This window comes from Triplophysa rosa, linkage group LG17, assembly GCF_024868665.1.
Source record: "Triplophysa rosa linkage group LG17, Trosa_1v2, whole genome shotgun sequence".
Classification (NCBI taxonomy): domain Eukaryota; kingdom Metazoa; phylum Chordata; class Actinopteri; order Cypriniformes; family Nemacheilidae; genus Triplophysa; species Triplophysa rosa.
Genome location: NC_079906.1, coordinates 9,012,387 through 9,134,282, shown reverse-complemented (window position 1 = coordinate 9,134,282; position 121,896 = coordinate 9,012,387). Strand labels below are relative to the sequence as shown.

At 38.5% G+C, this 121,896-nt stretch overlaps 3 protein-coding genes across 8 annotated transcripts; 1 reads left to right on the top strand and 2 right to left on the bottom strand.

Moving 5' to 3' along the window:
• Window positions 1-321: 321 nt before the first annotated feature.
• Window positions 322-5,960, bottom strand: zgc:152830 (uncharacterized protein LOC767682 homolog). Its single transcript, XM_057355879.1, has 16 exons — window positions 5,835-5,960; window positions 5,210-5,251; window positions 4,731-4,821; window positions 4,493-4,641; window positions 4,198-4,306; window positions 3,961-4,082; window positions 3,332-3,431; window positions 3,174-3,249; window positions 2,205-2,290; window positions 2,007-2,111; window positions 1,853-1,928; window positions 1,652-1,770; window positions 1,445-1,528; window positions 1,138-1,195; window positions 884-1,065; window positions 322-599 (listed from the first exon to the last, which is right to left on the bottom strand). The coding sequence occupies exons 1-16, from the start codon at window positions 5,843-5,845 to the stop codon at window positions 471-473; spliced, it is 1,539 nt and encodes a 512-aa protein (XP_057211862.1). The 5' UTR covers window positions 5,846-5,960; the 3' UTR covers window positions 322-470.
• Window positions 5,961-6,096: 136 nt separating this feature from the next.
• fahd2a (fumarylacetoacetate hydrolase domain containing 2A) lies at window positions 6,097-43,938 on the top strand. Of its 4 annotated transcripts, none has more exons than XM_057355881.1 (8): window positions 6,097-6,223; window positions 6,662-6,863; window positions 7,296-7,512; window positions 7,810-7,869; window positions 8,871-9,033; window positions 9,112-9,220; window positions 9,812-9,899; window positions 15,444-16,297. In XM_057355881.1, exons 2-8 carry the CDS (start codon window positions 6,694-6,696, stop codon window positions 15,678-15,680), a joined length of 1,044 nt encoding a protein of 347 aa, XP_057211864.1. In that variant the 5' UTR covers window positions 6,097-6,223; window positions 6,662-6,693; the 3' UTR covers window positions 15,681-16,297. The 4 variants fall into 4 exon arrangements, with proteins under 4 accessions (XP_057211864.1, XP_057211863.1, XP_057211866.1 ...); XM_057355880.1 differs by having other exon boundaries at window positions 6,125-6,223; window positions 6,601-6,863; XM_057355883.1 differs by lacking the exon at window positions 15,444-16,297 and adding an exon at window positions 43,920-43,938 and having other exon boundaries at window positions 6,126-6,223; window positions 6,601-6,863.
• On the bottom strand, window positions 13,395-63,697 carry gpat2 (glycerol-3-phosphate acyltransferase 2, mitochondrial). Of its 3 annotated transcripts, XM_057355876.1 has the most exons (23): window positions 63,654-63,697; window positions 61,759-61,882; window positions 54,897-54,959; window positions 51,974-52,084; window positions 47,116-47,189; window positions 43,933-44,043; window positions 40,481-40,615; window positions 38,711-38,810; window positions 33,957-34,090; window positions 32,054-32,153; window positions 29,984-30,169; window positions 28,638-28,736; window positions 27,281-27,363; window positions 26,272-26,390; window positions 26,105-26,175; window positions 22,930-23,194; window positions 22,430-22,572; window positions 21,664-21,741; window positions 19,463-19,588; window positions 16,588-16,708; window positions 16,378-16,446; window positions 13,885-13,940; window positions 13,395-13,670 (listed from the first exon to the last, which is right to left on the bottom strand). In XM_057355876.1, exons 2-23 carry the CDS (start codon window positions 61,822-61,824, stop codon window positions 13,557-13,559), a joined length of 2,424 nt encoding a protein of 807 aa, XP_057211859.1. In that variant the 5' UTR covers window positions 61,825-61,882; window positions 63,654-63,697; the 3' UTR covers window positions 13,395-13,556. The 3 variants fall into 3 exon arrangements, with proteins under 3 accessions (XP_057211859.1, XP_057211860.1, XP_057211861.1); XM_057355877.1 differs by lacking the exon at window positions 54,897-54,959; XM_057355878.1 differs by lacking the exon at window positions 54,897-54,959 and having other exon boundaries at window positions 61,791-61,882.
• Window positions 63,698-121,896: the final 58,199 nt, after the last annotated feature.

The window sequence follows — 121,896 nt, the reverse complement described above, 5'->3', positions numbered from 1 at the left end:
TTATTTTTTGTTTATTTTAATTTTTTAGTGCTTTAAACTGAGTTCTGTTTATTTTTGAGGCAACATTTTAATTTTTCATTTAGTTTAAGCTTTTCCAATAATAGTAACGGTCAATATTTAATTTAATTTCAATGAACAGAAACATTTTCAAAATTTTATTTTAGTAAACTAAATACCCTTATATTTAAATAACCTTGATTTGGAACAACCAATGATGATCTATTTATAAGAAGTTTGGAGTGAAAATTGTGATTAAATGACTTTGGGTGCCTTTAAAAGCATAAATACATTTGTTACTTAAAGGATGCAAAAATGAGCATGTTCACAGGGAAGACACAAATGTCTTTATTTACCTTACATCAATACACTGTGTCAAATGTAGTAGGCAAGACTAGAAAAATGACAAGAAATGGACTAAATAACTGAAATGATGACGTTGATCTAGAAAAATCATTGGACAGATACTGTTTTTAAAGCTGTAGGTACTTTGTCGCCATGGCCAGGATAGGCGCACCTGTTGGCACGCCAGGGAATGGGCCGCTGGATCCAGCAATGTCAATATGGGAATATGGCAGAGGTTTATCTGAGTCCACTCCATGCTGTAAGACAAAGATAAGAGATAATAAAACAATTTTAAATAACATAACATGTACCTCAACACCTCAATAGAATGAACATCAACAAAGCATCCTGAATGCATTTTTTATTCGTTACTATGTGTACGGTGGTGTGCGTATTGCCCGTTTAATTTTTCATTTAAAGGCAAGCGTAAAGCACAGCAGACAGCTTGCACAAAACCTTAAAAATATATATTTTTTGTAGGGAGGAGCTCAATACTCAATACTCAATAAAAAACTCAATACATGAGTTTGTATTTGTCTACCTTATCCAGTCCAGAGGCCATGATGAGGAAGGCAGCAGGTGTCTGATGTCCACGTGGTGTTGCAGAAGAGGGCAGATTGTTTGCCTGCAGGATTTCTTCATACTCAGACTTCCCTTTGTGAAACTCGTAGTCCTCCCGGCGAATTGTGGACACCTCAAACAAGTCTCCAAGAACCTCTCCCGCTGTCACACACACAGAGATGACTAAAACTGAAGGTGCGTTTTTGGAAGCAAGGAAAAAAAAAAAAAACATACCTTTCTGCCACTCCCGAGCATTTTCAGACCGGTGAGCAGCACCATTATCCATAATAATCTACACAGAGAAAGTAGAACAGATGTGAGATCATGTCTGTTTTCTACTTTAAGAAGATACAGCACATACACCTTATCCTTTAACCTTTATGTGCTGTGTTGAAAAACAAAAACGACAACATGGATTTAAGCGATCTTTACACGGATCTTTCATTTATCCATTTCATCAATTGAACAGATTTTTATTGAAAATCTCTTTTTTTTATGTGCTACCCCAAGTAGATATCCTGAAGTGTGTTTATGTACTCACCGAGTAGTTAGGGCCCATGGCTCTGATAGCGTGTCCTGTCAGAGTGGCAATGGTGAAGAGATGAGGAGACACTTCCCGCACAGCCTAGATGCATTTCAAAGAGAAATTCGATTTCTTATAACAGAAACCTTTTCATTCTTGAAACATTGATGCATAATTTACTATAGTAATAAGAGTTAATTTACTGGTGTAAATGTATTTGTGTACCTGCTCTTTCATCTCACAAAGCAGGTCCACCATGACCATCCTTCCTTCAGCATCCGTGTTTCCAACACGGATTCTACGACCGGCACGAGACACTACCAACTCATCCGCTACATAACAATCTGCCAAAAGTCATAAAAAAGTTAGCCAGAGTGAATGCTTTAATCCAAAGCAATGCTACACACAAAAGCACAAGTTGCTTACCAGACCCGACACTGTTCCGCACCATGGCCATCGCACCCACAACCTTCAGGTGTTTTGGCTTCAGTTTGGCTAAGATCTGCAAAACGTGCATAAAACAAAACCCATGATTCATCAGCAATGTGAGCAGGCACCTGATAAGAGTATAGAGCAGTACCTGAAAGAATCCAGCAACAGCAGCAGAGCCACATTTATCTCTGTGCATCCCAGCCATGATGCCACCGGCTTTGATGTCAGCTCCACCAGTGTCATACGTAATGCCCTGCAACATGTAACAACACACCATGGGTCTCACTTGCAAATCCAGCTTTTCGCTCTATGCCATGCGTATAGATAGAGTTAATCTTGAACTCACCTTGCCAACCACCATAAGAGTCTGTTGAATGGGTCCTTCGCCAGAGTACAGCAGTTTGATGACTCTGGCCTGATGACGTGGCACAGCTGAGGCAGAGAGATTGAACGTTGATGTACGACATAGTAGTAATCTGAACAATTTGGATTTTTTATGCTTAAAATTGTACATGCCGCTTTACAAATACAGGTTATCAACTCTTTCCCCGCCGTTTACAAGTTTTCCCCATCATTTATGACAAGACTTCATGAGTTCTTCCAGCAGCCCGTGATTTCACAGTTACACAGTAGGGGGTGCTGTTATACATCTTCTAAAAGAGTACAGCATTTACAGATCCAAACACAAGCCAATGCTCTATGTTTTGATAATCGTTCTAAATCGGATCTTTTCACAAAACACATTTTTTGTTCAGAATTTTGTATTTTTTAAGAAACCTACCCAGATTCGGGAAAAGATAAAAAACAAAAAAACAAATGTAGAGTAATGTTTTGGGTGTGTTTAAAAACTGAAGCGATGTTCTGTCATTAAGGCCACAGCTTGCAGCAGCGCAAACGCCACTTTTGCGTAAAAAATTAATGTCGGCATTTACTAAAGACATGCTGAAAAGCCATTTTTGTGACTGACCTTATTGCATATGCATTTTCTCTTCGGACGCAAACTTTATGGGAGGAGAATATTTAAATGAATTACGCAACGCGATTTGTGCTTGTCATTGCATGTCTTAAATCTGGCCCTTAATATATTGTATGTTCATATATTCATAGAAGACAATATTTGGGGGTAAATGAAAGTTTTGTGAAAATTGCTTGCAGTAGATGGCAATTTGATTAAAAAACACTGGCAGGGAAGGAGTTAAAAGGGACATTCTGGTTCTTGGCACTGATCAAGGGGCTTAGTCTTGCGGGGTCTGCTCTTGATTCTAATCTTTTGTAATATCAGCCTAAAAATTCTCTGTGATTAACATTCTCTTACTGTTAGCACATCGGTTGACCGCTGCCAAACAGGGATATTCTTTCTCCAGAGTGTTCAAATCACTTAAGACTGTCACCTGAGAAAGAGATCAAGACGAAATACAGCCTTTAAATTCTTACTGAGGTGAGATACGGTGGCATGTAGCTTCAGAGACTCACCTTTACAGGACTGTCCTTAAAGACGGCTTGAACATACTCAGCTACACGAGGAGCTGCCATACGCTCAGGGTCAGAGCCGCCAATATCCCGATAAACGTATCTACACAATAAACAAAGACTAGGGATGTAACGATTCACCGCGAGCCGGTTGAAAATCGGTTATAATGTGTGACGATTCAAATCGGTTGAGGTGTGAACTGAATCGCAATACATTTTTTGAACAGCAGGGGCCGCTATTTTCACTGCAAACCTAAACGTGGATGCTGATATTTCTTAAATGCAAAAAAATCCAAGAAAAGCACAGACAGTATTAGTTTGTTTATATTAAAGAGACTTTTTCTATTATTAATTTGTTATAAAATTGCAGTTTAGTTTTGTTATTTGAAATAAAACATTATTTTATCATACAAAGAAACGTGAAGCATTTAAGAAATAATGCAAGGGACGTTGTTCATTTCTAATTTGTTTCAACTCATTTTTTCAAAATAAATCGTGAATAAATCGCATCGTGAGATCAGAATCGTGAATCGCATCGCATCGTGAGCTGAGTGAATCGTTACATCCCTAACAAAGACAGATGAATTCTGAGGTCAATTTTCATTTAAATGCTCAACAAACTCCTCCAGTACCTTCCGCTCTCCAGGGCAGTGGCCAGCTCCACCATTTCTTTTCCCTGCGGCTGATTCTTCACCCAGATGCCCAGCGTAGAGACTTTGTGAAGGGTCGACTTCAGTTCTCTTACCTCCAGTGGCTGAGGAGACAAAATATAACTTTACACAAATGAAACATAAATAAAAGCGCACGATGAGACCAGTCAATTTGATGTTGACTCTGGGTGTAACAAACTAAAATGAAATGCTGCTCACCACATAGAGAGCTTGCAGGGCTCCCAGCACAGCCGCCAGGGTGTTTCTTGCATAGCTGTTATGTGGAGGACACACCAGCAGAGGGCGCTGAACGCCAGCTTTCATAGCCCTATGGCAAAAAACAACATAGATTAAAGAAGTGAAACCGAGCTGCTCTTCTTCAAAGAGGGGAAATGGGTTTTAAAAGCACAGCACACCAAGGAGAAAAAGGAACACCATGTTCTTTTCGCAGGGTGTAAAATTGATCATTACAAATGACAGCGTCCCACCATATGCATTATGTTTGCATAGACACCTTTTAATGCCATTACTGGCAGCATCGCTGAACCGCCTGACGTCATCGTAATCCCGGTTCACTGGACCAGTGGAGGCAAATACCAATCTGTTTCCAGGGAGACCAGGAACCTTGACGACCACGACTTCTTCCCCCAAACCGCCGTCCACCTGAATGTTAAAAAGTGATAATAGTATGCAATAAATCAATACACATAGGAACCAAGGTTGTTTAAGTGTGTTTGTGGATGTGAACTCACTGCACTGTAGTCCTGCAAGGGCGCTTTTAAACACTCGAGTTCATTAGGGAGCTGGTCAAAAGTATGGCCTATCACGATAATGCCATCAAAACTGAGAAAAAAAGGAAGCATTAAAATCAGTCAGCAATCTTTTTTACACGTATACACAAAGTATAGCTGGACTAATCCTATTCAAACAGTGCCGTGATCATGTGTCATCACCAATGTATAGACACATAAAAAGGCCTGGTTTCACAGACAGCCTTAGTTAAATTACTCTATTTAAGTTGCTTTCATAAGCATGCCTACAAGTACAGTACATAATAAAAACAACAACCAAAGCAAATGTGGCAAAAAGGTCATGCTCTTAAGACAATAAACTGTACACATCAGTATAACAGATAACACGGTGTAAAGTCCAAATTTGAGAGAGAGAGAGAGAGAGAGAGAGAGAGAGAGAGGGTGAAGTTCTTTTGGGACAGGGTCTTAGATTTACTCACTTCTGATCCTTGCAGTCAGTCGTGGACTCGATGGGCTGGATACTAGATAAAAGAAACAATGGGAGAGAGCAAGAGAGAAATGTTGCATTTTTGTAAATATTCTGACAAAATTTGCCTGTATGCAATCTGCATCTGAAAACGCGTCGGTTTTGCATTTTTCGCTTTTGCAAAAAAATGAGAACGCAAAAGAAAAAAATGATGACAAATTACACTATGAACATAACATTGAATGAAAAGTTATACAAAAATGTAAATGATCTGGTATATCTATTTCGCTTTAATAATGTACTCGAGCTGATATGAACCTGCTGATTCTTCTCAGCATGATGTGAATGTTTCATACAGAATCATATAACTTACAGTACATATTGTGCTTGTTTTTATAAGCGATCTAGAAATAGAGCACAACCTTAAATCATGTCTATATTATATATAGCCTTCCAGACTTGATTCGATTAGCAATGGACAAGGCATTTTTTATTTAAAAGCAATGCATTTGCACCAAATAAACCACATATCGCGCTGTTGGTAACAATACAACCATCAAAAGGCGCAGCGATCATACGCTTGTTTAACAATAACGATATGACAAATATAATATAACAAGTAACCCACTTAACGTTACCTTACAGACATCCTCACTTGCGCTTCCCCGTGAAAAGAAATCCCACTGTCAGCTGACAGATTTCAAAAGACTACAAGTCATATGACCTTTTTTATCACGTGCTCTCTGCAGTTGTAGTTTTTTTTAAACATAGTCATGCAATTAAACGTGTACAAACTGCGCAACAATCAGATGAGTTCACTCTTTTTGCGAACAACGTAATCGCTACATCTGAGAATTGCCTTTTTAAAAGATAAATCCGTAAAATGAGGCGCACGAGCACTTTCTTCAACTAACGTTACGCAAGCAAAACAGGAAGTGAAGTGATAGTGAGTGGTGACGAGAGCGCGTGAACGGATCAAAGTCCAAAGATTGTGTCATTTTAGTTGGATTATATTGGCATCGTTGCAGTGAGTGGCAGTTTCTATTTCAGACATATACTGTTTGTGTATGCGAGTTTTTTTGTTGTTGATCGAAATCGTGTTTTTGCACCGATAACATGTAGGGTTGAGTTTGTGCGGAGACTCCATACGTGATTTCTTATCTACATTGCCTTGCAAGCGTGATATCGTAGTTTCAACCGATAAGGTTTTCTTAAGCAATCGGCGATTTACTGCTGACCCATTGAAAAAGAAGATAAAAACTGCTGATGCTCTTTGATGTGTTCATTCTCGTCCAATCTTCTTTTCTGTTTAACTGCTGCACCTGTTACCATGCTTGACTTCTGAACTCTTTCACTGCTTATGTCCGTCCGCCTCTTTTTCCTTTTCTCCTTGTCTCTTAATAGATGAGATTGCTGTGTGGCTCACTGCTCAGTTTGAGGAGATTCAATGCTGTGTTCTCTACAGGGACGATAAGAAGAGCCACAAGCTCAGCCACCATGCGACTAGTCCAGTTCTGCCATGTAGGAGACGAGGGGCGTGTCAGGGTCGGGGTGGAGCAAGCAGAAGGTCAGGGGGTCATTGATCTGAAAGCTTTTGACCCCTCCATGCCTTCCACAATGAGAGAGTTTCTAGAGATGGGGAAAAGTGGAATGGACTGCGCTGAGAGGTATGAGAATGAATTGTGACACAAACCACGAAACCTCAAACAGTCACGAACACTACAGTCACATGAAAGAAAAACACATTATGGGGAAATACATATAAAAAATTGCCACTACTTCTGGTCTACTTAAGGTTCTCAAAATGAACACTGGACAGTGTTACTCCAAATTACATTGATATTTATCCGCCTTATCAGCATTGAATTATTCAGAACGATCCCATTCATGTACTACATAATTCACCTAAATAGCAATGAGACCCCATACACTATCTGTGACGGCCTAAGCACGACTGGGGAAAATTGATCTGACCCTGAATAATAGGAATGATTTTTGAGAATGCATGTGCGTCAATGCCTGCTGTAAATTGCAAACATCTGAGAATAACTCATTATTGTAAAAGACACATCTCTAATTCATCTTTGTATTTCTCTTAGGGCTTTGTCCAGCGGTCAGTGTGTCGTGCCACGGTCAGATGTCAGGTTGCTCTCGCCAGTCACTGGCCCAGAGAAGGTGGTGTGTGTGGGTATGAACTACAGAGACCACTGTCTGGAGCAGAACGCCCCGATTCCTAAAGAGCCCATTATTTTCAGCAAGTTCCCCTCCACCATCACTGGTCCTTATGATGACATAATACTACCAGAGGAGAGTACGGTGAGCACTGAAACTTAATACAGTTTCATACAGATTGATGGACTCGCATTAACCAATAACTGACACCAGGTACTATAGAATAACATTTATTTACTCAGCTGAGAGATTTCTTGCACTTAAATGATTCACAATTTTTGCACATTTATATGACTTAAAAATAAGTGATTTCACTTAAGTGTAAAACATGTAAACTCTAGCGACAGCAATATGATGGGTTGGATTCCTTGGGAATGCATGAATTGATATTGTGTTTACCTTGAATTTAATACAAGTTGCTCAAAATGACTACATTCACAGGAAGTGGACTGGGAGGTGGAGTTGGCCTTTGTGATTGGACGAAAAGGAAAGCATATTAAGGTACATGAATAAATACACACTATACTACCATTAAAAATTTGGGTAACATTTTAGTATAGGGACCAATTCTCACTATTAACTAGTTGCTTATTAGATGCCTATTTTTAGCATATTGGCTGTTTATTAGTACTTATAAAGCACATATTCAACATGACCATATTCTACTTCCCTAATCCTACCCAATACCTAAACCTAACAACTACCTTACTAACTATCAATAAGCAACAAATTAGTAGTTTACTGAGGCAAATATCATAGTTAATGGTTTATTAATACCGAGAATTGGACCTTAAAATAAAGTGTGACCAAAATTTGTATTGGTAGTTTTGATGAGTTCTCTATTTTTTTGAATTGTGGGGAAAATATGGAATAACACAATTGTAACTATGGGAATTATGGTGTGACTGAAAGCATCCAAAATAAATTACTTTTTTCCTAGACAATTTTAACAATTAAAAAAAGAATGTGTAAAATCGTACTTTTGCCATTAACTCACCCCGGAAAGCTTTTTTATTTTAACTTATTTATTTATCTACTATTATCTTTATTGTATGTCTCTCATTATGTTGTATATTATTGACCATGCATTTCTAATCAAAGTGCATGAAATAATCAATCAAAATATTTTTTATTTTGTAAATTAGACAACATTTTTGTTTTCCAAGAAGAAATTACTATGTTGTCACAATTATATTTTTGTCTGCAAAAGTAATTTGAAACATTTAAACATGCAACTTCAGATTAAAAGATTTTACACATTCAGTTGATGAGAAACATTGCAGTCAAGTGTTTTAAAACTTTTGTATTGTGAATATATTAATATAAGCTTTGTTATGCATTAAGAAATATTTAATAATAAGTCAATATATCAATAAGCAATATAACAGCTCAAAAGCTAATGAGCATAATAAAACAACAATGAAATGTTACTATTCAGTCACTTTGAAAGTTTGATAATAATATTTGATAACTCCATTAGCAACTAATGTCTTTTCTCTCAGGAGGAAGACGCCCTGTCCTATGTTGCAGGTTTTACAGTAGCTAATGATGTCAGCGCTCGGGATTGGCAGATGAAACGGAACGGGAAGCAGTGGCTGCTGGGTAAAACATTCGACACATTTTGTCCCCTCGGGCCAGCGATCGTCACCACTTCAGCACTGAAAGGTATTTTAAGAGTGGATCACACTCAAGAAACAAGTGGTGTTTGGAAAATAGTGATTAATGTGGCACTTGTTCATACAGATGTTCATCATCTGGGTATCCGCTGTCTGGTGAATGGAGCTGTAGTTCAGGACAGTAACACCAGTCAATTGATCTTTCAGACACAGAAGCTGGTGGCGTGGGTCTCACGGTAAGCAAACCCACTGTGGTTTTAATCTTTTGGGGTCAGAGTAAGCAGAATGTCTGGTTGAAATTTCTCAGAGACAGGAGGTAAAAAAAAAGTTTTAGTTTTGTTGGTTTGTGCTTATTACAGGTAAACAAAAGTTTTATTAAATTAGGGTTGTCAAACGCTTAATCGCATCCAGAATAAACGTTGTGTTTACATAATATATGTCTGTGTACTGTGCATATTATTTTATATTTATAAACACACACATGCATATATTTAAGAAAAATATAAAAATTAATAAACATTTATATATAATTTAAATAATTGGTAAATATTTCCTAAATATACATGTATGTGTTTATAATACAAAATTAAAATATGCACAGTACACATTTCTTTTATTCTGGATGCCATTAATTGTGATTATTCGTTTGACAGCCATATATTAACTCTATATTGTTAAGTATAATATTTTGTTTGCAACATGTTTTTTTTTAGCTGTTTAATCATAAATGTATTATAAATAATTTGTAATGAATTCATTCAGACCATCATTACGATACTCCAATCTTGAAGGTTACTTTCATTTCGTTTCTGCTGTCTTTCCGGCAGGTTTGTGACTCTCTGTCCAGGTGATGTGTTTTTGAGCGGAACACCTCCAGGTGTGGGGGTCTTTAGAAATCCACCTGTCTTTTTAAAGGTGAGCTCTTCTATAGGAAAATGGGATGTATATTTCAACACGGCTGGGTTAACGTCATACCGTACAATCACTGCACCTGGCAATCTGTTGACACCTTTTACAGTCGGGCCAGATTGATGAAAACACAATGAGAGTAGATCTAATCTAGAACCACAGGTTACATGTGACCACCTGTAATGGCTGTGGTGATGTTGTCGTCATAATTTCGGTATTTACACTAAATACAGAAATGAAGGTTTTTGATGGTCAGCAAATTGACACGAGTGCAAACACAGGGACATGTGGCAAACCAAACAGAAGAGTACAGAGATGTAATCAAACCTTTATTGTTCTTCATCTCTACTTCAACCTTACCATTTTTAGCCTCAGAGCTCAATCCAGCTGCTTTGTAGATTTGATCATTCTTTGTGAAAAAATCCTCGTAGTGCTACAGTATCTAACCACATATTTTTGCTGTAGTCATTTTATATTATACGGCTTACAGGTTCTGCAGCAGCTAACTCTCATTTTCAAAACCCACCTTGAGAATTTAGATCCAGGGTTTTGTACATAAAACCCAGAGATATTAAAAAGCGTATTTTTAGAGGACATTTCTTAACAATTCAAGTACAAGTGAGGGATCTATGGTTTATGACATATTAAAGGGACAGTTCACCCCAAAATAAAAATTCTGTCATCATTTACTCACCCTCGAGTTGTTCCAAATCTGTGTAAATTTATTTCTTCCGATGAACCGAGTTCTTGGCCATCACTGACTACATAGTAGGAACAATTACAATGGTAGTCAGTGGTGCCCCAGAACTGTTTGCTTTCCTAAATTATTCAAAATATCTTCTTTTGTGTTCAACAGAACAAAGAAATTTACAAAGTAATTTCTCCTACAATGGTAGTCAATGGTGACCAAGGATTGTTTGGTTACAAGCATTCTTCCAAATATCTTTCTCTGTGTTCATCCAAACAAAGACATTTATACAGCTTTGGAACAACTTTTGAGCAAACGATGAAGTTTTTTTCTTATTAACATCTGGTACCACACGTCATGTACACTGAACACTAGCTTGTTAACTTGACTTTGACATTAATCTTGTGTGATTTTAAATGCAATTTACACAACAGGCAGGTGTTAGATCCTTATGAAAACTGTTGTGTTTTTAGACACAGTTAAATGTGTTTGTTCCACTGAGGTTTGCAAGCAAACGTGTCCCACCGGGTATAGTCACTCGCTATCATTTTCATTGTGTGAGAAGCTAAAATATCGTCACTGTCCTTCCAAAACCGCTTTTTTTAGGAAATGGAAAAACACTGTAGTTTTTAAATGATTAAATGTTGTGTTGTCAAAGTTGACAAGCACTTATTTAATACTTTTAACTTTTATATTTGCAAAACCCAGAGACGAACATAAAGGGTGACTAATAAAAATGATTCATGGCAAAAAATAAATATCACGAAATATGGAGATACGAGGTTTCAGAAGGACAGCAGCGCTATATGTTCTTAACCAAATGATCTAAATGTATTTAAGTCAGTGTACTGTACTAAATATTCTTTAATGATCTGTTACAGAAGGGAGATGTTGTGGAGTGTCAGATTGATGAGATCGGCTCTATAAAGAACAATGTGGTATAACTGGAAGATCTCAAAGTTCCTTGATGAACATCAACCTAAGTGCCTTAATATCTGTAATCATTTTAATAAGCAATCTGTAAAAAAAGTAGCTCTTTTAATTCAAAACTGCACCCTTTTATCAACTACTGCAATATATTTTTTTCTGTGTTCTTTTACATCTATGATTAATCTGTGAATTTGTGAATATAATGTGTTCACCAATTGGCCTTAAAGGGACAGTTCACCCAAAAATGAAAATTCTGTCATCATTTACTCAACCCTAAGTTATTCCAAATCTATATGAATGTCTTTGTTCTGATGGACACCGAGAAAGATATTTGGAAAAATGCTTATAACCAAACAGTTCTTCGACCCCATTGACCACCATAGTAGAAAAAACAAAAAAAACAATTTGTTCTATTGAACACAAAATGAGACATTTTGAAGCTTGTAAGAGTTCTGGGGCACTTTTGACTACCATTGTCATTTTTCCTACTATGGTAGTCAATGGGGTCCAAGAACTGTTTGGTTATAAGCATTCATCCAAATATCTTTGTGTTCAACCAAACAAAGAAATTCATACAGATCTGAAACAGAGTAATTCATGACAGAATTGTCATTTTGGGGTGAACTATCCCTTTAAAAACAGTATACAGAATTCAATCCTATTCTCCAGCAGATGGCATTATTTACCTACAATCCTTATAACCAAACCGTTCTTGGACCCTATTGACTACCAAAGTAGAAAAATTACTATTTTTTGTTCTGTTGAACACAAAATGAGACATTTTGAAGAATGAAAGAGTTCTGGCGCACTTTTAACTACCATTGCCATTGTTCCTACTATGGTAGTCAATGGGGTCCAAGAACTGTTTGGTTACAAGCATTTGTCCAAATATCTTTGTGTTCAACCAAACAAAGACATTTTTACAGATTTACCAGAGAGTAATTCATGATAGAATTGTCATTTTGGGGTGAACTATCCCTTTAAAAACAGTATACAGAATGCAATCCTATTCTCCAGCAGATGGCATTATTTACCTAAATTGTTTACGATAGCCATCCTCATTTCTGTGTAGCTTGAAATAAGCTCGTTTCCCAGAATCGAAATTCAAGTCTTTCAAAATTCTTGTGATGAAAGACTACGTTTCACATATTTCCCATGTGTCTTAGCATGTTCACAAACATAGCAATGAAACCGCTTACTCACTGGAGTCAACCGATGCCCATCGCTTATTTTCAAGGGGAAAAGTGTTGAATATCAAGTGAGATCCCTGACTGCGGTAGATAGCGCTGTTATTTCCCCACCCATCCTGTCTCTTGTTAATCACCCCATTATTTTTCCATTCCTCCGTCCCGTTCATCTCAAGGCACCTCTGTGTTCTCTGAGTTATTGATAGCCGCGTGTGGCGGGTCTATGGGTCGATTCTGTCTCCGGAGAGCTTGTTCAGCACTTCTGCGCTACAGCCGTCTGTTAGTCTTTCTGTTCGAAATGAACATGCCCTCGCTAACAGTATATGTTACCCTGTATAAAGATACTACAAAACGATCTTTCAGCGTGTGAGTCCATTAGAACTGTGATCATGTTGCATGAATGGACACTTTTGCATTATTGTGTCAAGAAATGGGCATAGAGCCGAATTATTCATTTCTAGTGAATAATTCTAATGTATGTTTATGGGAAATGTGCATCATACATCAAGCCATGACACTACAACAGAGTCATTATGAGAAACTTAGTTTAGTTTAACAAAAGAATAAACAATTTCAATAAACAAGAATATACTTTTGGCCTAACACAACTGCTTTCATTTGACCGGCTCTTTATTAACAGAACATTTTCAATCTATTATTCAAAGTCAAATAGTCATTCTCTAAACATTACTTAACCAAAGCTATGCCTTAAAGTCCAATGAACGTAAAACAACATCACAGGCAGAAACTGCTTAAAACCATAGAGGTTTAAACTGGGATTTGGAATTTAAACAGAAGAGCATGCTCAGAAAAGCCTCTGGTTGTATCCCAGTTGAGACCGCCGTCTCTTTTACTCTTCTATTTATACAGAAACTGTGAGAAAAACTGCAAGAGCTTTTCTTTGTTCTCACGCTGAGCGAACAGAGGACCGATGTCTAGATACACATCTTCTCGTGTGTCTTCGATCAACACCTGTAGAAAAGACGTTGTTTATTACCGAGAGGGCAAATTAAGCGTCTTTTATTACAACACCTGCTACATGCTACACTTCACTCTGGCCCATTTATCTGGGTTGCAGTGTTATGTATGGCTTCTGTAGAGGTGCGATACGCACTGGCAGGAAGGTGTGTGTACAGTATATATACAGTAAATCAGGAAGTATAGATGCAGCAGAGAATCAACTTACCCCGAGATCAATAAAGGTACGAAGAGCCATTCTCACCAAGTCAATAGATGAGCTTTCTATAGAACATTCACACAGACATGTTAAATACACACCTCGGGAGTGATCACATGACACAAGTACTTTTGTCTTGAAGTGTTATTTAATAATGCTAAAACAGTTTGATCTCCGGGTTATTAAATATTAAACATGAAGCTATATCACAAGTAACATAATTTGAAAGCCTGTTGAAACCAACTGCTAGATTGAAGGGATATTCCACCCAATAATGAAAATTCTGTCATCATTACTCACCCTCGAGTTGTTCCAAATCTCTATCAATTTCATTGTTCTGATGAACACAGAGAAAGATATTTGGACGAATACATTTAACCAAAAAGTTCTTGGCAACCATTGACTACCACAGTAGGAAAAATGACAAGTGCCCCAGAACTATTTGCTTTCCTACATTCTTCAAAATATCTTCAACAGAACAATGAAATGTATAATGCAAACTTTCCTACTATTGTAGTCAATGGGAAAAAAATGTACACAGATACAGATTGAGAGAGTAAATGATGACAGAACTTTCATTTTTGGGTAACCTGTTCCTTTAATGCTGTGAACTTGAACACAAATAATGTCAATGGTAAGGTTAATAAATACAAACTGATTGTAAAGTGTTACCAAGTTTTTTAAAATAAAAATATTAATCTAGGTCCCAAGACACATCCATCATTAAAGTAATCCAAATAACTAGAGGGTTAATAAATGTCTTCTGAAGCACAGCAATAAACGTATGAGAGAAAACTATTCATATTTTGAGCGAAACTAAAAGCAAAACAAACCTATAAGAGCCAAAGTTCAAATATGGCAACACGTCAATAACTTACAATCTCATTGGTTCAAAATATCAGCTAGTCACGAAACATGCAAGAACCAATGAGATTTTGAGCTATTGCCATGTTGCCATATTTAAATTAACTGAGCCAATAAACCCAAATACCTATCATTTTCTCGTAGATTTTCTTGTTTCGCTTCAGAAGACATTTATTGACCCAGTGGTTCTCAAACTTTTTTTGTTGCAAGGCCACCTTTGTATAAAGTTCATCTCTGTGCGTTCCCCCAAATAATGACTTAAAAAATCTTAAACTTAGAATTTGAATTAAACCAAAAACATATTCAAGTTATACAATGCTGAAACACCAATTCTTTTGGTTGGTGGTCTTATTTTTCTGATGTTTGATTGCACAAAATGTATGATAAATTTCAATATTTCATAAAATGCAACAAAATCTGTGACCCCCAGTTTGAGAATCAGTTTGTTCTTCTTCGAGCTTTAACAAGTTGGAGGCTATTTATATAAAACATCTTGTTGTGTTTATCTGAGGAAAGGGTCATCTGGGATTCCTCTGAAGCCAGTTCATTTACACTGTTAAATAACTGTTAAAGAGGCTTAAATGTTGTTATATAACCAATTTCATAAAATAATCTCTTGTGCTTGCTAACAGCAACATTTTTGCATGCTGTCTCCAATAAGTGCCTGATTTACTACATACAAATCAGATTTCTATATTTTAAAGGTTGGACATGCGGCATCTGTTCAGCATTACACCATCATTGCAATCCAGGCACCTGAAAGGGCTCTTGGATCGACTGCAGGGCTTGTCTGGATATTACATCAATACCCTTTATCATTTTATGAACTACTGCTGCTATGGTCAATAGAAAAAAAACCACCTCTAAAACAACTTTGGTTACACTTTACCGTGAGGTTGTATTTGTTAACATTAGTAAATGCATTAGCTAACATGAACTAACAATGAGCAATATAGTTTTCAGCTTGTATTACTCTTTGTTCATTTTTAGTTTATGTCAATGCAATTATTCATGTTAGATTAACTTAAGTTAACCGTTACAACTTTTGATTGTGAAAATGTATTCGTAAATGATGAAATTAACATGGACTAAGATTAATAAATGCTTTCGAAGTATTGTTCATTGTTAGTTCATGTTAGCTAACGCATTAACTCATACAAACTTATTGTGTTACTATAACTTCTTATTAAATCACAGACAGAAATAGCACTAAATTAATTGTGCCAGACAAAAGATGCAGAATATTGTGAATAAGACACAATCTGAAAAAGCCGATAGCAAGGAAATGAATCATCTGATATACAGCACAGCACTATTTCGGCACCTTTGAACTATAATGTGAGCAGGTTAGTGAATAAAGTCTGTAAATATGGCGACATTGAAGTGAACTCGCTGCCGAGGCGATGGCACATCCTTTAGCCTCGTGATTTACATTTACGCATTTGGCAGACGCTTTTATCCAAAGCGACTTACATTGCATTGTATTATACATTTGTATCAGAGTATGCGCAATCCCCTGGGATCGAACCCATGACCTTGGCATTGCTAGCGCCGTGCTCTAACCACTGAGCCACAGGAAAGCTGTTGGTGGTGATGATGGTGAGTGGAAATGGAGATCGGTGTGTGCGTGCCTCTTACCGTAGTGCACTTTGTCCAGCTGAGCTCTGTTCTTCAAGTGCATGTGTAGTTGGCTCACACAAGCTGTTTCTATGGTAAACAGTTTTTAGATTATAAACACCTTATGAACTCTGCGTGAATAGTAACACGCATACCACGGTGGACACATACGGTAACAGCACTGTTTGGACAGAGGTCAGAGTTTATGTGTGTGTGAGGTCGTGTACTGACCTGTAGTAGGTAAGGGGAGGTAATGAAGGCTTTCTAAAGTCCAGCACAAAGCTCTCAGCTGGACGCTCAGCAAACTACAGAGAAAAAACAGCATTTCTGGGCACTGAGACGGCTGACTCAACTAGAAAGAAGAGAGCGAACGGAGAGAACAGAAGGATGGAGGACAGTTAGACAAGCTGCAAAGAATGCTGTTTTTATTAATTAGACAGTAAACTGGATATTTTTGGTTGTTTTACAGCAGGGTTGTACAAAATTCAGAATTGAACTGAGAATGACCACTAAATTCCAATTCAATTCTTGAATTTGAATTGAGATTGCAAACAGGAAGCTGAATTGCAATTCAAATAGCAGGAAGTAGAATTGGAATTCCATAAAATTCAAAGAATGACACATAATTAAGGTGTATTTAACAATGAAGCTTTACAGTATATATTACATATGATTACAACATGAATTTCATACAGATATTGTTGTATGGACTTCATGTACACAATACTTTATTATTGTACATAGGCCTATTTTGTTTACCACAAATGACCATTAAAAACATACTCTATAAAACAGATCATTAAAATTGTAATAACTTTCAAATTGTGGAAAATGATAGGATAGCACTTCATTTCCCAGATGCCATCCTTTATTGTTCTGGAAAGAAAACCAAAACAGTTTCCCAAACCTAGCTGTACTTGCATGTAAACATCTGGCCATACCTGCTTCCTCTGCACCTGTTGAGAGGATATTTAGTGTTGCAGGCAAGACATTCAGACCAGAACGATGCCGCCTCAATGACAAAACATTTGAGGAACTGTTGACCATTAGATGCAACAACGTTACCCTGTAAAGTACTTTAATAAATGATAATTGCATTTACCAAAACATTGTTTCATTTGGTTACTTTGAAATGAAGATATTGCTAATTATTCAACATTAAGGGAATGTATGCTTAATGTTAGTGTCTGTACTACCATTAGGAAGAAAATTGTATGTTAAACGTATCACATTCTCACTGATATGAATTGCAATGAATTCAATTCCACTTCCTGTAATTCCAATTCAATTCAACATCCTGAAGGGTGGAGTCAATTCAAATTCATTCATTTAATTGAAATTCTGAATTTTGCACAGCCCTGATTTACAGATCAGAATTGAATTCTGTATTATTTTCCCTTAAAAATATGTGCTTTTTTAAATAATTCCTACAATGATATTTACCAGATGGGGAACCCTCTAAGCCCTCAAAGACGGCCAAAACGAAATATTCTAATATATTCTATCTAAATATTTTTTTTAATGAAGTCATCCGTTATAACTTTATTTTAGTAATTCATATATTCAATCTAGATTCAAATTAAGTTTTTGAGAGAAAACCCAAAGTAAAACAAAGGAATAGTTCTGTTCCTGTAATTCTGTCATAATTGTCTCACCTTGCTGTCATTTTAAACCTGTGTGTTTTTCTTCTGCAAAACACAAAATGTTGGTAACCAAAAACCGTTGCTCCCCATTGACTTCTATTGTATGGACACGAAACCAATGCAAGTCAACGAGGACCAACACTTTTCTGTTACCAACATTTTCAAAATATCTTCTTTTGTGTTCTGCAGAAGAAAGAAAGTCATACAGGTTTCTAATGACATGAGGGTGAGTAAATGATGAAAGACTTCATTTTTGGGCATACTATCCCTTTAATAAATCAATAGTAATACTGATGCTTTGTGAAGTACCGCTAACAACATCTAAACAACAGAAAAAAAAACATTCAAAGCTCCCGAACGTATGGTAAAAAGCCCAACAGTTCAATAAAGAAAAACAACAAACCAAAAACAAGCTCTTAAAGCAGTGCTCTAAACCATCACTCCCAGCTGCCGACATGTTCCGTTGAGGCTCTGATCCACCTCAGAATCACACACGACAGCCTCTCTCTCCTCAAAACACACAATATTGACTTTCCCTGCCACTGATTCTTCTCTTTGTGTTGTATTCAGTGCACAGATACTGAGAAATGCCACACCGCAGACAGAGCCTTGCTTCAAGAACAACTGTCGGTCTCAATTTTTTTGCGTTTTTTTTTGGTCCGTCTGTGTGTGTAAATGATAAATGAGGTGTGGTTGTGTGTTTTAGTCTGCGAGTGTTTCATCTTGCTGGAACTTTAGATCTTATAATTGCGTTTCCAGGGATTACGGGAGTACATTGAATCTAGACATATAATATTGATATGAAACAAGAACTAAATGTAATACTTTTGAGACTTCAGTTCATTCTGTACACCGTATATTCATTCCCAGGGATTCGAACCCTCGACTCGTTGTCGTTGCTAATGTCATGTTCTACCGGCTGAACTACAGGAAAGCTACAATAAATATATACAGAATATCCATTTTAAAATTATTTTCAGTTTTTCTGAATTTACTATTTATAGGTATGCGTTTAGGTAAAATGATCATTTTTATTTTATTCTGTGAACTACTAGCAATATTTCTCCCAAATTTCAAATATATTGTTTCTATATCAGAAAATGAAAACTGCATAAACAGGTCAAAATAATGCTCTAAGCATGCTAAAGATGCTCTGGATTTTTTCAGACCTCAAATACTGCAAAGAAAACAAGTTCATATTCACTTTTAAGCAATACAACAGTCATATTTCTACATGTATTTAGGAAAAGTTTACAAATTATTTTCGGATTTGATAACCTTATTTTGAGTCAAAGTCATCCAACAGCAATGTGAAAGACTGACTTTGTCACTCCTGAGGTTTGATTTTGTTGAAATTCAACAGACACTGACGTGAAATGGCCACAATACATCTAGAAATGCGGATTAAACGAACATTTAAATGGGTCTCTTAACTATTTTATGTGTGTTTATGACATTTGTACCTTATACGATTGTGTACCTGGTTCCTCACAGTCTGAATCACTGCTCTGGTTAGGGTTGTCTGAAGCTCTCCATGATAACACACCCTGTCTCTTCATGAAGTCACACATTGGTGTCTCACTCTGAACCTATACACACGCACACACGCACGCACGCACACACACACGCACACGCAAACACAAGTTCACATCTCTAAAGACAAGCACAAACAAACGGCAAATAATCCGTCTGTGGTTGAAATGACCCTTAGACAAACAAAAAACACCAGCTTTGCTCTAAACACCATCAAAGGAAACGCTGAAACTAATCAGTCAACTTTCACCTCTCTGGCTGTTTGCTTCCAAAATCAGTGAGCTGGAAACTACGGAGGCACTTGAAGAGAAATGCACAGAGACGGAGCGGTCAGAGTGCCGGTGAGCACCCCATTTTCCGCTATTAGATTTAGTCTAAAAGGGCTGCTGCATTCTGGGCAATTGAGCAAAAACAGCATTTTGGCCACGTCTCAGTGAATTCAGTTTTTTTTCTTGTGATCTTGATACAGAATTTGCCACTTGGAATTGATTATATGAGGGATTTGAAGACAAAATGGCTTATGGCTGGAATACACTACAAGACTTTTAAAATCTGAACAGAATTTTTTAAAACTAGACATCATACACTTGCAGACTTTTTGAAAGTTTCAGATAGAAACACACTGACTGATCAAATCTGCAGACGGCACAGACTGAAAATCTGGGCAAAAGTCTTGTAGTGTATTTTAGCCTTTAGTGACAAAAGTCCAAAAGCAAGGTCATTTCAGAGATGGAGCAAGTTATTTTAATAAAAACATTACATGCAGAAAACAAGCATGTTATATGTAACAAATAATGTAGATCCAGCCGGTTGTTACCACAGAATAAACCCTGACAGGATGATCAGAACTCGGTATGAATTTACACGGACATAAAAAAACTGATTCATAATATTTTATTTCTTCTTTTATAACAAATGCAAGCTAAACAAGATTGGTTTAATCATTTGTAATTATAATATCGTCTATGTTATTCATTTGGCATATTTATATTTAATTTGTGTCACATTAAACTGCACCGGTCAAGATGACCCAGACCTACTTTTAAACTGGGAATAACAGACATTATGATGTCATGACTAGCCAATCAGAACCAAGTATTCCACAGCCGCTTGTAATAGTAAATCAAAAAAATGACCTGATGTATTCTGCACCATATGGTGAGGAATGTGTTAAAAAGGGAAATAGGTTGAAGTAAATTTGTTCAGTTTTGCTTGAAAATTGAGGCTGCACCTTTGCTCTGGATATTGCCATCGGCCAAAACACATTTCAATGGACCACAAATGAGGTGAAACGCCGGGCAGCAACCGGTCTCTATGATGTAAATGCAGTGACATCCGTCATGAGATTTTTTAAACCTGGTGCTACTAGAAATGTACTGCTTAAAAATATAAATATAATGATACGTAACAGTGACAGTTTACTTTACAATAAGGTGCTATCAGTTAACATTAGTAAATGCATTAGCTAACAATGAACAATTTAGTCTTTCAGCATTTCAGCAATCCTTGTTAATGTTAGTTCATGACAATACAGTTATTCATGTTAGTTCATTGTGCATTAACTAATGTTAACAGTGACACGTTTGATTTTAATAATGTATTAGTAAATGCTGAAATTAACATGAATTAATATTAATAAATGCTGTTTTAGTATTGTTAATTGTTAGTTCATGTTAGCTAATGCATTAACGAATTGTTAACAAATAGCACCTTATTGTAAAGTGTTTCCTACATTTTTCCAAACTATATTATGCATATTTTGCAAACAGATTTGCTGCACACTGATTATGTTTGTTTTCATTTTTGGGTGAACTGTTCCTTTAAAGTGATAGTTCCCCCAAAAACAAAAATTCTGTCATCATTTACTCAGCCTCTTGTCATTTCAAACCTTTATGACTTTCTTTTTTCTGCAGAACACAAAAGAAGATATTCTGAAGAATGTTGTTAACCGGCCCCCATTCACTTGCGTTGGTTTTGCATCCATACAATAGAAGTGAACAGGGGCCAGTGCTGTTCGGTTACCAACTTTCTTCAAAATATCTTCTGAAGTTTGAAATGGCAAGAGGGCGAGTAAATGATGACAGAATTTTCATTTTTCATAATCTACCAAGTTTGTGTATGTGTGTCTTACCTCCTCCATAACAAGAACCCCACATTGCACCAGACAATCCACCGCATCAAGAGCAAACCCGTGAGCTGTCTGACACGGCTGAGAGACAGACAGAGAGACAGAGGAAAGTGAGTAAACACAGACAGACAGGAGGAGAGATAATTAGTTCTACTCGGCTGTTGTGTAGTGTTTTTGTTCTTGTTGACATTTCACAGCCTTTACAAGTGTTTATTTGCTGAGGTAAGTGTAAAATGTGCCGGCAATAATTACACATGCTATTCCTGCCGCTGAAGAACCCTCGAACGGGAAATTCGATTTAAGAGCCATCGAGAGAGAAAAATAAATGGAACAGATGGAGAGCCTCCCATCGATTGGACGGGAGAGAAATGGGGAGAATGTATGAAAAAATAAATGAATTTCGGACTGATTGAAGTGCAAGGAGGCCGTATGAATCACCGCTGTGTGATTGCGAATGTCGTAGTGAGGGCAGTGTCACGTAATGGGACCTTTGACTGTAGCAAAAATAACCAAGAGTTTAAGCTGTTTGACTGACAGACAAAGCGATCAATCGCTGGTTACCAAACGTTCTTCAAAATATCTTCTTTTGTGTTCTGAAGAAGAAAGAAAGTCATACAGGTTTGAAATCACACGAGAGCGAGTAAACGATGAAAGACTTTTCATTTTTGGGTGAACTATCCCTTTAATGGACTGCGGGGGTCTGTGGGTGTACCATCTGAGACCAAAACAACAGCGAGAACATCTGTGGGTGTGTTTGTGTGAGACTCACTGGTATGTATCCAGGTGAAAGTAAATGTGTGAGTTGGAGGATTTTCTCCACCAGCTCGTCTTGGCCGAGAACCACATCAAACTCCTGGTCTCCACCCCCTCCACAGCCTACAACCTCCCTCAGCATGGCTGAAACGGCACATGCTTGACACAAACACACACAGCTTCAGGATTAACACTGTCAACAAACCCTGCTGTGATGCAAACGTGACTCAACCCAAACACAACGGTACCCAGAAGCATCACGCCCATTCAAACCGAGGTGGATTTTCAATGCAGCTTGAATGATTAGTTTATGCAAAAATGTTACATTTTATATATATATATATATAAAAATACAAAAAAGGAGTTCCGTACATTAAGACCACTGGCTGTCCTTTTCAGCTTCAATTTGCCTGGTTTATTTAAAAAAAAAACGAAGTGAGGTAAAACTGTTCCCTCTCAATTATAAAGGTGCATGATGCCCCTTCCAATACCAACTAAACACACACACACACACACCTCCCACAGCCGCGTGTATGAAGATGTGAGTGAGCAGATTGCAGTGTTGGCTCAGTGTGAGCAGGGACTCTGGGTCGGGCCGCAGCACAATGACGGGCTCTCTGGTGGGCGGAGCTGCGGCAATGAGCAGATGTGGGCGGAGCATAGAGAGTGCGTGATGCACGAGTCCCACCAAAGAACCGCCGTAACCCACATCAGTGTTTCTGAATAACACCTCCTCCAACAGCCAACAGATGTCCCTACACAGCGCTGATAAACGTACACCCTGACTGAAAAGGGTGAGAGAGAAAGATGGATTAATAGTTATATCCCATAATAAATCTGAAAGTTCCAGGCCTAAATAATAAATGGTGTGAGGGTGCTTACATCAACAAAGTAACAAACACTTGTTGATCTAAATACGTTTTACAGTGACTATGTCTTCTAGCAGAATGGCACTTATTGAATTTTAAAGGAATAGGTCACTGGAAAATGGAAATGAATCCATAATTTATTTACCCTCAGGCCATCATAGGTGTATATTACTTGGTTTCTTCAGCCAAACACAATCTGAGTGATAATAAATAATGCTCTTGGCTCTGGCTCGTGGTATCTTTGGAATGCCATTTAATAGGGTCTACAATTTTTAAGTGTCAAAAAGCCCACCATCCATCATAAAAGTATGAAAAGAGCCAAAAAAGAACGTCTTTCTCACTCAGGCATAGCATACACAGATCTATGGCATGGACGACTGTTACCTGATGCCAATGTTTACAGTTTGAAAAGTTTGAAAGAAAAATATTTTTAAGCAAAATGAATTACTTTTATGACAGATCAATGCACTTTTTGGAGCATCAAAAATGTGTACCCCATGAAATGGCATTACAAAATAATATTTCGTTATTTCATATAACTGCGTGTTTGGCTTAAGAAAGTCATATACACCTGTGATGGCATGAGGGCAAGTACATTTTGAGAGAATTTTCATTTTTCTGTGAACTATAACTTTAAGAGCCACAATGGTTACTCTATCTGCCTTCACACACTAGTATTTTTAGTCTGATTCAGTGGCCAAAAGAGCAAAAAACTAAAACATATAAACCTGACTGACAAAATTTATTTCAATAGATTTTGCGATAATATAATTTTTATGTGTATTCTTTTGGCCATGATTCAAGATTTTTATGTCACACACAAAGTTATATAGTGTAATAAATGCATAAAACTACATGTCAGAATAAATAGAAACACAAATATTATAGGAATATATAAAAAAACTAATCATTTTATTGTCATTTATTAATAACTGAAACAACTAAATAGTCTTTACTTAGACACAATAACCAAATAACCAAAACAGTAAATCATTTTGATGTCCTCCTTTGGCCTTGACAACATCTTGCATTTTCGTTGGCTTTGTTTTTATATACTTTTCCCACAGTCCCTGTTATTACTGACTGTAATTGGGCATCCAAATAAAAAATGTATCAAAGTAGGCTACTTTACTATTTTTTCAGCCTTTCGGGTAAAACAGTAAATTATCAAATTCATGGACAACAACAATGGACTCAGAAGTCGGGATATCCGTTTCCGGTATACTTGCGTGTCGCCCATTTGGGTATTTCTAAAACGACTTAACATTACCTAAACAACGACCAGGGAAAACCACAATTCTGTCAAAATGTACTTGTAATGAACACTAACGTTAGCCGCTGTAAAACAAACTTTTATTCTACCAATTAAATGAATAATCTCACGTTAAACATTTTCTCTCGCATAGTCCATTATAAGAAATAGCCTAAGGCAACAACGACCAGGGAAAACCAAATTATTAAATAATTTTATCATCCCCAATATCGAACATCAGCATGATATCAGAAACGTTTGATGTTCTTAGTTTGCGCTGCCTTGAGCTGAGCAGTTTCCTTATAATGGATTTCTATGGAGGAGAAAATGCTTAACATGAGATTATTCATCTGTGGAATGAGAGCTCGGTCTTTTGACAACATCTAGTGTTTATTACAGTAAAATCTGACAGAAATGTGGTTTTCCTCGGTTGTTGTTTAGGTATGTTAAGTAAGGGATAATCCACAGATAGCCGTGCGTTAAAGGGTTTTAATTCACGACATGGAGGCCAAGAACCACCCGACGCGAAGCGCATTAAAATCCTTTAACGCACGGCTAGCTGTGGATTATCCCGCTTATACCATGGTCATTTGCCAAGTTAAATCTTTTATTGATGTTTACAGTGAAATTTTTGATCAAACAGGTGAAAATTACAGTGATTTTGTCAGTTAAATTTCAAATGTAATCAAACTTACTGGAGCTACCTGTGCGTTAAAGGGTTTTAATGCACACCTTCCAGCCAATCAGAATCGAGTATTCAAAAATACCATGGTATAACTGGTTTTATTACACTGCTCGTTGAAATGCTTGATTCTGATTGGCCAGGCGCGACATTTGCAGGTTCGTTATTCCCAGATAACAACCGCTCAAAACTAATAACACACGGTAACCCGCATGCAGCAAATCATTTTGACAGGTTTTTTTTGACAAATTAAATATAAACATGACTTTTAATAACATATATGACATTATATTTACAAATTATTAAACCAAATTACCTGTTCGTGACATTTGGACGTTGTTTCTGTTATTGCTTATTTCTGCGATAACAACCGGCTGCCTGTACATTATCCCTTACATAGAAATACCCACATGGGCGATGCAAAAATTAACCGTAAACTGATATCCTGACTTCTGACAACATCAGACGACATCGGAAGTTCGTTACTACGCTTGAGCACAGACTCCATTACATTTTAGCATTAAAGTTCAATTTACTGCCAACTGACACAATGATAATCACGTAGTGACGTGTAGTGTAGTACATACTTAGAAACAAATGTATAGCATAATGCAATGTAAATCGCTTTGGATTAAAGCGTCTGCCAAATGCATATATGTAAATGTAGTGAAAATCTGATATTGTGACAGTATTACAGTATCTGATATTGTAACTATTTTAGACATTTTGTCTTGCATTTGCTATCGCAAAACTGTATTATGTACATGTCATCGTCAATGACAATGTTCTTTATATGGGCATCAGCATACTGTAACCAACATAAAACTAGTACTACTAATAATGTTGTGAAGCGACACCCCAGATAATTTATGTTTTATTTGAACACACCTTGCGATGCTTGTGGAGCAACAAACAGGACACGAGGCTGGTGGACATGACGGCCATACTCTTAGTTGATGCTTAATAAAGAGAAAAGAAAAAGTCGAGCCTCATATATGAAAAGGTGAAAGCCAGCGAGTGATCTGTGAGATTGTGTGCGTGTCAGTCAGACTTACAGTACATCAGATGAAGAGTTAGAGCAATGGTCTGCTGCCTCTCTGCAGGGGTCAGTTCGGGCATGACCGACGGTGGGAGGATCCAGGAAACGTCCTTCTGGCCAAAGATGGAGTCCGTCCTGATATAATAAATCACATTTCAGCATGCCTTCGCCTGTGCAATAAATACACGGAGGGGGGGGGGGGTGTTGCACGCAGAGATATTCGTTCTGCAACAAGCACGGCATTGATCTCAGCATTAAATTTACATTACAGGCTTCAGCAAACCTCCAGCGACTGGCTAACCCTTCGGTTCATTGTTCTCGTTCCCTAACGCGTACAAAAGAAGGCTTTACAACGTTACATTATTGCCAACTGTCAAAATGCAAATGCCAGCTGAGCCCCGCAGGGTTGGGCTTTCATGACGGTGCCTTCCCGCTGCGGATGCTCAGCTTTAAGAACATATAACAATCCCTGAGGCTTGCAGAGCTGCTCTTTGTAGATCTTCCGTCATATTCCAGCTCATTACGAGCTCCGGTCTCAATGACTAACTTCTCCTGAGAACTTCCAGCTATTCTAAAGCTGCCAAGCCTGCCGTGCTTTAGCAGGAATGAGCGCTGTGGCTCTTGAGGTCTGATTCGGCAAACCGGAACCTCGGCGCTGGAGTTGCAAAGGAAGTTCAGATAATGCAATATGTTAAACTGACTGAGGTGAACTGAGAGGCATCATCTATTATCTCCATCCCAGCACCCTTCCTTTATTTCATGGTTATTAGTCCTGTATTTTTCTTGCATTTTACTACACAATACAGCAACTATGAAGCCAGACGACAGGGAAACGTGACAGAAAATGAGGAAATCTACAACGAAGGCTGAACGAGGGAGGAGAGGATGAATGAACGGATCGAAGCAAAGCGCACAAGCTTTTGCGTCTCTGACCATATTGGCCGACGGACGCTGATGTGGGCAGATAAGAAGAGATGGATGAAGAAGAGGATGGATGGGAGTCTGAAGAGAGCCAAACAAGAGACCTTTCATGCAGTACAGCGGACAACAGCAGCTCCTGTAGGGGGTGCCCTCCATCCACACGACACTTTCCACTTTCGCACATCTCCTGTGAGGAAGGAGACAGAGTCTTGAAACTTTGGTAGTGCTCATTTTTAATGGGATAGTTCACCCAAAAATGAAAACTCAACCTCATGGCATTCCAAACCTGTGAAGATAGTTCGAAAAATGTAATCAAAAAACATGGGACCGACTTCTCAAAATATCTTCTTTTGTGTTTCACAGAAGAGTCATGAGCAGGTTTTGAATGACATGAATGTGAATAAATGATGACAGAATTTTTATTTTGGGGTGAACTATCCCTTTAAGCTAAAAACTTAATTTTGCTATTATCAATGTCTTCTCCCTTTATTTGTTAGGTGTCCAAACTAAGTCAAGCCATAATTAATGATCTGATAATATTCATTAAGCAAACTCAAACTAAACCCCAAACCGAAAATTCTGTCATCATTTACTGACCCTCTTGTCATTTCAAAACACAAAAGAAGCTATTTTGAAGAACATTGGTAACCGAAAACAGTTGGTACCCATTCACTTCTATTGTATGGACACAAAACCAATGCAAATCAATGGGGACCAACCGTTTTCTGTTACCAACATTCTGCCAAATATCTTCTTTTGTGTTCTGCAAAAAAAGTCATACAGGTTTAAAATGACAAGAAGGTGAGTAAATGATGAAAGAATTTTCATTCTGAGGTGAACTCTCAGATTTCTGCCATGGTTACCTCCTCATGTGTTTAACCATCCTATGGTGTTTTTCTTGCCACTGTTGCTCTTGGCTTGCTCACTGGGGGTTTTAAGTCCAAACTTTCCCCTTTCCATTTATTTTCTGTAAAGCTGATTTGGAACAATGTGTATTGTAAAAAGCTCTACACAAATAAATGGAACGGAATTGAATTGTTGAAAGCAGGTAAGTGGCGCAAGCCATATTAAAAGCACTGTGTGTTGTTGGCAGTGGTCTTAAAGACAACATTTAATATAATATAATAGCCAAATACTGTTTTTTTTAAAAGCTCATAAAATAATTGTTTCTCAAAAATGTGCATTGGAGGGAAGGGGGTAGAAATAATAGATCTTAACACAAAAATACTGTATTATGTATATGGCTAGTTTATTTTATTTGTTGCACTCAGCATTGTTTACATAATGTCCTTATCCAAACAGACCCCCATTTTCTAATCGTGATCCGCAGGGTTGACAACCACTGCATTAAGGTACTACATTTGTGCGGAATGTTTTTATTTGTTAGTCTATATGTGTGTGTGTTTATGGGTGAACAAGAGAAATGATGCATGTATTGTATTTTTTGTGTGTGAGTCATACCTTCAGAGAGAAAGCCTGTGCAAAATGGATCCTAACACTTCCTCTCTGATCACCCTTTAGCAGCAAGACCACAAACCTCAGAGCAGACATCAGGCCAGTCTGGAGATCACACAAACACATACAAAAATAAAATAAAGTGCTCGCAAATATTGTCCATGCATCCAAACACTCGCGAGCAGATGAAATGACTCAGATCTAATTCGAGAAAACTATTCTCCTCTTCACAACGCTCTAATGGTGAAGACCCATTAGCGCAGAAATTAGTGTCTGTAATCGCTGTAATAACTGGCAACTATTTGAGATGGATGCACACAATAATATGGATTTCTCGTCTCTTTCCTTTTACAAAATGCCGAATGTCTTCCAACTCAGAGCATCGACGTCTGCATTTAAAAAGCGACCAAATCCAAATATCAACAAAAAATAAATCCAGTGTCTGAATTTAATAATGTGATTTGTGCTGCTCATTACCATGTAACGAATCCGTTACACTTCAGAAATAAGACACAAAATCAGATAACAACAATTACTGCGATAAATGTGGGGGTTCCCCCTCGAGCAAAACCCAGCACCGGCCCAGCTAACTAAAATATGTTCAATTTGCTAACATTGCCATTAAGTTATGAAAACATTATTTCTAAATGTTTTAAATGTTCCACTGGCAATGTAAGAATAACATTTTTAGAACGTTTAGCAATAACATACTATAATGTTGAAAAAATGCTCTTTTAAAGTTACTGCAAAAACAACTTTGAAATACTTTTAGAGAACGTTTACCAATGTTCTGAGACCGTTCCCTTATACCTAGGAGGTGCTATGATACGAACGGTTATCAGGGAATTGCTAAGCTGTTGCTAAGGTGTTCAGTGTGCGTTGCTATGTGGTTGCTAGGGTGCTCTGGATAATTGCTTACTGGTCTTAGCTCAAAAAGCCCACCCCCTAGTCTTTATAATAATCTGGTCTATAGATATGCCTCAAGTATCCACTTCAACGCAACTCTATTGGATTATATTGCATGTTTTATCATCACACAAAAGCACACTTATCTTGTGTTTTTAATAGGTCAGCACTAGTTCAATACTTGAGGTTAGGGGTCTGTTCAAAAACCTAATCTTAAGTATAAGCAATAGTAATAGACAGGCTTGCTTTATTAAAAGCCATTGAGCACAAGGCTATGATCATTGTGCTTATGAGTGTTATGATCATTGTGCTTATGAGAGCTGTTATCGGGACATAATCCATTATTGGTTTATTTAATAGCTGTGTGTACAGATGGTGACTCAGGCTTGATGGAGGTCATTATGAGATCCCGCTGAAGTGTGTCTTGTTTGTATTAGGGTCATCACCTGTGGACGTATAAAGTGGCGTGGCAGGCAGTCGTAGGAAACGGCCACTGGCACGATGCTAACGTTGGGCACCAGACCGTCGACGATGGCCTGGCGTACACGAGCGAGCCACTGCCCGCCCTGACCTCCGCCCGCAGAGATGCCCACGCTGAGCCCGGCCCCCTCTCGTAAAAGCTCGCCAATGAACTGTGCAAGACAAAACAGAAACGAAATGACAGATAAAAACGTCAGTGGAAAAACAGAGGGGCTGACAGATGAGGAAGAGATATGGAGCAGAGAGAAAAAATGAAGCGCAATATCTGTAAAATCAGTCCTATAAAAATTGAATTGTAAGCGCGCTGTTAAAGCAGGATGTGTGTTTGAGAGCGAGGAGAGACAGATTAAATGTGCTATAGCAAGAGAGAGAGTGGGAAGTCGACACTTCTGTAGATACAAATGGTACTTTTTTGCAAAGCTTGGATGGAATCTTTTACATGAAGAGGACGAAAATTCAATTCTTATTGAGCTGAGCCTCTAGAAAGCAGTAAAAGGAAAGTGATTACAGACAGGTGCTGTGGAAGCCGAATATCATCAAATGCTAAATCACAGAAACTTAAACATACTCTAAAATCGTTATCCGAGCAGAGGCGGAAGATTATGAAACAATAAAAGCCAACCAAAACCAGTTTTCAGTCAGAAAGGGCAAGTGTGAATTAGGACTTAGGCGATATACCTAAAATTTGATCTTAATATCTTTGCAAATTTTGTTTTCGCTTTCACTCTTATAAAGGAGTCTTTTGCCCCAGTTACATTTACTTTACATTTATGCATTTGACCGATGCTTTTAATGCGACTTGCAGCGCATTTAGTCAATATTTGTCTTTAATGTGTTCCCTGGGATTAAATCCACAGTGACCTACCGAGAGTCAGAAACACATAAAAAACATTTGGATAGAACATTCATAACGTTTAGTGTATAAACACAATAAAAATTGTACACCTAGTGACCACTTACCACTACGTTTATATTAAATGAACACATGAGGTGACGTAAGAATTTGGTTTTCTTTTGTGAAAATCGAACCATTCCCATATCGTATTTTTGGGGGTCTCTTTCGATTGGCTGTTGCCATCTCGATGACTATAAGTTATGTTTTGCACTATTTGGGGGATGTGAAACTGCTTATTTATTAGTGCAGTCTTTGGCACAACCATCTCGATAATATCTAAAATTCAACATTTCGCCCAGCCCTAGTCTGAATACATAAAAGTGTGAATTTGAGAGCTACTACTGTATATGACAGAACGTTCATTTTTGGTTGAACTATTGCTTTAACTCTCTCTCTCTCTCTCTCTCTCACACACACACACAGAACTCTTCCAAATCCATCCAGAGAAGTGTGATAAACCAGGCTTGACAGATTATCTCCTCTGTTACATTTAGAGGCTGCACATATGCACATATCTAATCAGAGCTTTTAATATTAACACATCAGACATTTTTGCAATCAAGATGATGCAGATTTACACCAAATCCTGCGAGAATCATTTACAGGACTGAAAGTCCCACTCGTAGCATCTCAAAGTCGACCTCCTAATAAGACGCTCCTCCAAGACATTCTGATAATGGTATAAATGTGACAGTAAATCTGGAGGCCTGAGGCGTTTATTCTCCTCCTCCGGGCATCGGTGAGGCAGAGTAATGGGTTTGGAGGTGCACGGCTGCACGCTACCTCCCCCAGAAACATCTGCAGTCCGCAGGTGCCCCATCGTCATGGGAACCACAGTGTCCATCAGGAGCGGGTTACTAATGCGGCTCTGAAAACACAGGTGACTCATTCGAATGATGGCCCATTTAAAACCAGTTCCACCACAGATTCTTGAGTAAACGGGTGGTTAAGGAGATTTCCCCCTACCATGTAAAGCACTATATAAATATAACAAATTATTATAACTCTATGCCTACATCATAACGGCTCACGAACGAGGATACAGCAGCAGAGCGCCTGAACTGTTTTTTTTTCTTGTCTTATGGTGTGTGTTGCACTGGAAAGATTCAAGCAGAATAGCACACTCTCTGTGGGGGCTTACAGAGGTCATGACTGGCGAATAGAGGCTGTCCATCTCAGCGTCCCGCTCTGAGCCTGTATCTTTAGGGAGCAGAATGACGCCCAGCCTCTTAAGAATGGACCTGAGAAAAAGTCAAAACATTCTTTTTAAACAGTGAATAACAACAGATTTTTCTAGATGATTTATTCAACAACTGAAATATGAGACTTAATAGTTACGCAAAAGTAAAATTCTGTCATTTATTAACCCTCATGTGGTTTAAAACCTGTATGACTCTTTCTTCAGTGGAACACAAAAGAAGATATTTTGAGAAATGTTTTAGTGGTTTGGTACCAACATTTATCAAAACATCTGAATTTTAATTTTGGGTGACCTATCCCTTTAAGAGGACATTTTTGCAAGCAGATTATTTTAGCTCCTAAACTAAATTATTGTACAATGTTAAGCATTTTTACTTAAAGGTCCAGTGTGTAATTTGTGTAAGGATCTATCGACAGAAATGCAATATAATATACATAACTGTGTCTTTAGAGGTGAATAAAGACCTTACATAATGAAGCGTTATGTTTTTATTACCTTAGAATGAGCTATTTCTATCTACATACACCACAGATCCCCTTACATGGAATTCACCATGTTGTTTCTACAGTAGCCCTAAACGGACAAACTGCTACAGAATGTGTTTTGTAAATACATTATTTCCTTTGGCAAAGAAGCGAAAACGTTCTCAGCTGCCGTAGTGCTTCAAAAGGGAGGGGTGGAGTGAGCCGTTGGTTGCAATTTGCAATCTCACCACTAGATACCGCTAAATTTCATGCACTAGACCTTTAAACAAAAAACTACTGAATTTTGCATGAACATTTTCATTATACCTTAAAATCAAACACTTTGTATGTTAATGACATCTTATACGTCTGCCTAACCTCTTAATCAGCTTTTTCACAATATCATTTATAAAGTTAATGATATGGATGTTAAAGTGATAGTTCACCCAAAAATAAAAATTCTGTCATCATTTACTCAGCCTCTTGTCACTTTAAACCTGAAGGACTTTCTTCTGCAGAACACAAAAGAAGATATTTTGAAGAAGATATTTTGAAGAAAGAAAGTCATGAAGGTTTGAAATGACTGATAAAAATGAGTAAATGATGACAGAATTTTCATTTTTGGGGGAACTATCACTTTAATCTGTTCAATGTAATGCTACAACCATTAATTTATATTTAAAAAAGAAAATATGTGGTCTTTAAATAACTAAAATAACAGAGTCGTTTGTTTCAACAAAAATAAATAGAATATTAATTATCCAAAAAAGCCGTTCTAGATTCCGCTCACATTTGAATTCATGTGCGTGTGATTTGTTTGTAACTGGATGCTAACACCATAAGCTTGATGCATCTCATTAATACATTAACAATTACTGCCGGAGCAATTTGTATAAACAGCTATTAAGTAATTATTGGCGTAACCTTGCAAACTAATCACAAGCTTCCCCTTGCGTAATGCCCAATCCAAGTCTTCCGTTACATGCTGGAGTAAACTAAACTCCCCCTCACGCACACAGCCCCCCCGGGGGGGTCGACTGCTGTTTCCAGCATGGGTACCATGATTCTTTAAGAACTGTATGTCTTATTACCTACCAAACCATTTATCTCTCTCTTCTTTATGTGTAAAGCTCTTGGCTGAGTAAAAGACGGAGCAGTGATGCATACTATTGCTTCAAAAACTGCTGTGTTTGCACGTGAAGAATGAATTTAATGACCGAACGTGTTCTTTTTAATGCCAACGGTATGGCTGACACAGAGCTACGTTGTTAAATTAAGCTTGTGGGGAATGAACTGTAACTGAAGGGTATAAAGTAACTATACATTTTAAGGGCACTACAGAGTGTGTGGTTTTGTGTTTTGAGTCCATGCGTGTTTACCTTAGCCAGGTTTGTTGGACCGGCGCCGGGTAGAGGGTATAGGGGACCCTCAAGTTGTGGCAGAAAAGCGTCAGACAAATCAAAGCATGATCGACTGGGCTCTGCCGGACGCACACGTAGATGAGAGGAGTTTTCTAGAAAACAAACAAAATTAGAGGACACTTCATTGCAGGAATACAGAGGCGTTTTCAAGTGAGTGCTTAGCGCTGGACTGTAAATAAATGGTTTGTTTTTTGTACCTAGAGAATGGCTCTTACTCTAGACCTTTTGTTCTAACTGTGTTAACATCCCTGAGGTCAATTTCAGTGTCTCCCTTTTCAACATTCAGACCCAGAAACACTACTGTAGGTAGAGGTCATGATCGCCCCCATTATAGCAAAATACAATTTCCACCTTAACTCAGAGCGCAAAATCTACTGATCTTATATCTCCTCCAATTTTGCTCATCAGATAAATGTATCTTTTTTTATAAGGATGTTTTGATCGTTTTTGCAGTATATGTATTGAATCATTTTCTTTTTGAGGTATTACTCTATGGAGTGATTCAAGAGGAGAGCTGCTCAGGTGGGCGGTGAGAATCTGATCTACAGGTAATCTCGGTATTTTCACCAGTGATGCACATGGATTAAGGCCATACAGAAGCTGTTTAGTTCACATGGTTTTAAACCAGATGAGATCAGATGTACTTATAAAGAGAGAAAATCTGTGTTCTGGTGTTTTGTTTCATATTCCACTTGCCCTAAATGGAGGAATGACACACACAAACAAAAACATCAAGTGCTACAAAAAGCGTATCAAAGTGTTCTTATATAGCCATATAAAGGGTTATGTGTGACCAAAAGCCTGGGGTGGAAAAACTGACTGCAATAAAACCAAATGTGAAAACGCAGACTGGAAAAAGTAAGGGATGGAGAGATCAGAGGCAGAAAAAGACTGTTTTGAAACTGAGAGGAGCCACAGAGCAAAACATCAGAGCAAAATCATCAATAATTGAGTTTGTGTCAAATAAAACCCCCGCAAATTTCCAGAGAAAAAAAAAACATTTAATGGAAAACAGTGGTGAAAGAAGAAACACAGCAAAGGCTAATGAGATATCAATGATAGCAAGAAAAGACATAAAATAGCTAAAGGGAAATAACAGGGTGGGGAAAGTGATAAATGAAAGTGGTAGATCATATAAGCAGCAAGAAGGGTGATACGGGGTGAGAGTGAATGTGAGACGTACAGTATGATATACCTTGGGTCAGAGAAAGGGGGTGATAAAAGAGGGTAAGATACAACGGGTGAGAGACGGTGAATAAAAGACTGGGACTGAGAGACAGCAGGTGAAAAAACCAAGTGAGAGACAGAAGGCGATGAGAGACATAAGGAGAGACAGCGGATGAGAGAAAGTGGGCAAGAGAAATTGGGTGAAAGAGAGTGGATGAGAGACAGCGGGTGAGAGAAATTGGGTGAGAGAAATCGGTTAGGGCAGCAGGTGAGAGAAATCGGGTGAGAGAAATCCTTTTAGGGCAGCGGGTGAGAGAAATCGGTTAGGGCAGCAGGTGAGAGAAATTGGGTGAGAGAAATCCTTTTAGGGCAGCGGGTGAGAGAAATCGGTTAGGGCAGCAGGTGAGAGAAATCGGGTGAGAGAAATCCTTTTAGGGCAGCGGGTGAGAGAAATCGGTTAGGGCAGCAGGTGAGAGAAATCGGGTGAGAGAAATCCTTTTAGGGCAGCGGGTGAGAGAAATCGGTTAGGGCAGCAGGTGAGAGAAATCGGGTGAGAGAAATCCTTTTAGGGCAGCGGGTGAGAGAAATCGGTTAGGGCAGCAGGTGAGAGAAATCGGGTGAGAGAAATCCTTTTAGGGCAGCGGGTGAGAGAAATCGGTTAGGGCAGCAGGTGAGAGAAATCGGGTGAGAGAAATCCTTTTAGGGCAGCGGGTGAGAGAAATCGGTTAGGGCAGCAGGTGAGAGAAATCGGGTGAGAGAAATCCTTTTAGGGCAGCGGGTGAGAGAAATCGGTTAGGGCAGCAGGTGAGAGAAATCGGGTGAGAGAAATCCTTTTAGGGCAGCGGGTGAGAGAAATCGGTTAGGGCAGCAGGTGAGAGAAATCGGGTGAGAGAAATCCTTTTAGGGCAGCGGGTGAGAGAAATCGGTTAGGGCAGCAGGTGAGAGAAATCGGGTGAGAGAAATCCTTTTAGGGCAGCGGGTGAGAGAAATCGGTTAGGGCAGCAGGTGAGAGAAATCGGGTGAGAGAAATCCTTTTAGGGCAGCGGGTGAGAGAAATCGGTTAGGGCAGCAGGTGAGAGAAATCGGGTGAGAGAAATCCTTTTAGGGCAGCGGGTGAGAGAAATCGGTTAGGGCAGCAGGTGAGAGAAATCGGGTGAGAGAAATCCTTTTAGGGCAGCGGGTGAGAGAAATCGGTTAGGGCAGCAGGTGAGAGAAATCGGGTGAGAGAAATCCTTTTAGGGCAGCGGGTGAGAGAAATCGGTTAGGGCAGCAGGTGAGAGAAATCGGGTGAAGGACTGCGGGTGAGAGAAATTGGGTGAGAGAAATCGCTTAGGGCAGCAGGTGAGAGAAATTGGGTGAGAGAAATCGGTTAGGGCAGCGGGTGGAAGGAATCAGGTGAGAGAAATCGGTTAGGGCAGCGGGTGAGAGAAATCAGTTAGGGCAGCGGGTGAGAGAAATCAGTTAGGGCAGCGGGTGAGAGAAATCGGGTGAGAGAAATCAGTTAGGGCAGTGGGTGAGAGAAATGTGCATGTCTGTGTGTACTTTGTTTCAGGTGAGCATTTCGATTAGACGATCCGCCTGTCAGTCTGCTGGCTTAAGGGACTGACTTCAGAGATCGCGCCACCAATTGCCGGTCACAGAGCGGCTTATGAACGCCTCAAACATCAATGGCGTCAGTCGGAAAACCGACTCGGGGTTGGGGAGAGAATGCACGCTCTTTGAGGATGGTTTTCTCATCTGAGAGACTGATCCTGACCAAATACAGACTCAGTGATCACAATCTGGCCATAGTGAAAGGCAGACACAGACAAACATGACTTCCAAAGGAAGAACGAGTTTGTGCCCACTGTGACACTGGTGAGGTCGAGACAGAGACACACTTTCCTTCATTGTGATCAATTTAAAGAGGTGAGAGAAACACTTTCACAAACTGTCAAAGCTCATGCCAGAGTTTGATAGCTTTTCAGAAACATGACATGTACATTTGATATATTTTTTTTATTTTCATTTGTTTATTTACATATACTTTATTTTATATTTCATTCTATATTTTATCTCTTAGCACCTTATTTTACTCTAATGTTTTTTACTCATACTTATTGTATGTCTTTTGTTATATGTTCAATGCTTTGGCAATATTGTAAGAACACGCAATCATGCCAATAAAGTACCTTGAAATTGAAAATTAACAGCGGGTGAGAGATCGGGTGAGAAAAAGCAGGCGAGAGACAGCGGGTGAGAGAAATTGGGTGAAGGACAGCTGGTGAGAGACAGCGGGTGAGAGACAGCGGATGAGAGAAAATGGGTGAGAGACAGCGGATGAGAGAAAATGGGTGAGAGACAGCGGATGAGAGAAAATGGGTGAGAGACAGCGGATGAGAGAAAATGGGTGAGAGACAGCGGATGAGAGAAAATGGGTGAGAGACAGCGGATGAGAGAAAATGGGTGAGAGACAGCGGATGAGAGAAAATGGGTGAGAGACAGCGGATGAGAGAAAATGGGTGAGAGACAGCGGATGAGAGAAAATGGGTGAGAGACAGCGGATGAGAGAAAATGGGTGAGAGACAGCGGATGAGAGAAAATGGGTGAGAGACAGCGGATGAGAGAAAATGGGTGAGAGACAGCGGATGAGAGAAAATGGGTGAGAGACAGCGGATGAGAGAAAATGGGTGAGAGACAGCGGATGAGAGAAAATGGGTGAGAGACAGCGGATGAGAGAAAATGGGTGAGAGACAGCGGATGAGAGAAAATGGGTGAGAGACAGCGGATGAGAGAAAATGGGTGAGAGACAGCGGATGAGAGAAAATGGGTGAGAGACAGCGGATGAGAGAAAATGGGTGAGAGACAGCGGATGAGAGAAAATGGGTGAGAGACAGCGGATGAGAGAAAATGGGTGAGAGACAGCGGATGAGAGAAAATGGGTGAGAGACAGCGGATGAGAGAAAATGGGTGAGAGACAGCGGATGAGAGAAAATGGGTGAGAGACAGCGGATGAGAGAAAATGGGTGAGAGACAGCGGATGAGAGAAAATGGGTGAGAGACAGCGGATGAGAGAAAATGGGTGAGAGACAGCGGATGAGAGAAAATGGGTGAGAGACAGCGGATGAGAGAAAATGGGTGAGAGACAGCGGATGAGAGAAAATGGGTGAGAGACAGCGGATGAGAGAAAATGGGTGAGAGACAGCGGATGAGAGAAAATGGGTGAGAGACAGCGGATGAGAGAAAATGGGTGAGAGACAGCGGATGAGAGAAAATGGGTGAGAGACAGCGGATGAGAGAAAATGGGTGAGAGACAGCGGATGAGAGAAAATGGGTGAGAGACAGCGGATGAGAGAAAAAGGGTGAGAGACAGCGGATGAGAGAAAAAGGGTGAGAGACAGCGGATGAGAGAAAATGGGTGAGAGACAGCGGATGAGAGACAGCGGGTGAGAGAAAATGGGTGAGAGACAGCGGATGAGAGACAGAAAGTGAGACACAGCGGGTGAAAGACAGAAAATGAGAGAGCATATGAGGGAAAAGTTAGTTAACAGCTGGTTGTGTGTTACCTGTCTGGTGGCGTGGTGTAAAGCAGCCAGCTGGTTGAGGTTCAGCTGCACGCTACAAAACATTAAACTGAAAAACTTCAGCATCACCCAGCTCACCAGCCTAAGAGAGGGAGAGTTTGGTGAGAATTGCAAAACTGTCAAGACATCAATCTGACATAAACAAGTTTTATAAACAGTGTAAAGCAACAACATAAACAAACGTTACTGCATGCTTTTGTGACCCAAACTTATCTGCTAGTACACATCTGCAAAGAATAGTGTCACTGCAGATTATTTCTGATAACAAGCAAAAGAAAAAACAAGTAAATGACATTAGCTAGCAAGTTTAAAAATATGTCTAGCCAGCATTATTTTGGATTACCAGTAGATGAACCGTTACTTGGCTAAACTTAAATGCGACAAACGACCCATTCAACAAACTGTTTATTTAATCAAATTAATACATGATAAAATTAAACAATTTGTTTCTTAATACAATTATTATATAATATAATATTAATATTAATGACTATTAATATAAATGAAATAAAATATAAATAGTTATATTATTAGCCACTAGCCAGACCGATCAGCAAACACAGAGCAGAAGTTAACTTCAGGCCAGGCGTGTGCGTCCAATGAAACTGTCTATACATACAGAAAAAAATTATGTAGTATAGGTTTAGATTAGTTTTTATTATTATACATGCTATTTTGTGAACACATTAAATGACCACAAGAAACTCCTTTACGGATTTTAGTGGTTTTCCTTGTCAAGCACTTATATAAGCTTTTGAAAATCAAAATTTTGCTAGTAAAATTAAGAGCAAAATGAACTAGTAGAAAACTAGAATACATTCGAATAATGATATGAAAAATCAAAAAGGTTTAGATTAAGATTTAAATTAAGAATTAAGGATAACATTTTTAATATGTGATTATTGAGTTGTATGTGATATATACAGCTGTGTCCTCCTTTTCTTTTATTGACAGCATGAAGTCAATCAGGCATGAACATGAAGTTTATGCAAAAAACGATGTTGTTGAACATTACAAACAGAACTATTGCGCTTCAATTTAGGCATTTGCGTTGCTAGCGCAATTGTTAAATTTTTCTGACCTTTTGAACAAAACGTTTCAACACTGTCAATGTCACATATTTCCTTAATTGATTAGTGACAGAAAGAATCATATGTATTTCTTATTCATATACTAATACAACCTCCATTGTGTCACGCTTTTCAAAACCTTAAAATCCCGATTTAATTCCAGGTAAAATTTCCTGAAGAAAATGTCAGTGATTACAAGTTTTACGTTCAAGACAGGATGCCGTATAAAAGCTGTTTAGATATTGTCATAAAACTTTGTGTGCGTCTTGTTAAGCAATTCAGACTGAATCAATTGCAAAAGTTTATTTAGGATTAAGGGCTTAGAACAAACCAGAATCCGAGGAATATCAATGCAGGGCTGACTGGCATATACTTCAAATCACGTCTGAGGTTTTTGCAGTTCACTTAAATTAACGTGTAGCGATTTATTTTTTCAGAAGTTCATATAATACATGTGGTCAATTAATACATGTTCATAAAACAGCATGTGTGGTTTTATATACTGTATATATATATATTTTTTAAGTAGAGGACGTATGGCATGCCATACAGCAAGACGTGATATGTTACCTACCCACATATATTACAAAATGTAACTAAAAATCAGCTGGCCAAATACAAAAGCCCAGTTTAACAAATTACAAATTTCCAGAAGAATGACAAGGGATGAAAGAGTTCAGACCGGAGCAGGGTTGGGGAGATGAAGGTCTCTGTGAGATCCAGGAGTCTTCCAAAATAACCTGTGACCTCAGGCATCACCGGTTCTGTCGGCCTGGTCTCTCCTGAGCCGCGTGTTGTTAAAAGAGCCTGCTTCACTCTGAACAAAACACACACAAGAGTCACAGGACAAGAGACCGCAGCTGAACAAAGGAGATATTGAGCCTGATTACATGACAGGCTCTAAACTGACTTGGGCGACTAGACGAACTTGGGTGGGAGTGGCAGAGTTGAACCAAGGCTACGACCAAAATGTGCAACAGGTGAACCTTTTATGTCAAGACATGCATCTTGGGATGTATTTATTTTAGGTTTTGAAAATAAGTCACAACCTAATCTGATCAACTAGATCAGTGTTTCTCAAATTGTGGTACGTGTATGACTAGTGGTACTTGAAGAGACCCCTGGTGGTACGTGACACGACAGAAAATTAAAAACTCTATTTATTCATTTACATTTCGTGTTTTTAAATACAATTTTAAATGTTTAATACATGATAGATAAATACGGAATACATCTCAGCCTATGTCCAATTTGAATATAGTTGTATGAATGATTGTTTATTTATCATTGGTCGATGTTACTCAGGCGTGACAGACAGCACAAACACAGAGCGGGAGCAGACAGATGCTTGCAAGTCTCTCACTCTCTCTCTCTTCCGATGAGCTGCGTTTAAAGGAGCCATTCTTTTGCTGTTTTTGAAGCTTTGATTATGTTTTTTGGGTGTTTAACAGTGGATGTTTACGTTTCAAAAAATGCTTTATATTTCACATATTTCAAGTTTATTGTTCACCGCTGTCCCTCTTCTCACAAAACGACTGGATTTTTTCCGGTTTATATAAAGTCATACCATATCAGCGAGCGTCCGTTTCTCAGGCTGTTGTGATTGGTCGGTCCCCCTCTCAGTGCACGTGTATTCATAAGCTTTGGCTTTAATAATAAACAGTAACAATGGCGTCAACTTCACTTCATCAGTTAAACACATGCGGAATCGGATCGATCCAAGTGTAACGGAGGTCTGCTAGTGCATGTGCAAACGTCAATCTTTGTTAGAGAACGCGATTCTATTCCTACTATGGCGAGGGAAATGATACCGGACCGATTGGGTCAGACCAGTTAATTAACACTAATAACAACAGAAGAGTTAGTTTTGCCTTTTTATATTGAACCTAAGTTGGATAATAAAACAAGCAGATTGACCAGGAGACATTTGCAAGCAGGACTTCAAAGGACGTTTCATAGAAGTGTTTTAGAGGTATGCGCACACACACACACAATATCAGTGTGTTACACAGAACAGCTTTCACAGCCGATGTTAAAGTCATGGAAGCTGTTATTTGACTGTTGGTTATCTTAGAATGTGTGTAGCTATTACCAGCTGTAGGACTGTGATGAAAGTAATTAATTGCGCAGCTCAGTCAAATGTTTACAATCTCTGATAACCAAACACTACTCCAGCGGCTCCTCCTCTTCTCTAAGGAAGGCCTCACCCATTTTTTGGCGTATTCCTTTGGGCGGAGGTTTTTCAAAAACTCGGAATAGTGACATCATGTACCCGGGAAGTATAGGGCTGTAGTCCGATTCCAGCCGTTCTCTGTAGTCCTTGAAAAGCGAATTCTGTTAAAGACAATATCTCGCTTGGCATTGAGCTTTATCATTTTGCAGATATTGTTTATTCTCTAACAGCAACATTACACACTAACTAAAGTTTGAAAATTGGCATCACGGGGAATGGCCGCTTTAAATATTCTTCCCACATTGTCTTTAATATAGGTTTGCAGTCTTTCTGCAAGTCCCCACAAAGTTAATAAATCCCCCATAAGAGTAATTTACAGAGCCCTGCTTACAGTGCACTACAGAAAAGTGTTTTGTGTCCACCATTACTGCTGACTAACTTGAAAAACATGGAAAAAAACATGTTCTTTAGTTTGAAAACAGCTGGTGTTTGTATTATTAATAATACATTAGAATTGAAGGACAGGGTGTACTGTATCCAATCACAAGGCAAGTAAAGATTCACAGCTCTACTATTAATTTGAGATTTTCTGGTCATTAGGTGGTACTTGGGACAACTAATTTTATTAAAGGTTGTACTTGATCTGAAAAGTTTGAGAACCACTGAAGATGACCATTCATATTCCTGATAAAACACCAGATAAAGTAACTACCAAACTTCTAAATCAGCCATCGTCAACTGGCCGGATCCAGACCTTTGCTTCGTTTCATCCGGACCGCGAGACATTTAAAATTTTGACTCTTTCAGTTGTTTAAATTGAGCCGTGCATCTACACAACGGAGAATCACATCACGCGTACTCTCAGGGACATTTATGCAATTGATCTTTTGTCGCTATATCATGTGATCTCTTTTAGCTATAAACTCGCTTCATTTGAACCCTTTCCGCTCCGCGTGCGCTGCTTTTCTCCCGCCAAAGACGTGCCGCATGAAGAGCAGCAGACACGTGCTTATTTTAACAACACTAGTGCAGACACGCAGAGCAGATAAATGGAGACACAACAGTAAACAAAATGCATCAATATTAAAGTATTTGTTTCTGTCTGTTTACCTTTTGCTATATGTATCCAACCTTTCAACCAGATTTGCGATATTTTATGAACGTTTTTATCTAGCCTACATTTAATCATTAGCATTATTGATCAGCACGTAAACATTTGTGTCCCTGTGAAAACCCAGGCTAAAGTCTCATAAACTAATTAATTATTAAATAACAAGCATCAAAGATTAATTTGAAGCATTAACTAAAACTTTAATCTTTGAAATGGCATTATTCAGTCAATATTGATATTGTTGTTATATTTTCACAGAATATTCTGTAGGATGATTTTATGTAGAAAACAGTAAAACGACTCGCTGGGTTTTCACAAGCAGGATCACATTTTGTTCTAACTGGGAATTTAAAGATAGAAGTAGTTCTGGTATGAAAGGCATGGAAAGGCTAATTTAGTAAGTAATGTTTTCTGTTTATGATGAAAGCAATTTAATTCTTACATTAAATTTGTTGTTTGTAGCTTTTTTATTTACAAATATTAATGATCAGACTTCTATTAAGAGGGCATTCCCCTAAAGCCACAGAGCCTACAATACATACATACTGTGTATATCAAAATATAAAATAAATGGCCTGATAAAAGATCATAACTTTTATATATATATCCAAGTGGGCTAAATTGATTAAATATTTATTTTGTTATTTAAAAAAAACATATTGTCCGGACCTCCGTTTGGAAGAAAGTATAAAGACTGGACCTCTTGGAACTTTAATTGAATACCCCTTCTCTAATTGAACAGAGGTGAAAGAAATCTGAATAAAATCTCAATGGGAGCCTCATGTGACAAATGTCAAGCCCCGAATTAATCTCTCTCTTCTTCTGTCATTTAATCAGTAAAGAGCTGCACCTCTCGCTGGCGAGGACATTGTGCCGTCTGTCTCCAGCATGGCTCAGGTGAACTTCACGACCCCACACAAACAGCAAACAACACACCCTCCTCACTAACCAGCCACGGTACCTGAAACACACAAAGACAGATAAGTACATGCGTGCATACCCTCTTACTCACCCAATGAGGAAAATAAAAAAGAACCCTTGTGTACAGATATTGTTTTATTCACTCGGGCAATGAAAACAATCAAGTGACCAATCAAGATGCAAAATGTTAATCAGCTCAGCCAATGAAAGCGCAGGAAGTGACAGTTCACCCAAAAATGAAAATTCTGTCTTCATTTACTCACCCTCAGATTTACTCACCCTCAGACACCCTCAGATCTTTGTGGGGTTTCAAACCTGTATAAATTTCTTTGTTCCGTTGAACACAAATGGAGATATTTTGAATAAATCTGGAAAACAAACAGTTCTGGGGCACTTTTGACTACCATTTGATTTTTCCAACTATAGAGACAAGAGAAAAACCGCAATGAGTCATAATCTGAAAACCACGCCCACCGGGGGAAAAACAATCCAATCCTCTCCATTGACTTTGTATTGGGCTAAGCTCCCTCCTTGTGATTTCTGACTTATTACAAAAATCAGAACAATGTTTAAAAACTGCTGTTTTTTTCTATACTGATCGATAACGATATTTATTTCGATATATATTTAATTAAAAAACTATTTAAAATAATCTATTTTAAATACAGTTTATTAACAAAGTTAACCTTTAACCAGTTAAAATTCAATTAAATGAATGCACTGTTGCAACACAGAGGATATTAGGCCATAAACAACATGTACCAGTTCATTCAGTCTCATTTTGACTCAATTGACTCGTTAAGTAAAGGGAGTGTTCCTTCAGTACATTCAACCAATGAAAGGGCTCCGTTACTGTGTACATTCGAACGCTATTGGCTCAGCACCTGCGCACATACATAACGCTGCAATAATGTCTTGCTCGAGTAGTGGGATTCATTCAATGCATTCAGTGACCCTTAGTCTTTCAAAAAGACATCTCACATAAACTGTAGTACATTTCTTTAATCATGCGAGCATCTTACATACAAGGTTCAATATTTTAATGTGCACACAAACTCGCTTCATTACATCTCTAATCTGTACAGGGCAACGCTGGTTTGTTTCATAAGCACCAGCTCATGTTAGCAGATATGTTAACGATGGATATAAAAACGTTTGTGCTTGAGTTTCGAAGTAACTCGCTTGCAATTGCGCCTCAAGTTTGTTTTGTTTAACCTGCGATTGCGAAAAAAAATAAGACACTTGATAAACCGCGTGATGACAACTCGAGGTTAGTTTCACCATTGTTTCCGCTTCCAGTCATGTTTTCCTCCTCATGTTGAGTTTTCTTTGCCAAGTGCAGTATGAAATGGACTTTGTACATTGACGCGCATGATAAAAGCTGCACGCTGACTGACTGTTGTTGCGTTTATTTCTGCGTTCTGTTAGACTGTAAGATTAATCCATATCGAGTCAAAATGCCAATAGCTTATCATCGTTTTTGAAATACATTCTATCGCGATTCGATATGATATCGTTTATCGGCACAGCCCTACTTTCGACCCCAACAAACAAGCGTTTTAGGACACAAAAGTGTAGCGCAACATGTCATATTGTCATTTATTTAACTTACACGATGGTGGGACAAGCTGTTCGAATGCTGTTAGCTAATATTAGCACTCGCAAACATAACGTTACTGCAGTTTTCTGCTTTATCCACATTTGAACAAGTTGCATACTGTCAAAATGCTACAGCTTAGAGCTCATGTTACAGAAATATAATATATAAAACTGACATTTGGATATTTGACATAGTTACCAGTGACAAAATGTTTACTGCACACGTATCGTGTCAGGATCCCACAATACCACTCTTCCTGCTGATGCTTCACGTCTTATTGCCTGTGTCAACTTTTGTCTCCTTAAAGTCTCGCTTTTACAGTTCGGTAGCTTATAAAAACTTACTTCTGGGTTTTTAGGCTTGTTTACTGTACACCTTGTCACACAGCAGCTTTTAGACATTGTTCTGTTTTTGTTATAAGTCAGAAATGACAAGGAGCTTCCAGCAATAGAAAGTCAATGGAGAGGGTTGCATTGTTTTCCCCTCCGGTGTGGGTGTGGCCTTAATGCGCTCCATCTCTATGTTAGTCAATGATGTTCCAGAACTGAAAATTGCTACCATTGTTCCCAATATCCCAATATCAATTTATACAGGTATGAAATTACATGAGGGTTTTTGGGTGAAGTGCCCCTTTAATTCAGGACAAATCAAATGCCGGTAAACTGAGATAATAAGAAACTAGCCACTCGGTAAGTTCGCCACTTGTGCGTTTCGATATGGGAAAGCCAAATCCCATTTATTTGATTTAATAAAGTGTTTCCAGAAAATTAAGAACCATTTATACGACAGCATTCCCATACCCTTACACCAATCAATTTGAATAACTCTTCTAATAATTGCAAAAGCATTTTTATCAAATCTTTTTAGTGAGACAAGCACCACAAACACAAGTGGTCCCAAAAGGTAATTTGAACTACTATTTTGAATTACTTTTGAACTCAAACTTAAAATGAATTCCACTTTGAGTCACTTTTGCAAATTTTTTTTTTAAATAGATGGTCCCCCAAGGTCACTTTCCCTCAAGTTCCCTTAAAAGTAACCACAAGTGAAGTTCATAGCATTAACTATCAATGTTACAGCCATAAATGCACTGTGGTTTGATTTTATTAAAAATGCATGAATGTCTTTGTATTATCTAAGTATTTGAATACTTTTTGGCACCACAGTTTTTGAGCTGAGCATAACAAAACATTCAGAAATTTTCATTAAAAACTGGAAATGTTCATTTTATTCCTAGGGACCCAACTAGGAGTGCGTAGGCACAATCTATGTACAGTCTTGTGAGTCAAAAAGAAGCGATGAATTGCACTCGACTTTGAATCTGCTTTGAAAAACAGCTCGAAACACTTGAAAGGTTATTCTAGAGTTTATTCTCCGTCTGACGTGTTTGTAACAGGCCTGTGAGTCAGAAATACAAACAGTAATTACCCTCGAACACTTTGAAGCTCTAGTTGAGAAATGCATTATTTTAACAGCTCGAAGGAGGGCTTGATTTGTAGGATGTGCGCTTACCTGGTGTGCGTCTCGTTCACACATGTCAGGTTCTGAAAGCCCAGAGGAGGAGAGTTACACCGAAACTTCAGATCCTGAAAGCGACGAAAGGATATATGATCAGACCTGATGGAGAGCTCTCTAACCAGACTCCATCACACAGTTCAGACAAGTCTGCTCTGATGTCCCATATAGACTGAGATTATGACACACTTCAGTGAAGTTCCGTCTTCAAAATAGCACTCTATTAGTTTCACTATAAATCAAAGTCTGTCTGAAAATCATGCCGTACTAAATAAATAGACTTGGAAATGAAATGCTTTTCAGGTTATATTGACATGCACTTCAGCTGCTAACTGGCAAAACACGTCACCTAAAACTATTTTTAGACAAAAATAGGAAAAACATAACAGACTTCTTTGTATTTTACAGACATAATGGAGAGGGAGTTATTGGAAGGAGTGGCTCTGGCATGAGACAGATTCAAACCTACATCACCCATATGAGCAGCACCAAGGCTCAACGCATCAAAAACAAATTTAGATGTCATGTGACACTTGCAAAATAGTTGTAAAACACCTCACAATAAGGTTGTGTTTGTTAACATTAGTAAATGCATGACTTAACATGAACTAACAATGAGCAATATAGTTTTTCAGCATGTATTAATCTTTGTTAATGTTAGTTATTGTCAATACAATTATTCATGTTAGTTCATGGTGCATTAACTTACAACTTTTGATTTAAAAAATATATTAGTAAATGCTGAAATTAACATATAGAATATCAAATAAGATTAATAAATGCTGTAGAGGTATTGTTCATTGTAAGTTCATGTTAAGTCATGCATTAACTAATGTTAACAAATGCCAACCTTATTGTAAAGTGCTACCAAAGAATCTTTAATCTTCGTGACGGGGTTAGTTTAAGTCAGCCACCATACAATTACTCTTTTAAAGCGACTACACGAGCACACCACAATTTATCACCAAAATGTGGCTGGAACAGATGTACTTGAAAGGATGTGGATATATAGGTTGCAGGGAGCAATGGTGTGGATTTCTAAACTGCCATTTTCATCCTTACCTATTATATAACATCACACCCTCAAATAAGTTACCGTTGGAATAAATATTATAAAATTATGGTAACACTTACAATAAGGTTGTATTTAAGGTAACAATAAGGTTGTATTTGAAGAATTAAAATGTTCTTTTAAAATGAGAGAGAGACTTTATTGTCATTGTAATTAGGGTTGGGCGATGTCTACCAAATTGGCATCGGGCGATGTCAACCAAATTGCGACCAGTTTTCAAGACAGCGTAAGCATTTTTACAATTACTTGCGCATGTACGACCTGCAAATTTGTAGATCTTGAGCCCACCAGTGTAGGCTGTGTGATTAGTCAACTGCACGGGTCACGCGTCACTGATATTTCCCGCTTCCATCGCAGACGTGCACAGTTCAGGTCGTCATTGACAAGTTTACACACACACAAAGCGTGAGCGCATTACTACGATTCACTGTTTGCTTTCACTTTCTACATCTGTTTAAAGCCAGAAGTATAGTTTCCTTTTTACACGTACGCGAGGGACAGAGTACAGTGCACGTGAGGCAAATTAGAATAGTAAGTGCATACTGTACGCACACCGCCAGAATTTTGTTACCTCTCATACAAAGTATGCGCGCAAGCGCACTCCATTTCTTGCAGTAACCACCAGGTGGCAACCGTGTCCTGGGAGCATCGATTCAAGGTGGTAGAAGAAAACCTGACCCCTGTAGGCCCAGAGAGGTATTGCGATATGTTGCAATGCGCATGCATATGAGTCAAAAGCAGTATACTTTGCAAGGCTGTACGCATACGCTCGTGTACACGTAAAAAAAGTATTCCACAGGCTTAAGTCTCGAGCTCACACGTTCCAAATCATACTCAACCGCAGAAAAGCGCGAATGGACAAGCTCAACACATGCGCAGAATATCATACTGTCAAAATTAGTCGTGCTGTACGCGTACGTGATGCGCGGACGACCGCGGACCAGCTCAACGGAATCACGATGCCAGCCCGACATTGTGATGGCTGTCAGCCATCGGCAATGGACAATGTCATCGTTTATTGGCCCAACCCTAATTGTAATACAACGAAATTTGTTTGGTAGCTCACAGCGACCAGCAGCAGAAAGAAATACAGAATATTCAAATCATATAAATAAATAATTCCCATAACCGTGTGTATTAAATTGTGTAAACAAGTGTTGTCCAGAAGACAATATAGAAGTTCAGTTCTCAAAATAGAAATTCAGCTCTGGATGTACAGTAACATGTTCAGTGCATTAACAGCAAAATTAGGAAAAAGGGAATATACTACAAAAAACAAAAACGCTGCTTTATGTCTGAGAGCTCCGAGCCACTGCGTACTTACACGCTGCCATCCAACAGAGCGTTTATTAGCGTTTTATCAGAACACTATGTTTAGGTTCATTGATTTTAGCTACTTGAATGGCAATGAATACACATCTTTGCCGTTAAAGTGAATTTTTAAATAATATAAACATGGGAGCCTGATAAAAATAATAATTTTAAAGGTGATAGTTCACCCAAAAATGAAAATTCTGTCATCATTTATTCACCCTCTAGTCACTTCGAACCTTTATGACTTTCTTTCTTCTGCAGAACACAAAAGAAGATATTTTGAAGAATGTTGTTAACTGGCATCCATTTACTTTGCATTGGTTTTGTGTCCATACAATAGAAGTAAATGGTTGCCGGTACTTTTAGGTTACCGACATTAAATATCTTCTTTTGTGTTCAGCAAAAGAAAGAAAATCATACAGATTTGAAATAAGAAGAGGGTGAGTAAATGATGACAGAGTTTCATTTTTGGGTGAACTATCACTTTAAAAGAAAAATGTCAGACGGCACTTATGAGGCTTAGCATGAACTAGCAATGAGCAATATAGTTTTCCTGCATGTACAGTATTAAACCTTGGTAATGTTAGTTCATGTCAATACAATTATTCATGTTAGTTCGTGATGCATTAACTAATGTTAACGGTGACATTTAAAAAAAATATATATATATATATTAGTAAATGCTGAAATTAACATGAAAAAAGGTTAATAAATGCTGTAGAAGTATTGTTCATTGTTAGTTCATGATTAGTGATGTATTAACTAATTGTTAACAAATACAACCATATTGTTAAAGCCACGATATGTAATATTTGGACCGCTAGATGGCGCACTTTCAAAACAACAACAAAAGTCGAAGCTAAATGACGTTATGTAGGAGAGTGGAATCATGGGACATGTCGTTTTCACCATCCAGAGGTGTATGGAGATCGCCCATCATGTTCACGGACGAGGTAATGAATTAATTTTATTTTATGTCATCGTAATGATTAGCTTGCAAGAAACGTGGAATGTAATGCTACGTTAGCCCGCAAGTGATATTGGACTTTGTCAATTGATTTGGTAGCATAATGCTACACAGTTTTACGTGTTTAAAACAGTCATACAATCGTCGTTTATAAAGTAAATTGGAACGAACCCACAGTATTTACAAGTAACGTTACTGGCTACATATTTTTGTGCAACATATACTGTATTTCATAGGGTAACTGCATTCATAACTATTCAAATAATCTGTGTATGAGTATTTCGTGTACAATAGAAAAAATGTGCTTACCTGTCTATTAAAACACATGCGAGAGTCTCTGTCGTGTCCAAGTTGGTCGCGAAGCTCTCTCCATTTAGAAAACGCCACGCCGATATTAATCCTTGTTTTATTTCTTTGTTTGTGCATAAGCCTGCTTGCCTCGTTTGGCGTACGTTTACGCTTTTTGGGGTTTCGTTTACTCGCCAAAGAGTAATCGTGATCCATAATAACAGAACAACAGATGCTGCGTCCCAGATGCTGTATAACCACTTCCGCATTTGCGTGTTGCTGTAGTTTCTACAACCGGAATCTGAGGGTAGTGCGGAGCACCGGATATTAAGTCTCTGATGTGCGACAAATACAAGGGACGGGCCATTATTTTAAATAGGAATTTCTCTGGATTTGCACATTCTTGGGAACATTTGGCATAATGTAAGTACACAACTGCATGAAATATATCACACTGTGCAAGTGATTTTGGGATATTTCATAACAAAATTCTTCCATATTGTGGCTTTAAGTGTTAACAGTCATAAAGCTATACCAATGAATAACCTGTTCAAATGATAGTGCAGTGAAACGTATTATGACAGTAAAACATTTTTCAACAATGTTGCAGTAAGGCATGAGTCTTAAAAAGTAAGGATTGCCTCCCACCAAACTAAAGGGACAACATTAAAAGTTTCTAAAAACTTGCTATACCCCAGGTATAGATTTATTTGTTGCAATTCGCCCCTGCAAACTGACTTTTACTTGAAACGCAAACACCGGATTCAAATATGATTCACCTTAAGTGTCTGTTCTGAGGTGATTGACATTAATAGATTCATTCAGGAGGGGGTTCGATCCAATAACTCTCTTATTACTGCTCCATTAGTCCCGCATCCCAGCTCTCAGCGCTATGTGCCCACTGGGACCAGATCTGCTGGAAACAAGCTTATCCATCTGCAGTTTTCAGAAAAGCTCTTTATAGCAAAGGGGGAAACCATGCTATTGTGTTCATTATTTTTCTCTCCTAACCCCTTTTCCCTTGCCATCCCTACCATAAGTAACATGTTGGCTTGCGGTCTAAGATCTCTTTGATCGTCCTTACGATATGGGTTTGTAAAAGCATCGTCTGGTGTTCTTAGGTGATCCTAAACCTGTGTACTGCTCCCTCTGGCTCTCACTGTTTGTCCTTTCATTATCTTCAAATAATCCTTTCATCCCTCTCGTTTCCTCACCATACTCTGTGGAGTGCACTGGTGACAGCACTGTCCGACCATCGGCCTGAACCTGCCCTGGAACGGAGCCACGCTTTTCAACTTCCTCCTGATTTTCACACCCCAGGACAGCTAGCAAAGGAAACAGACACAAACACACAGTGAAAACAAATAAAAGGGTTTTGAGGGACACAGGAATCAACTGTGGATTTGGAGCCCATGCCGAGTGTTAAAAGCGCATTTTTCAAGTGGAGATAAGAAACGGTACCCTTGTTCGTAGGGCACAGTTTTCAATTTTATCTCTTCTATCATCCCTCTATTTGTTTCGCATTTTTCTGACATCAAAAGGTGTTCGGATACAAACGTGCGAGGAGGTGATATGAAATCTATTCATGAGCGGATGCTACAACGGCATTGCAATTGAATGGCGAGCAATTTGGGCCTTTGTGACAGAGCGGCGTCGCATTGAACCGAATGTCAGTTGATAGATTTCCAGAGAAGATGGCATCAATTTAAATTGATAGCAATCATAACATTTTAGCACAGACAGATAAGAGACAAAGTTGGAGACAGCGGGACTGATTGATCATAATTTAAAGCCGTCTCTACAACGGACGCAATTACAAAGTCTCTAATCATCTGTGTGGGAAATATCACTTACAGTTATCAATTATTAAATAAGACTGCATAATGGATAGGGCCCTGGCACCCAGGTTAATTCTTTTAATCTTCTTTTTAAAGGAAAATCATGTTTTCTGGTAATGTTTCATTAGCTTGGGCTCACAGGCACCCCGTGCCTTTGGTCAAGTGTAATAAAAGCACAAGATTATAGTCTGACAAGCAGAGGAATTGCATTAGGGCATAATGTTTTCATTTAAATTCAGCTGTAGTCCAATTTTTAGACCAGATGGGAATCGAATGCTGAGAGTACAAAAGAAATAAAAAAAAGAAGAAATTAAATAATTCACACTAACTCTGTCTAAACCTTTAAATGATTCAAAAACATCGTGAGGAGTTAGACAAAAAAACTTCAACCACTAAAAACATGCATAAAGAATAGTTGACTCAAAAATGAATCACGGATGTATGACTTTCTTATATCGGCTAAACATAATTAATATATAATTTTATATTAAGATCCTCATTTCATGTACTTATATAATACTTATAAGGTCCAAAAAAGCACATACATCCTTCGTAATCCTAACGACTCCCGTGGGTTAATAAATGTCTTCAAAAGCAAAGCGATATATTCATGAGAGAAAGCAACTCAAAGTTTATTTTGCGTAATTGAGTACCGCAGAGATGACGTATTTTTGTAGGCCAACCTGGAAGTTTGCTCCGCACTGGTTCCCTCAACCGAAAGCCTATGAATCTTTCTGTTTGTTCAGACATCAGACATTCTTCTATTGATTTACAGTAAGTGACAGCACAATGTCAAGACATACTGTACATCCCTAAAATCCTTTAGAAAAATCAGATTTTAAAGGTGCTGTGTGTCATTTTTTACATATTTTTGTAAACCAACCCGGAAGTTGGCACAGCACTGGTTCCCTCGACTGAAAGCCTTTGCATTTTTCACACTTTTGGAAGATCGCAAAAAATAAGCTCTGTATTAACAAAGGTTTATGATGTTTACAAGTTTTGTATATCAAGATTATATTTACAAATTAACACAACATTTGTTACGTTTGAAGCCTTAATACAATCACCAGAAGTAAAAAGCTAACATGACGCTATAAACATACTACACTACGGTCGCTCGATATCAATGTCACCATAATTTATTAAAAAACGTGTTTCCTGGTAATTAATTAATCCGTGAATGAATCTCCATCCAAATTCTTTGAGATTTTTATGCGTTATGCGTCTAAAGTCCCTGCCAAAAGATGTAGTTGCTTTTAGCAACTAAAAAAATTATGAACAGGTTATAAATGGTGTGTTTTATGTCATAGATTAAAACTTTTAAAGGCTTTGTTAACCACTGATCCTATTTCAGGGAAATTACCAAAAACCCAATCAAAAAAGCCATAGACTTTGGGGCGATGGAACCGGAAGTGCCAAACTCGCTTCTGAGGTTTGCAAACAAAAATGTGTCATCTCTGTGGTACTCCATTGAAATGCAAACAAGTAGATCTGAGAAATTCTAAATTCCAATATGGTGGCATGCTGATACAGTATGTCTTGTGACTAGATGGCATGTGTTTAGTCACTAGATTAACAATAAAACCAACAACTAAAATGATTACATTCTTGTATGGTGTTCATGTTTTTGATACTCAGCACCCAATGTTTTATGAAAAAATCCCATTTATGTAAAAAATTACAAAAACAGGAAATATTAATGAAATGAATAAAACTTATTTTGAAAAAAATCTTGAAGAAATGAAAATGCTTGAGGTTGAAAACAATAAAATTCACATTTTTTGGACAGTGAAAACAGGCCTGACCACCACACAAAGGTTAGTTACTGATGTGCCGCCATATTGCAATCATTTGGTTGAACTATTTAAAAAGTTTCTAAATAATATAGTTTGAGCTAAAACGCTCAGCACGGTTAGCAATCCACTTGCATAAACAAGAGTTTTTCATGGCACTGTGCAGAAAATGTTCTACTCAACCTAATAACAGACCGGGATAAAGAGGGAAAAATTGCTAGTTGAACTCTTGCTCACAAAAAGTATGTGAATTTACGAGTAATTCAATAATTTGGTAGATCCACCATCCACGGTTATTACCTCATGGAAAAAGCAACAACTCCATCTAATCCGAGCATTTTAAAGCTCACTCCTGACCAGGTGAGTACATCTGTCTTGAACCAATTATCCAAACCAAATCATTTTGAGCTCACAATGGTTCCACATGATTGACTGTGCGTGTGTTTTGGCTGAGAAAGTCGTGTATGTGCATTCGTTAATGGAGGCACGAGTTACCTTATGCCTACCTGGTGCTGTGCTTTGAATCTTATTACGATAATCTTCATCATAAACACAGAAGAATTTTCAACCTGATATGGAGAAGCAAATGAATCAATCAAAAATGGATTATATTCAAGGTAATTCTCATCAGCGTTTGAGGGATATGAGCTTCTGCGGGAATTTTATAAAAAAAACTTGTTTGGCTTTGTTTGAACTCCAAACGATTCCAAACAAATCTACATGTGATAAAGAGATGGAACTGTTTGTTCAGACATCAGACATTCTTCTATTGAGTAGTGACAGTAGGTGACAGCACAATGTCAAGACAAACTGTATATCCCTTTGAAAAATCTGATTTTAAAGGTGTTGTGTGTAATTTTTTGGAGGACTTATTGACAGAAATTCAATATAATACATAACGATGTCTTCAGAGGTGTATAAAGACTCTAAATAATGATGTTTTATGTTTTTATTACCTTAGAATGAGCTACTTCTATCTACATACACCACAAGTCCTCTTGCATGGAATTCACCATGTTGTTTCTACAGTAGCCCTAAATGGACAAACTTCTCCACAGAGCGCGTTCATAACTACGGTATCTCATTCAGCATAGAAACAAAAACGTGACGACATCTTTGTTCTGTGTCAGCCGCCGTAGTGCTTCGCAACTTCACCACTAGACACCACTAGATGATAAATTTCATACAATGGACCTTTCATGTAAATACAAATTTTGGTCACACTTCAGTATATCCATTAAACTATGACTTTTTCCCCAATTAACTCTTAATTTGTTGCTTTTTAATAGTTAGTAGGGTAGTTATTAGGTTTAGGTATTGGGTAGGATTAGGGATGTAGAGTATGGTCATGCAGAATATGTGCTTTAAAAGTACTAATAAACCAATATGCCAATAATACGCATGCTAATAACAACTAGTGAGAATTGCCCTAGGGTTGGGCGATCTGACGATCTTAAATCGAGATCGATCTTGAAGGCGTTCTCAATCCACTTTTCAACGGAATCACGAGGATCGTGATCTTGTTTGTTGTCTAAAACAAGGTGTGCTCGACATCATTCAGCGCTGCACAGACCCATTGGTGTATGACAGGGGTCACTAACTAGCGGACTCCGGTCCGAATGCGGACTGCGAGATGCGTCCATCCGGACCTCAAAGACTTTTGACATAATAAAAAAATGAACGCCTAACATTATATTCTAATGTAATCAAATTTATACCAGGCACATCAAGGTCCACTCTGTAGCAGTTAACATAATATGCGTGTAGCCACAATGCGCACTGTCTCTAGTTCAGACATGAGTGAAGAGAGCCGAGACAGACTCGCTGCACAGTGCGCAGACAGATGTAACTGTCAGTGACTGAAAAACAACGTCCTTTTCAAAAGTTAGAAAAGTTGATGCCGAAAACCATGTTTTCCGAGATTAATGGGTCGAGAGATTTGCATTTATTCTTCCTGCATCGACATGCACGAGACCGGTTTGTCTCATTTGCTCGGAGTCTGTTGCGGTTGTCAAAAGTGGAAACCTTAAACGGCATTATGAAATTAGACGTGGACACTTTGAAGAAACTTACCCGCAGCAGTCCGAGGTAAGGACACGGAAATATATGAGCTCAATATTAGCTCAAAGCCCAGTAGGAGCGATCTACACGGGTCCTCCCTCACTCACCGCCCAACAACCAGCATATGAATGTTCCCGAAGAATACAGTGGATCTTAGGAAAACATAAAAGCCCTTTACTGATGGGAAAAAAGTAAAAGAGTGCATGGAGGCTTCTGTGAAACACTTTTAAAAGTAAAATAAAGACATTAACTAAAATAAAATATGAAACAAACCCCCCTTTCAGCTGCAACAGCCACAAGAAGAGCTGAAATGTTATCAGAGGATGTTCAGTCACAACTTGATGCTGCTATTTATTAATCTCAGTTCAGCAGAAAACAACACTTTAGTTTTCTTTTAAAGTTGTCAATGTTGAAATGAATGAATGTTCAGTGCAGGTTTAGAGATTAGGGCATTTTGCACATTTTCCTTCATTATATTGTTGTCAGACATTGTTATGCCATCGTATAGATATAAAAAAAACATCTATTCATATTTTTAGGTATTTAATTGTCTGGACCTCGGCTGGTAAGGAGGGTTCGTTTACTGGACCTCAAGCAATTTTAGTTGAAGACTCCTGGTGTATGACATTGAAGCACTGCGAGAGCAGAGATCTCTGTATGCTTTTGATTCACTCTTGCCGTGCTGCGAGGTCTCACGCGTGCGATACAGTTTTGCAAGTGCATTAGACAGAGCGGCTTGTTTGTGTGAAGTGTGTTTGTCCTTCTTGTTTGTGTGTGAAGTTAATCGATAATTTACTTAGTTTTAGTCTATTTTGCGATTGAAACTCGTTTCCCGGCTGCATTGAGTTCATATAGCCTATATCTAGAGCCCTATGATTTCTGTGATGTGGACGCGGAATCCTGCTTTTTATATCTGTCATCTGCCGGTTCTGCATGTATGAGTGAATATGTTGCACAGTTTAACGATTTGTATGTGGACACAAACACATGAACATCATGTCCAGACTTGCCCTCAGAGTTTATTTCAGGTGCATTTCACTGTTTGAGAAAAACTATCGTCACTGAACTACACACCCTGAAACTCAAGTGGGAGTGTCTTCACAATGACACATAATAGAACACAGGTTAACATAAACGCTCAAATGAAAAAATACTGTAGTTTTCTAGTATTTGATCAAGCAAACTGTGGTATTCTTGTTGTAAATTGATCAACTATACTTTAATATTTACTAAAGTAAGGTTCAAACACACTATATTATCTAGGAATTTTACTGCAGTTTCCTATAGGCCTAGTAAATACTATAGTATAGGCTACTACAGTATTTTTATGTGGACAAATATATTACTATTGTAGAGTAAAAACTGGACAACACAGAAGCTGTTCAAATGTTCCGCTTCTCTAAGCTCCTCCCTACCGCGAGTCCAGTGTGCTCCGATTGGCCAACTGGCCCAATCAGTTGTGATTGGTCTTTCTTCATACACTGCGTGTCAGAAACGAAACGCCCATTACCACAGTTCTTATCTCAGGAAGGTTTTTGTAAACAAAGACGCTGTGTGTAAAAATGGCATCAGTATTACCATATCACAAGTTTTTATCTTCATAAACCTATCTTCATAAACCATTCAGACTATTGATTTCTGTTGATCTTTTTTCGTCATAGCTGTGGGAGAACAACAACAGCTCTATCCAAAAGATCATTACTTTGATTATACAGAGAGGAGTAAATGAGCAAGTTAGCGAGAGCTTCCAAAGATAATGCACAAACCTTTACATAATAAAATGATATAGTGCTGTAGTCCGTTTTTAAAATAATGACAAGCAAACCGTTTTGTTTGAAGGGGATCGTGACCACAGCTAAACTTTGCACACTTGACAAAACCATAATGTGAGACACGTTAGCAAAGTGCTACCGTGACTAAACGATAAAGGGATACAGTTCGTACAATACTACGACATGTAGAATGACAACAGTCTACAATAACCGCCACATTATTAGGTAAGAGTTGGATTATTAAAACTGTAACACTGTTAACTTATACGTTGTTTACCTGGAAACCTACAGCTGTACTAAATATACAACACGGATTAGCACAATTACTTTATCGTATATTGTAAGCACTCAATTTAACATGTACACATAACGTATTTATCATACTTACAGCTTGTGGTTCTGAGACGCTTGTTAGTCCAAATAAAGTTGGTATTGACTTATCTTTAAGGGTCTAGCAGCTGGCAAATCCCGCGTTGAACTCGCCAAAATTTGAGAAGCAGTCGTCGGTAAAATGACGAGCACATTACACAAGGTTGGATTTGTACTGCAGTGGTATCGTGGAAAAAAAATGTAACCACTGATCCTTCACATCGTCATCCTTTGGCAGCGAAAACAAAGTACATTTGCGTTCACAGCACAAAACACAGCGTCCCCTCGACATGTTGTATACGCAACACTACCTGAAGTGCTAGTGGGCAGGTCAGAGTGTTCCTGTTTCGCGGGAAGGCGGGGATTGTGCTGATGCATTACACTGTGACGTATCGATGTTACACTCAAAAGATTCGAAAGCCTAACGATTTGTTTGGGCGGTTCGGAGTCGACTCCTTACTTTGGAAGCCAATATCTTAATTTATCATGGACTTTTTGGAATTACAACTTTTCAGATCGTCAAAATTGAAGGAAAGCTACGTTACACACTGAAATGCCGGTAATTTTATGAGATTCATGATACCTGCTCTTTAAGATTTAAGATGTCATCGCATCACGTTTGAGCTCTGAGTCAGACTAGTGTTGGTACTTGGTACTGGGTTGGCTTCTACTCTTAGAACTAGTGATGTTCATGTTGACCGTTTAACAGTTAACCGATAGTACAATTTTTGACCGACTATCATACATGTTTTTAGTTTTCTGTATGGTTAAAAAAAATATGCTAAACATGTGTTAACTCATGGAGCATGCAGACGCGTGTGACCAGGTGTAAATGCCCTCCGAAACGTTTTCGAGACAGATTAAAATCTGATCACGCAAACCACTTGTAACAAGTGTAATTCATCGGGTTGTTGAGGCCACATTTGTGAGGGCTTTACTCCTCAAAACGGAGTGCTTCATTGGCAGCCTTGCTCAAGCTCAAGTTTGTTGTTTCAAATGTAGACACGCGACAATCGCGCTGTTAAATTCTCTGTCTTCCCGGCATGTCTACACCGCAGCGAAATGAAGCTCAGCAAAGCAAAGCTAAAGGGGAGCGAATTTCGGTGCTTGCAATCAATTTATCCTTTACATAAACTCATATCATGGATGCTTAGCATCGGCAGCCTCCTGTGTGCTTTGGAAAGGAGGAGAAAACAGCACAACCCGTGGTTTCCCTGCCTTCTTTTAGACGTGACGTAAAAATACCAATGTGAAATATGAATAAGTAATAAATAAAATTTGTATTTTGTGTGGGTATAGCAGATCGGATTTATGTCTGTTTAGCTAAGACACATTTATGCCCTCTTTGGATCTTAATCCTGGCTGGTGGAAAGCAAATGAAATGCGCTTCCCGAGGTGTTATCTCTGCATTCCCGTGACACCCGTGCCATCTGAAAGGGTGTTTTTTGCCACGGGTCTAATTGTCAGCAGGCTCCAGACTGTCCCCACAACACGTAAACATGTTTATTAAATAAAAACTAGCCAAGCTTTGGATTGAGGTAGGCCTACTATTTTTATTTGATGAAAAAACTTTCTGACGGAAATAAACTTTGCCGGTTCTTCTGTGTTTTCGTTTTGTCATAATTTGTCAAGTTATTTTCTTGCCTGTTTATTTTATGCTTTGGATTTATATTATTTTCGTTTTTCTCCATTGTCCAAAATGCTGCAGGTTCGTGAAAATGTGATAATATGTGAATGCAGGTGCTATTGTTGACCTTTTTGTTATGCTACTGTTTGCATGTTAAAATAAATTTGTGAAAGAAATGTTTGTGTCACAGCTCATCAACTGTAGCTGTGTCTCATTCGAAGTCCTCCGGATGTCACATGCGAAGGCTTGCTGTGCGTTCACACCACCGCCGTCGAGAGCGTCAAAGTGGCAGGAAGTCATTCATTTTCAATGTGAGCCGGCAGCGAGCAGTGAGCAGCGGCAAGAAGCTGCGCATCTTAGCCGTTGACGGCGTTGAGAAGAGTTGAAATCAGGTCAACTTTATGGTAATGAGCTATGACGCGGTTCGGCGGCAATCAATCGGAACATAGAAGTCCACCGCTTGACAGGATTCCAGAGCACGCAGCCCTGTAAACTTTGGTCTATGGCAGAGCGCCAGAGCATTCACGAATCTTTCTACAGCGTTGTTTGCAGGGCGGCCAGAGCAATTTCTGACGTGCTCGACGGCGGCTGAGTAAACATACAGTTATGTGGCGGACAAACTCGCCTCCGGAGGATGCCTTCAAAGTGAGACGCAGGCGACGCGAGTGTGGCGAGTCGGCCAATGGCAAATCAGCATCGCCAAAGAAACGGCGCAATCAAGCCGCCGCACCTGCCGATCTTTGGCACCTGCTCCCCATCAAGCTCACCCCATATAAACAGAAGAGGAATAAGGAAGAGGGAGCTTGTTCTCCACTAGTTGCCTGATGACTAACGTGTTGATCTTTCTCCATTTTCAGAGACCAGTGGCTAACGATCGGCAGGTACACCCCACTACTCACCAAGAGCACTTCTACTCACACCCCCGGAGGATTCATGACGAGATCTCACCACCTAAACGGACAGAGTTAATGCCCCACGATACTCTCACTGTTCACTGTACAAAGCCTTGTAATAAATCACCCTCCGGGGCCTTATATCGAAGTTCTCTGCCCGTCTCGTTTCTCTGCCCGTCACAATATAAATAATGTTCTCACGTACTCTCTTAAATGTAATGTTTGCAGATATTATGAAACTGACAGCATCTGGTGTTCATTTAACCAATAGGTGTATCATGAAAAATAAAAGCGAATGCATCTACGATTATAAATTATCCCAAAATAAAGGGATCTGATTTTATGGCAGTGGGAAACTGATGGAATTGATGAAGACAGAAACGGCAATGGTCTTCAATGGAAGCAAACTGAAAAGCATGCATACCGTACATACATTTCATCCATCAGTACACCAGTGAACAAAACCTGACTTTGAATATTCTGAACAGATCTGCGCTTAAGTGCATTTATAAAGTAATTTTAAAGAATAATGAGAGATCATTGTTACTCTTGAACACTAGCAAACATAATACATATGCTTAAATCCACCATAAATATGCATAAAAGCACTATAAAAGTCTTATTTTTAGGATGTGTAAGCTTTTACCGCAGGGTGTCTGGGCTGGAGCATAGTAGCACCTTCACTGGAAGCATCTACTCTGGCCACATCCATCTTTCTTAGGACCAGTTACTCCTACCATCTGAAGAAATGCTGAATAAACAGATGAGCCCTAGATTACAAAGAACAAAAGGGATTTAAGGTCAATGACAATCAGTATAATGACAAGATGCATGAACTTCTAGCATAGGGCTTTTTGTACTTTAATCCCTTGGCAACCATAAAATGTCCATATGTGGAAAATTTCTCCATTTGAGTCCCATGGATAGATAAATGCAAATATTGGGGGACTATGCCTTTTTGGGGAAGTTGGAGAACTATTTACCAATATAAGGCTATAACTGATCACACTGTACTATTACTGATAACATTTATAGCTGACCAAAACTAAAAAAGAGAAACTATAATATTAAAATACCGACAATAAACTTCTCTTCCCAATATCAACAATGCAAGCATAAACAAGACCAGGCCTAAAAATCTCATTCTCTGCTTCATCCTATAAATATTCATTATCCTCCTCTCTTGATGCCTGAAAGTGTCCTGGCAGAATATTTTGGAACCCTCACTATTCATCAAACCTCGCCCCTGTAGCTACAATTACTGCTGGGCCAGTCATCCCCATATCTCTTGTTAAATCCATTTCCATTTTTTACTCCTATTCTCCACTGCAAATTATTCTCTGGTTTACAGAAATGATACAAAGACGAAAAAATCCCAGTCAGCTAGAAACTGTCTTTCAAAACCAAGAGCACTGCCTATCCAGACAACATTTCTGGGACACATAGGCACACTTGCAGTATGTTATTTGAAGTTTGATTGTACATCTTTTGTCCAGATGTGTTTTACATTGAGTGTAAAGCCTCACATATACTGTAGATAAAGAATTTAATGCTCAAGTTTAGTTCTTCTGCATCACTCTCGCTGTTCAATTTGCATTGAAATTTAAGCCCAAAGAATAGGAGTGCTGCCAAAAGCTGAAAACAATTTACAGGTACTTCACGTTCAACTGACAGGACTAAAAGTGGATGGGTCATTTTATTTATGCACTAAATAATTTTTGTAAATTAAAAAAGTCCAGTGTTTATAAAAGAGTATGCCAGAATTGAATGCCATGGTTAGGCTCAGCTATTGTTTATAACTTAATTATGTACATAGTGATTTAAAGAAACATGATTAAAGAAACTGCCATTTTTACTGAGGGAATGAGGGTTAACGTTACTGTCCCACAGTTACTGTGAATTAAATGTTGACATTGTAAAACGTAAATTTTGAAATATAATTTGACACCATTTCTTTTACATTTTATCAGACAGAATGTAGAGATAAAAACATCACAGTTTTTTGACTTTATGCAGTGTTGGGCAGATCGACCGATCGGCGTGTGACATCATCAGCGAGTAACCGCGTGAGCAAAAATGTATGGTGCAAACAAAATGTACGTTTCTGATGCTGCCTAGAAGTTTATGGTAGGCTAGTTAATTCAATGCACGTTTGAAGTTTTTTCTTTGACGGAGGGCAAAACAAGAACAGAGCAAGACCTTTGTTAAAGTGCTGTTATCCATTATGGAGATTTAGAACTGAGAAAGAATAATCATTTCCCAAAAATATCGACTCGGGCATTCTCAATAATATTAAGAGGCTCCCGAAAAGAGGGGATGATACTGCATTTTAACTAGTTTAAGTTATATGAAAAGAAATCTTGCCGAGAAGGCCAACTACAAAGCACTTTGTGCTCGCTAAAGTCAGCAAAATCGACCAACATTCACAATTGTACATAAAAATGAGGTTCGATTTAAGCCACAGACAAAGACAAAAATTTTCGTATATGTTTTAAAACCAACGTTTAACAGAGAAATCACGATGGACAGACCACCACTCACCTGCTGCGAATAAAGTTAACGTTGTTTGTTTGGGTCATTCCTGCAACATCGCCCCCTATGGGTCGTGACATTAACATGCATCCTTCAACAGACGAAACAAACATGATTTATATAAGAATGTGCAGCGCTTCCTCCACAGTCTTTGCATTAACTAAACTAAATAACTGCTACATTATAGGCCTACAATAAATCATTCCAGTATAATATTAACGAGCTTTAAAGTGTCAGTCTCACATGCACCGGCTGCCACAATTCCACTTAAAGCCACAATATTGAATATTTGGACCGCTAGATGGCGCACTTTCGAAACAACAACAAAAGGCGAAGCTAAATGACGTTATGTAGGAGAGTGGAATCATGGGACATGTCGTTTTCACCATCCAGAGGCGTATGGAGATCGCCCATCATGTTCACGGACGAGGTAATGAATTAATTTTATTTTATGTCATCGTAATGATTAGCTTGCAAGAAACGTGGAATGTAATGCTACGTTAGCCCGCGACTGATATTGGACTTTGTCAATTGATTTGGTAGCATAATGCTACACAGTTTTACATGTTTAAAACAGTCATACAGTCGTTGTTTAAAAAGTAAATTTGAACGAACCCACAGCATTTACAAGTAACGTTACTGGCTACATATTTTTGCGCGACATATACTGTATTTTATAGGGTAACTGCATTCATAACTATTCAAATAATCTGTATATTATAGAAAAAATGTGCTTACCTGTCTATTGAAACACATGCAGAGCGGAGTCTCTGTCCAGTCCAAGTTGGTCGCGAAGCTCTCTCCATTACGTTAGAAAACGTCACGCCGATATTAATCCTTGTTTTATTTCTTTGTTTGTCCATAAGCCTGCTTGCCTCATTTGGCGTACGTTTACGCTTTTTGGGGTTTCGTTTACTCGCCAAAGAGTAATCGTGATCCATAATAACAGAACAACAGATGCTGCGTCCCAGATGCTGTATAACCACTTCCGCATTTGCGTGTTGCTGTAGTTTCTACAACCGGAAACTGAGGGTAGTGCGTAGCACCGGATATTAAGTCTCTGATGTGCGACAAATACAAGGGACGGGCCATTATTTTAAATAGGAATTTCTCTGGATTTGCACATTCTTGGGAACATTTGGGATAATGTAAGTACACAACTGCATGAACTATATCACACTGTGCAAGTGATTTTGGGATATTTCATAACAAAATTATTCCATATTGTGGCTTTAACTATCATCCCTCAGTATTTTTAGACAGGCAATATGCATCAAAAATAAAGTATATTCAGTATATATGGACAGGGTTTGGGTGGTTCTGTCCCAATGTTAAATAAGTCATCATGTTTTCCTACCTTTCCAGCAAAGTTTTAAAGCCCATGCACTATAACATTTGGTCAGACTGGAAATGTTTACTGTCCTCTTGTCTCACAACCAGTCAACTGATGAATTCAGGAGTCTCGGTAGTTTTAAACCAACAACAAAAGGGCTTCTAGAACACATTAGTAAAAACTATTTAAAAGTTCCTGAGAATATGAAAAAGTAAAGAAAAAAGTTATTCAGTATGGACATGATTCTTTCCCAGTGTTAAATAAGTCATCATGTTCTCTCACCTCTCCAGCAAGGTTAAAGCCCAGAGCACTCATAACCCGGCCAGACTGGAAAATCTTTGTTACCATCATCCTGTCTCACAACAAGCAAACTGAAAATTAATTTGTATTGTTTTCACAAATATTAAGCTTTAATTCAAGTTCATTATGAGCTATGCATTTTACTTTTTTCATAGAAGTGCCATTAATTTGGCATAATGTCACCTGATACATAAAATTTGTCTAGGTTTGCAAACACTGCACTACATTAGCACATTACATAACATGATTTCATTTCAAAACAAAAACCTCAAACTCGGAAGCTTGAGACAGTTGTGGATACATTTTTGGGCAAAATGTGATTAAGTTATTATGAATCTTCGGACATAATTAAAATAGGATTTACATGAATATTTGCAGATTTTAGGAGAATCTTAGGAGAAACAACAGAGCGTCAACAACACATTAGTCACAAAAATAAGAGTTCAAGAGAAAATATGAAAAAATATGTTACTTGTTATGTGTCTTTGATATTCGTATATTTGCCTTCCCGAATGTGACAAGCTTTTTCTTGAATGGTCCTTATCAGATGAAAACATTTGTGGTTCAGAAGACAACAGCACTACATTGTACTATTTGTTTGTTTAATGCAGTGTTGTGTTTGTGTATGTAGGTGTAAAAGTGGGTGCTTACAAATGAGACGCCTCCTCTTTTCTATTTCCCATTTTTCTCTCCTCACCCCTGGCGATTTTTGCTTTATTTATGTATAGAAAAGCCCTTTGTACTCTGCAGTTTTTTTTGCTCTCCAAAAACACCATCATCGCCCACATTCACATACCCATTCAGTACTGAATTCTTACAATATGGAAACACAGATACATTTTTTTACATGTTCATTAGGGCTGCTCGATTATGACCCAAATCATAATCACGATTATTTTGGCCAATATTGAGATCCCGATTATTTAACATGATTACTCACTAAGTTTTAAAACAACATAGAAAAATAAAAAAACTTTGCTTTTAAACTGTGAATTCAACTGAAAAATAAATGTAAAGAAATAGCACAGCTGAACAACTGTAAAGGAAAGGGGTGCGCTGTGGATTTATACCACAAGAAAAGAGATGATCCTTGCAAAATGGAATGCGGCACAATAATCGTTTTACGTCGATTATTTTGTTTTTGTAATTGTTGAAGGCAAAAATTGACGATTACAATTATTTTCGATTAATTGCACAGCCCTACTCTCCCCATCATTATCCAGTCAACGGGCATGATAAGCCACAATTCTTGTGGGCTCGGATGAAGCATCAAGAATTGGAAATAGATTGGAATTGGGAATCACTGGCATGGAAGGAAGGTTACTAATTGTATAGCCGTGGTAATTAATGAGGGAAAGAGAGGTTTATAAAAGCCCCTGTAACCGAGGGGTTGCCAAAGGGAGAAAGTAAGAGGGTTCTTATTACAGATAATGTGAGAGGATAATGACCACTAGGTTACTGATTTTAGTTTCTGTGTGCGTCAGAATGTAATGAATGGCTTTATAGTAGTGTTTTTTTAACATGCTCCGGGAGTCTCAAGTTGTATATAATCATGTTGTTAAACAAACTTGCTCTCGGGGTCCAAAAACAGCAGCTCTGTTTTGATACTTGGAGAGGGTTAAATAATGGTTTAAGCTCAGGCGTTCATAAAAAAACACTGTGTTGGCCAAAGGGGCGAAGTCAAAATCAATAAAAATATTGTTGTACATGCAGTGGTAAACTTAATATGTGTTTTATTAAGCTTTTTATATAAAGTTTTGAAAAAAAAATATTGACAGTGTTGATTCTTCAAATAACTTTGTTTTGCTTTACAAGTCATTGCAACTATTGTAATTTTTTTAAATGTATTTACATTGCTTCAACTCATTGAAATAAGTAAAAAAATTCAACTTAATTTTATAAATTACATCAACCCAAGCACTTAAAAAATATTAAGTTGAAATGACTTGTAAAGCCAATTTGATTGTACTCCAAAAAATGTTTTACCATGTACACTGTACACATAAAACTGTAATTTTACAGAATTTGGACCTATTTTTGAAATGTGAGAAAAAATGTCAAATTACAGAAATAGACTGCAAATTTACAAGTTGGGTGTAAAAGAAAAAAAAATTACTTTACAAAAAATGTTAATTTAAAAAAAAAATCTGGAGCCCCTGCTACCAGAATATTACCATTTTTACAGGCATTTTTTTACAGTGTATGCAAAAAAAATGTACCGTGATTTTACGTAAAACAATTTACACATTTGTGTAAACTTTGAAGATAGAAATCAATTAAATATACTGTTTAAATTGAGTAAATGTAAGTAGAAAAAATAAGGTAACTCAAATATTTCTATTAGAACTTGCCAAAAATATTAAATGCATATTAAAAATATAATTTGTTAATTCATTAAATAAACTGTTGGATTTTTAATCAATTTTTTAATATGTCCCACTGAATTTTTTTTAATGATTTTAAAAGATTTTATTAATTAATATAACTAATTAATTAATATAATTAATTATATTTACGAAAACACATGGATTATTTTTATCCTGAGCTGAAACAGCAACCATTGAGCATTAAAATGTTCTTCTGTGTCTTCACCATGTACTGTAAAAACACACACACATACTGGGCTTCATTCGTGAAACTCAAGCAGAACAAATTTCTGGGTAAATCGTTCATAAAACCATTCATACATAAATGTAACATTCATAAAAGAACGGTTTATAAAGGATTTACACAGAAATGTATTCAGCTTGTGCTTCATGAATAAAGGGTATTCTATTCTTTTCAATCCCTGAACCAGAGAAATTGTATTATTTCAGTCACCTACATACTGTATATAGGTTATTTCTTTGACGACTGTCCTTGCACAGAGATTTTCACATCAGCAAAAGGAGTTTAGATGCCACAAGGCTACGCTGATGTCATAGAATGTCATTAGAAATGGGAGAAATCTTCTCTTTTTACATTGGAATTGATACTGCCTCCACGGTCATAATTTGTAAAACCCCAATAAGCCTATTTGACGAATTCCTTCCACAGAAACACTGTCACTTATTGACAGCATCACAAACCGTGGACAAGATGGGATTTGGGAGGTAAAATTGCAAGTAGACCAAGTGAGCTTTACATAAGCATGAAAAGAATAGATTTTCCTTGGATGATTTGAAAGGCTAAGCACATGGACATGGGAGACTGTCACGAACTCGGGTGAGGTGAGAGACAAAGGACCCAAGTGCAGACAGGGACGTAAGGGGTTAACAAGACTTAATAAATAATTAACAAAACTCAAAACAAAGACCCACGTGGGGGTAAACATAACAAAACAAGAACAAGATTAACTAAACTGACAAGACTACAGTAAACTAATAACACAACGAATAGGAACACTACAAACTAGACCAACTAACAAGACAAGAACTCACCCACACAACACAGTGCAACATAACAGAACAATGATCCGACACCAGACAGAGAACACAGGGGCATTAAATAGAGGGACAAATCAAAGGGGAACAGGTGTGGGGCATGGACTAATAAACAACCAATAACGAGAGATACAAAAGGGCGGGAACACAGACAAGGACCGGAGAGAGTATCGAAGGCCGACAGGGTCAAAATGACTCTCTCCACACATAACAAGGGATCCTGCCGTGATTCTACCACAAGATCAAGAAAGACATGACACGACGAGCCAGAATCACGACAGAACCCCCGCCTTAAGGAGCGATATCCTGACGCTCCAAAAGGCACAAACAAGACAAGACAATGACAAAAACCATAATACAAGACATGACAAAAACATGATACATAAAAAACCAAACACTGACATGGTGCCGGCTGGAATGCCGGCTGGACAGTACATAGCGCCGGCTGGATGGCAGGCTGGACAGTACATGGTGCCGGCTGGATGGCCGGCTGACAGTACATGGCGCTGGCTGGATGGCCGGCTGGACAACATGGTGCCGGCTGGAAGGCCGGCTGGACAGGACATGGCACCGGCTCGACGGCCGGCTCGACTGTACATGGCGCCGGCTGGATGGCCGGCTGGACAGGACATGGCGCCGGCTCGACGGCGCTCGACTGGACAGGCGCCGATGCCGGCTGGACAACACTGGCCCGGCTGGATGGCCGGCTGGGAGGCCGGCTATCACCGGCTGGGCAGCCTGGATGTCGACAGACAGGACAGGATGTCGCGGCTGGGCAGCGCTCTCTGGCAGCTGGGCAGCATCTCCGACGGCTGGGCAGCGCTCTCTGGCAGCTGGGCAGCAAACAAGACAAACACACACAAACAGTCACTCGACAGGCCTGGGCACCAGCTGGGAGGCCGGCAGGGATCTGCAGCGGGAACAGGACACCGGCGGCCTCAACCCTGGAGGGGAATCCGACGACCTCAACCCTGGAAGGGAGCCCGGCGGTCTCGATCCTGGACGGGGTTCCGGCAGTCTCGACCCCGGAAGGGAGTCCGGCGGTCCCGACTCTGGACTGGAGCCCGGCAGCCTCTACCCTCCAAGGGAGTCCGGCGGATTCAACCCTGGAAGGGAGTCCGGCGGCATCAACCCCTCCCGCTGAGATCCCTCTGTCTGCTGGGTCCAAAATGGTCGGATCATTCTGTCACGAACTCGGGTGAGGTGAGAGACAAAGGACCCAAGTGCAGACAGTGACGTAAGGGGTTAACAAGACTTTTAATAAATAATTAACAAAACTCAAAACAAAGACCCACGTGGGGGTAAACATAACAAAACAAGAACAAGATTAACTAAACTGACAAGACTAAACTAATAACACAACGAATAGGAACACTACAAACTAGACCAACTAACCAACTAACTAACTAACTAACTAACTAACTAACTAACTAACAAGACAAGAACTCACCCACACAACACAGTGCAACATAACAGAACAACGATCCGACACCAGACAGAGAACACAGGGGCATTAAATAGAGGGACATATCAAAGGGGAACAGGTGTGGGGCATGAACTAATAAACAACCAATAACGAGAGATACAAAAGGGCGGGAACACAGACAAGGACCGGAGAGAGTATCGAAGGCCGACAGGGTCAAAATGACTCTCTCCACACATAACAAGGGATCCTGCCGTGATTCTACCACAAGATCAAGAAAGACATGACACGACGAGCCAGAATCACGACAGGAGACCTTTTATTTTTTCATTTTAATTACCTTGGCCCTTTCCTGTCAAACTATTTTCATGGCCGCTTCTATTAATCCATCCACTTTCCAGCATTCCTTTTTGAAGGATTAATGGTTGTAGTTTTGGAAAAAACTGCCCGAGTGAAAGAGCATTCCAGGGTTTATTTAGTATGAATCTGTCTTTTCAATGTGCACTTTATGCTCAGTCCAAAGCTATTTTTAAGGACATCTACCCACATACTGTAGGACAACATGACATTGGCAAGATAAGCCTTTGGGAAGCAAACAAGCAAGAAGGAAATGCATGCGTTGCAAAGCTGTTTGACTAATACAATATTAAATTCACAAATCTTGCTGCTTTGTCAAACCAAATCTTAAAAAATTGATTTCATTTTTTACTTCTCTGATATATCTCTCCTGCTTATCTTTTTAACCACAGATTATACGACACTAAAGTGATCATATGATTTCAGAGGTCACTCTCGGCTGTATAGGATAGCTGGCCAACACTTGGCAATCAGACAAACACGAGAGAGCCTTTCTGTCATGCTGTCACACTGATTGCTAATATATGGGTGATATATCACATGCAAAAGATAAAGTCCCTTTAACTGAAGTACTTTTAAGAAGCTTCCTTTTACTTGGACATTTTTGGGCAGCACACCTTGAGTCAATCCAGTGTGTGGGCAAATTACTTTTTATTGTAATATAGAAGACTGTGTAGGCTTCTGCCTGAATACGTCTGTGATACGTTTTTCTTTCTTGAAAATCAATTTGTCTTTGCCTTGATAAACAACTTTGAATAACAAAGAAACAGCTCAAACTTTATAAGCAAGAAAATTGAAAAGGATTGAAAAATATTTAGGTTTCAAAAAGATGTCTTTATTTAAGTTTTATGAACAACAAACCGCTTAAATCTTTAAAAACTGAAATAACGGTGATAAATAGTCATGCATGGCTTAACAAACCATTTGTGCTCATAGATGACGAATCTATAGCACATTTAAAATAAGTATTATTGCAAAATGATTCCTCCTAATCTTAATGATGTATAATTATTATGATCATAAACGCTCAAATGACAAGTCTGCTGTGCATCATAACAATAACATGTGTTGTGCACAACTCTCCATTTGTAAATAAACGCCTTTCCATTACAAATATGATTGCAAAGCTGTGTTTATCACATTTAATCGTATTTTTTTCCCAAATTCAATGCAGAAAATGTAGAGGAGTGGGCCGATTCTGTATTGGAAATCTTGCGTTTTCCATTATGTTTGTAATGTATTCCAACCTACTGACAAAACAACCCCATCATTTACATATGACAGTTGCCCTGTGGGGTTTTACAATACAGTCTTTTTTAGACTTTTTTTAACCACAATAAATAACTGCCTTGCCACACTGAGCTGTGCATATTAAAAAGTCTCCAACAACACTGAGAGATCATTAATTACTTATAAAAACAATGTTTATCCATAAACATACACTTTGTTGAAGACCTAGAAATATTTCCCCTCTTCTCTGCATTTTACAAACACATGTTTTATACCTTCAATCATATGAGCACACTATCTTATATGAAAGTGAAAAAGTGACCTATTTGTCAGATATGGTGACCCATCCCCAAAATAACCCATTTAACCCATCCAGTGAGCAGTGAACACACGCACTGCAAGTCGTGAACACTCTGAGAACCGAACCGGCAACCACTAGCCACGACTGACCACGACTTACATCTTGTGTCCTGAAAGTATCTGAGATCAAGCACCAGAAGTCTCAGATGTGCATTAACTCATGCAGGGTGAACACCGCTTTGGCGTCACTTTCTGATCAACCCTGGAGTCCGAGTTCGAGAGTTCACGAGTTTCAGCGGAGCATATGGAGGACTGATCATTCGGACAGAAATCTTGACCTCTGACCATTCAAAGGCATGACAGAAATAATGCAGCAGTGAGAGAGAGAAAGACATAAAACAAATCAAGGGAATAACAGTCGGGAAGACAGCTGGGGGAGTGCAGACAGCACATGCTGAACCTAAAGCGAGAGCCTCTTCAGTCTGCATAAATATCACGATATTTACACGGAGAGAAAGAAGGTGAGAGAGGAGGCAGAAGATGTTTTTGTGATTGACAGCATATTATTTGCCATCAACTCTTCAAGACCAAGCGGAGGTGCTGATGGAAACAGATCTCAGATTGTAAGCATTATAAGAAAATATTGAAGTAACACACAGCATTTTTTACAATCAGGGCTTTGTGGATGCGTATTTAACATACACATACACTAAGTGACCAGCAGGCAAGCTTCAGTACAGATAGGGGAACATTTCCTTGATCCAGGTCTTATGATGGGCTTCATAAAACAAGGAGGGGTTGATAATCCTCTAATACAATCAGCCCGGTGGCAGACATGTGAGTCTAATCTACTGCGGGCACAAACATTAAACACAGCAAAACAAGGGATAAAAATATTCTTCATTCCTTCAGAGAGAAGGAGCGTGATATCAGAAGTTCAAGAAGGGCAGCTTTAAAGCTTTGTGCTTTGATATTAATTATCTGAGGGAAAAAAAGCAAGCAAGCACGAGCAAGCAAAAATCAAAAAGATAAAGCCCAGCATGGGGGAAGGGGGATAGGTGTGTACATTTGTGGTTGTGTGACATGAATTTTGTGTGCAGATAACAACTTAACATTTTGTGAAATATACTTGGATTTAGATTCAACTTTATCGTCATTGCACCAGAAAACAAGGCAACGAAATGCAGTAAGCATCTAACCAGAAGTGCAATGTAGTAGTGCAGTATATGCAGATATACAAAAATAAATATATATATATATATAATGTACAGAATATATGAATATACATATGGGTATAAAGAATATGAATATACAAATGTATATACATTTAAATAAACAGAGAATATATAAAGACTATGCATAATGTAAATGGATATACAGGATATGTGTGACTGTACAACTATATATACTTTGTATAATATAATAATGGAGTAAATTCAGCACTGAATAACAACAACAACAAAGAAAAGATGAGTCAGTGTCTCACATTTATTCAAACCCTAAAGGCTTATTTTGGTCTTAACTGCTGATTAGAAAATCGTTTTCTGGTTGATGTAAAACTCTCATCGCTCTCTCATCTTCAACCGCTTATCTGGGATTGGGTTTTGGGAGCAGCAGCTCCAGCAGGGGACCCCAAACTTCCCTTTCCTGAGCCACATTAACTAGCTCTGACTGGGGGATCCCGAGGCGTTCCCAGGCCAATGTGTCTCTCCACCTAGTCCTGGGTCTTTCCCGAGGCCTCCTCCCAGCTGGACGTGCCTGCCCTGGAACACCTCCCCTCGCCCAGGGGGCATCCTTACCAGATGCCTGAACCACCTCAACTGGCTCCTTTCAACGTAAAGGAGCAGCGGCTCTACTCCGAGTTCCTCACGGATCTCTAAAGGAGAGGCCCACCACCCTCCTGAGGAAACCCATTTCGGCCGCTTGTACCCGCAATCTAGTTCTTTCGGACATGACCCATCCTTCATGGCCATATGTAAGGGTAGGAATGAAAATTGATTGATAAGAATCAGAATCAGAAAGAGCTTTATTGTCAAGTATGTTTGCACATACAAGGAATTTGTTTTGGTGACAGGAGCATCCAGAACACAGAAACAGCAACAACAGTACACAGAGACCATAACGCAATAGAATACAGTACACAATGATTTAAATAAGTGCCTATGGGTATAAAAAATTAAGAAATACAATACAATAAACATAAGATAAAGATAGAGAGAGTGTAAAGCTATGTATGTATGTAAATATGTACAAGTAAAAAATAAGAATAGACTATTGTAGTACAAGGTATGTGCTATATACAGCAGAATGAATGAAATATAATTTACAGAAAAAGTTGTATAATAAAAAATAGATAGTGTATTATCTGGAGGATATAATTAATATTGCACTTAATTATTATTGCACAGAGTTATTAATTGCACGGTGTGAAAAAACATTTAACTGTTCAAGAGGTAGATGTTTTTGTGTCTGGTTGTTTTGGTGCTCAGTGCTCTGTAGCGCCGACCAGACAGCAGCTTTGTGAAGAGATGATGGCTTGGATGTGAGAGGTCCAGGGTGATTTTCTGAGCCCTTTTCCTCACTCTGGATGTATACAGTTCTTGGAGGGTGGGCAGGGGAGCACTAATGATCTTCTCAGCAGTCCGAACCGTCCTCTGTAGTCTTCTGATGTCTGACTTTGTGGCTGAGCCAAACCAGACAGTGATGGATGTGCAGAGGACAGACTCTATGACAGCTGAGTAAAACTGTTTTAATAGAGTTTGTGGTAGGTTGAACTTCTTCAGCTGATGTAAGAAGTACAACCTTTGCTGGGCTTTTTTAGCAATGGAGCCAATGTGATTGTCCCACTTCAGGTTCTGAGAGATGGTGGTGCCCAGGAACCTGAATGACTCCACTGCTGCCACAGTGCTGTTCATGATGGTGAGAGGGGGGAGTGCAGGGGGGTTTCTCCTGAAGTCCACAATCGTCTCCACTGTTTTAAGTGTGTTCAGCTCCAAGTTGTTATGACTGCACCAGACAGCCAGCTGCTCAGCCTCCTGTCTGTACGCAGACTCATCACCATCCTGGATGAGGCCAATGAGTGTGGTGTCGTCTGCGAACTTCAGAAGTCTGACAGAAGGGTCCTGGGCAGTGCAGTCATTTGTGTACAGGGAGAAGAGCAGTGGGGAGAGAACGCACCCCTGGGGGGCGCCAGTGCTGATTGTGCGGGTGCTGGATGAGAGTTTCCCCATTCTCACTAACTGCTGCCTGTCTGTCAGAAAGCTGGTGATCCACTGACAGATAGAGCCAGGAACAGATAGCTGGGTTAACTTTGTCTGGAGCAGTGATGGGATGATGGTGTTGAAAGCGGAGCTGAAGTCCACAAACAGGATCCTCACATAGGTCCCTGGTCTATCCAGATGTTTCAGGACAAAATGCAGCCCCATGTTAACTGCATCCTCAACAGACCTGTTTGCTCTGTAGGCAAACTGCAGGGGGTCCAGTACGGGTTCTGTGATGTCCTTCAGATAAGCCAGTACCAGTCTCTCGAATGACTTCATGACCACAGATGTGAGAGCGACGGGTCTGTAGTCATTCAGTCCTGTGATTTTGGGTTTCTTTGGGATGGGGATTATGGTGGAGCGCTTGAAACAGGAAGGAACTGTGCACAGCTCCAGTGATCTGTTGAAGATCTGTGAGAAGATGAAGGCCAGTTGAATAGCACAGCTTTTAAGACAGGCTGGGGAGATACCATCTGGGCCTGGTGCTTTTCTTGTCTTTTGTTTCCTAAAGACTCGGCACACATCCTCTTCAATGATCTGAAGTGCAGGAGGTGGGGTGACTGAAGGTGATAGGTGTTGTGTAGAGAGAATGTCAGAGTTGGTGTGAGGTGTAAAGTTAGCATTTTCAAATCTGCAGTAAAGTCATTCAGATCATTGACCAGGTGTTGATTGCCTGCAAAATTGGGGGATGGTGGCTTGTAGTTGGTGATGTCTTTAAGGCCTTTCCACACAGACGCAGGGTTGTTGGCTGAAAACCGGTTTTCCAACTTTTTAGAGTAGTTTCTCTTAGCCACTCTGATCTCCTTTGTCAATGTGTTCCTAGCCTGCTTGTACAAGACTTTGTCCCTTTTTCTGTAGGCATCCTGTAGGCATCCATAAATCGAGAGCTTTGCCTTACGACTCTCTCTTCATCAAAACGGAGGGGTAAAGCGACTGCAGTACCACCCTGCACCGATTCTCTGGCCAATCTCCCGCTCCATTAGCCCCTCACTCGTGAACAAGACCCCAGGTACTTAAACTCCTTCACTTGGGGCAAGGACTCAGACTTTACCAGGGATGTAAAACTGATGTTCTTTATCTACTTTATTAAATACTCTCCTATATCCCATCTTAAAATGCAGATTACAACATTAAGCAGGCGATTAACAGGCAGTAAAAAGTAAGCCCTGCTGTTCAGAAAAACTTGATCAGTACAGTAATTATTTCTGAAATTCTATTTATCGACACTAGAGGTGCAGAAATTATACACTTCACTTTTAAAGATTATAGTATACGGTGGAATTCTGTCATTACAGTTTATTTGGAGTCTAATCAGGGCTTTACCCCAGGCAGACATTAATCATGCACTGCTCTTGTGGGAGCAATAACAATTCTTTATAAACTACATCTTAGAATATAAAATTCATGAGTTCTGAACTTATGAAATTACCTAAAGGCTGAAGTCACAGTCAGCAGAATGGTTTCGTGGGAGACCAATTCACTTCTCTCTCTCTTTACGAAGGCTTTCAGGTGTAAAATGGATCAAATTCTCCAGAAAGCCGCATATTGATGACGAGCAAAACAGAGAAAGAGAGAGAGAGAGAGAGAGAGAGGGTTGAGGCTGGGTGAGAAAATCACTGTTGCGTTTTCATCTGCTCATTAAAGACGCTGTTCAATGGTGGTCAAATGTCTGCTTAATTGATCACGATAGCGGATATCTCTATTAATTGACTCATCTCTCAGAATCAAACACGTGATCCGTAAATATGTAAACAACTGACCCACACAATTGTGTTTCTTGGTCCCAAACTCTGTACAGTTTTATTCATTTTAAAACATGAGTGTCCACATATAAAACTCGTCACTGTCATTCCGAAACCTTGTATGTCCAAATTAGCTGTTTTTCAAGAAATACTTTAAAAAAATCTCTGTAAATTTACAGTTTTACTGTTTTTTTTATAGATTTTTCAAGTATAATGTCCGAAATGTAATTTTGTATTTGTATGAAAAAGTATTTTTTACGGGATTTTTTGCAGTCTACTTTTGAAATATGGTCAAAAACTGTCAAATTACAGAAAAAGACAGCAAATTTACAAGAAAAACAGAGCAAACCAGGTAATATTACAGGGGGGGAAAAAATTCCTCGGATGATTTGAAATATTTCTGGCGCCCTAGCTGTCAAAAAAATAAATTGTTTTACAGGATTTTTTTTTTAAAAACTGTATTTTTTATTAAATTTGTAAAATTTTATTTTACTTTATTTTTTATTAAATACAGTGTTGTAACGGACTCCATGCCTACGTCGACCACGCCCCCTGCACCAGCATCCCTCTTGATTCATCCGTTCACGATCCCGGACTTTTGAACTACACTTCCCATAATCCCTTGCACATGATTTATGGCAAAAACACAAAATATGAAGATACAGTGCAAGGTTTCAGAAGGACAGCAGCGATGCACTGTATCTTGACTATACAGTACATCTTAGAAAGTTGAAACAATACCATCTTTCACTGTTTCTTGTAACATTATTGGCTTGAACAACAAATCACCATGTTTGATAAAAGCTGAAAAAGAAAACCACTGTATGTAGTGTGATGTATCATTCCTTTTTGGTGTCATTTGTTTCAAGCATTTTGCATGTTGATTGACTAATGACAGTGGATTCTGCATGTTTATGCAAAGCTGTATTATATTATTAAAAATCATTTCAATACCATTACAAACAACGCAAACCTCTATAATATCACATTTGTCCTCAGTGGAGTTTTAATGCCATAAACTTTGACAAACCAACACAATTGAAGTCAAACATCAGATCCTCAAGACCACATTTTCAGAGCTGTTATCCTCAATCTCTTTACTGTTTCTGTATAGATATAGCTAAGATAAATAGAGATATTGATATAGGTATTGATATAACCAAATTACCAGAGCTGTATCCTCTATAATGTACTGTATATCTCTATACTGTTTCTGCTATAGCTGCAGATGTAGATAGTTATGGATTTAGATATTGATATAGAATAGAGCAGTATAGGTGTAGTGTCTGATATACAAGAACTGTCTCAGACTATTTGTTGTTCAGTGAATACACTGTAAGGAATATACATTGACAGGAACATATTTCATTATCGATCCAATATTAGTATTCAATACTAGTAGTTTAATTCCACCAGAAATCTTGTCGCCTCATGCGAATTCAGTCCAGTTAGATGGAAACATTTTCATACATGACTGAAACGCTATGACAACTAACACACTGAGATAATGAGTGAAATTTTTGCAGGCACTTTCCTGCCTCCGTATGATTTCCACTAAAAGAGCCGCAGCGCTCATTCAATCAGCTGGTAATATATTATCCTTAACAGGTGATGATTTGCACCCCCACGGCTCCTTTAGAGCCTGCAGCAGATAATTCAGTGTTGTTGTGGGATAAAACAGTTTTGTCCGCATTGTTTTTAAATAGTGCTGACCGGACGTGCAGGAATTGAGCCGTGTTTCACCCTCAAAGATCCTAAACATGCAATAAAACTCATCTAGAGAAAAACTGTGGGGCTTGCACTTCCATTCCTGGGGGAGAGCAGCATCTCCACAACTTCTCAACACAGCACTTCTGAACGTTCAGCTGTTATTATCATTATACCGTTAACCGATATACAGTACCTAGGCTACTGTAATATAGTGGATGACTGCACCTGAGAGAATTTGTTTTTAAAACAAATTTTGTTTAAAACTAATTACTCTCTTTAGTGTCTTTAGTGCATTAAAGTAGTGGGGAGTTACTTTAGAATAATAAGAAGACTGGACGATAAAACGATAAAATAATTTTGAAGATTAGAAGAATAGTAGTAATAGAGTCCAATCCACAACTAAATGGATAACTTTAGAGAGGAAAGATGTTGTCAGAATTGTGTGTAAGCTATTTTTGTCCTTATTTGGTTATAATAGTGTCATAACTTCGGTCTGATCGGACCGGTCCTGTTGTCTGTGTGTTCGTGTGTCTGCATGTTTTGTTTTAATTCAGTGTTTGTTTTGACAGCTGGCCACGCTCTCCTTTCATTAGTTTTAGCACCCCCGCCCTCTCGTTATCCCGTAATTATCCCTCTCACCTGTTACTTGTTTATACCCTCGTTAGCCTGCTATTTATTCCCCGTGTTTTCCTCAGTTTAGTGCGGGACTGTTTAGTTGCATACGTTAATATAACACTCTTGTAGCCTGTCTCGTCGTCGTCGTCGTCGTCGTCGTCGTCGTCGTCGTCGTCGTCGTCGTCAGAGCTGCACCCGAGGATTCTTTTTGGTTTGGGACTATTACTCACTCGGGGTTCGACTTTCCCCGTGTCTCCAGAATTGTTCCTGAGGATTTCGCATGTAACTGGATTGCTACCAGCTGCTGCCCAGTGCTGGATTTGCACTTAAATTGAACCGGATTTTGAGTTTTTGTGCTGTGCTTTAAGTTTGTTCTCAATAAAATCCTCGTGCCTGCAACTGATTCCGTGACTCCTCCCTGTCAAATAGGATAGAAAACAAAAACCTCCTTTAACTTTCTATGCCTTATTTTTTTATTTTATTTGTGGGATGGAGATTTGTGGTGTGTAATAGGGTGATGTGGGGAAAATCTCTTCTGACTAATTTGTATTTTGTCTTATACTTTTGTCTTTGTAACTTATTATAATTTTCATAAAATGTGAAACTGAAGTGTGCGAGCTTAGAATAAGCATAGCGTTGTCTTTAAATTCAGTGGCATGTTTTGACTTTTAATATAGAGAAGCAAAGTCTCATCTGCTTTTAAAAATTGTTAGGTTATAGAAACACATTTGCATGCATTTGTTGTGGCCACGGTATCTTGGTGAAGTTTGTGTTGAGCATTGTTTAAAGAGTGTACTTAAGCTTTACAAAGTAAATACTGAATAAAATTAAATCAAGACCCTCCCCTTTAAATATGCTGAAATTCTACACTGTAAAAAAACACAATTTTACAGAATTTTCCTCTTATTTTTGACAGTTTTTCCATGTGTAATGTCAAAAAATTTTTTATGGAATTTTACAGTTTTTTTACAGATTTCTTTTTTTATAAATACGGTAAAAAACGTAAAATTACAGAGAAAGACTTCAAATTTAAATGAAAAATGGGGGAAACGTGTTATTTTACAGGGAAAATTATTTTACGGTTTATTTCTGGCAGCTGCAATCTTTTGTTTTTTTACGGGATTTGTACAGTGTAGATTTTAAAGGAATGGCAAATTCACAAACAAAATGCCGTTTATGATCGCAAAAAATATATATATAAGACAATGCAAAATTACTATTTTCCAAGACTGTAAATAACATTAAAACAGAAACAACATTTTTTAGTGAAACACAATAGATTTGGAGTAAGGTGGAGTAATGTTAAGGCTAAACAAGTCACAGTTTATAAAGGCACTTAAAATACCACTGTGGCACCACAGCTAAGACATCAATGGTTCCTGACGTGCAATTCACTATTAAGCACTCACAAATCTTCATCCTAATCTAACGGAGATACTAATCTTTTCACCTCAAGATAACTCTTAGATCCTAATAACTTCACGAGCAGTAACCTACACAGCCTTGACATCTCACCCCTCAACCATTAATCTTTATTTCCTTCAAGTGTTCTTACTATAATCTGACATGTCAGAGTTGTCAGCCAAAACACCAGATCCCATGACTACATTCTGCCCTTTGCTGATAAATGTTTGTTAATGGTCTGTTCATTGGATCTGGACAATATCCAGTCTGGCTTTGAACTGCTGTGAGTGACATCAGAGCAATACGCAAGAGAACAGACCTCCCTGATCGATGTTATGCAACTGATAAACATCATTCATTTTGTTACAGCATTGGTTTTGATACTGATAAGTACAAAGATATCATGAATGGCCCGATAAATTTAAAATGCATTAAGCACAGCACTTCTTGTGGAAGGAGATTCTGAGAGGCTGAAGGTATCTGAGGAAAAATGATGATGGAGCTTAGCTTGTAGTTTTCCATTATACGTTTGAATGGCAGGTAATATATAGGAGCAGCTGGAAATGTGGACATCCCACTGTGATTGTTAAACAACAAGATCAAACCTAAATGTATTATGTCAAGACAGCTTTAAATATTTTACCTATATTGAATTGTGTTCTCCTATAGCTCAGTGGTATCCAGGGATTGCACATACTGAGGTACAAATGTATAATATAATGCAATGTAAGTCACATTGGATAAAAGTGTCTGCCAAATGCGTATGTGTGCAGTATAGATGAAACTGAATTTATAGGCAAGACTGCTGATTGTAACATTTTATATTTTACTTCACATTTCACATAGGCCTACTACAAATTGAACTTACACTATCCTGTGTAATATGAACCGTACATGAATGGCAACAATATAATATGGTACATTTTTTTTTACAGATTTTACAAAAAAATGACTGTTTTTACAGTATTTTCATTTATTTTTAAAAACACAAATGTAAAATTACAGAAAAGACCACAAATTTACAAGAAAAACAGGGAAAACGTAATTTTACAGGAAAATGTTTTTTTTCTGGCGCCCTGCTTTTTTTACGGGATTTTTTTTACAGTGTACTAGGCTAATAATATAATATAAATACCATAGAAATAATAGCTATTCAATGCATGACATCTTTATGACATTGTACAAGAGAATACTTTGATAAAATTGTACATTTTTAAGAAGTACATTTTTATTTTATGATAAATGTCAGGGTAGCAGGACCAGAAAAGGACCATAAATCCGGGTAAAGAAAAGAATGAGATAGTGAAGGTGACAAAAATGATTGTAGACAACCATAAGAGACCTTGACTGCTGGGAAAGGAGAGCAGAAATCACTTTAGATGCATTTAAACATCACAATCTCAAAGACACGCAAAGACAGGAAAGAAATAGGAAAGGAGCATCAGAAAGTGGCACGCCGTGAGAGATCCTGAAAACCTCTTCTGGTTTAATCCAGGAGGAATCATGCGAGCTGTAGTGGAGTGAGCGCTCTTTAAATTGGTGCTCAGCGATGGGGATCTGTCAGTCATAACACACAACAAGCCTCCGGTGGCACACACAACTGTCAGATCACATTTCAAGAGCGCTGCTGATAAATGCTGCATAACTCACCTGTAGATTTCTAGCTTGGATGGGGCATAATGTCGGCTCTGTGTTTATAGCAATGCTAAAACTTTTTAGTGAAGTTTCAGTGTGATTTACTGTTTTGCTGATATACTGTATAGGAGTTTGAAGAAGTCCTTTAATGAAATGGGAGTTCGGTGAGTATTGATTTCTGAGAGGAGCCATCGATTGGATAGAAGGTGACATCAAGGGTTCACAAGGAAAACTTTTATTTACTTTTTTTATTTACTCTGCATATATGAGTAGGCCCTTGTTTAATTTAGTATTATTCATAATTTATCCTATGTTTCCAGCACCATAATTTACGGAAAGATGCTAAATATTATTTGGGTTCCAAAAAACTTCCACCATCTTAAATTCTTGGGACCTTTTATTGAAGTCATTTTTAAATTAAAGGTCAGATCAGAAAGTGCAAGAATGGTAAAATATTACCTCTCAGAAGCTTTAAAGAAATATATTACTGCTATCCTTCTGAAACCTTGTATCTCCATATTTTGTGATTTTATTTTTTGCCATAAATCATTATTATAAGTCACCCTTTATGTTTGTCACTGGGTTCTGCAAATATCTAACCAATAAAACCAACCAACTAGTATTTAATTATTCGAAAAATAATCAAACCTGCCGATTTTTTTCCATTTCCTGAATTTGGACATCTAAGGTTTCGGAATAGTGACAATACTGTATATTTTATTTATATAATTATACATACAAAAATATATGTAATATTTTTATATATTTACAAATTTTAAACAATATATTTATTTTTAACAGGTTTATTGCAAACTGGTTTAACAGGTTGCAATCATTAATGATGAGACAATGTAATTATAATTTATGTATGAGATAAATATTTCATATATTTGTAAATACATTTTTAACATTATATTATCAGTCAAACTCAAATCAAATTTCACTCAAACTAGATCTTCAATCAATATTTTAATAATTTCTTTCATATTAATCTCTCGTTTGGTACATAAAGCAGTAGCGACTATACTGGCCTCTCTCTCTCTCTCTCTCTCTCTCACTCTCTATCTCTCTCTCAGCCAACATTGTGCATCTGTCCCGTATGTTTTCCCAGCATCTCATCCCTCTCTCTTTCTTCTTCAGGGACAGATGATGGCATAGCACCTTCTCTCTTCCTCTGCCAGCTGCAGCTAACAGAGTGTCATGCTGACACCCAAAATGGGCACTGGCCTTGGAATAAACACACTTAATTATTGTACAAACCATCAGTTGCCAGTCTTCAATCACACACAAACACACACACACACACACACACGGGTGGTTGTTTGTCATTATTCACGGTAAGATGGCTGCTCAGTTCTGGGTCCTAAATTTCGATCATTTTGCAGAAGAGTAACCCCGCCTATGTGCCATACTGAATCATAAATGTCAGTCCCAATTTACAGTGTCTGCCAGGGCAAAACTGACTCGACGCCGCAGCATTTCATCCAATCCACTTTACTGTTAAAATAACTTATGTTCAAACTAACATCATGTTAGGACACTGTACAAATACACTAGTCATTTGAAATAGTCTGTGTTGACTCAAACTTTTCTTAGATATTTGCTTACCTCACATGACAGTATGTGAATTACTGGTGCTGTTAGAGGGATAGTTCACACAAAAATGAAAATTCTGTCATCATTTATTTACCCTCATATCATTCCAAACCTGCATGACTTTCCTTCTTTTGCAGAACACAAGAAAAGATATTTTGAAGAATGTTGGTAACAACAGCATTGGACCCCACTGACTTCCATTATATAGACACAAAACCACTGACATTTCTCAAAATATCTTCTTTTGTGTTTCACAGAAGAAAGAGTCATATACCGGTTTTAAATTGATATACCGGTTTTAAACAATGACAAAATTGTTATTTCGTTTCATGTTAACAAGAAACAAGGATACCAAGCAGACAAGCTCACCCAGCAAGTCTATAAATCTGTAATATGCTAAAGACTGTAGCTACGGTGCGATAGTAAATAAAAGCCTCCAGTAGCAATGAAAATGAAGCTGATCAGAGGCAAAAAGACCATTAACAGCCACAGACATCAGCACACACTTTCAAGCCTGAGAATGTGAGCTCGTGTCTTACATAAGGAGTCGGTGAGGAGTCTATTACCTCCTAATGGGTTGCTGTTAACCTTTCAGGCCTCTCACACTACAGAGAGGGAAAAAGAGCGAGAGAGCAAGAGAGAGAAAAAGAAAGAGAGAAAGAGATAACACACTCAAGGGTAACCTTTCAGAATTTAGAGTATGAATAAGAGGGGAGAGAGAGAGAGACAGAGAGAGGACCTAGAAAGGAATGATGAGAGACACGTGGGAAGAAAAGAAGAATGCAAGAGGAAAGGAGCGAACGCTCTGTCAAGATGAACAGCAGAGAGCCGCTCTCAGGAAAAATAACCTTTTTAGTATGGAGGATGGAGAGCTGTGAAAAAAACAGAACCGGATGGAGAGTGTGACTGTACCGGCTGGGATATAATACTTCTGAAGAGTTATAGAAGACAGAACAGAACATTTTACGACCTCTCTCCAATCATAACACAATAGCCTAATCAGTCTCATGGTAGAGCTTCCTCACAAAGCTCCCACACACATGTGCTTCTCAGGGAAGTCACTTGACAACGCTCGTCAAAACGAAATATTCCAATTCACTCGGCGTAGATTGAACCGTCGGATCCTTCAAAAGCAATCACAGAGGAGATGAGCTTTAACGTTCGTGAAATATTATGTCATATTCCACTTTATAAAGTTAATTGTGTGCTTTAACCATGTAATTTCCAACGCCGCAACTGGATATTTACACTTTCTAAAGCAGCGAAGGAGTAGGAGTGCCAAATCTATAGAAACCTCACAACTTGAGGTACAATTTAAATGCAATTCAACTGAGGTATGTGATGAACTACATATTGAAGTTCTTTAAAGGGATAGTTCACCCCGCCAAAAAAAAAGATGTTATTATTTGTTCACCCTCATGCCATTCAAAATCTGTACTGTATATGACTCTTTGGAACATTTTGAGAAATGTCTTCGTGGTTTTGTGTCCATACAATGGAAGTCGATGGAGGCCAATGTTGTTTGGTTACCAACATTCTTCAAAATATCTTATTTTGTGTTCCGCAGAAGAAAGAAACTCATACAGGTTTGGAAAGACGTGAGGGTGGGTAAACAATGACAGAATTTTCATTTTGAAAAACTAGGGGTGAACTAGCCCTTTAAGTGTATGTCCGGGTTATGCTTCATTTTCAGGATGCCGGTATGCATTATGCTCATGCGTGTGACACAGACAACCTGAACACTGTTTCATCTATCGGAGTTTGTTCCAATTCTTGACGCTTAGCATGAATAGAATAGAATAGAATAGAATAGAATTTAGGTTTTCTTTAGCAAGCTTATTGTGTTCATTGTCTTGCGATATAATAGGAACTGTGTGGTAGAGAACAGAGAGCATTTGTTTTGTTGATTAGTTATAGTTTATGTGAACATGTCAAGGTTTTTTGTGTGTGCAGGCCCCTGGCTGCAATGAACAGATTTGGTTTTCATTTGTAACGCGTGTCTCCAGAGCAGAGGAGTTTTGTATGTAATGGCCTGTGTGTTGCGAAAGCACCTTTTGTTTGGCTGACATCAAACAAACGTGATAGCATTCATCTGACTATGATCAATGTATTAAACTCAGTGCTGTTTTTTCCTCGCTTTGCTATTTTCTGTCTTCTTCCGTCACTCTTTTGTGTGCTCCATACAACACAAGCTCTTTTCAGTTTTGCACCCCGAATGTGCAAAAAACTTTCTTTTTCTGTATTTTCTTTAGTCTTTCACTTCCTTGATTTTCCTCAGTTCTCTCTTTCTCACACAAGCACACTTACATCAAATTACCCTTTGCCCCAAACCCAACATTTTGCCCCTCGTCTGTTGTTTTTGTCACTCAATTTCAATTTCGTTCCATTTCCTTCAGCCTGCCCATTCGTCTACTCGATTATCTTTTTATTTGTCTGTTTATTTATTTCGCCCTTCATTTGTTTGCTTTATTTGAAGTCCTTCCATTTTCTCCGCAGGGGGCTAATCTGTCTTTGATTGATGATCTCATTTCTTTTGCATTTGCGCTAGCACTACTTGAGTCACAGATCATAACATATAATAACAACATAACAATCCCCTCTCCCAATCGCACTAATTACGGTCATAAGAAAGTGCCACATAATTATCTTCATGCAGGCAGCTAAAAGAGAATCACACATTTATTTTTCTTACCTGCCAAGAAGAAAGGGACCAATAAACATTTATACAAATGAGACCTTGAGGCTGAATGGGGTTGGGAAACTGATAAGCTTGGAAATCGACTGTTTGTACTATGCTCATCATAATACCTTTGTCTTTTTATTTGGATGACTTAGGGCATTTTAAACTACTTAAAAACCGCTTCTAAGGGGTAATCCAGGGGTATTAAGATCATGATGCATGCTCACTGTCAATAGTAATCCAGTCTGACAAATCCCGCCTACTCATCTGTCAATCAAACTTTCCCAGCCATGTCAATCTCACGTGAAGTTCAGTTCAGGTAACTTTGTGTTTTCTTGAACACAAAAGAAGATATTTTGAGAAATTTCTCAGTGGTATTGTGTCCATACAATGTCCAATACAAAGTCAATGGGGTCCAATGTTGTTTGGTTACCAAAATTCTTCAAAATATCTTCTTTTGTGTTCTGCAGAAGAATGACATGAGGGACATGAGTAAATGATGAAAGATGTTTTATTTTTAGATTAAATAATTCCTTTTCCACTCTGATGTGGTCATGCATTTATTCTATTCAGAAAACCAAAGACAATTTGAAATCCAAATGGTCACAAGAGTTGTATCTAACAACTTAGTGTGTAAACAGTCGGTGTGTCGGCCTGAATGGAAAAAAGCAAAAGTGATCAAAGTTGATGTGGGGACACTGACTTTACGTTTTCACGCCCTTAACGTTTTTCGGCGTTCATACGAATGATACCCAAACGATTTTCACTGGCGATGAGCCGATTGAACGTGCAAATTCACTTCCTGACATAGATGGCGCTTAATGAAAAACAGAAACACCCCTGTATACAAGGTGGCGCTGCGCAACTTTATGCTTCTGACACTCGCTTGTCACACAGAAGAAGAATTCATCTTGCTTCCTCTTCGTCAATGGCTAGCTGTGTCCCAATTCGGGGGCCACAACCTTCTGAGGTCGCGGACTTAAAAACGAGGACTTGTTTTTCAAAGCACGCAGCCTGAAAAGTCCAAGAACCGAACTGAAATGAGAATGTCCATCCTCGCGGAGGATTTCCTAATTGCGTCACCTGCTGCTCATGTTGCGTGGCGACAGCAGCAGGACACAGCAGTGACGTTTCTGACTTTTTTAAACAAATACGTAGCCAGAAAAAAATATATTTTATTTTAGAGAATATGACACGTTTATGTAGATTAGAACAGCCCAACAGTATATTAAATTAACCAACCTTAGAAGTTTAAAACACAATAATGCACCAATAATGTTAATGAACATCATCACATATAATATTAAAACACTGAAATGGACCGTTTTTGTGAATTACCTACTTTTATTTAACTAAAGTTTTGAATGATTATTTAAAATTTTCAAGCCGTTACAGGCGGTTACAAGGCTGTGAAGAATACATTCGTTCTATCCTTAAAAACCTGCGGAAATAAGGTCGCATTTTGGGGCTGCATTTGAAGCAACCTTTGAATCGGGACAGACTTACCAGCCTTCAGTCGCGCTGCTGTGACGTAATCAGTCTTAAAATGCAGCCTTCAAAGCACGCAGCACCCGAATTGGGACACAGCTGCTGTGTCTCGTTTGGGAAGGCTGCGTCCTCCGGAGGTCTCATTTGAAGCCTGTTACGTCATCGAGGCTGTCACGGTCCCACCGTCTTGTTTATGAAATTCTAGTCGTGTGGTGGGATCGGGGCAGAGTCCTTGGGTTTTATGTGGGAAGGCCATGAGATGTTTGTTTTTACCTCTCATGTGTTTTTCCAGTGTCTCGTCTCTGTTCCCGCCATCTCGTTTCCTCGTTATCTTTCCCTGAGTGTTTAATGTCCCATACCTGCCCCATGTAATTATCCCTCGTTTGTCTTCCCTATATATACCCTCTTGTTTCTTTGTCCTGTGCTCTTGTATTACGTTTATGTATGTGGCGTGCGTTGTGTATACGCTCATGTTCCTGTTGTATGCCTTGTTCGTGAACTGTGAGTTTTGTGTTTTTGCTTTAGTTGTCCTGCCTTGTTTTATTTTAAGACGTTGTGTCGAGTTTCTGAGTTAGGTTTTTGCTTCTCTTTGATTTTACGTTTTGCCCCCACGTGGGAAGTCGTTTGTTTTGTGTGTGTATATATATATATATATATATATCAGTTTCGTTTTCCCCATTGTGGGTGTTTTTGTTTGTGTTTTTGTAAAATAAATATATCTGTTAACCCCTTCACTGCCGTTGCCTGCGCTTGGGTTCTTCTTTCACCACCAGTCGTGACAGAATACAAGAGCCCTCATTGAACCCAGCAGGCAAGATGGAGGCTAGGCGATCCAGGCAGGCCCATCTCCTCTGCGGTCTGCGACAGGGCTACTCCGATGTCCTGGAGTTCGCAGATCGATTCTTCGAGACCGCAGGGGAGATGGTCTATGACGAGACTGAGCAGATGGCCCTGTTCAACGGCGGACTGAATGAGCCGCTGTCTCGGGAGGAGATGAGGATGCTGAGACCGCTGGGCTTCACGGACATGATTCGGTATGCCATGAATCGGCCGGAGCCCAGGGTCTCAGCCCAACCCAATCCATCTCCCCTACCCGTGATCCCGGAGGGTCGCGTCATGGAGATCGGGGTCATCGGCATGGCCGCACCGTCCGCCTCTTCCCCGGCAGCTCTTACTCCGCCCATCAGCATCCGTGGCCGGCGCAGACGAAGGGAGTCGTGGGACTCCCCATCCGACTCTTCCGGTACGGAGCTAACCGGGCTCCCCATCGCTTCTCAGCAACCGGCCACACGTTCTGTGGGCCGGTCGAAGAAGAAGCCGAGGAGGGGGGCACCACCCAGGCCGGTGGTCCAGCCGGCATCCAGTCCGGTCCAGTCTTGTGTCCAGTCTTGTGTCCAGTCTTGTGTCCAGTCTTGTGTCCAGTCTTGTGATCCAGCCGGCGTCCAGTCTTGTGTCCAGTCTTGTGATCCAGCCGGCGTCCAGTCTTGTGTCCAGTCTTGTGATCCAGCCGGCGTCCAGTCCGGTGATCCAGCCGGCGTCCAGTCCGGTGATCCAGCCGGCGTCAAGCCCTGTCCAGCCGGCCTTCCAGCCGGCGTCAGCCCTGTCCAGCCGGCCTTCCAGCCGGCGTCAAGCCTGTCCAGCCGGCCTTCCAGCCGGCGTCAAGCCCTGTCCAGCCGGCCTTCCAGCCGGCGTCAAGCCCTGTCCAGCCGGCCTTCCAGCCGGCGTCAAGCCCTGTCCAGCCGGCCTTCCAGCCGGCGTCAAGCCCTGTCCAGCCGGCCTTCCAGCCGGCGTCAAGCCCTGTCCAGCCGGCCTTCCAGCCGGCGTCAAGCCCTGTCCAGCCGGCCTTCCAGCCGGCGTCAAGCCCTGTCCAGCCGGCCTTCCAGCCGGCGTCAAGCCCTGTCCAGCCGGCCTTCCAGCCGGCGTCAAGCCCTGTCCAGCCGGCCTTCCAGCCGGCGTCAAGCCCTGTCCAGCCGGCCTTCCAGCCGGTCGCTCCAGCGCTAGCCCATGTCCAGCCGCCTTCACCGCTCAAGCCGTCAGCTCCCTGGGAACTCCCAGGGCCAAAGACTGTCCCCCCAGGACTCCTCCTAAGTCCCCTAGGACTCAGCGCCCTCGAGCGCAGCCGGGGACTGGGACTTTCCCCACCCCCATGGACTGCCCCCTATGGGCCCTTGTTTTGCCCCACCCCCCCTCCCATGTTTGTTGTTTTTGTTGTCCCACCCCATCCTATGTCGTTACTTGTGTCCCATGTGTCTGACTCGTCTTAGTCTTGTTAGTCACCCCTTGGTGAACACCTGGAGGTGTTCATTAAGGGGGGGGCTCTGTCACGGTCCCACCGTCTTGTTTATGAAATTCTAGTCGTGTGGTGGGATCGGGGCAGAGTCCTTGGGTTTTATGTGGGAAGGCCATGAGATGTTTATGCCTCTCATGTGTTTTTCCAGTGTCTCGTCTCTGGCCCTGCCTCTCGTTTCCTCGTTATCTTTCCCTGAGTGTTTAATGTCCCACACCTGCCCCATGTTTATCCCTCGTTTGTCTTCCCTATATATACCCTCTGTTTCTTTGTCTGTGCTCTGTATTACTATGTATGTGGTCGTGTTGTCAGTGTTCCTTCATGTTCCTGTGTCATCCTGGTCTTTCTGTTTCACCTGTCCTGTCATTGTGCCTTGTTTAAGATGTTGGTCTGTCTAGTTTAGTTTATGTCAAGTGTTGTTTCTAGTTTAGTGTTTAGTTAGTTTTCGTCCCTGTTTACCCTTATTATTATCTTGTCATGTTTACACCCCCTCGTGGGTTTTTGTTTTGTGTTGTGTATATATATATATATATATATCAGTTTCGTTTTCCCCATTGTGGGTGTTTTTGTTTGTGTTTTTGTAAAATAAATATATCTGTTAACCCCTTCACTGCCGTTGCCTGCGCTTGGGTTCTTCTTTCACCACCAGTCGTGACACGAGGCTGTCTCGTTCCATAAAAGCAGGTAGGACACTCTGTATGCACCCTTCTAATGCGACATATTTTCACGAGAATTCGGAGGACACATGATGTGTATCCTTCAATGCTAGAGATAACCCACAATTCTTTGCGTCGGCCAACATCTGTTATTTGAATAAACTGCAGCAGCTGCACATTCAATCAAATATGTGGTGTTTAAATGTTAACAGTTTACAATTTGTGTCACTTTTTTAATTTTAGCAGGCATATGTAGTAAATAGGTTTACAAGCCTTTAGTGATTTTGAAACGTTTTGAAACAGTAAGGCAAAATAAGCTACATTTGTTAAACTCTTTTGGCATTGTTTAGGGTAGAAAGCAACCAACTTTTTACCTCTTAAATCATGTAGAAATAATTTTAATTAATTTGACAGGTGTGCGAGTGCAACGTGTTGTCATAGCAACATGGTACTTCCTGTTTCCTTTCTGCCAGTATGTCCAGTACGAAGGACGTCTCGTTTCATTCTAAGTTGAAAATCCTCTGTATACCGCATCCTTTAGAGGATGAGACCTATGGAGGACACAAGGCGCAGCCTTACGAAACGAGACAGCTAATGTGTGCTCGGCAAGACCATTTTGAGCTTGAGCGCCACCAAGTCCTGTTTTACTGTAACTTCAGCAGCTCCAGGCACGTGAAGAAAAGTGCCAATCTCATTGGAAGGCCAGTTTTTAATGCGGCGCGTCAAACAAAAAATCTAGCCTGAGGCGTTTAAAACAAATGACGCTTTTACGCCTGCCGTTTTCCGCGTCGGTGTGCACAGTCACATTGGCGCCCTTTGTTTAGTCACGATGCGTTAAACGTCGACGATAAACTTGCGCGATTATCGTCCTGGTGTGGACCGGCCCTTAAACATGATGCTGAACAAAGTGAACTGTGATTGGTTGGTAAAATGGCTTCTTGGGCGCCCCTTTTCCCAATGAGAGCTGCGATGGAGTTTAGACCTTCTGTTGGCAGTCTGATCTTACCTAACCAGGTGCAATCGAATCACCTGAAACTGATCTTAACACCAGCTGTAAACAACACCTTATAGGAGAATTAGAATGGAGCTATTTTGAGCTTCTTGGACCATAACACATAATCAATACATAAGATCAATGAAGTTAGAGCATATGTTTTTTTTGGCAATAAGGCTGGTACAGACTGTCTTTACCCTCCCAAAAAGACCAGCATCATTTCCAGGCTGATTTATGCTGGTCTTGTGCTCTTCTAGCCGGTGGTCCGGCATAGCTGGTATGCTGATCTGACTCGGACCTTCAGGTTAAATTTATAGACAAAAAAGCCTCACCAGCAATTGGAGACATGCATATAAAACACAACACATACTGTGGCAGCTTATATTTGTCAGTAGGGCTTGTTTTAATTCCAAACTCAAAATATGTTAGACCCAAACTCAAACAGAAAAGAGTTTAAAAGAAAAGTTTTCAGGTAAGGTACAGTAAGGTAAGGTATGGTAAGGTATACTTTATTGTCCCTGAGGGAAATTTGTCTTGGGTTCAACAATACAGTACTGAGTACTGCATCACATAAAACCAGACATATAAACCTTAATCATAAATAGTACAACTAGTAACATATACAATAATAGATGATTCACATCTGAAACATAAAAAAAGATCCATTACATGGTGTCAATTAATTACTTGATTGCAGGAGGAATAAATGAGTTTTTAAACCTGTTTAATCTGCATCTCGGAATTCTTAGTCTCCGACCTGATGACGGCATTTCGAACTCACAGTTGAAGGTGTGTGTTATATCATGCAAGCTCTTTTGTGCCTCCCTCAGCATAGACTTTTCATACAGGGTCCGAAGATAAAGCGGTTCTGTGTGGTGACTCACGTTTCCCATTAGATATATTGAAGCCTGCAGTTTTCATTGAAAAGTAATTGTTACGTTTCATTGTGTGGAAAAGGGCGAGAACAGTTAGTCCAGGCGGTGAAGTGGTGTACAACCCTAAGAATTTAAGAGATCTGAGAGTGAGCATAAAGAAAAAATAATCATTGAATACTTTTCAGCTGCTGTTAGTCTTCCAGTAATCCCACATTGAGGCTTCACATGCAACAAACCGCACCTTATGAGCATTTGAAATGTCTCTGTGGTGCACAAGGCCTACCTGGTTTTCTGGGTAATGCACATTGCATGTGGGTGAAGTGAATTGGAGAATTTGCTTCGTCCACTTTAAACCTTGTAGTTTTGAAAGAGATTTGGGAATGAGATTTGAGAGAACAGCAAAAGGTTTGAATGCTAAATTAAATTTTAATGAACTTGAATGAAATTGAACTTATCTCTGTGTGTGTAAAGGTGATTGGTCTGGAATAAGAAGATGCGGTTTCACGGGCAGTGTCCTTGTAGGGTTGTGCAAGTGGGAAAAGAATAAAAGGATGGAAAAAGGAGACGGATATCTCATTATCAACCCCGCAGACTCGCCGAACGGATACCAAATGAAGATTTAGTGACCGTGTGACTCTGGGTTCGGGGTGTGAGTTTGCGCATGTGAGATGGTAATGTCATTTTTAATCACAATTAATGTCTGCTCTTATGGTGAAGCCGGTGAAATATGCCTCAAGCAGGTGGCAGGGGTCCCTGTCTGTCTTGCTACATTATCTTTTTCTTTCCCAGAGCGATTCCTTTTTCCAGAGCTGCAGAAGACGAAACACTCACCTCAGCCCCTGACAGTAAAAGGAGCATAACCTGCAAGAAAGAAAAATGAGATCTCTCTGATATTTCAATTGTTTTTCTGGTAAGGAGATAAAACGGAGAGCAAATTGAGAATGTTTGTTGTAGACGTGTATCTAGGCGAGTACTGTATATATTTGTAAATGCTGCTGGATTTCTGAGTTATTTTAGCATTTCACACCCATGGGGAGTAATTTGCATTTCTCACCTTTGTGTCACTCTGCTCTGAGCTATTGGTCAGACTCATTCATCTTAAAATGGATTGGTTGTTCAGTTTGGAATGTTCTGGGTTCAGTACAAGTTGAGCTCTATTGACAGAATCTGAGGCACAATATCTACTTTCACAGAAAAAATAAACTTGTTTTCTAGTAAAAGACTAGAGCAAGTGAATGGGGTCAGGTAGTAAAAATGATGAAACGTTCTTTTAAAAGCCACACGAGTGTGTAACCGAAATGATTACACAGTGTAACATATTTTTGTTTCACCCAACCTTTTTATAGTTCTTGTACAATTGTGTGGTGCTAATTATTGTGGTAATATTTATTTTCATGTAGCATCGATGTTTTAGTGTGTATTTAGCTCAAGTATAAATTTTGAGCTTATATCATTACTTGCGATATCGCTATATTGCAAATAAACAAAAACAAATGTACAAATTTTCACATATTTTAAAAATTATTTTCCAGTTGTCACTGTCAGAAAATTCTAGAAATTTCTGTAGCACAGGGAAGGTGGGATGAAGCGATGATGGGTGACTACGTCTGGAACTTGGTTCGTGAAGACAGTATTAGCCATAAAAGACAAAAGCGAAAAGTTTTGGACAACTCATTTTTAGTGACTGTTATGTTAAACTGTTGTTGCAGTGTTATGCAAGTACGTTGTGATTTCTGCGTACGAGTAATAATACCAAAATGTGTGAAAATATATATTTTTTTCTTGTACCGTTGATGGTAAAAAAAATTGTTGTGATTTTTGTATTCAGCAAACTGTGTCAAACAGTAAAAATGAAAGCGAAACACCACTAAACAACAAAAAAATTGTTTCATTGTGTTATTTGAAATTGATCATTGAAATTATGATTATGAGGTCTACGACAAATAATGTGAGACATTTTGGGAGAAACATTAGAGACAAAGGTACACTTAAACACTTAAAAGAAGCACAGTATTTGAGAACTCAATAAAGTAAAATAAAAACGTATAGGCTACTTTACTGTCATCTGTCATCATTTCCCTCAAGTTGTTCTAATTCTGCACAAATGTACCTATGGTCAATGATGTCCCAGAGCTGAAAATTGCTAACTTTCTTCCATATAGCTTTCTCTGTGTTCATCAAAACAAAGAATTTATACAGATTTGAAACAACTTGAGGGTGAGTAAATAATGACAGAATTGTCCTTTTTGGGTGAGCTATCCTTTTAAGAAGCAATGGGTTACAGTGATTTTATAACAGCTAAGGGGAGTTGCTAGGCATGATGCGAAGAAGAGTTATAAAACCACATTCGCTGTTATAAAATCACTGTAAAACAAGCCTTCACAAGGTTTATTTCTTTTATAAGGTTTCATAAAACAAAACACAGCAAAGATGCAGGAACATACAGTGGTGCAGTAATACTTATGTAATGTGGCCAGCTGTATGTTTTTGGGCACAACCCATCAGAATCAAGGACCCGAACTAACCATTTTATAAAAGACAAATAGACAAAAAGAAAAATAAGTTGTAATAGTTAAAAACACATTAAAACCTATAAAGATACACATTGGATTGTATCTTCTACAAGAAGGAAGCAGTTCATATTGTGGATGCAGGAAGTGAGTTTGATCATTTAAAATCTTCTGCACTTGAAAAAGAATGCTTTTCTCTGTCAGAATAGATTTCTGACATATCAACATCTGGAAGTAAAACATTTCTATACAAATTCCTCCTGGACCATGTTATCAGAGCAACAGAGCTCTATGCTATATTATACACTCTTACTATTCATTTACCATACATTATTATTTCTCCTTGGGAAATTTAGGACCAACAGCAAAGTTGATCATTAACTAAAGACACCTGAGCACAAAAACATCCTTCAAGCACTTCTCCTTTAAGATTGTGTCAAAGAACACTTGAAGTGGCAAACAGAGAGAGATGACAGAGATGATCAGACTAGCTCCTGTAATAACAGGTTTTGTTAAGCAGCTTGTGTTGAGCTGATGTGTGTTTGTGTGTGTGAACACAGACTCGTTTGTATTACATGAAGAGAGTGAATATGAAATGGGCTGGCAGAGGGAGGTTTATAAGTGAGTGTGAATCCGAGGGCGTCAGAGATCAGTATTTGCGTCAGCATGCTCCCTTCGACTCTGAGCACATTCTGTGTATGTGTGCGGGGGGCCAACTAGATCAAAGCTCAGTATCTGGGCTTTCCAGAACAGCATATAGAGTACGCACACAGGAGACGAATCAATGTAATCATTTGTGCACTGGTTGTGCTCTCATTTATTTATTAGCACAGTGCAATTCATACAGAAAACAACTTCTCGCCCAAATTGAAAATTCTGTCATCATTTACTCACCCTTATGTTATTTCAAACCTGTATGATTTTCTTTATTCTGCAGAACACAAAATAAGATATTTTGAAGAATGTCGTTAACCAAACAACATTGGACCCCATTGACTTTCATTGTATGGACACAAAACCACTGAGACATTCTCAATTGTTTAAAGATGAATAGTTAAACTGCTGTTCTTGATACAACAACGATGTTATGAAAGTGACTGCTTGATAGCTAGACAAGGAACATAAATTACTCTTCGGTTTTAGTCAATATGGCAGCTTTGTGTGCAAGTTTAAAGGCCGTGCCCTGTTAATTGTAAAATGAACAAAACCTCTGGCGTCAAGACAATGACCTTTCACTTCAGAGCTGTTATTTTTTTTACTTAAATTTGGTAAATATGTTTAGATGAGACTTCTGTGTCATCCAGGTCACAAATGACTAAGCCATTTTTTTGTGTGGAAGTTAGTCACAACCGTGGGCACATGTGCTAGCATATGCTTTACATTTTAGTTTCTCAACGATACTTTTTTGTACTGGCAGATTGAAAGAGTCCTGAAGAGTCACATCAAAAATCAGTGGAGCAGAATTTTTAGTGCGGGGCTTTGGAGAAAGGGGCGTGGCACGTGTTTTGAAGGAGTGGGTGGAGTGTAACTCAATGTCAAAGGTTGACAAATTTAGCAAAACTGATGAAATATCACAAGTATTTGTTTAGCACAGATGAGTTTTTGTAAAAAAATTATTTAGACAAATATCACCAAAATAAGTGCTGCCATATGATTCAGTCATGATGGTTCTTACTGTTTTCTAAAGGAGAAGATTACCAACAAATGATGACTTAAAATGTTAACTGTTCAACTTGAAAGAGTTGAACTGTATCAACAAATAAACAAATTGTTCTTTTGAATCATCGGACTAAATGATTCATTCACATATCTTCAACATTAAGCGCCCTATTTTCACGATCTAAGCGCATGGTTTAAAGAGCACGGTGCAGGTGCACTCAGGGCGTGTCCGAATCCACTTTTACTAATTTAACTAATTTAACCAGGTTTGAGTTGGTCTATGGCGCAGTCTGTTTTCAGTTCCTCAAAATAGCAATGCGCCAACAATGCGCCTGAGCACACCTCTTTTTTAGACCAACACGGCCATGGGAGCACAAATGAGCGCAAATGCATTTGCTATTTAAACAACACGGCGCAGGACGGAAAAATGAGAACTGCGTCGGGCAGAAACTAGTAAAAACCTTGCGCCGCGTTACGCCGGGTGTACAATAGGGCCCAATGGCGCAATATTTTTTGTTGTTGTCGCAGACGTTTGTCATAAACATAACGATTAGCTTATATTACACGTGTGTGTGGCACATTTATTTGCAGGCATGCTTATTTATCACGTTTAATAAAATTATTTTATATATTTAAAATAAAACACCACTGTTTATCTCATTCATTTAATCTGCACATTCTTTAAAAGTATAAAATGACTGTCAACAAGAACAAACAACCAGTATGTGTGTATAATCATACATTCGTGGCATTAACGGTCAGTGTCCTCCAGCTGATTCTAATCAAGAGGTCGTCTCGTGTTGTATCATGGGAAATAGTGAATGAGCGTGTCAGAGTCAAAATCAGAGTGCATTGTGGGTAAAAAAAGAGTGAACGAATGTAGGGAATGAAGTAGTTCACTCAGGTTTCAGACACCACTACAATATAGTGGTGACACCCGATATAGTGCACTATATAGGAGATAGGGAGTGGTTTCAGATGCAGCTTTAGACAAAAGACATAAAAACAGGCAGCAATGACAGAATCATTATTTTGGGGCGAATTATTCCTTAAACTAAATACATTATATAAACTTTGTTATACAGCCCATTCTTAAGTGATAACCTGTCCAATTTATAGAAGCTGTGTGGTTCACTGAAGTTTTGTTCACAGTTTCATCCTCAGATAATTGTGTGAATTCTCAGTTTTTTCTCTTTCAGTCATTCTCTTCGCCCGGCCCTTCTGTTGAGATGTATAGCTTTATAAAAGCAGCAGAATTGAATCTCACTGGTTCTCCAGCGAGGCTTTTATTGCAGAACCTCAATCACTGTTTTTATCACCCTTGCCTCCAGCGGAGGTTGTGAACACGCCCACCCTTCCTTCAACCCCAAACAGACCTCACCGTTGGCAGTGCTGGAACAACAAACCCATTTGAACAACAAAATAACACCTATTTACACAATATGATGTAAAATGCAACGAGGCCGATGTTTAGGTGCGGGGTGAATCTGTATGCACAAGAAGCGATATATGCTTCATGCTTTAGACATTGATGGAAAATCTATGGAAAAAGGATTAATGTGAACATCCTCATTTGAAAATCATGTCATCGAGTCTGCACTGACATCCAGCTTATCCTCTGCAGAATCAGTGGAGGGCTGGGGCTGCATGCAGCTGCCTCAAATTATGCTTGAGGATCCTTTTCTGCGCACATAATTTTGGAGTTATTATTCAATATTATTATTAAGACTCGGCATACAATTTTAGGTCTGTCTGGTGGTGTTTACTGTAATGGTTATAATTTGTTTGACTGTCTGATGATGGCTTTTAGCGAACTGGCTGTTAATTGCAGCGTCATTGTTCACTTAACAAGAGTTAATTAATCTGTTCATGCGTTCTGGAGTGGAAATCATTGATAAGGACCTTCCTGGAAAAGGTTATGTCCATTCATTCATGAGCTCATTCCACAGGCTGACCGGCCTCATGATGAAATGCTGTAGAATTGATTTGTGACTTTTCAATAAAGCCACCGGCCCATGATAACATTTACTCTGACATCTTCTTTATGATAATCAATTCATTAAACAGAACCCAATTCTAAATCAATGCTAAACTTACAACATTCCTTGGTAGGTTAATTAGTATGAGGTCAATTAATTTTTAGTATTTTGGTTAATGAAGTTAACACATTAACATTTCGGAGATTAATTAGAGGTGAAGTGTGTAACTTCTGAAAGTGAACGAGGTGGCAAATGTCATTGGAATATACTGTATGAGTCATATAGAGAAGACTTTTTTATGATGACTTTTACAGTAAACATTTTATTTGATTTTAATGTATGATAAAAAACAGCAGGGCATTCCGGGAAAAAACGTAATGTTTCACTCAAAAAAAGTTGGGTTATTTCAACCCAGTGTAGGGTCAATAATGGACAATCCAAAACATTGAGTTATAAATTACCCTACGCTGGGTTGTTTCAGCCCACTGTTGGGTCAAATATACTGTAGACATTCTTTTTTAACCCAAAAGTTGGGTTTGTCCATATTTGATCCAACGATGGGGTGAAATAACTCAACATTTTTTTAAAGCGTTTGTTTCGCTTTAAAGGTTCAGTGTGTAATATTTACGAGAATCTACTAACAGAATTAAAATATAATATAGCACAAGGTCTCAGGACCTTTTACTGGTATGCTCGACCCTCGAACGGGATTCTGAACGGGAGCCTGTGAAGGGTCTTGTTCAGAGTGCGCAGACCCAGGATGGGGCGCAGCCCCCCACCTTTCTTGGGGACGGTGAAGTAGGGGCTGTGTGTCCTCTTTCTGCAATGGATTAATGTCCATGGGAATCCCCATATCACCATCGCCGCTGCAGACGGCTTGGCAGCCGCTGCGGAACGGGAAGCGGACGATGTTATGGCTGGGTCCAAAAAGAACACCGTAACTGTGACCGCAATACCTTGATCGACATGTGCTCGCAAATGCGGACATGACGTATCCATGAACGCTACCTCAGCATGTTGGAGACCCAAACCTGTGATGCAGCTATCGTGCCTGTCTGGCTCGAGGACGAGCCAGCCACATCCAAGATTACAGTGGCGAGGCATGCCTGGCGGCAAGTGCACGCTGTGAGAAATTTAGCTCTATTAGGGAAATTTTCTCTAGTAAACACCCTTGGCTCGCTACCGAAACGCCCAGGGAAAATCGCACACACCAGGACGAGTCCGCTGCTCTGCGTCGTAGAATCCAGTAGAAGAAATCAGATGATAATGCGCTCAGCATTAAAGCTTAGCAGGTTCTGAAGAACAAAAGGTGAATGAATGGGCACGCCATCTTCCTTTTATACCCGTATGTACGGGGCGGAGACTGGCATGCCATGCCATGCCATTCGCCAAGTTCATTGGCCTTTTAAAAGTACAATCAGATATGATAGGTTCTCAAGATCAAATCCCCATTCTGTCAGTTCGACACAACGCTGAGAGACCGACAGAAAGGGAACCTTACTTAACGAAGCGTTATGTTTTTAAGAATGAGCTATTTCTATCTACACACACCACTGGTCCCCTTGTGTGGAATTTGCTGTTGTTTCTGCTATACAGAGCGTGTTTCGTAAAAACATGATCTCCTTCGGTAAAGAAGTGAAGACGTGATGACATCTTTGTCCGTAGTGTTTCAAAAGGCAGGGGTGGAGTGAGCTGTTGGTTGCAATTGGCAACCTCAGCACTAGATGCTGCTAAAATCTCTGCATTGCTCCTTTAAAGTCGGCATGAAACAGAAGTTGTCTTTGCCCCTATCGTGACGAATATAAGAGTAAATTCTGAAATAAGAAAACATGTAAGTGGGACTGCACTTTTTCCATTGGGAACTGATTGGATCATAGGCAGATTTGAATCTTTTCAGCGACATGTTGCTGAAGGGAGGGGCAGAAATGAGTCCCAGAAAGCCCCGGTGTCTTAGGCTTGAGTAAATAATCTTTTTAAATGAGTTGAAAACAACAGCAGTGAAGTATGAGATACAACACAAAAGTGACAGTTTTGGGAGTGGGGATAAAAGTTGCTAGAGCAATGTTTACTTTAGAGACGTGTTGGAAATATCACCCCTACATGAAACACACACACAAGAAAGTATACAGAGGTGACTCATTCATTGCTCTGAAGACTTACTGGAGTAAATTATAGTCCTTATTATACTACAGTATATTTATTTAATGTATTTATGAAATTGTAATTGAATTGTATTAACTCTTTCTCAGATGTTTGTCCTAAAAATTGATTACAGATGTTGGTATGGTGTATTTATATTAGTTGTATAGTGTTTCTGTTTTTGTTACTCTTACTTTACAGGTGTATATAACAAGCAGCATAGACAGCATACAGTACATGGTTAATGTGCATCATTTACCTCAAATGACCCATGAAAAAGGTGCTTTTAGTTTTTTGTAAAAAATAAAAACGTACAAAAAAAATCTATTATATGTCTGTAAACACGTTTATCCAGAATAAAGATAGATATATAGTGGAAAAATATAGGGAGGAAAAACTATTATTTTTTGCTAAACATTAAAAACGGGACGCACACAAGGGTTAAATAGTGTTTCACTTGAGGATGGCTGCGTGTTAGCATGACTCAATTCAGTCGTAGCTAATAACAGTGTGCTGATATATGGCTTAACAGCCCGATTCCAAGTATGATATTGCTTTTAATGCACTTAACACAAACAATGTCCCTCTCTGTTTAGGTTCATTTCTGTGCTTTTGGCCTCGCCGATTATAATTTAATTTGACTCCTGCAACTGACTTGTCAACCACATCAACCCCCTTCCTTTCTCCAGCACCTGATTCAAGATGCAGTGAGGCTGTCAGTCGTCAATCTTCATCTATCTAGGGAGACCTCTAAAAACTACTTAATGAGTTGAGGCCGCTTTGTAGTTAACAAAGAAAAGGTCATAAATAAAAACTGCAATATGCAGCATTTGTGTCGATACATGCTTTGTCCTTCCAAGAAAAGATTGTGGGGCACAGAAGACTTTTCATTAATAAAAAATGTATCATTCATAAAAAGTTAATATATGGTGGAATGCACTCTAAATTCAAGTAAATCCTATTTGTGCTATTTGCCTGCAGCAATTAACCTTGTTCTGGTCGTAAAAAGCAAGAGGTAAACAGAATTTTGTTAAGAAGTTTGGCATTTGCGTACATCATAAAACACACAGTTTCACATGATGGACAACCAGGGATAAATGCGCTCGGCGATGGCGCATAAATTCATGCGGTGAAGTCAAGTGTACTTTCAGCATTTTAAAGAGCTCATTCAGGTGTCTGGATCGCAGTGAAGTATGCTGCATCCTCCACAACCCAGTGCACAGAATCTGACTGTAAGATGGTTAAATGGGCAGCGCAAATCACGCTGAGCACAATTTTTGAGGTGCTTGTTTGTTCTAATTTGCATAATATAGTAAATGCTAAATATTAAACTAATGCGCAAAACGCATGCAATAAACAACGCTGCTGCTACTGGAATTCATTCTGAGTAGATTTTCCCTCAGTGTTGTAACATACACATTTAATGAACACTCTAACTCTTTCAGAGTTTCAAAGAAGAGGTTTAGAAATAAAGAAATCTCAGTTTGTCTCTAATCACATTTGCCTTTTTAATTTTACATGAGCCACAGCTAGCCTCTAACTCGCTGCGGTTCCCTGGAGTAAAGCGTGCTCTAAGAAGAGTAATTACTGTAATGAAAAACAATGTCGTCTATGGAGAGACCAAACGTGCTGGAGACAACAGTGGAATTGTTTTCCGCCTGTGAAGGAAAAGGATCTTATTAAATCTATGACACCTGTCCTGCACTACTGAGCTTGACACAAAGTCCCTTTAAGGCAAGTCAGTCCACTTGGAGGCCATACTGGAAATGCTTGCAGGAAGCTACAGTATTTGTAAGAACAGCTCTTACTGTATTGTGGGTCAAGACATGTTCCAGTAACGTATTTAAAACTGAATTATAAAGTGTAAAAAAATACTCATTGAAGTATAACTTACTGTATACTACAAAAAAGCCTGGGTGTTTTTGGCCTTTACCAGTCTTTTGATCAATAGCCTACTTAAAGGTCTAGTGTATAAACTTAGTGGCATCTAGTGGTGAGATTGCGAATTGCAACCAACAGCTCACTCCACCCCCTCCCTTTCTAAGCACTACGGTGGCTGACACAGGACGAAGATGTCGTCACATTTTTGCTTCTTTGCCGAAGGAGATAAAATATTTACGAAACACGCTCTGTAGAGCAGTTTATCAGTTTACGGCTACTGTAGAAACAACATGGTGAATTCCATGCAAGGGGACCCGCGGCGTATGTAGATAGAAATAGCTCCTTCTAAGATAATAAAAACATAACGCTTCATTATGAAAGGTCTTTATACACCTCTGAAGACACAGTTATGTGCATTTCTCTCCAAAGATCCTCCAAAAAATGACACTTTGGATATTTAAAAGTTTAATGAAGTACTGTATGAAGTATTCTCGACTTGCTGTGTCTTTTGATTTACATATCAACAAACCATTAACATTTCAAAAATATAGTTTATATAGTAAAAGTCAGCTTTTGGTGGATTAAATAAAACATGGAATTGAACCTGATCTTTATACAAAGTGAAAACAATGAATAGTACAACAATTGATACCCAAGGAACATACCTGAAGTCCAAAAAAAGGCTGCTTGAGCACCTGCTTCTTTGGCGCTGATGCCCAAAGTGCCCCTTTTGATAGCCAAAGTGCCCTTTCCAAGAACAGACAGGGGGGAGAAACCCCAACCATGAGTTGTTCTTTTACGTATACTTTTTAAAGTATACCTGAAATTTACTTAAGGGGATGCTGACTGCCTGTCAAAGGTGTTCACTTCACTAACCATTTAGACAAGATGGAAGGATCAAATGTCATCCTGCAGGTATGAAGGTACTAGACCTTCTTCCAGTACCCATCAATTATTTACATGGCAGAGAGTGTAAATTTATAATGGTGCTTTACATTTCAAGTGACATAATAAATGAGGCCACATCAGGTAAAGTTTTAGTATTGTGGGTCTGTATCTTGCCAACAGAACAGATGCAACATCTTTCCATGATTGCATACAGTGAACAGCGGACATCTCTTTTCTACTACTACATTTTTACTTACTAGATGGTAAAACATCATGATAGCAACTACAAAGCAACACAGTTTGATTTTCACAAAACAGACTGATGAAGTGGCTAGCTTAGGTGCAATGGGAGTCACTAGGAACGAAAGCATTTGCCATTGACAAAAGGTTCAAGAGAGCAAACATTTTCATTGTGATCCAGTGCTCTGCACCTATTTAGTTTCTCTCTTTCATATGCAAACACACAGCTGGCTGATTTTGCCAGTCTGGATGTAGTCTGGAACGCGTGCTGTGACAATTAGCGTTCCATCATTCGTGTGTTGGCACGGCAACGTTGACTTTCATTATCAGCGCAGCACACACGCTGGGACATAGTCCCAAAAAAGCAGATCACTTTCATCCATTAGAACTCATAAACACACATTTCTCGTTCAATAACTTGCAAAGGCTAATCAGAAACAAAAACACACCTCAAGTGACAGAAATGTTACAGTTCTCTTAAGTTCACAGAGAAATGAAAGTTCTGTCATTATTTGTTCACGCTGATTAACTTTATTCCAAGTATTATAAAGCCAGCTTTGTTTAAGGAACTGATTAATATGAATCCTTCTCTATTTGTTTAAAGGGTTAATGTGTAATTTTTTGGAGGATCTATTGACAGAAATTCAATGTAATATAATACATAACTATGTGTTCAGATGTGTATGGAAACCTTATGAAGCGTTATCTTTTTTATTACCGCAGAATGAGCTATTTAAATATAGCTCGAGTCCCCTTACATGGAATTTGCCATATTGTTTTATATGTCTTCTTGAGTCTGTTCCTTTAAGGGTCGCTAAAGCGACACACCATCTCACACACTACAACCAGACAAATAAATATAGTATAAGGCAGAATAGATTTCAGTGGTTGTGCTGTAAATAAAGAAGAAACAACCCTTGAACTAGAAACCATAAACTGTGAACAACTTCTTAACAAAAGGCAGATTGAAACTGAGCATCCACTCACTTTCACGCTTTGGTGGAAACCCACACAAACAGCAAATGAGCAGTGAAGAGGACACAGCATTATAAAGAGCACTGGCCAGCATTCTGTTCTATAGCCATACATCAGCTTAGTCATTCAGTCTGTGTCTGAGCAAGAAGAAACCTTTACATCAGCTGCACACATGCAGACACCAAACTGAAACTGGATTCGAACTGCTATGTCATTCCACCCCAAACCAGAAATATATAACTACATTTAAAAGAACAGAGCAAGCCACATAACCTTAATTCAATCTCAAATTGAGATGGTTTTGTGCTTAAAATTAAATGCTTATATAAAAAGTATGAGTGCCAAAAAACGGGCAAATTTAACTTTTAACTAAAAAGTTTGAGCAAACAAAAATCCTGTTAATGAGTATACCTTTTTCAGGACATTTTGTTTGTAAAAAAAAGGTTCTAGCAGCTTTAATTAGATTTTACAATTTTATATTGTCAAATGTTTAACAACACTCTAAAAAAGGCTGGGTTATTGTCAGCCCAGCATTGGCTCAAAAAGGGACGAATCCAAACATTATAAATGATGCTGGGTTGTTTCAAACCATGGTTGAGTCAAATATAATGTAAACATTTTCCATGTTAATTTAACCTAACGGCCGTATTTGTCCCTAAGCCTCAGTGGCTTAGTAAATATCACAAAAATTAACAGCTATATTAACTTAATAATATCTTTTAATATCTGTTTTTCAGTGGGACCTATTAAAAAATAGAAAAATCCAACAGTAAATTTTTCTCAAATTTACACATATTATTTAAGTTTATTTAATGAAAAGTATTTAAATAACACAATATATTTTTAATATACACTTAATGTTTTTGGTGAATTCTTATAGAAATATTTGACTTAGATTTACTAAATTTAAACAGCATACTTCATTGATTTCACAGCTTTAAATGGACTATTTTTTAGTGTAAATTGTTTCACCAACAAAAAAAAAGAGGACAAAATCACAGTTAAACTTTTTAGAGCGCAGTGCATACATGACAGAATGTGAAGAAGTTAAATCACATTCAACATAAATTGCTCTCCACACTTTCATTAGAGAAAACATGCATCAAAAGGTAAAAGGGGCTGATGTGCATTTCACATCGCTTGCAATAACGTGTTCCCTTCATAAAAGTCACGTAGCTTTTTATCGCATTCACCTATTCACCAGCATCCATTAGGCAGACGGCAAGACAAACAAATACCAATCTAACCAATCCCATTTTACATGGCCCCTTTCAATACAGAAAATGTATTGTCATTTATTGCCGTTTTGAGTCAAACTATCGGGGTCAAGTTCTTCTGAAAACATCAAAACAAGCTTTTTCATTTTATCATGTCATGCATGTAGTACTCATAAAATATGAGGTCTTTTCATAATGCTGAACATAGAATAAAAACAATGACTGCTCTTCAGGTAAGAGTGGGATGATTCAGATCACTTTCAGCACTGTGGGCTGGGGATGATTTACTGTCTATATTTGTGGATGTTAAGACCTTTGGAGAAGAGTTGGAACCGCATCCGAGTGATTGGCACACACGACTCCAGCTCATAGGTGTCTCGTCCCCTCAGAGTTTCAAGCCAAGTGGGCTCCAAAAATAAAAAACCGTCCACAATAAAATCCACCCACTCTCATACCAGTCCAAACTCGTATGAGTTTTCTTAAAGCAAAATGTCAAAGCTGCTCTACTTGCTATCAAGTTCAATGGCAATTTCACTTTCTTTATCAAATAAGCAAGTTTGTCACTTACAACTACACTTTCTAATCTTACACACGCACTTTATAAAGAAATATTACTGTAAATGCACAATATTTTTTCTGTATTTTTCAGGACTAATTACTGACAAATTAAGACATGGTGCTTGCGTGAATCATATGAATTTGATTCTGGCTTTTGTTATACCTGATCATGTTCTCCCACCCATAGTTTTCTCTATTATCTGTTACAATATGCAAAGCAAAAACAACCTCTATAAAATCTAACCTCTAGCATATTCATTTATGAAATTTACAGTAAAAAATACCATTAAACATATTGTAAATAACGGCAATATTCCAGCATCTGGGGCAGCAAAATAAAATAACCTTAAACCGTATTTGTAAAGTAAAATGGCATGTTTTCATATTATTTTACACTTTAATGTTATTTTACATCTTGAAATTTGTCGTTTTTTACTGTATTTTTAAAATAAGGGAAAATCTGTCAAGTAAAACTAAAAAAAATGTTTTTACTGTGTTCTTTTTGTCATTTTCTGTCTTCTGCAAATATTACAAATATTACTACTTTAAAAACATTTACATTTATGAACTTTTTAACTGCTTTTATCCAAAGCATTATCCTTTTTAGCCCATGCATTACTTAGAATTTAAACAATGGTGGCATTATGAGTATTTTAAAAATGTAATTTAAAAAAATGAATTGTATGTGAGACACAATTTCAACAATGCCATTTGAATCAAACTGTCTGAATGCATTTATAAACAAACATAAGAGTTGCAGGGATCCTCAGAATAATGCACGTGGCAGTTATTCCATGAAGTGTTTAATTAAACGTGTCAAAATAAGTTGTTCATAAAGAGCCACTGGGAAATGTTTTAATTACAGGATACATTTTCTTTTGAACTGCTAAAGCATGAGAGGAATCAATTTTAGTCAGCGCTCAACACAAAAACTTGAATTTTTTAATAAATGCTACACCAGATGATAGAACTTTACGTCTAGTACCAAAGCCATTACATCTGTTATAACACTATTCTCATTAATTTCCTCTGAATAGGCAACAGTATAATAGTTTTTCATTAAACTTTGCCGAACATCTAATAGCCAATCCCAATAGGGGAAAATAGGACAGCTGTGTTGTTTCTGAGTTAAAGGCCAATGTAATGCAATACAATAATAAATCACAGCATCACAGGTTAAATTACGTACATAAGATTATTGTAGGGGGCCTCTCTCCATCCTTTTTCTAGCTTTTTGTTTCTCAGTTTCTCTCAGCTTTTGACAACAACGACACATCGACCACGCACTTGGAGTATGTTTGTTCTAGCAAATGCTTCAAACAGGCACCTTTATTCCTGTGCTGTCGGAAAATAATTTCACACAATGCACTAATGAATGTGTGGGATATAGGTGCTTATTCGAAAGGGGCTCTAATCCTTTCATCACAGTCCATTATCCCCATTATGACACACTGCCATTTATTCAGTCAAAAAAGAAAAGAAAAACCTGTCTCTTTGTAAAGATTAGCAACATCAGTGGCTAGTCTTTTGTTGTACTTTTTCATGAGAGAAACTGCCATCTGAGTTAATTATACAAAAGCACAAAGGTTTTCATGATTATGGTATCAAAACCCTTCATAGAAGTATTGCTGTTAGGATATTAGCCGTGCTCGAAGATTGTAGGATTCAGGAAGCTTTTGTGTTAATGTCCAACATCCACCCACACATTCCCACATTTACACACTCCCATTTCCTGTTATAAGGGAGAAGTAATGCCAAAGTGCCAGAATATAATGCTGCATTCCAGATTAAGTCAGAATGTTGGAATAATGTAATGTAAAGTGACATTATCTTTATCTTTACAGAAAAAAAACATGAAATAACAGCCTCATACAAAGCATTCTGGGGAACCAGAAATCCTCATCAATCTTTTTCTGTTTTTTATTTAGTTCGTTTTTTTTCCTGATTTTGTTTGTCCTCATATAGTTTTTTTTCAGATTTTAGTTCCCAGAAATGGTTTGCATGAGGCTGTTATTTTATGTTTAATGCATATATCTTTGAACAAACTGTTGCCAGTAAATTACATATATTTAAATCTACAGTAAGATACAGTTAACATAGTTATGAGCTATTTGTTACTGTCAGACATGTTTCTATTTCATGGTAGCATATTCAAATGCACTTTGCAGTACAAAATATCTAAAAAATACTTATGTCAAGATACATTTACTTGACAAGAAAAAAGTGACCTAAGATATTAAATATTTTTTTCTGAAAGAAAAGTATATATTAATGCCCAAAATCAGCAAAATATCCGACAATAAGGTAAGAAAAATAAACTTTAAGTTTTACAGCTTTCTGAAGTATACTTATATATTTTTTACCCTACTGACAGATATTTTTGCTTGCTTTAATCATAAACTTGATTAATTCTCTTTTTTTTCTTTCAGAAAACAGGGTTCAACATCTTATAGCACTTTTCTTGTATGCATATTTGAGAATTTTGAGATATTTGTAGTGTGCTGTTCATTTTGAGGAATTCCTGTGCGAGGAGTTGCACAATTCCATAAAATAATTGTGTGATTCACATCAGGCTGTAATAAGTCAGTTGTCGCCTGAAAATGATGTCAAATCATACTACCAACTAAATTCAGGGTTAATCCAAGTCAGACCTCAAGCAGCATTTCATTAAATAATCCAGAGTCCCAGGATGCACAACAACATTAGCCTATCTACCTAAGGCCATAGTGATGAATGTTTGGGTCACAGGCCCTGTTTAGGAGAGGGTAAACAAATAGTTTTAAAGGCTTAATTTCAAAAATAGAGAGAAGGTTGCAAGTGAGGGACACCGAGATAAAAGTCACGAGGGAGAAGCATGATTTACTCTCAGGAAACACTTTCATGCACTCAAGTTTTTTTTGTCCTACTTCCACGTTCACACATTAGCAGAGAAGCAGCTGACTAGCGTTTCAGCGGCATTACATGTGGGAGATCATATCTCCTTGAAATCCAGCTTCAAACATCCTGTGATCCTGTTTAACACAATATCTACATCAGAAAAAATTCGAGGAGCTCAAAAAGCAAAAAATAAACCTCTTCCTCACCTAATTTTTCCGCACCTCACTTGGCTCAGCTGGTAGACCAGTAACAAACCAGCTACCATATCCTAAAAACCATCTTGGCTCCTTAGAGTTGACCTAATTTGGTTTGTCCAATCGTTTGACCGGTCAACTAACTTAATTAAGTAAACTTGCTAAGATGCACAACTAACAAGATTGTGGTCTACAGTGCAAGGTTACAAATTGTAGCTACCGTTATTTTATGACAATATTTCTTCTTTACACCATCATACAATTTAATAGCTCCTCATCTAAGGTTTAGGTTAAGGAGGACTTACTGTATAAGAGTACTAAAAAAAAGCTATTTTATCTACAAAATGGAAATTCTATATCCACTTGTGGACCTACTTACAAATCTAGGCCAATGATAAAATATCAGATGCATATTTTCATAAAAGTCCCTCATTATAAAAATGTGTATCTAGGGCAATGAGCAGGAAAGAACAAAGACATGCTCAACGCTTAAATAAGAAGTTACAAATCTGTTCTGGTTTGATGATTTCCTCATAGGTTTGTAAGAGCTTTGAAGGGTACATATTAAGCATCTTTTAAGAAAGTAGTCTTACAGATACATCCTGAGCAAACCAAATGTAACTGTGGCAAAGACGAAACAAAGGCGCATGAGATATTTAGGATAGATGAGAAGGAAGAGAAGAACCAGTAAATAATTACTGTATTATATGGCAAATAGAGTATAATTTATTTACATGTATCAATGCAATAACTAGTCATATGTTTATTTATACACATAAGACAAATACATTAAACTGACAAAAGTATTGGGACACCCCCTTTTAATGAACAGGTTTGACTTCCGTTTTACATTTTGAGGTCATTTCCATGAGCACATATCTTAATGCTACACCATATAATGATATTTTAGATAATTGTGTGCTTTTATAGCAATAGTTTGCACAGGACCCTTTTCTATTCGACAATTCCTCTGTGCACAAAACAAGATTCAAAAAGAAATGACTGATCAAGTCTAGTGTGGAAGAACTTGACCGGTCTGCATAAAGCCCAACCCAGCTGAACACATTTAAGCCAAACACGCATCATCCAAACCCATCAATGACTTGTACACAGGGGTACGTACAGTCATATCAGAACAGAAAAAGGCCTTTCCAAAACAGTTGCAACAAAGATGAAAACTAAATTCTTTAATATGGTATTGGAATATATAATCATGTTTATTAGAAGAGGGCGTCCCAATACTTTTGTCAATATGGTGTATAAAGGAATATATTGCTTTAAATAAAATTGCTCCATGATGGCCTTATGATATTAAAGCATGCAACATTGATATATTTTCTTTCTATAACCAATGTGCATTGCAGACAGCACTATACAAATACAATGATCTACCTTGTTATTAAAACAATGAGTAACACACACTGTTAGCCCTTACCTGCCATTTCTACAGTAATATATTGGCAACACTGTTGCCAGCTAGTTACTGTAGGTGTTTTACAGTAAACTACTGCAATGGCTGTTTGAAGATACATTATTAAAGAATCTATTAACGCACTTAAGTCACACAGTCTTAGATGAACAAGTGTAAATAACAGATGAACAAGTGTAAATAACAGATGAACACAATAAATCTGTCAAGATTTCACCACAGGAGAATTAAACACAAACATCAATAACATCTTCACATATTACAGACACCACTTTCACTTTATTTCTGTCATCTGTGTAAGATCTTATTGAGATTGAACTCGAGTTCATAGTGGTTCAATTATGTTTTAAGTCACCATTATGGCGATCAGTGCTTGCTTTGGTTGGACTCTTTGACTTTCTTGTAGCTTTAAAATGTACACTTATACAATAACACTGAAAGGGACTTTACAGGAACCGCATCTTTATGTTTGCTTAGTAACTGAAGATACATCTGAAAGAATTCAATCATTAAATAATAATAATATAGCATTTAAGATTTATTAAGATATGTTTGGTAAAGTGATTACATGTTATAATGGAAAGATCTCTGTCAGAAAATCTTTCTTTGCAATTGAGACACAGTTAGACACTTGACATACAAACCTCATCAATGGTGACAAACAATCATGAATGAGTTTTGTACTATGTACCCAGCATGCATTGCAGCATGAAGCTGTTCAGTTGATTGTCACCATTGTTGAGATTCATATGTGGATTGTTCATTTCTCTGTGTCCGACTCATTCTATAGGTTAATATTTTGTCTATATAGCGTGAGAGCACTTTTGAAAATTGAAATACTATACATTCTTTTTACTGGTTTACATCACTTCATGGCAATAGTCCCACCATATGGTCAAATTTTGAGCAAACATGTTTAGAGCACATTTAGGAAGAGTTAGTTTTAAAAATAAGAGCTTTTGTAGATGTGTGACCTACAGTAACTAGCTGGCAACAGTGTTGCCAATATATTACTGTAGAAATAGCGGGTAAGGGCTAACAGTGCAGTAACCCCAGTAACTCCACGTAAATGCAACATAGGCAGATAATGAATAAATCATAGTCTTTGAAGTCCATCCTTAAGATAATTGGAGTCGATTTAAAGACATCTTGAGGGATGCAGCGGTCAATAAAACATCCAGTGTTAGATCCTATAGCTGGTGGTTTGCATGGCTCAGCAACACAGAGATGAAGCGGAATTGTGGGATGAAGTTGGAAGCAGACACAAAAAAATACGACATATGATGAAACGGTGTTACAAAATAACAAAACAGTTTCTGTTGAAGCCCCAAGGTTTTAAACAGAGATGTTCAGACCCCCTCACTTCCCACAGAGTTTTCTGGCTTCCAGCATATTTTGGTTACTTCAGGTCAGATCCAACACCTCACCATGTTTTTTTATTGATCTATACCTTGACTCAAGTAGGCTTGGGGTGCAGCTTTATGATCCGCCAGTAGCTTCCACACAAATGAAGTATGGAACTCAAGAAAAACATTTGTTTTTAATCATTGCTTTTCAGAAGCTTCATTTTGGCACCCGGCACTTTGAGAACCCAAAGTAGCGTTTAGCAACCGAGCAGATAAGCACCCCGCCAAAAAAGTCTAATCTTACACAGCGAGCGGCATTTTGAATAAAATGGCAACGCACAGATGCAGTGTAACACTTGATAACCTTCAAGAAATGTCTGCACAGCCTATTAGAAAGTTGCTACAGAACTTGCTGTATTCAAACACGCTTTTATCTCAAAGCGAAACTAAATGGAAAGCACAGACTACATGTACTTAAAGAGATAAACATAAGGGAAAGGGGCAAGAGTGATGAAAAAGAGGTTGAGAAAGTAAATTGGGACTTCAACACCAGAAGTGACAAGATGGATGTAACAACGACAGAGAATTCACCCAGCAAACAAGTGCAAGTAATGGAGTATTTTGATAAAGGACTCATGCTTGGATCAGGATTAATGTAACAGATGGAAAGAAAGCGAGAGATGAAGGAGGAGATAGAAAGCGAATCTATGGACAATGAGTCTGTGATTAAAAGGGCGATGAAAAAGCTGGCAGATTAAATGTTGGTTAAAGACTGACAGATGGATGCAGTTTGCCTCAGGGACTCAGTTAGTTCCTGTGGGCAATATATAAATAAAGATATGTAGTTTACAGGTGACATTGACATTACAAACGCTGCAATATTTCATACACACTCATTGTGATTCTCTACACGGGTGATCTAAAGTCTTGTTCTCGTGTTTGTTCCAGACTGTGTTGATCCTCACCTGGACTTCACATTCCTCTCTGTGGCTTCAGCCCCGTCAGCTTTGAGAGCTGGACTGCTCTGATAGCTGCTCATGGATTTCTGTAATTTTCTGTTACATAAGATTCATCTTTGCAGAGCAAGTCCCTGAAAATATTGATGGAAGTTGTTTAACCACGTGTACATTCACCATGAAAGCAAAACTGACCGTTTTATTTTTGTATGGAACATTGCAGTGTTTATTATAATTGATTTATCTGTGCGGGTCATGTGATCTGTTCTTTAATCAAAATCTCTTCTTTGCACAACGTATGTCTTGGTCCAAGGAAGGACTATATGGACCTCCAACAGTCCAGTCTACAGAGTGCCTCAGGGATGACGTATCTTTAAAGGCCAGCCCAGAAAGGGGTAGGCTACTTTTTCGTCAGCCTACTTTAAAGCATGCGGCGTGCTGTGCTGACATCACGTCATGGTGCTCTTGTGAATAAGTGTTGGAAACTAACACGGAAGTCAGGAAATTGCTGAATATAGTCTTTATTTTTGTTTGAGCGCAATAAGTATCCCCGTCGCTTTTTATTATTTAATGCTGAACCACTGGAGTCACATGGACTATTTTATTATACGTCTTTACTCACTTTCTGTGCTTTGAAAGATGGTTGCATTGAAGTCTATGGGGGAGTCAGAAGGCTCCTCATCTAAACGATCTTAATTTGCGTTCCGAAGATGAACGGATGTCCTAGGGTTGTTCAACGACTTGATGAGGGGTGGAGTGAGCTGTTGGTTGCAATTCGCTAAATTTCATACACTGGACCTTTAATATAGCTACCTCAGTGTTTAGAGACATAACCTCTTCCACAGCACTAAATATCAATACATGTGCAGAATCATCTTTACAACACTGAGTTACCTTACTAAATATTTCAGAATATATTATTCTTTGCTACTCATTATCTGTGTGATGAAGGCCTTTCGTTCAGTGGTTGAAACAAAAACCACACAGAACAGAACATGTTCACTTCACCCTCATGTTAGAGGTCACGACTGATGGTCAGTCAAAAAGAGAAAAGTGAAAGAAAAACGGAGCAGGTTTTCTTTTATTTTTACATCACAATTACAGCAGCAATAACCGCTCTTCTCGACAGACTTTCAGCTCTTTTAATATAGCCTTCCTCTGACACTGTCTGTTTTTCTTGGCTCAGACTCTTAAGCTGATTCACATGTCTTTATCTTGAAGATGCCTGGAGGCAGACCAAACAAACTTTGCTAAATTTTAAATCTCATTGGTGAAAACACAGATACAGGGGATCGAGCGTTTACGCCAGATGGATGTACTATCCTTTATGTTTACGCAACTGCTTTGGATTATGTTCATATGTAAGGAGACTATAATTTAAAGTGAGATCAGAACAGACCAAAATAATCTCAAATGAATTCGTAACTATTTTACAAGTTGGCTAATTTGTATGATTTTGTCATTTGTACGTTTTAGTTTATGATTTGTGACGGTGACGGTTTTGTTTGGGGTGGGGTTAGGGGAGGGGCTTCGGTATTGTTTTTTTCTAATAATTGTAAGTTTTTGTGCGATTTACATTATATGAATTGATATGAATTAGCCACCGCATGAAATAGTTACGCATTCCAGTGAGATTGGAACAGGTTGGAACAGACAGTTAGAGTTTCTATTTATATTTTTCCTATACAGTATATTTACATTTTGGATTGGATTGGATTTATTAGACAAAGTAGTAAAATACACTCATTTGTCAAGGATAAACACAAAAAGTTTAAATAAAAGTTATTTCCATTGTGGTCCATTTTTTAGAGATGCATACATTTTCTCATTGACGTCGGGTGTTTTTGTATTATGCAATTTTGTAAGTATACATTTTTAATACACTTTGCATTAAAAATAAAACTAAGTTTCAGTTTAGCAACTTTTATTTCCATTTCAATAAAGAGTTCAATTTATTTCTTCAAACTCCATCTGAAATATCTTGCCTTATTAAATACATTCAGAAATTGTTTATTGGCAAGATGTATGTATCAAGCAGGGCTGGCTTCTCTGAAATGAAGACGATTCAGGGCTGAAGAAAAAAGAAATGCAAATACATTAGAAAACACAATGCCTGGTCATCAGGGGGCAGAGGAAAACAATTAGCCTCCCGGCCGTTTTGTGCACACTGGATGACTGGCCACCTGCAATTCACTAATCACAGACAAACAGCACAACACAACACAATAGATATTGTCTCTCTGTCTCAGAAGACCAGCGCGTTCTTTACACTTGTTTTTCTTTCGAAAATATCATTGGAAATTCATGAGAAGTAAAGCAATAACGGATGCTCATACTCCACATGCCGGAAGCAATGTTTTGACTAGACTGCATTCCCAATGGGTAGATGTTGATGAAATATGAGGTTAATCAAAAGTGGAAATCTTTGATGTTCGCTAAACAGGCCTCGTGCCCTCTGCTGATTCGCAGTCTCTCAGCTACGTGCTCAAATCTGCGACCGTCTCGTGTCTTCTTTTGATAGATGCTGCTCAATTTCATCTCCGACGTGTCCATGCTTGTTTGATGTCTCCCACACAGTGCTCGGTCTAGCAGAGGTTAATGAAAAGGTCATTACAGAGCTCCATCGTAAACAAGTGCAGTATGAAGAAAAATGTAAATTAAACCAGCTGGTAAATAGGCCAAATCACTGATCCTTGCATACAGCTTTGGGATTTAACACAAGTAAATGTTAAAGAAGATTAATTTCTGCACTACTAGCATCACTAATTGGAATCGCAAAAATAATTACTGTCTTTAAACGGGTTTCCCCAACACTTCCTCGTCCACCATTGGTTGAAGAACTTCAAGAAGTTTCAATAAGATTGAATGGAGAGGAAATAAAAAGTTACATCTTCAGCATCTCAGATTTTTCTTCTGAGAGAAAGACCCAGAAATCTAACAAATGTGCTTCACGATACCATAGAAGAACCTTTTTGTCGAAATGGTTCCATAAAGAACCTTTAACATCCGAAGCACCTTTCTGTTTCACAAAAGGTTCTTTGTGGTTTTCAGATACTTAAATAAAACCCTACATAGAAAAATCTCTGGAATCTCCCAAGTTATGAAAGAGCTGTCTCTGAGCAATACAATTTCCCTCTGGGTAGCTAGTCAAACAAATAATTTCAAATCATGTACTTCCAGAGGATCTTGCGCCAAAAGAGCAAACAGAGTTGCCAAGTCTGCAGAAGTTGTGTGAAATGAAAAAAGTGTGTTATGCATAGCGAATAAAATGTGGATATTAGGTATGGGAGTCGAATAGTTTGTTTTTTTAGTCAGGGGTGAGAGGGACTAGTTTTGGGCTACATTCGTCCATTGCTCTGTTCGTGTTACGCAGATCTGGCAACCCTGCAAGCGACTTTCACTGAGAAAACTGGAAATGCAAAGTGCTTTCACCATGTATTATACAGTAGACCTCCTACAGGCAAACAGGAACAAGGTCCTGACAGGACCACTCTTTCGTTTTGTTTTTCACAGCGAAATGCTGGGAGGTTTTCAAAAGCCAAGCTGCTGACTTAAGTCATTTATGATGCTAATCTAATTTTACCCATTAACATTCTCTGGTTACTATAATTACTACTGTTGAAAAACATAAACATGCGAGTGGAGTTCAGTCGAGTTAGTTTGATGATTTACAAGAGTAGATCAAACGAAGCTTCATGTGAAATATGAAGCGCGGCTATATTAGGTTAATTACTGTGGGCCATAAAACATGACAAGCGCACTGTATAAATATCCAGTTGGGCGGGAGGAAAGCCCGCTGGGAGTTTCATGCAGGGTGCTCTCCGAGCATTACAGTCAATCAAACAAAATGCATATGAATGATATTGCAGTTGATAAATATCTTCTGCACAACATATTGTGATTTCTGACTTTTAGCCATTAAGTTGGATTTGTGTAGACCCTGTAACTATTAAGAGAATGGAACAGGATGAAAAGAAAATAAGATAAGACAGTAAATTATGGGACGGTACTTTAAAAACTGTTCTGCTGTGTAATCTTTTTACTTTTTTCAGCATTAATGGCATTTTATCAATGTCACAAGGGTTATTATGGGATTATGGAGAACCTTTATCTCATCACCGGTGCCCGCTGGATGTTTGGAATTATGTCAGGTGGAATCAAATTACATGATAACACACTATGAGGAAATGAAATATCAGGAGCCCTCGTTCAGACCTTGGGTTTGCGTCATAGGGGATACATATTACTTTGTACATAGAGAGCCTGTGCAGTAATGACCCTTGACCTGCTGATGCTGCCACCTGCAAAAGAGGAAGCAGCCCAAGGCTTTTCCATCTTCAGAAGAGTATGCAAGCTGACTACAGCATTGCCCTATACTACGTAGTGTGTGGTACAGTGTGTACTACAGTACTAATATTTGTGTGAAAAAGAAACATTATGCCATGATAAACAGTGTGATGCTACATTGCTGTCACATGACCTTCACCGTCACCGTCATCAATTTGCATGTTAGCAGCTTTCATTTCAGCTTCAAAATAAATGTCTATTTTTAATATACATTTTGTAGTTAATATTACATGTTTATAAATAACTAACTACAGAACTAGAATAAAAAGCAAAATAAACGCGACATGAATAAACGTATGACTTGTGAAATGACAGCTGCAGTCTCTTCCAATTACTTTCGCTTTTGTACTTGACTATTTATCATCTTTATGGTTCATGAGCAATGGTAGAGCCATCAATATCTCACATCTGGCTTTTCATTCTCTCTACACATTAGAAAAGGCCAACCATTATTTCCACTTCAAGAGGGTCAAAACACGTACGTCGTGATGTTTTTGTTGATTGAAGCAGGTAATAAGTATCCAAATGCATCAAGAACCTTTTTTCAAATCAGAATGTTACATTTTAGACGGGCGTAAAAGCATCTTTTGAACTTTTTATTTTATACAGATGACACACAGCTTCACATTTACAGAATGATGACATCTAAACAGTAAAACCTTCAAGAGCCCAAGTTTATTTTTCAACACTCAAGTAATTTCATTCTCTTCTGAGAAGAGTATGAATTAAACTGTAATTTGAAGACACGGGGTTGAAATAGCTTTTGCCATCTTTTATTTTGAAGTTAATCTGTTTTTGTTTGATCCAAAGTTTCCTATTGTTCAGAGTCAGCGAGCTGATTTAGAGGAAAGTAAATATGCTTCCAGAGAGCAGTCAATTTCCAAAGAGATTGAAAGTTAGTTTAGAGATTGGATAAAGTTTCTATACTGCTATTAACAGAGATTATTTCTCTTATGCTGAATTTAATACAGTGGCAAGTTGTTCTAAAACACTGATTTGAGTCAAATCAATTTAAAAATTAATGTTAATGATGGAGCTACTAAAATGAGGTTATCATTTAATTTGACATAAGAATATTTGGTTCAACATGAATAATGAATAAAAATTGTATAATAGTAATTAAGCCCGAAATAAGCTCTGTAAACCAAATTGAAAACATTTGATTCGAGCGTCCAAAGTCTAATTAAAGCTCATGATCTTTGGACATTGACTTTACTGTTTTTCAAGTCTCAAAGAAGCCACTTAAAATTCATCTGCCCAGTAGCCAGATATTGTTGAAGCGTTAATCTTTTGTATCCACAAACCTTAAAAAAAGCAACTAGAATACATTTTTTTATTACTTAATCCCAGCCACAACACATAGGCTACAGTCATAGAATTACATACATTTAAGCATTTAACCACCAGTTTCTCTCAAAGCAACATTGCATTTGAGTTTCTATACACTGTCAGAAAAAATGGTCAAAAATGTACCCAAGCTGTCGCTATACGTAGGTCGTCCGCCATATTGGAACGGTACGAGTCGGTCAATGTTTCCAAGTCTGCAGTTTTCCTATGAAATTGGGCTACTTTTAAACTGTTGCTGCGGTTGTTTTTTCGCAGGTTATGTGAAAGCATTTTGTTATTTAGCTGTCAATCTTGAGATGATATTATATACAAAAAGTTAAGTGGTGTTATTTAGACTAGGGACATTATGTTGATGATTGATTTTGTTACACAGATCTGGCAACCCTGCCAAGCCGGTCTTGTGAACACTCAAGAGCAAGCTGACGTTTGCACCTATAGTTATATGCGTGTATGATTAGGAAAACTTGTTTACCATTACATTATTTGTATTATTATTACATTATTTGCTAAACTAACACATGACAACAACTAAAGGATTTCACATTTTTCGGGAAGTTAAATCCCCATGGTTTTCACTTCACAGCCATGGCTGTGCTGTATTGTGGCATTTTAGCAAACTGTGAGCGTTTGAATGCGGCATCTAGTTATATCTATGACTGGGTATGCTACCCTTTAAAAAGGTCCTAATATGTACACGTTACATCATCAATTTATTTGTTCTCTAGGGATCGAACCTATGACCATACTGTCAACACAAAACAAACAGCTGGCAGGAGTATACCTCCGTAGTGTGAACATTACATTTAAATGTCAATGTTTCTAGTTCCCAGAGGATTTAGCTAAATCAACCTGATACTCAAGCTATTAAATAGCTTCAACATGCATGCATTGTTAACTTTCCTGTAGCTCAGTGGTTAGAGCATGGCGTTAACAATGCCCAGGTCATGGGTTTGATCCCAGGGGATTGCATGTACTTAGAAACAAATGTAAAGTATAATGCTATGTAAGTTGCTTTGGATAAAAGTGTCTGCCAAATGTGTAAATGTAAATGTAGATCAAGATAAAGGTTAAGTAAACATACAGCCTACTCATTGATTCATTTGTCAATACAAATTTAACATCACTTTGTTAAATGTTTTTGGTGTAGTGATGTTTTTTTAGATCTACAAATCTAACATTGCACAAACCTGTGATTCGATATTGTTCTTGTGTTTCTGCAACATTTTAGTGTCCTCGGGCATCATGTCGGTGCTTTCTTGCAATTTACAGCAATCTTGACAAATACTGCAAGGAAAGCCCGAGTTAAAGATTTTAGCGGGCTTGCAGGGGCTTAAGATCTGATTGAACCCTATGAGATTGAAGACACCATCTGAAAGTTTTCTAACAGATTACTTTAGCACTTCCATTAACTTCACTGACAGTGTTTTGCACAGATGACGAATGTCTTCAAGTTCATGACGGGGTGCTTGGAGCGTTTTTTGGGAGGATTTTTGGAAATGCTTAGGTCTGCATCGTAACATAATTACGAAAGGATGGTGAGAGGAGATCCTTGCAGGAGAACTAACAAAATGAAGAGGTGGTCGATGAAGTAATAACTGAGGGTGGTTGGTTTACTTCAGAAGATTTCACTAACCAACACTTTAAATTATCTAAAAAAAACCAGCAAGATACTATTTGAATATTTGCATTATTCTTTCCTAAAAGTTCTTCATCTGTATGCTGCAGAATTACTTTTAAACTAAATTTAAAAGGAAATTGACATTAAAGCAGTACTTGTTTTCAAATAAAGGGTTTATTTATGAGTAATAGAAGGTTCTGTAAAAGCCCTCAGAATGTTGGTGGATGAAGCTGAATTGTGGATTCCTGGAGCTTTCCTGTAGCTCAGTGGTTAGAGCGTGGCGCTAGAAACGCCAAGGTCATGGGTTCGATCAAAGGGATTGCATGTCCTCAGAAACAAATGTATATTATCATGCAATGTAAATTGCTTTGGATGAAAGCGTCTGCCAAATGTGAATTTTACATTTTCTGAAGTCTGTGCTCAGATGTGTATCTGTAACTTTTTTATTTTAGATTGGGTATGAATAAAAAAACAGAAGCAATTCACACATATCCTCACAAACACTTAGGCTATACCAAAGCATTATTTTTTTGTTTTATATGGGTTGCATTTTCATCCTGTGTTCAAAGGTGTTTTATCTTCACACAAATCAGTGTAAACAGTGAACTCAGATGTTCAACTTCAGAAGAGTTGACATTTGGTCCACAGGTCATATGAAATATATATGTTACTTTTATGGTACTTCTGCATTATTTTTGAAACTTTCTAAAAAAACGACTCCATGGGGAGTTACCATGGAGATCAACTGCACAGAAAAGAAAACAGAAGAAATACAGTACAGTCAT

What these genes read in the sequence shown, in the direction of transcription:
- fahd2a (XM_057355880.1), top strand. Translation starts at nt 6,601, where the DNA reads ATGAGATTGCTGTGTGGCTCACTGCTCAGTTTGAGGAGATTCAATGCT. An exon ending in TACTACCAGAGGAGAGTACG is followed by an intron (nt 7,513 to 7,809) that starts GTGAGCACTGAA and finishes CTACATTCACAG; the next exon opens with GAAGTGGACTGGGAGGTGGA. An exon ending in ATCCACCTGTCTTTTTAAAG is followed by an intron (nt 9,900 to 15,443) that starts GTGAGCTCTTCT and finishes TATATTTTAAAG; the next exon opens with GTTGGACATGCGGCATCTGT.
- gpat2 (XM_057355876.1), bottom strand. Translation starts at nt 61,824, where the DNA reads ATGGATGTGGCCAGAGTAGATGCTTCCAGTGAAGGTGCTACTATGCTC. An exon ending in TCCGCTGTACTGCATGAAAG is followed by an intron (nt 26,391 to 27,280) that starts GTCTCTTGTTTG and finishes TTATTATATCAG; the next exon opens with GACGGACTCCATCTTTGGCC. An exon ending in GGGTTCTTGTTATGGAGGAG is followed by an intron (nt 19,589 to 21,663) that starts GTAAGACACACA and finishes GCGTGTGTATAG; the next exon opens with GTTCAGAGTGAGACACCAAT.
- zgc:152830 (XM_057355879.1), bottom strand. An exon ending in CCTTGCAGGACTACAGTGCA is followed by an intron (nt 4,642 to 4,730) that starts GTGAGTTCACAT and finishes TTTAACATTCAG; the next exon opens with GTGGACGGCGGTTTGGGGGA. An exon ending in CTGTTGCTGGATTCTTTCAG is followed by an intron (nt 1,929 to 2,006) that starts GTACTGCTCTAT and finishes CACGTTTTGCAG; the next exon opens with ATCTTAGCCAAACTGAAGCC.